We start from the raw sequence: 144,179 nt of genomic DNA on the forward strand, positions 1-144,179 counted from the left end.
GAACATATTCCTGATGTTGGGGGAGTCCAGAACCAGAGGCCCCAGATTAAGAATAAGGGGTAGGCCATTTAGAACAGAGTTAAGGAAAAACTTTTTCACCCAGAGAGTTGTGGATCTATGAAATGCTCTGCCTCAGAAGGCGGTGGAGGCCAATTCTCTGGATGCTTTCAAGAAAGAGTTAGATAGAGCTCTTAACGATAGCGGAGTCAAGGGATACGGGGAGAAGGCAGGAACGGGGTACTGATTGTGGATGATCAGCCATGATCACATTGAATGGCGGTGCTGGCTTGAAGGGCCAAATGGCCTACTCCTGCACCTATTGTCTGTTGAATGATTTCCCCAAAGTGTTTCCAACGTTGGCACAAGTCAAAAGCTGACTTGCAGATGCTCCACTACTGGATTCGTGCAGCTCTAGGGCAGTCAACAAGGTATGGTAACATCAAAATCTTTTACATTAGCATGCTTTGTCCTCTGAGGTGCTGGTATTTCCCTAGTCAGTTTGTCCTTGTGGATGCGAATTGAGGGAATTTGTGTTTTGATTCAACATAAATTCTTCAGTAACATCTGCTGATTGTACATGTTGCAGCAAGGTTATCTTTCACATTTGACATTACGGCCAATAACATCATTTATTGCTTATTCTCAACTGCATTTGAGCTGAGTTGTCAACTGGAAAGTTAATAGTTAATCATATTTCTGAGTCTGGAGTAATGTGCAGTTTTGTTTACTTCAGACATATTGATGAGCTAGTCATAGTGTCATAGAACTCTACAACACAGAAGCAGGCCATTTGGCCCATCTAGTCCCTGCCAAAATATTAATCTGTCTAGTTCCATCAACCTGCATCCATATTATAGCCCTTCAGACCCCTCCAGTCCATGTAGCTATTCAAATTTCTCTTAAATTTTGGAATCTAACCTGCATCCACCACTTCTGGCAGGTTGGTTCACACTGTTATCACCCTCTGAAGAAGTACCTTCTCATGTTCCTATTAAACATTTCACCTTTCACCCTTAACCCATGATATCTAGATCTAGGCTCATCCAACCTCAGTGGCAAAAGCCTGCTTGTATTTGCTCTCTCTATACCCCTCAATTTTGTATACCTTGAACAAATGTTCTCTCATTCTCCTAAGCTGGATCTGTTTTTGTGATTAAATTGGTGTTTCAAAAGTTCAAAGTTCAGAGATAATTTGTCTAGAATACCAGAGCAGGGATGTGTTGCTGAGGCTTTATAAGGCACTGTTGAAGCCTTGCCTTGAGTATTGTGAACAGTTTTGGGCTCCTAATCTAAGAAAAGATGTGTTGGCATTGGAGAGGGTTCAGAGAAAGTTAATAATAATTCTGGGAATGAAAGGGTTATCATACAAGGGATATTTGATAGCTCTGGGTCTGTACTCACTGGAATTTGTAAGTATGAGGAGGGAATCTCGCTGAAACTTTTCAAATGTTGAAAGGCTTAGACAGAGTTGATGTGGAAAGGATGTTTCCCATGGTGGGGGCATCCAGAGATGCAGAGAAATTTCTTTAGCCAGAGGGTGTTGAATTTGTGGAATTTATTACCCTATTGTGGAATTTAATACCCCTAATGACACCAGGTCATTAGGGGTATTTAAGGCAGAGCTTGACAGGTTCTTGATTGGATATGGCATCAAAATTTACGGGGAGAAGGCTGGGGAGTGGGGCTGAAGAGGGGGGAGAAAGGACCAGCCACGATTGAATGACAGAACAGACTTAATGGGCCAAATAGCCTAATTCTGCTCCTATGTCTTATGGTTATCAAAGTACATATGCCACCATATGCAAACCTGAGACTCATTTCCTTACTGGGATACTCCGTAGATCCAAGAAACACAATAGAATCAATGAAAGGCTGAAGCTAACAGGATGGGCAAACATCCAATGTGCTGAAGATGATGAACTATGCAAATGCAAAAGAATAATAAATAAATTTTTAAAAAACCAGTAAATATTGAAAATCGTGAGATGAAGAGTCCTTGAAAACGAGTGCGTAGGTTGTGGGAACAGTTCAGTGATAGGGCCAGTGAAGTTATCCCCTCTGGTTCAAGAGCCTGATGGTTGCAGGGTAATAACTGTTTCTGAACCTGGTAGTGTGAGGCCTGAGGCTCCTACGCCACCTTCCTAGTGGCAGCAGTGAGAAGAGAGCATTGCCCAATGGTGGGGATCTTTGGGTGCTGCTTTCCTGTAATAATGTTATGTGTAGATGTATTTAATGATTTCACAGCCACTGACACTAAAAGCACTTTTATTATAAGTTCTTCTTCTAAGTGTTTAAATTTAGGATTTGAGTCAATTTCCAGCCGGGTAGTCTAGTCTGGTATTCGTTGGTTACTTGGCCTTTAGAAAAAAACAATGCTACTTAGGCAGTGATGGAGGGGACTGTGACTGATATTTTTTTTCCAAATAAAACAAGATGGTATATAAGTTCTACAAGAAGATTGGAAACTGAAATTGGTGAGGGTTGAGTCTGGTTTGAAGGGAGAAGTATTCACTTTTTCAGTGAACCTATTAATTTCAAGCCGAGATGCCTAGAATTTCCTGTCTCTGGCTCTGTCGGCCTGTCTGTCACATTTGTAATTGGAAAAATGAGGTTGCTGATGTAGTGGGATTTTAAAAGCTTTTTCAGCCGTTTCTCTGTTGAGGAAATTGCTGAGCAAACTTTACACTCAGTAGTCAAACATTGACTGGGTGAATTCTGAAGCATTTTATGTAAGTAATTCATTAAACAAAGGTGGAAGTCTCTCATGTATTTACCAGTGGGGTGGCAAAAGTGCAATTCAGCATAACTGAGCACAGCTCTCCCACCCACTATCCACCATCTACCCCTCCTCCAATCAAAAGGAAAAGCTCCTGTTCTGTGTTGGAAGGTAGTTAAACATGCGATTTGAGCAGTTGTTGGAGATGTGATGCAGACGTTTGAAAAATTGCTGAGTCTGCAGTCCCTTGGAGAAAAACACTTGTGTATGGAAGTGTCCAGGAAGGAATTTCATTCCTAACTCTTTCTCTTCCTGAAAGTTTGATCCAGTCACAAGGCCAACTTAATGGGAGGCCCTTGCACAGAATAACAAAGAGCAATCCGATATTAAAAGTGCAGATTCATTACGGGTTCTGTGATTATGAAATTCATGATTATTGCTGTGATTAAGACATTGGCAGAAACTCATTTGGAAGCAATTTAAACTGGGTAAGATTCTGAACATTGTTAACATGTTTTTCACTAGAGCTGACATTTTCCAGCTGTTTCTTTTTGTAAATCTGCTTGAATTTTCTTGAATGTTGGAGTCCAGCTTTATTTTAAACTACTTTTGCATTTAAATGTATGTTTGTCCATAACTGGTGATAAAATGTGTTGCATGCAGAAGTAATGAGCTAAGATTATGTAAAATAGGAAAATTTATTCTCATCCCAAGATGTGTTTACTTCCAGGTCTTGATCTGCATTAAAAGATTCAAAATTCCTAAAAATTGTTTTTTGGTTGGCTTGTGGCATTGTCCTTGGCATACTAACATATGATACCTGTAAAATTAATTTATTAGCATTACAAAATGTTATTTTACTATTCAACTTTAAGGTGTACAGGAACGCAAAATGATCTTTTCTTTGATAATTATTTTCATATGGTATACATTATAATTGTTTTACAAAACTTTTGTCCACTTTGGCAAGAGTATATCTTATGGGTAAGAATAGGATGTTGTTTAACTGTGAGTGTGCCTCCTTGCTGCCACTGTCACTTCTCTGCATTGGGGAAAGTCTTGTGGGGAAATCGGCTCCTCCACTGTAGATTCCAGTGTGATCCACTGTGAAGGCTTATTACTTGTTTTTGTTTGCGGCCGTCCTCTAGGGCTGTCTCACAATTGAGCAGAGTTGTTGTTGTTGTCAGAGGAAGAAAACTAGCACTCAATGTACACTGTTCTAATAGACATGGAGCAATACAGCAGTGAAATAGGCCCTTCAGCCCTTCTAGTCTATGCCAAACTGCCATTCTGCCTCGTGCCATCAACCCACACTTGAACCATAGCCCTCCCTATCCTTCCCATAAAACCATATAACCATATAACAATTACAGCACGGAAACAGGCCATCTTGGCCCTTCTAGTCTGTGCCGAACGCTTACTCTCACCTAGTCCCACCTACCTGCTCTCAGCCCATAACCCTCCATCCCTTTCCTGTCCATATACATATCCAATTTTACTTTAAATGACAAAATCGAACCTGCCTCTACCACTTCTACTGGAAGCTTGTTCCACACAGTTACCACTCTCTGAGTAAAGAAGTTCCCCCTCATGTTACCCCTAAACTTTTGTCCCTTAACTCTCAATTCATGTCCTCTTGTTTGAATCTCCCCTACTCTCAATGGAAAAAGCCTATCCTCGTCAACTCTATCTATCCCCTCATAATTTTAAATACCTTTATCAAGTCCCCCCTCAGCCTTCTACGTTCCAAAGAATAAAGACCTAACTTGTTCAGGCTTTCTCTATAACTTAGGTGCTGAAACCCAGGTAATATTCTAGTAAATCTCCTCTGTGCTCTTTCTATTTTGTTGACATCTTTCCAATAATTCGGTGACCTGAACTGTAATCAATACTCCAAATTTGGCCTCACCAGTGCCTTGTACAATTTTAACATTACGTCCCAACTCCTATACTCAATGCTCTGATTTATAAAGGCCAGCATATCAAAAGCTTTCTTCACCACCCTATCCACATGAGATTCCACCTTCAGGGAACTATGTACCATTATTCCTAGATCACTCTGTTCTACTGCATTCCTCAATGCCCTACCATTTACCATGTATTTCCTATTTTGATTATTCCTACCAAAATGTAGCACCTCACACTTATCAGCATTAAACTCCATCTGCCATCTTTCAGCCCACTCTTCTAACTGGCCTAAATCCCTCTGCAAGCTTTGAAAACCTACTTAATTATCCGCAACACCGCCTATCTTAGTATCATCTGCATACTTACTAATCCAATTTACTACCCCATCATCCAGATCATTAATGTATATGACAAACAACATTGGACCCAGAACAGATCCCTGAGGCACCCCGCTAGTCACCTGCCTCCAACCTGACAAACAGTTATCCACCACTACTCTCTGGCATCCCATCCCATGTACTTATGCAAATCTCTTAGGTATTGCAATTGAACCCACTTCCACCACTCCAGTGGTAAGGTAGACTTGCTGAAAATGTAGTATTAATATCGATTTTTGAACTGACTTGCAGGTCATACTTTATTGACAGTAACTACTGAGTGTGAATACAAACTGCCCGGCATTTGAGCTGCCCTGATTTGACATGTTTAACGATCCCTTACCGCCTTCTCACTAGGAGGGTTGATCCAAGATTGGATGTTCAGAAGTGGTAGCCAAAAGGTCTGGAGAGCCAGAGCCCTGTCCTGGAGTTGGAGGACTTTGTGTGGACAGGGGATTGTTTTATTGTTGTTGTGTTCTGCGTTGTTCTGATGAGCACTGTGGGTTTGCTAGGTTGGCACCAGAGCCTGATGTGACACTTGCAGGCTGCCCCCAATACATTCTTCAGTGGATTGGGAAATGCAAATGTCTCATTTCACTGTATATTTCAATGTGTATGTGATGAAATGAATATATCTGGAACCAAGCGCCGCAGCTGTTATCACTACATGGTCACTTTTCTCCCCCACATCTTGTTTTCCTGCTCATGCACCACTTTGCTCTGTCATCTCTTGTTGGCATCCTTGTCCAGTGCCAATCTGCCATGCAGTACAAATCTTAATCAGGAGAACATCTATCAGCCCCTCAACAGAACACTTGCTTCCAGGCCTCATTATGACTTGAAACATTGCTTCAGTTTAAATTAAAATGAAAACACAAAATGCTGGAAACATCTTGCTTCAACAGCTGTGGAAAGAGGTGTTTTGTTTTGGATGACATACACTTTGTTAGAAATGGGGAAGTAAGAAAACAGGGTAGTTTAAGTCGGTGAGGGATGGATAAGGCCAAAGAAATATCTCTGGTCAGGGGCAGAGTGGAAGACCATTTAATCAGTTAATGGGACAATATAAAATAAATGGATTTGGGCTGTAGGAAACACCTAAGGATCAGGCAGTGCTAGTGATGAGAGAGAGATGGGGTGGGGGGGGGGGGGAACTGATTCACAGCCTGTAATGGAAGTGGCCATTTCTTCTATATATACAGAAACAGCATGAAATTATTGAAAGGTATTGAATCTAGAAGTCTGCAATATGCCCTGACTAATAACGTTTACATTGGGCTTCATTATCACAGTACTGGAGACCACAGAGAAATTGGTCAGAGTTAGATGGACAACTGAGGTTATTGAAACTTCAGGGTCACTCTGTAGTCTGAATGCCCGAGAGCTGCCATTAACTCTCCATTTAATTTCCTCAATGCAGAGGACACACTATTAAGAATCACCTTTCTGCTTCTCCCAGAAGGCCCAGTGTAAATCTGAGGAACAGCAGGAGACCTTTTGTTTGAACAAGTTATAGCTCACCTCTAGTGAATTCAACAACTTCTGTCTTTACATAAGAAGCACTGGAGGAACTCAGCAGTACAGGCAGCATCTATGGAGAGGAATAAAGAGTCGTTGTTTCAAACCAGGACCCTTCATCAATCCTGAAATGTGGACTCTTCATTCCTCTCCATAGATGCTGCCTGACCTGAGATCCTCCAGCACCTTGTGTCTTACTCTGGGCTTCCAGCATCTGGGGAATCTCTTCTGTATGTGTTTTTCCTATTTACCGTTTATTTGAAATTCCTTATTGCAGGTGTATAGATACTCTGTGAATAAATGCATCCGTACAATAATAAATAACTTTTATTGTGAACTACCAGTAAGAATGAATGCACTTTTCACACTTGATAGCTTTGAAGCACAAGTATAATGAGCTGTTCCTGTTGTAGTTTTCTCATTTCTCATGATTCCAATGATGTAGTCCATGTAAGTATGAGAAAAACAGACCAACCTTTCAGTCAGGTTGAGGTGCAGCATTTCCAAGTAGAGCATTATGTCCACATGTGAGCTGGCTTTCTGTTTTTGTTACAATTTGTTGCTATTTTTTCTTTCACTTATTGCTGCCACAAACAACAAATTTCTCAAATACATCAGTGACCACTATATTAGGTACACAGTGTTCATGCAAATCAGCCAATCATGTGGCAGTATCGTAAGTATAAAAGCATGCAGACATGGCCAAGAGGTTCATTTGTAGTTCAGAGTAGACACTTGAATGGGGAAGAAATGCGAACTAGCTGACTTTGACTGGGGATGATTGTTGGTGCCAGACAGGGTGGTTTGAGTGTCTTATAAATTGCTGATCTCCTGAGATTTTTATGTACAAGTCTCTAGAGCTGATGGAAAATGGTGCAAAAAAAACGAAAACTCCAGTGAATGGTAGTTCTGTGGGTGGGTGAAAATGAGAGAAGTAAGAGAGAATGGTTCAAAATGACAGGAATGCATCAGTAACTCAAATAACCATGCATTCCAACAGTGGTGCACAGAAGTGCATCTCTGAACGCACAACACGTTGAACCTTGAAGTGGACAGGCCGCAGCAGCAGAAGACCATGAGCATGCTTTCGGTGGCCATTTTATTAGGTACAGGGGTACGTAATAAAGTGGCCAGGGAGTGCATATCATTGATAATAACCTGATTCTGAAATAAGGGTGGATTTAATTGAGATAATCTCAATTAAATGCAAGTTTAATTGTGAAAGAATAGTTATGATTCTCTGTTGATGTAGACATCATTTTTAAAAAAAAGCATATGTAAAATTAAAATGCTGGAATTAGACTCGTAACCAAATATGTGCTTACTGAATGATGGACAATGGGGAAAATAATGTCAAAATCCAATGTTAAACTCTTCTGTTTTGAATTTCCATCCTTTTCTGTCAATCTATACACATCTTCTAACCGCTTTTGCTATTTTGCTCAGGGTGCCGGTTGTGAAAATAAAGAGCTGGGTATCAGTGCCTCCAACATGCCAGCAGTCCAATACAACCTGGGATTTGAGGTTGAAGATGGGTGAGGGAATTCTTTACTATTTGTACACGGGACGTACTATTGTCTAACTCTGTTTCCTCCCTAAAGTATCTAGCCTGTCCTCAGCATGACAAATGATCACACTCCAGCTACTGACTACAGTAAATGTGTCGAAGTGAACATCAGACTAAAATGGAATCTTCAGCAGGATGTTGGTTTTAAGAACAATAATGTGGCATTACCTTGTCTTTCATTGAGTTGTGGGTTTCTACTTAATATTTTGTGCATAAATTGATCCATACACTGATGATCCGACTCTTCCACAGGTTTGCTCATTCATTTTGAAGGTTAGCTATGTTCACTTTGCAAAAAAAAAATGGCCGTATTTAGTTTCTCTGGGAGCTTTTCAAACAATTCCATAAGGGAAGTGTCTAATTTCAATTTATGAAAATATGTTGTGTAATGGGACTTGTAGGATTTCCCCAAGAGCCAGCATAGAACCACAAATTGGCTGCCTTTTATATTGCGAGACATTAGACTAACAGATTTTTTTTCATGAGAATGAAATGTCATTATATAGTACAGTTACAGCACTGGGGGAGAATATTTTGATCATCGTGCCCACACCACCTCCACCAGAGAATTTGGCCCAACTTTACCTCAATATTTTTGACATGTATTTATCCAAATCCCTCTTAAAGGCCTCAATAATATTTCCTGCCTAATATAACCTGCCTCAATAATATTTCCAAAAGGTATTGTACCAAACAGTATCACTGTGACTTAAAAATGCTGTAGAGCAGAAGGGAAGTGATACCTTGAAACAATGTTTTCCAATCCTGTTTTTAGCCCAACGCCTCCCTAAAGCACCTTCATACATCAATGCCCCTCTTAGGCACAATATACTTTCCAGTGCCCCCATAGTGTAAAAACATGTCTTCTATATGCTAACATGAGGAAATCTGCAGATGCTGGAAGTTCAAGAAACACACACAAAATGCTGGTAGAACACTGCAGGCCAGGCAGCATCTATAGGGAGAAGTGCTGTTGACGTTTTGGGCTGAGACCCTTCATCAGGAAAGATAGTAAGAGATTTGAAAGAAGGAGGGGGAAATGCGAAATGATAGAAGACCAGAGGGGGTGGGGTGAAGCTGAGAGCTGGAAAGGTGATTGGCTACAGAGCTGGAGAAGGGAAAGGATCATGGGACAGGAGGCCAGCTTTTTCAATGTGATCCTTGATTTGATGGTTTTTAGCAAGAGTTGAAATATCTGGTTCAAGTTGTGACAGTAAAAGCCTTAAATCCCCACATGTAACAATGTCCAAGCGGTTTCTGTTTTTTGAGAATGTGGTTCACTGCACTGAAGCCTCTTTCAATGAGGTAGGAGGATGGAAATGCAATGAAGAGCAGTTTGGCTCTTCTTCAAAGACCAGGAAACTTCATATGACAGTGCAGCCACGTACCACAAAAGCTGACATTTTTGAAAAGCATTTTTTGCTTCATCATTCTGAATTTCAATAATCTCTTCTTGCAACCTCTCTTCCTGTTCTTGCACCATGCAAAGAAATTTGTTAATTACCCATTCCAGACTTTCAAGGTCATTGAAATTCTTGAATCGATTTTGAAAATCCTTCTTTAGTGACTGCTGGTGTAAGCAGAACTCATGCAAATCACTGTCTGTGACAGGATGCCATACATTCCATGCAGGGATACTGAGAACATTTTTCTCCCAATGTTTTGCTAAGATATTTCCAATTTTCTGATAAGTGGACACTGTACCTTTTTGCTTGGATTACATTGAAATTCTCATTCTGCAGTTTCATATTTAGGAAGTTCATTTAGTCATACAGATCAGCTAGGTATGCCACATCTTCACGTAGAATTTCAGTCTTGTTTCCCAAGCTGTAGTTGACTTTCAGCAAGAATTCAACCACAGTGTCAAAAAGATCAAAGAAATGTTTTAAGCAGCCGCCTTTGACAAACAATGCTCTTCAGTGTGAAGAAGTAAGAGTTCAAACTCTTCATTGTTATCTTGGCATATCTGGCAAAATATTCTGCAGTTTAATGGATGAGCTTTAACTGTGTTGATAGCAGATGTTACAGGAGTCATGCTTGTAAAAGTCTCTATCTCAAGTTTTTGGCTGTGAGATGTTGATGATGAATTGCAAACAGACCTGGAATTTCTGTTTTCATACTTGCCACAAAGCCAGCATGTCATATATGGTGCTCCACAAGAAAACAGTTCCTAATTGGAATAATATACATTTTGTGTTTGCCGTAGATTGATTCTCTGCTGATGTCTGTTTTTAACTTTTTACTGAAGAGTATCTCTTCATAAACATTTGTGTGTCTGTCATTAGCAATGCTTTGTTGTCTCACACAGTCGACTCAACCAGTTGTATCCCATTTTTTTCGGTAGCGCTTTGCATAGTCGATGCTCAATGTCTTCAGTCATTTTGTCAATATGACGAGCTACAGTTATTACTCAGAGGAATTGATTTTCAAATTCTGGTATCCATTTTGAGAACAGTGGTAAACACTTCTGATACAGCAGGCATTATTTAACCATTTGTATGAGATTTTTTCACACTTTGCTATCATTTTGGAAATGTTATAAAAAACAATGAGACCACTATCAAGGTCATTTTTTGGCTTTCTTGGCAAATGACTCGAGTCTGAAACACTTTTCTAATGATTCTTTCATCTTCTGGCACTGAGTAATATCATAAGTAGCCTTTCCAGGGTATCTTTTACGGAAGTGTTCCTGCAATTGTGATGGTTTCTTGGCTTCATTAGACAGTACAGTATTACAAATAAGGCAGATGGGAATGGAATAAGACCATACTCTAGGTATGTAACATTGTAGTGATGCAATTACTATACCTCATTTCTGAACAGGATTAGAATTGGGCATCACTGCCTTCAGGCTCATAGAGATTGTGTTGTACATATTTATCCATCAGCAATGGGGCTAAATTAAAATTGAAAAATTAACACAAATTGGAAATGCCTATTGGATGTTGACGTCCTTTATACTATTCCAGTAACTTGATTGACCAATCACAAGGTCTCATAATCCCCAAAGATGGTTCTTGACCACACATGAAACAGAGGTCGCTTTGAACGCCTTGAGGAATCCTGTGGGTCAGCAGGTTCACTGATTGGCTCTGTTTCACTGTTTGGTTCTGGCCAGCATTGTATGGTTGTGCAGCCTATTTTCCATAGATCTTACCAATTACCAATTGACTTACAAATAGTTAAATTGCATGAACTTGGTCTGTGCCACAAGTCAAGAGGAACAGTTGGGCACCCTAGTTGCTAATTTATGCATCCCCAATTACGTCTGGTCGGTAAAGTCGGGTGAGATAGCGGAGTTCCAACACATTGTGACGATGAGTGAAGTGCTTGGAGTGCTGTGGTTCTTTAACAGCATATAGGAGGGAGATTGAAAATCTGGCTGAGTGGTGCCACGATAACAACCTCTCATCCAATGTCAACAAGATCAAGGAGCTGATTATTAATTTCAGGAGGAAGAAATCAAAGTTCCATGAGCCAGTCCTCATCAGGGAATCAGAGGTGGAGAGAGTCGATAACTTTAAGTTCTTTGTTATCATTTCAGAGGATCTCTCCTGGGTCCAGCACATGAATGCCCTTGTGAAGAAAACACGGCAGTGTCTCTACTTTCTTAGAAGTTTGTGGAAATTCAGCATGTCATCTAAAGCATTGACTAAATTCTATAGATGTGTGGTGGGGAGTTTATTGACTGACCACGTCAAGGTGTGGTAGGGGAACACCAAAGCCTTTGAATGGAAAATCCTACAAAATGTACTGGACATCACCCAGTTCATCAGAGATAAAGCCCTCTCCCTAGTGCACATATTTGCATGGAATGCTGTTGCAGGAAAGCAGTATCTATCATCAAGGACCCTTGTCATCCAGGCCATGCACTCTTCTCGCTGTTGCCATTAGGACTGAGATAAAGGAGCCTCAGGGCCCATACCACTAGGTTCAGGTACAGTTATTACTAATGAACCCTCAGGCTTTTGAACCAGTGGAGATAACTTCACTCATCCCATCACTGAACAGACAGACAGACATACTTTATTGATCCCAAGGGAAATTGGGTTTCATTACAGCCGCACCAACCAAGAACAGTGTAGAAATATAGCAATATAAAACCATAAATAATTAAATAATAAGTAAATTATTCCAAGTGGAAATAAGTCCAGGACCAGCCTATTGGCTCAGGGTGTCTGACACTCCGAGGGAGGACATATAGCCAGAGACTCATTCCACCGAGATGTAACACTGAGCGTCATAGGAAGTCATTCCTACCTGTGGCCATCAAACTTTACAACTCCTCCCTCGGAGTGTCAGACACCCTGAGCCAATAGGCTGGTCCTGGACTTATTTCCACTTGGAATAATTTACTTATTATTTAATTATTTATGGTTTTATATTGCTATATTTCTACACTGTTCTTAGTTGGTGCGACTGTAATGAAACCCAATTTCCCTCGGGATCAATAAAGTACGTCTGTCTGTCTGTAAAGTTTGATGGCCACAGGCAGGAATGACTTCCTATGATGCTCAGTGTTGCATCTCGGTGGAATGAGTCTTTGGCTGAATGTACACCTGTGCCTAACCAGTACATTATGGAGTGGATGGGAGTCATTGTCCAAGATGGCATGCAACTTGGACAGCATCCTCTTTTCAGACACCACCGTCAGAAAGTCCAGTTCCACCCCCACAACATCACTGGCCTTACGAATGGGTTTGTTGATTCTGTTGGTGTCTGCTACCCCCAGCCTGCTGCCCCAGCACACAACAGCAAACATGACAGCACTGGCCACCAGACTTGTAGAACATCCTCAGCATCGTCTGGCAGGTGTTAAAGGACCTCAATCTCCTCAGGAAATAGAGATGGCTCTGACCCTTCTTGTAGACAGCCTCAGTGTTCTTTGACCAGTCCAGTTTATTGTCCATTCGTATCCCCAGGTATTTGTAATCCTCCAACTGTTCTCATAACTTATAGACTTACTTTCAAGGGCTCCTCATCTCATGTTCTCATTATTCATTTTGATATTTATTTATTTGTATTTCTTATTTTTATTTTCGTGCAGTTTTTTTGCATGTTGGTTATCTTCCATACTGTTGGGTGCAGTCTTTCATTAATTTTTTTGCATTTCTTGTACTTACTGTGAAAATCAATCTCAGGGCTATATGCAGTGACATTTAATTGGATAACGAATAAACTTTGAACTTCTGATCTTTGTTCATTTTGGCAAGAAAGGAGAAGTTGACTCTTATAGGGATGGGTGAAGAAGTAAAGGCACAGTTAATAAGTTTGTAGCTGACACTAAATTAGACTGTTGTGGATAGTGAAAATCACTATCGAGAATTGCAGAGCAATCTTGATCATCTTGGGTCAGTGGGCTGAGGAATAGCAAATGCAGTTGAACTCAATTAAATGTTGCACATGGATAGACAAATTAGGGTAGACCTTTCATAATGAATGGTAGGGCCTGTCGTATGTCCTGGAAATAAGGTACCCTGGAATACAAGTACATAATGCCCAGAGCCAAACAGGTCAGCGAAGGAAGCTACCTGGACTATACCTAGTCCCACCCTGCTACTTGTAAAAGTTCCATCCCCTTTTCTCAATTCCTTCATCTCCATGGCATCTGCTCTCGGGTTGAGGCTTTTCATTCTAGAATGAAGGTGATGTCCTCCTTTTTCAAAGAAAGGGGCTTCCCTTCCTCCACATTCGGAGCTGCCCCCAACCACATCTCTTCCGTTTCATTGAACTTACACTGTCCTTCTGCTGCCCTACCAGAGATAGGGTTCCTCTTGTCCTTACCTACCTTGTCCAGCACATAATTCTCCGAAACTTGCGCCTCCTCCAACTGGAGCCCACCACCAAACACAGCTTTCCCTCTTTCCCCCTTCCCCTCTTTCTGCTTTCTGCAGGGATTGCTCCATATGTGACTCCCTTGTCCATTCGTCCCTCCCCACTGATCTCCCTCCTGGCACTTCCTTGCGGAACAAGTGCTTGCTTCACCTGCCACTATGCCTCCTCCCTCACTACCATTCAGGGCCCTAAGCAGTCCTTCCAGATGAGGCGACACTTCACCTGTGAGTCCCTTGGGGTCATATACTGTGTTCGGTGCTCCCAGTGTGGCCCCTTGTACATCGGTGAGACCCGAAGCAGATTGGGAGACCGCTTCGCCGAGCAACTACACTCCGTCCGCCAGAACAAGCAGGATCTCCCAATGGCACCCATTTTAATTCCACTTCCCACTCCCATTCCGATATGTCAGTCCATGGCCTCCTCTACTATTGTGATGAGGTCACACTCAGGTTGGAGGAACAACGCCTTATATTTTGTTTGGGTAGCTTCCAACCTGATAGCATGAACATCAATCTCTCAAACTTCTAGTAATGCCTCCATCCACCCCCCCCTTCACCATTTCCCATCTCAAACCTTTCTCATGTTATCTCCTTGCCCGCCCATCACCTCCCTCTGGAACCCTCTTCCCCCCCTACTGCCATGGCCTTCTGTCTCTATCACCAATTAACTTCTGAGCTCTGTTTCATCCCTCCCCCTCCATGTTTCACCTGTCGCCTGGCGTTTCTCTCTCCCCTCCCCCCCCACCTTTCAAATCTACTCCTCAGCTTTTTTACCTCCAGTCCTGCCGAAGGGTTTCAGCCCCAAATGTCCACTGTACTTTTTTTTCCATGGATGCTGCCTGGCCTGCTGAGTTCTTCCAGCATCTTGTGAGTGTTGCTCGGATTTCCAGCATCTGCAGGCTTTCTCTTGGTGGTGAAGGTGGTTTTTGGCACGCTGGCCTTCATCAGTCCCCTTGAGTACAGAAGCTGGGGTGTTATGTTGCCATTGTACAAGGTGTTGGTAGGGTTGTGTTTGGAATATTAATCAATTTTGATCAGCTTACTCTAGGAACGATGGCATTAAGTGGGAAATGGAGCAGGTTTGCAGGGTGTTGCTAGAACTGTAAGTTTAGAGCAGGAGTTCCCAACCTGTGGTCCACTGACCCCTTACTTATTGGTATTGGTCCATGGCAACAAAAAGATTGGGAACCCCTAGTTGAGAGGTTGAGCAGGCTACAACTATTCATTAGAGCATAAAAGAATGATAGGTGATCTTACGGAAGTATATAAGATTACAAGGGGCATAGATGAAGTGAATGCACATAATCTTTCTTTTCTGGAGTTGGGGAATTGAGCACTAGAGGGCGTAGATTTAAGGTGAGAGGGGAGAGACTTAATATGGACCTGAGGGGCAACCTTCTCACACAGATTGGTCAGTATATGGAATGAAGGAGGTGCATCAACAGCAGTTTAAAATACACTTGAACATGGATAGGAAAAGAATTGGAGGGTTATGTGCCAAAAACAGGCAGATGGGTTAGCATAGGCACCTTGCCCACATGGGCTTGATGGGCCAAATGGCCTGTTGCCATGCTCTGTGATTCTATAGAGGCTAAAAAGAGGCCTGTGCATGAATTTGCTATGAAACCAGCATCATTAAGTCTTTGTGAGTTATGCTTGAATCTATTTAATCTCAGTCTTTTGTTGGTCATGGGACTGCTCATACAGAAGTCTGTTTTAGTTGCACTTTCTCACCTGATGGAAAGCTTGAATTGATTTTGGGAAGTTTTTACCTGTTGAGGAGACTATCTATCACTTGGCCAAATACGAGCAGTTATTTTAACCTCTGCTGTTGTTCAGCACTGGCCAGGCTGCCCAGTTTTTATGCACAACAAAAGCCACCTGATTAGTGTTTTTCCCCAAACTAAGTCCAACCCCTTACTGTTTATTGTACACCTGGTCTAGCTTAATTTGATGACTTGACTTGAGTGATTAAAGCACTCTGTTGCGACCAAGAAACTTAAAAGGTGAGATTGTAATTCAAGTCCTTTGTTGTGATGTGATAAAGAAATTGATCTCAGTTGTATTGTTCTTCCCCTCATTTGATATGGATTGGCTTTAATATACTGAAAGTGTTCACCTTGCAGGTATCATGATTTCCAGTTTGTTACCACTATAAAATTCTAGCATTCAACAATGAATAGACTTGTTAGGTTTTAGTAATGAAAAATTGATTATCTCAGTCCTTCAGAATTGCCTAATGTTTTAAATGTAGTTTATTAAATGTTTGCAAGCCGATCTTGATATTCATGTCAAGCAAAATTGTAAAAATCCATTGTAATCAAAGGCAACATGGTTTTTAAAAATTTCTGTTTGAAAGTTTAAACCTTCAGTCCAGATTGTCCAAAGAAATTCTCAGTTTCTTGAACACAAATATTATCCTGATCATATTTTGAGTGCTGTAGCTTTTAATTTTAAAGTATTAATTACAGTATAGAATGGAGTGATGATGTTTTTAAAATTTCTAATTATTCTTTTGTAGTTTCAGTGATGACATGGAAACCAAAGTGCAAATAGATGATGGGAAAATGGAATGTGTTGGACCAGACACCTGGTACAAGTAAGTGTGGCTTATTAATCTGCAATGAAACGTGGTCCGTGTGGTAGTTCTTTTCTGCAGAGGGTCGTTGACTATTATAAACTTTTTAATGCTCCAATGATGAGACTTCAGTTTAATAAAAGAAGTCCAGATGTCCTCAAGTTCTTGATGAAAAGTTTTCCCAATTTTATACATAATCAGTAGAAATCAACAGAAGAAAGCAATGGATGACTGAGAATTTTGGTGAGAAGAGCACATAATGAATTTAGTTTAGTATTTGCTATTGAGGCATTATTGATAAATTAAACATGCATTTTGAGGCATTGATTTGGAAATGATTTTGATATCTTTATAGTTTCCTGTCTAAGTTGTGGTGGACTATGATTTGGTAGCATGACACAGCCGTAAGTAAATTTAATAGCACAGTTCCAACCATCTTGCTGTTCAACGCAAGTTTATAAGACCATAACACATTGAATCTGCTCTGTCATTCGATTGATTATCCCCCTCAACCCCATTCTCCTGTCTTCTCCTTGTAACCCTTGATGCCCTGACTGATCAAGAACCTGTCAACCTCTGCTTTAAATATACACAATGACTTGGCCTCCATAGTAATGAATACCATTGATTCTCCAAACACTTGCTAAGGAACTTCTTCCTCATCTTTGTTCTAAAGGTTTGTATCTTCTTTTATTCTGAGGTTATCATCTCTTGTCTTGGACGCTCCCACAAATGGAAAAATCCTCAGTGTCCACTCTATCCAGGCCATTCAATATTTGTGAGATTTCTTCCTCAAACCTTCCCCCCACCACACTACCACTACCACCACCACCACCCCATTTTTCAAAACTCTAATGAGTACAGGCCCAGAGCCACCACACTCCTCATATATTAACCCTTTCATTTCCAGGATCATTCCCATAAACCTTTTTCTGGTCTCTATCCAACAACAGCACATCTGTCTTTTGATTATGGGAGCCAATGCTGCTCACAAATGTAGTCTGACCAATGTCTTGTAAAGTCTAGAAAGTTTTAGTATTGGAAATAGCTGAAAATCAGAGCCAACTGACCTATTAAAGAGCTTAATCAAAACCATCGGATTGTCTGGTTTAGTTATTTAAAGTTTCAGGTTGTTCTTGTTGCAATTTACTATCATAAGACAATTACTTGGCATTAATCTCATCCAAACTAAACCACGTATGGATTATTAATTATAGTTTTACAAAACAAGATGTTCATTTTGCCTTTTACAACCTTGGAACACAAATACTTTGACAACTATTTAATATTTTGGGGGTGTGTTCACTGTTGTAGCATAATTATGTGGTTGCTACATTTACTGTGTTTTTGGTTTAATGCTGTTCACTGGAGATCAAACATTGAGCAAAGCACTGGAGGCAACTACCCCACTCGCTCTGAAATGTGGCCACAGGGATCATTTTATTCTTTCGAGGACACAAACGTCAGCACTTCTGAACGTACACGTACCCTTACTTTTATGTATAAGCCTTTGGGTTCTTAACCCATCGCTTATTTAAAGTTTTCTGAATTCCAGTTGACGTGCACAGAACAAAGATGTGAGCTTTTGGTAGGTGGACAGCAGAGACCACATCTCCCTGTGAAGGATTGATGCTAAGTGTCAAATGAGCAGACTGCTGCTACGGTTCTGGACGCACGTCAACAGGTGGTTCTGGTGGACGTGTTTTGTTGTTTCAGTAGCATCTGTTTAGCCCTTCAGTGTATCTGACCCAGACCTGGATATTGTTGCTCCATATCGCCATTTGGATTGTATCCAGACCAGCCCACTGCAAGCCCTGTGGCTGCAGCTTTGGGTTGTCTTCAAAACTTGTCTCCTGCTTGCTGCTGTCAGATGGGTTTCTGACAGAGGAATTCCAAAGCAAAGCTCAGATATACAATGCTGTGCAAAAGTCTTGGGCACCCTGGCTATATAATATGTGCCTGAGACTTTTGCACAGTACTGTGGTAATTTTATGTGTTGCTGCATAAGAAAACGCGCCTCATGACGTGTGAGTAACCTGATTCTGATATGGGTCTCTTTTGTTGACAGTGCAAAGGGGCAGGGAGAGCATAATCATGGCTGGGGAGAGGGGAGGGAGCAGGAAGCACCAGACAGACATTCTGTAATAATCAATAAAGCAATTGTCATTTGATTCCAAAGCCTTGCTTGGTATCTCACAGCTGGCACCTATGCCAACCCCTATCCCTGGCACTTCTCTGCCACTTGTCCCTCACCCCTCCTGTGGCACTCCATCCCTGCTATTCCCAACATCCTTTGTTCCCACCAAATTTATAAACTTGCTCCACGATGACAAATACAGTACTGTCTTGGACACCCATCTACAGTATATATGTGCCTGAGACTTGCACAGTACTGTACAAATATTCATTTAAAGTTCATAATCACACTTGGGTGATATAAATTAACTAGAATCATGACAGAATTGAAAACATCCTGACTGCCATCTTACAATCCAGGCCAATGACTCCACTTGAATTAACAAAAGCTGCCTTCCTATCAGAAACACTTCTGACAGCAGCAAGCAGGAAATGAGCTTTGAAGATAACAACCATGCTGATTGATTTGATACAAAACTGTATGGACTCCCACCCCCACCCCACTGCTGAACACCAGTGATAATTGTCTTGGGTCTCTGCTTCCAAGGGAAGTTGATGTGTGGGCACTTGATCTCTAGTTCATTACTGCCTTCTACTTTGCAGTCACATCCATGGAAACTGGGAGTATGCTGGTTTGCTCACTGCCGTTTGCCGGAGGACCATCACAAACCTCACGGCTAGCAAGCAGAAGCATCTGAGTGACAAGCTACCAGGAGAAGCTGTCTACTGTTGGCTAGTCACTTGTGTTCTTTGAGCTAACAATATAATTTGTGGTGTACAGTTACCCAAAATGCTCTTTTCCATTTCAACCGTTCCTTGGCCCACCAAACTGGTACAGGAATATACCCAATTTGGTGATACTTTCTCAACTTTGTACCGAGTGTTGGGTTGATTTTTCTCTCTGGTATAACAGTACTTGGTTTTTCACAAGAGTCTGTACAGTGAATCTTGCCTGAGTTGCTAAAAACCACACAATTGCAGGACCAGCATTCTAAGTTGTAAAAGACCACAAAGTGTTGGAGGAGCTCAATTCAAGCAGCTTCTGAAGGGAATGAGCCATTGATGTTTCGGGCAAAGGCCCCTTCAGGATGGGAAAGGAAGTGGGCAGAAGAGGGGGGAGGAGTAAGAGTACAAGCTGGCAGGTGATGGGTGAGATCAGGTGAAGGGGAGGGGTGTGAAGTAAGAAGTTGGGAAGGGATGGGAGGAAGTGGTAGAGGGCTGAAGGGGGATCTAATTGGAGGGAGCAGTGGGCCATTGGAGAAGGGAGTGGGGGAATCAAAGGCAGGTTATGGGCAAGGGGTGATGGTAAACAGAGGAATGGGATGAAGAGAAGTAGTAGACGTTACTAGAGGTTATAAGAGTATTCGATGTTCACGCTATTAGGCTACTCTGATGGAATATGAGCTCTTGCTCCTTCAACCAAAGTTTGGCCTCATGGCAATAGAAGAGACCATTGACAGGGCATCTCTGAATGGGTAGCCATTGTGGCAGAGAGTAACGGTGCTCAAAAAAGCTAACCGCCAATCAGCGCCCGGTCTCACTGATGTTGAAGGCAGCACCAGCAGTACTGGATGCAGTAGATGACCCTGACAGTCTTGCAGGTAAAATGTTCCCTCACCTGTTTGGGGGGCCCTGAATGGTGGTGAGGGAGAAGGTGTGTGGGAAGGTGTTGCACTTGACATACTTACTACAGGCATAAGTGACATGAGGGAACTCAGTGGGGATAGACGAGTGGACGAGGAAGTTGCGTAGGGAGTGATTCCCTACAGAAAGTGAAGGGGGAGGGATTGTAGGGAAAGATGTGCTTTGTGATGGGAACCTGATGAGGAGGGTAAAGATTTTAGAAGCTGCAAATTTACCCTGTTTTGGCTTTGTATTGGGAAATAATGACGTTTAAGCAGATTTTTAAATGGGTTGTCTTTATAGAATTAGGAGCAGGATCAGGAATATTTCAAGTGAATTATGGGAAAAGATAAGACCTTGGATCCTCGGATTGAAATGTTATTTGGAGAAAGGCCAAAAGAGATAGGCAGATAGGAACAAATGAGGAGAATATAGAAATGCAACAGAACACTTGCAGAAAGTCAGGAGGGCTAAAAGAAGGCATAGGTTGCTCTGGAAGATGAGACAAAGGAAGATCTCAAGAGTTTCTCCAGGTATATTAAGAGCAAAAGGATAGCAAGGGGCAAAATTGATCCACTTGAAGATCAGCATGGTCATCTTTGCACGGAGCTGAATGTGTTCTTTTTTTCATCTGTATTCACTCAAGAGACAGACACAGCCTATAATATTGAGGTAAAACAGCTGTGAGATCATGAACCCTTTCTGGATTTTAGTGGAGAAGATGTATGTTGTCTGGAGGCATATCAGGGTGAATGTCCCCATGGTTTGAGAAGGTATTCCCTTGGACTTGTGCAGAAAATGTAGGGGTGGTGGCAGAGTTATCTAAAATTTACTTGTCCATGGATGAGGTGCCCGAGCATATCTAATGTTCTGTTGTTCAAGAAAGGCTCTAAGAATAAGATAGAGAATTATAAGCCAGTGAGCCTAATGTCAGTAGGTGGCAAGTTATTGGAAGGTATTCTAAGGGTCAGGATATATAATTATTTGGATAGGCAGGGCCTTTTAGGCCTGGTCAAAATGGGTTTGTATGTGGTAGATCATGTCTAACCAAATTTGTAGAGATTTTCAAGCAGGTTACGAATAAAGATAATAGACAATAGACAATAGGTGCAGAAGTAGACCATTTGGCCCCTCGAGTCTGCACTGCCATTCTGAGATCATGGCTGATCATTCACTATCAATACCCAGTCCCTGCCTTGTCCCCATATCCCTTGATTCCTCTACCCATCAGATATCTATCTAGCTCCTTCTTGAAAGCATCCAGAGAATTGGCCTCCACCGTCTTCTGAGGCAGTGCATTCCACACCTCCACAACTCTCTGGGAGAAGAAGTTGGGAGAAGAAGAGATGAAGGAAAGGCAGTAGGGATTATCCACATAGAATTTAGCAAGGCTTTTGTCACAGTCCTGCATATGAGACTGGTCCAGAAGGTTCAGTTGCTTTGCCTTTAGGATATAATAGCCAAAGAGTGGTAGTAGATGGTTGCCTCTCGGAATGGAGGCCTGTAACTAGTGATGGACCACACGGTCCATTATTGTCATCTATATCAATGATTGTGTGGTGAACTGTTTCAGCAAATTTGCAGAGGAGTCCAAAATTGGGAGTGTAGTAGATAGCCAGGAATCCCATCAAAGCTTGCAACATAATTTGGACAAGTTGGAAAAATGGGCTGAAAAGTGGCAGGTAGAATTTGTGGACAAGTGAGGTGTTGTACTTCAGGAGGACAAACCAGGGTAGGACTTGGACAGTAAGCAAAGCATAAGTGCAATAGAACAGAGAGTCGGGGAATATAGATTCATAAAGTGGGTCACAGGTAAATATGGTTGTGGAGAGAAGTTTTGGCACATCAGCTTCCATAAATCAGTATTGATTTTAAGAGTTTGGATGATATGTTAGAGTTGTATAAGACTTTGAGGCCTAATTTGGAGTATTGAGTGCAGTTCTGGTCACCTGCTATAGGAAGGATATCAATGAGATTGAAAGAGTAGAGGCAGGATGTTACGTGGATTTGAGGACCTGAATTATAGGGAAAGGTTGAATAGATTAGGAGTTTAGTCCTTGGAGCATAGGAGAATGAGGGGAGATTTGATAGGATGAATGCAAGTTTTTCCCCTGAGAGTGGCTAAGGTTAGAAGAGGTCATAGGTTAAGGGTGAAATATTTGAGGGGAACTGGAGGAGGAACTATTTCCCTCAGAGGTGGTGTGAATGTGGCAAAGCTGCCAATGCAAGTGATGAACGTGGACTGTATTTCAACATTTTTAAGAGAAGTTTAGATAAATACATGGATCAGAGGGGAAGGGAGAGCAATGATCTAGAGTTGATGGGACAAGGCAGAGTAACAGATTGGCATGGCCTGTTTCTGTACTGCTCTGACACTTTGACTTTTGATTCCAACTTTGAGAGTTTCTGGATAAACATGGGTGGATGGTTACTGGGTGATGATGAGAATGTGAAGCTAAAGTTTTAATCAGATCTTATTGAATGGCAGGTCAGGTTTGACATACTTTGTTCATATGGAAGGCAATGGACTCTCAGATCATTCCACTATCCTTGATTTCTTTTTGTCTATGTTTATCCCAAATGCTGAACATTGGCTCATAATGGTAACTTTAATAAAGAAACAGTAAACTTCTATTGAGCTGTTTCCCTCCTTGAACTCCATCTTACCCCCTTCACAGCCTCTTGAAGTCCATAACCTGGTATTTGATAGCTATTGTATTTTTTGATTGAATAGCTTAGCTGTATTGTGGGTCACGAGAGTGAACTGATAAAGAAAGACTAATGTCAGCAGGAAGGATTGTTATTGATATATTTTTAAGCAACGCCAAAGAGACATCGATCTCCTATCAGTCCCATTCCCCCACTTTATTTGCTGTTAATATACCCTTTTTCTCAAGCCCATTAACTTCCTTCAGATTCAACTGTCAATTGTACTGAGGGTGTGTGTGGGTGGGAGCAGGGTAGAGTAATTTAGTGACTAATTAATCTACTAAATTTGCATATTGTGGCCAACATTTAGGGCAGCAGCCAATGTATCAGACGTCTTAGAATGTGGGAGAAATCTGGTAGTGGAGCTCCTGGCCTTGGGGAGAGCGGACAAACTCCACATGGACATGGGATTGGCATTGGTGGTCACAGCTCACTCTGGTACTGATGGGGCATATTCCCAACACCACTTGCACCTGTCATGATGAAGTGAAAGGCCACTGAGTCCTCTTCTGGCTTGTCCCTTTGAAACAGGTCAGCAGTTCATGATCTATAACTTCAGTTCACTGTTGAAAGAATGAGTAAATGAGAAATCTGGAGCCATAGGGTTCCAGCTGGGGTAAATGATTTTATATTCACAGGATCCCCCCGATTTATTTTTTTGAATGCTGCTTTCCTTTGTACTAACAGTTACAATGTCTCCCTTGTCTCTGGACAAGATTCTGCAATTCAAGGTTACAATGCCGTCATCGTGCACAAATGTTGTGTTTGTGACCTGGAACGCAGATGGTTTGCCCTATAGCATGGTGCCAATCAGTAGCTTTGTTGACCACATCCTTCCCCAGGCATGAGTCCATCCCCTCCTCCGGTTTCTTGTTTTCCCTTTTCTCCATGACTGTCTTTGTGCTCCATCTGTTGCATTTTTTTTACCTGAGCTAACCAGCTTCTCTATGGTTAAAGTAAACATTATGGCAGAAGCAGACTTGGTGAGCGGCTGCTCTCTATAATTGCAAGTTTTGTTTCACTGCTGCTAAATACAAGAAAACCACGACAGCACTCAGAATGTGCACTCTGTGATGCTGTAATATTTTCATACTCTGATATGGACTTGATAGCAAAGTAAATTGCCACACCCATTTAGTGAAGCAAAATCAGATGACATCCAGGGTAATATCTGGTACAAACAAAATGTGCAACTGTGGTAACTGTGAAGATACTAATTGACCTTTTCATATAACCAGTTATTTCCAGCACTTTGTTTTCATTTTGGATTTCCAGCATCAACGATTTCTTTTTCATTTAAAAAAAAACAGAGAACATGGCACTAATCCCACTTGCTAGTAATCGGAAATCCCTAAATGAACTGATTCTCTCTGCCATAAATACGCAGGTGATTCACCAGCATCCTTTGGATAATAATTCTGCTTTAATTTGGCCTATAATTGACTCCAGTAATGCCAGCCGAACTGATTCTTCACTTCCCACAATGACTCTTGAATTTTGTCAGACTGGGCAGTAAGTTTAAGTCTTGGCAACAGCAGTGCTCACTCTGAAAGTACGATTACTAAATGTAAACTGAATATTTGTGCATATTTTCCTTTATTTTAGGACACTTTAAGTATTCTGCTTTAACAACTCATTTTTTTGTGGTGAATGTACTTACTGGTATGAAGAGGCCATGTATTTCTTTACAAATAACCATTTTGCTAATGTGTTGCAATGCTTTGTGCATCTTTAATGATTGAGAGGTCGATACTTTGACAGTTAAGTATTTTAAATCTTGGTTAAAATATTATTACTCGAAATTCATGCATATCCCAGTTGAAATTTTAGGATTTGAATGAGAATAAATGCTTAAACTAGTTTAGCAATAGTAAATGCTATTTAATAGAATATATTATTTTGCTTGTATTAGGTCAACTAGTAAAGAACTGTTATCCATTTAAGTAACCTACACAAAATGGAGGAACGGTGCCAGACATGAGAAGGCTTGACAGTCGATGTTTTTGGTCAAGTCTCTTAAGAGGCTGAAATCCTCTTTCTTTTTTTTTTGCCCTGTTCTCATTTCAAACTCTCACTTCAACAAATAGTCTTTCTTTTAGGAATTGTATCAGTGAACTTTATGAACATGTTTCATTAACAAAACATGGAAGTGAAAAAAAGCAGTGAAGCTGTCAGTGCTCGTCAGCAAACACAGAACTGTATTGAAGTGAAGTTTGCTTATTGTGTAAACAGAATTGGACTGTATTTTAAACAGTGTTAAACCACCTCAATCTCTTGTGGACTGATCTTCCAAGTAAGATTTTACATTGCCTTATTAGTGCTGATCTAATCTTTGTAAATCTGCTCATTTCGTGTACTCATGGAACCAAGAATCATTTGCTCACTTCACAAATACCCATGAAGGGAAAATATTGGTTGTGTACGAAGTGCATTTATTTTTTCAGATGCCACTTTGTCACAGGGCAATTTTCCATCGATTTGACTTTCCCCGACATCATAGTGAAAGTTTATAATAACAATATTTACTGCTCGACCTATAAACCTATTTCTATGTTTAAGCACTCAACTACTGGCCCACTTCAGTTGTAGAAAAAAAAATGCACATTAATTCTATCAATCACCGTTAATAAAGATAACAGGAAAACCACAGAACGGTCAGTATCGCAATGGTTAGATCTTGATGTGCGTTACTGTTTAAAGCTGCATCCTTCCTCTTCACTTAACCACTCCCTGTCCCAAACAAGCCTTTTTATCTCTTGAAAATGTGTCTGCACATATGGCAGTTATTTCACAAAGGATTTTTTAACCTGCATTTTAATACTTGGATCACCTTACTTAAGCAACAAGTATTAAATTTGAGCTAAAAAGTGCTGGAAATACTGACTTGATCAGACAAGTTCTTTGCAGAGAGTAACAATTTTAACGTCTGTCATGAGGTTGATAACATCTGAATTGTATTATTGATGCTGGCTCCACCCATCAAATTTACTTGACCTGCCAAGTGTCTCTGACTATTTTCATATTTCTTGAAGCTGCATTACATGGTTTTTGCATCAAAGTCTGCCACCCTGGTAGTTGGCCAAGTCAAAATAAAATTGATCCCTTGGTGCTCCAGAAATTACTTTGTGATTCAGCCTTGAATTTGGCATGGTGTGCGATTATAAATGTTGTCTTGTGCAGTAGTTGTTTCTCAAAGGTATCAAAATCTTGCCTCCAAATTTTGCAACTAAGATTGTTTCTAACAACTTTCAAACGTGGGAAATGGATTAATGACTACAATTACCCTTGTAAAATGAATGATTAGAAATCCTTTGTGAATGTGTGATGTAGCTTTGGGTAGCAAGAAGTGATTTAATGATGCAAGCAATCAGGTTTTGTATCCATTTAATATCCATTTGAGACTACCTCTAGGTTTTGGGATCATTATTTAATGGAGTGTGGGAGTTCTCTTTCTGTTTGGAAGTTGGATACAGAGGAGATGTCAGGGGTAAGTTTTTTATGTAGAGAGTGGTGACTGCGTGGAATAGGCTGCCGGTGGCTGAGGTGAAAATGATAGGGTCTTTTAAGAGACTCCTGGATGGATGCATAGGGCTTAGAGGGCTAAGGGTAAGCCTAGGTAGCTCTAAGGTAAGGACATGTTCAGCACAGCTTTGTGGGCCGCATTGTGCTGTAGGTTTTCTATGTTTCTGTGTTGTTAGAACCTTGTGCTATGGGACTGATGGTGGGAGAGCTGTTAAATACCAGACAGCTAATCTGAGGCCTGGAGCAACAATGAAGCAAACAGAAGCCTGGTCCCATTATAGAAGTTGTGGAATTTTATTTGGATGAGTTTAAATTTGGAAGAATAATGAAGTTTTGATGATGGCAAATTCTCCCAAATTGTTAAAATGTACCAGTTGGACAAACTTGGACAATCTGGTCAATGTGTGTCTTCAGATTGGGCCCACTTTCAATCTTAAATGCCATTTGTGATTTTCAAAGGAACTGCTCTATTGTAACTAGCTCACTACAAACTAAAGTGGTCATTAAGGTCGTCAATAACTAATGGCTGTGTCAGCTGCACTCCAATCTTTCAAAGTGTTTTGGGGTAACCTGAGAGTACAGCTTTACAAATATTCTCAAAGTACTTGGGAGGTGGTAATGCAAGTTTTCTGCTAGAATAGCGTGTGATGCAATATTTGTATTGTTTTGTTGCAGTCAGATCAAGAAAATAATTGCACCTTATGTAATGTCCTTCTGGTTTAGGTAAGTAGACTGTCTATCATGTTCAAGCACTCTTAAAATGAATAATATCTGCATGTTCATTTAACCTTTTTTAAATGAGGTTTTTAGTACATGATTTGTAAAACTGACTTGAATCAGCAGAATAAAAAAAACAGAAAATGCTGGAAGTACTTGGGACAGGCCCAACTTTTGATTTGAAATGGGGACTCTGTTTCTCCGCACACATGTGGCCTGACTTGCTAGGATTTTCTGTTTTTTGGTTTCCAGCATTTGCAGGTTTTTTATTTCCACTGAATCAAAGTACCTAATAATTTGAAGCATTCAATTTGATGTAAACTAATTATTTTGCATTTTAATATTGATCATCTATTGATATTTAAGCTATGGCATCATAGAATATTTTGTAACAAACCAGTAAGTCTGGCAAAATATCACACTTTATTTTCTGACAATTTTTAAAAGTGAAGTGCTTCGTATGTTTTGGTTACTTTTTCAACAAGGCCAAGTGTGGACAAATTGCTTGTATGGATGAGTTGGGCCGAAGTGCCTGTTTTCTGTGCTGTGTAACTGACTCTGGTGATATTTAACTCCCTCTTTATTACCAAGGCCATCCACAGAAGTTTCAGCAAACACTTGAGTGCAGGTGTGGGAGGAGTAAAGGCTTGATGACATGGGTGAAATTGTTTTATGAGGAGTGAGTGATAAAAGGTTTGAGATTAGAGCTGGCTGTTAGGAGATCTAATCATTCAAACCCTGACCAGAGGTGAAGTGGTGGAAGTCAGGGATGTACAAGAGGCTAACACTGTGAGAAAGCTTAGGGGAAGGACAATGTTGCTGGTGGGGTGGGGGGTAATGTTGAGTTTGAAGACATGGATAACAATGATGATTTTAGACATTGTCATCCCAAGAAGATTAAGGATTTGTACATGTATTCAGAAGTGAGAGGTAAATGGGACTTCCTACAGGTTGGAATGAAAGAAAAATGTTGTATTTGTCTCAAGTTTAGTTCATCTAATTTTGTGCTTGCTGACGAGTGGTAAAATGGTAGAACGCTGATTTTTGCAATCTGTGATCAAACTGGTAATCTGTATTGTGACGGGGAAAAGAGTTTTGTCACAAGATTTTTTAACAGAAGCAAGTAACTCCAAAAGCCACATTGTGGAGAGATTGGTGCTAATCTAGCAAAAGTGCCTTTGGTTTCATCAGTTACATTGTATTTTACAACCTGGCTAATATTTGCACAACTATGTAATTAGTCTAATCTCTCTTCACATTGTCAACACACCTGTCCACATTTGTAACACCCTTGAGTATATTCAGTTGCTGTGCAAAACATCATTTCCTAATTGTGTTCTTTAGGGCCAACAGATTGTTGGGTGAGTTTGATCTTGTGAACAGCTCTGAAGAATGAGACACACATCACCCTGCATGGAAGAGCACACTTTACTTTGGGCATCTAAGCTACTTTAAATAGGATCAGTGATGAAGTTCAAGTTAGTAGCACTAAATTCAACCATCAATGGAAATTTTAAGGTTCAAAGCCTACTAGAAGTAAATGAGCAGTGGCCAGCAAGAAGTTGAGATCAATCTATTAATAGAAAATGGATAGTAAACTCCCCCCACCCCACACACAAACAGAAGTTAGCATAACTTTGAAAATAATCCTCCTTCTGTCATAGCATCACTCATCTCTACCTCCTCACAACACAGTAAAGCTCTCCTATGTGTTAAGTGGCTTTGGATAATAATGCTATTCTGGCCGCCAATCTACTTCACAGCTACTGTAAATTCAAACCTGTACATTGATAGATTTTGAAACCTGGAAAGAGGCATTCTGGGTCACTGCATCTTTGGGTGTTGACTCTTTTCCTCAGGTTGGGTTAACAAAAACAAGCAACTCCAAAAGCCACATTGTGGAGAGACTGGTTCTAATCTAGCTAAAGTGCCTTTGGTTTCACCAGTGTTAATCTTGTAAAAGTCCAATAAATCAAAAACAAGAAAGTCTCTGCAGATGCTGGAAATCCAATGCATCACACAAAAAATGCTGGAGGATCTCAGCAGGTCAGGCAGCCTCTATGGAAATGAATAAGCTATTGACTTTTCAGGCCAAGGACCTATTTCTCATCCCAAAATGTTAACTGTTGATTTAATTCTATAGATGCCATCTGACCTGCTGAGTTCCTCCAGCATTTTGTGTGTTGTCCAATAAATCAAGGTGCGATCATTTGGAAATCTTGCTAGTTTGTCACTTGGCACAACAAATAATATTCTGCATAACTGCTTTTTCACACTGGCCTTTCAACTTAACTGGTTCCCTGGATAATTTATTATCACACTGTAGCACCGTAATGATTTAAGTGTTGAAGATTTGAAAGAAATAACATCCAATCATATAGAAAATCTACTTGTCTGGCCTAAGTTCCCATTGTGCTGCATTATGTGCATTTTATTGTGGCCTGCATTTAATGCGCTTTGCAAATCACCTTGGGGAGGGTCGGGAAGATGGAATGTGATCAATTCATTCTTGCCTTTTTGTTTCTTGCAGGATTTTTGGTATCGTACTTATAATTGTTGATGTTGTTCTTGTAATTGTGGATTTGTCAACTGCAAATAAAAGTAAGCCTTTTAGACATGGAATTGTAGGTGTGTCGTTGGCTATATCGTTCTTCTTCGTTATCGATGTTCTCCTGCGAATCTTTGTGGAAGGGTAAGGAATTATAAATATCTTTAATGTTTAAAACTTGAATTGATAATGGAAGTAGTCTTCAACAAATGATTTTGGGCTAAATCTAATATAAAGGAATATTAAAGGAAGACTCATATGGCCAGATTTGGGAACAGCTTCTTTCCAACTGTGGTAACGGATCCTGACCCGGATCTGGGCAGTCCCTTCCAAATATCCGGACCTGACTTGCACTACCTTACTTTCCCTTTTCTATTTTTTATTTATGATTTATAATTTAAATTTTTATTATATTTACTATTGATTTGTACTCCAGGGAGCGTGAAGCGCAGAATCAGATGTCGCTGTGATGATTGTATGCTCTAATATCAATTGTTTGGTGACAATAAAGTAATAAAGTAAAGTAAATTCCTACACACCACTGCATTCCCTCAGTATATATTGTCATTTTTTTTCTGAACTCTAAGTAACTTGGGGGAGAAGTATCCAAACTTTTCCTGTCACATTTGGGATAGTTTTATAGACATCCATTAATACTAATTTATTTATAGAGTTGGCCCTCTGGCCCTTCAAGCCGTACTGGCCAGAAATCCCCCCCCGTTTAATCCTAGCCTAATCACAGGACAATTTACAATGACCAATTAACCTACCAACTAGTACGTCTTTAACTATGGGAGCAAAACGCATGAGGTCATGGGAAGAACATATAAACTTGCAGGCAGTGGTGGGAATTGAACCAGAGTAGCCTGTACTGTAAAGTGTTGTGCTAACCACTACACTACCATGCCACCCTCTAGGTTTCACAAAGTGTCATGTAAGATGTATTTTAGAAATCTGTAGCTTCCATTATGATTTGCATATTTGATCTGTATTTTTCAGGTTCCGTGTGTATTTTCATTCCAAGCTTAATATCTTGGATGCTGTTATTGTGGTGGTGACTCAGGTTATTACAATGGTGTATGCCTTTTCTGATTTGAGTGGAGCAACTCTCATTCCCAGGTATAGTGGCATTTATTAAAATCAGAAGCAGCTAGTCTTGAGCTAGATATAAGGAATCCAATAATTTGAAAACTTTGTGCTAAATGGTTTTCTTTACACTCTGGTCTTCAGCGCCAAGTGTTGATCGAAATGAGAAATAGAAAGGAAATTTTGTTTGTACCTTGCCATCTAAATGTTCTTCACAGCCTATGAAGAGCTCAGAAATGGTCTTGGTTGTAAGTAAAACCCTTAATGAGCAGAGGGTGCATTTTTGTTTTTGGATGAGAAGGTGACTCCTGCGGTAGTTCAGTTTGGTGCCATATGGTCACTTGAAGAATCTAGCAGATTATTCAAGATGCCATTTTAATGCAACACACTGGCACCATAAAGCACTGGATTGTGGGTCTAGATTTTCCTAGTTAAAGCGGAAGAATTTAGACTCCTGTTTCTGAAGCTAGTCTGCTGACCTGTAGAATACTGGCATTAGAGGAGGTTTATGGGAATGATCCAGAAATGAAAGGGTTAATGTTTGAGGAGCATTTGATGGCTCTGGGCCTGTACTTGCTGGAGTTTAGAAGAATGAGGGGATTTCATTGAAACCCACTGAATATTGAAAGGCCTAGAAAGAGTGGCTGTTTCCTATAGGCCAAGACCAGCAAACGCAGCCTCAATACAAGGATGTCCCTTTAAACTTAGATGAGGAATTTCTATAGCAAGAGCATGACGAATCTGTGGAATTCATTGTCAGATGGCTTTGGAGACCAAGTTAGAGTATATTTAAAGTGGAGATCGATAGATTCTTGATTATTAAGAGTGTCAAAGATTATGGGGAGAAGCCAGGAGAATGGGTTTGAGTGTGATCAGCCATGACAGAATGGCAGAACGGACCCTGGGCAGAAGGAGCAGAATTAAGCCATTGTCTTATGGTCTTACAACTTGGCACTGTAGATAAAACAGCTTTTTGATAATCCCATAACTCTTTATCTGCTATTTTTTTTATGACCACTGATGTCACATCCTAATGAAAACCCTACTTAAGAGCATGTATGGTTGAAGTGAGGAAGAAGTGGGGCAGGGGGTGGGGGGGGCGGGGTGAAGAGAGAGAAAGCAAACGCTTTAACTTAAAATCTTTTTTACTTGCATCTTCATGACTAACAAATAATGAAACTAGTCATTTTTAATGTTTGAAGATCTTGCAGCGCAGAAGGCCAATTAACCCAACAAGTTAGGCTTGGCGTCTGCTTTTTTTTAGCATCTCCTGTATTTCCATATTCTCTACAACATGGAATAGCCATTTAGTCTAAACCAGCTCTTGAAGCAGTCCTATCAATCCGGTTTTCTAAGCTTAATTTTCTGTAATGTATTCTCCCATGGGCTCCACAACTTTACTGATTTTTTTCCCCATCCCCCACCCCCCCAACCATCTACCTGCTCTAGGCCAATTAGCACGTCAGCCAGCGTGTCTGAGATGTGTGAGGAAAGTGGATTCATTGTGGAAGGGGGGAATGTGCCAACTCCACACATTCCACCACAGGCCAGGACTGATGGTACTGGGGCAACTGCATTGCCCACAGCACCACGGCACCATTTACTTTTAATCCCAAACAATACATCATGCTCGTTCTCCTTAACCTTCATTGGAGGGTCAGGGTCAGGCCTGAGATACTGTCTGCTGCACCACCTATTTCCTTCAATCACTTCAACAACTGGCTGTACCAGAGAGTTCCTGCCTGGTTAGAAGTTTCTTCTCAATTGCTTGCTGCATTTGATAGTTACCATTCACATTCTTGCTTTAGAAATGCACTACATAAAAGTTATAACAATTGGCTTTACGTTACATTGAAACATGCAGTGAAATACAGCATTTGTCAAATCGGCAGTGATTGTGGACAAACCACAAGCATCGGCATACTTCCAGCATCAACATAACATGCCCACAACTTGCTAACCCTAGCCTGTATATCATGGAACGTGGGAGGAAATTGGAGCACCCAGAGGAAACTCGCACAGTGACAGGAAGAACGTACAAACTCCTTGCAGACAGCCTGATCTTGCAGCTGGTGTTGTAAAGTATTGCAATATCATAACACCCACCCATTGTCATTGCTTTTTTTGTTTGGCTTTTTCATGTACTAAGTTATTCAGTGTGGTGAGCAAGTCGCAAAAAGTTCTAGTCCTCTTCTTCAACCCCATTTAGACTCCTTTTTGTTCTGTTGCTGTTCGGTAACAGCTGAGAATTTGGCTATGACAACTTGACTACAGGTATTCAGTCACAAAACTAGGGCACTTAAATGTATTAAATGGGAAATATTGGTCTGGCAAAAATATCATGTTTAGGCAGTCTTGCTATAAAAATATTTGGTTAACTAAGTACAACAGAATTATTTACGGCGTGTCTTTTTAAATATAGAAAATAAATTTTCCATTTTAAACATGGACAATTGCAGTAATAAACTTTGTTCCTCAGGGTGGTGACCGTCTTTCGAGTTCTTCGAGTTGTCATCTTGGTTAGAATTTTTCGGCTTGCCTCACAGAAAAAGCATCTTGAAAAGGCCACAAGAAGAATGGTGAGTTTTGCCATAGAAAAGATGCCCTCGACAAAGGCTGGGCCCCTTTGTGGTGCAGTGGTACCTGGTTTGCTAAGATCGAATTTCTTGGTCAACTGTTTATTTGCCTTTGATTAACGGTTCTTAAATTGAAGCATATTGTGGTTTGCAGGTCATCCTGTGAAATTAATCCACTTCTAGGTCGGGATCCAATTAATTTAAATTGTATCGGCCAACAAAGTTTTCCTACGTTACAATATTGAATTGAAACTTGAGAGTAAATTATTAAGACTGGTTTTAAAAAGTCTTAGATTATTAAGTTCATTTATTAATCACATGTATGTTGAAACATATAGTGAAATGTGAAATCAAATCAATTGATAAATAATCAATAATGGGAAAAACTCCAGCAGAACAAATCGCCCTGGCTGCATGTTTTTGTAAAGACTGAGTGGTTCTGGTTCGGAAGAGTTGCTGCGGCATCAGTGTGTAACGTCATTGGAGATAAACTTACCAAAATAAAGTTACTTTTATTTGATCTGTCCTTTCCACCCATCCTCTCTTGATCTAGATACTTTCCTATTTGGTTTCTTTGATAGACGTTTGGGTGGTAAGAGGGTACTTTGGATGAGTTAATTAGGAACGAACTCTTCAATACCGCAGAGTAGAAGTCCTGGAAGGCAAATTGAGTCAAACGCTATCCTATTCATTTAACAAACTACACATTGCGGAACGTGTTTGTTAGTTGGAGTGTTTTTAGTTTCGATCTGCTCTCTTGACACACAAAGGCAGTTCAGCCCATCTAGTCAGTGCTAGTTCTCGGGGCAAATCCATGAATACTATTCTGGTAAATTACTTGTACACACAGCAACTCTGATTTTTTTTCCATCCACTGGCACTAGGGGTAACCTCCCAGAGCTAAATGATCTGCCAGCCAGCATGCTTTGAGTTGTGGGAAGAAAGGGGAGTGCTAGGGAGCCCATGATGATCACAGAAATGCACGGATTCCACAGGTGCAACACCAGAGGTTGGGAATGAACTGGGCTTGATGGAACTGAGGCTGTTCCATTATCTGTTGCACTAGCCTGCTAACCTGAGGGGGACCTGCCTGCTTTGATCTTTTGCGTCAGATCCTGGTCATTCTAATTCAGTACGTAGATGTAATTGGTTTTGTTTTGCTTGCTATTTTTTCCCCTTTCTTCATTGGGAGATTCTGTTTTTATATAATCAAGTCCTTCTTATTCAAAGTGCTTGCTAGTTACTGCTACTTTCAATGATGGAAGTGGGCTTGTTCCTTGAAGTTGGGGACTGTTTAGTGAGTTTGCTTGAAATGTGAGATCTCTATTTTTCTAAAAATCTCTGATTTCCTCTCTAATTTATTGGAGCTTGCTGTACTAAATTTGGGAACATTCACAGCCCAATAGCTGAGCTATTTGATCTTTCAGAATGTATTTGACTTCTAGTTGACTGACTTTTGATTCCATCATAAAATGAGCATCAAATACTACGTATACCTACCAGCATGAATTGTATACAGTGTAATTTTCATATTGCCTTTTGGTAGTGCAAAGAGACTAATGAAAATGGTTCTCTAGATTATCATTTGTCTTGCTGAAATTAGAAAATCTAGTGTCTTTAGGAGGCCTGGAGAAATGATTGTATTTGTATTTTTTTAAAAAGTGGATTTTTTCCCAAGTTTAGTATAGTAAGCTCCAATAAATTACTTTTTCATACTTGGAAGGGAACGATGTATTGCGGTGATTGTTTTGTTAGCAATGGCTTACAACTCTTCTTTAAAGAGAACATCATGGGCCAACGGGCCCACACTGTGCTGTACTAAGTCCTAAAAACACCTTTCAGCTGCTTCATCAGTTGAAGTTCCTTCCATCATAAGGTCAGATGTGGGGATGTTTGTTCCTGATTACACAGCTTTCAACTTCATTTGCAATCATTAGCAAATGAACCAGCTGGTTTCTGCATGTACCAAGCACTGGACAACATTCAGCCATAGGCTGGTCAGTGTCCAGTGACATTCAAGCCTCAAAGTGGCAGACAATGTCCATCCCTTCCAGCAGACATCTGCCTCAGACATCGCTGTGTTCACATCTCCTGGTGTCACCATTGTCCGGAAACTCATACACTAGCCACATAAATGGCTGCAAATGCAGGTGAGAGGCTGTGTATCTAAGGGATGACACTGGCCTTTTCACAGGCCTTTCTGCTATCTACTAGGAATAGCTATTCTGCTATTCTAGGAATATGTGTGCGTGTCGAGCATATTCCTAGAAGACTGTGTTGTTGTCTGGTTGAGTACAAAGCCAGCAACTGGAAGTTCAGCACTGTGCCGGAAAAGGCAGCTTGCTTGAATGGTACTGATCAACCATTCATTCCCTCCACCACTGACATGCACGCACTGTATATGCACACAATAGCAAGTTTCTCTCTAAATTGGTCACTGTCCTGACTAGCTGCCTTGAGATCCTGGAGCTCTCTGCACCACCATGATAGGTGCACGTTCATAGGGTAGCTCACCGCCGCCTACTCGGTAATTCTGTGGACAATAAATCTTGGTTCACACACATTGCCGCCGGAACTTGGGTCAGGCACCCTACGTGGACTAAAATGAACAGTCAGCTTTTGGAGCTGAGACCCTTCACCAGGACTGGAAAGGAAAGGGGAGTAAGCCAGAACAAGGAGGTGTGGGGGAGGAAGGAGCACAGCTGGCTGGTTGATGGGTGAAACCAGGTGAGGGGGTTGAAGTGAGAAGCTGGGAGGTGATGGGGTAAAGGGCTGAAGAAATCTAATAGAGGAGAGTGGGCCATTGGAGAAAGGGAGCCAGAGGAAGTGATGGGTAGGTGACGAGAAACAGGGTAAGAATGGGGAATAGGAAAAAGTGGGGTGGGGGGGGGGGTAGAAATAACCGGAAGTTAGAAAATAAATCTTAATGTTGTCAGATCCTAAATTAAAAATGCTTTGCGAGGATAAGAGTTCATTGAGACAAATATAATTGGGTCGCTCCATTCGTTTCACGAAGAAATTTCTTGACCTGTTGCATCTTCATTGGAGCTATATAATGTTCATGAGCTTTTGTTCTGTGTACACTGTCTGCACTTTCCTCAGCTGCTTCTGCATTTCTCCCAGCATTGCTAGTCCGAAATTTGGAAGCATACAGGTCTTTGATCATCATTTCTGTTCCGTCTTGTGAGTTCATGACTACACATCTACCCTAACTGCAGGTACAGTGTGTGCTATACAGAGGCCCTCAACCCTAACCCTGATCCAACCATTCCAGAAAAAGCTAGTGGGCCAATTAGAGTCTGAAGCAAAATGTAATTAACATTCAAGTGAAGACTTGCCATAAATCTTGGATTTTAAACAGGGGTTCCCAACCAGAAGTCCACAGACCCCTCAGTTAATGGTAGGGGTCCATGGCATAAAAATAATTGGAACCCCTTGTTTTTAAAGGAAAAGCAATACTAGTAATGTCATTCTATTATCCTGTAAAAGTAGATAGTTGACAGACTTTTTACTTGCAGGTGTCTGAAAATAAAAGGCGCTATCAAAAGGATGGATTTGACTTGGACCTTACTTACATTACTGGTTTGTAAAACTTTTGATATCCCACACTGCAGCTGTGGTTAAAGAGTTGGTTGGGGGTGGGGGGAGTTGGCAGGGAAAATCAGTCTTTTACTTTGTTGGTTTGAAACCCAGGAATGAATCTGTCTAATGGGATGAGGTGAATTTCCCTAGAGTGAAGCGATGGTGGGTGTGAGGTCTGGATTGCAAGCATTGTTTTGTGCTTTGTTTCATGTGGCTGTCTTGGCAGTTACTTGCTGAGTTCTTACGAAGTCCTAACGCTGATCCTGTGTGCTCTTTGCAGATCGAGTTATTGCCATGTCATTTCCTTCCTCTGGGAAGCAGTCATTATACAGAAATCCAATTGAGGTACAGTAAATTAAGCAAATAAAACTGGTTTCTAACATCGGGAAATACGCCCATTCGGTTCGCTGAGTCAGTAAGCTAACATTACTCATGCTTGTATTTTGATTTTGAATTTGCTGCAGTTTTTTTCTTGCCGGATTGAAGATGCTACAAGGCAGCAATATTAAGTAAAAGCTTAAGAACTGACACACTAATACAGAGCAGCTGGCTCCATTTTGTGATTGTGGTTAAAAATATTGTGCACAATGTTTTGCAACCTGTTTGTGGTGGAAAAAGTACAAATTTTGGCATGATTATGCTCTAAAAGCCTATTCGGACATTATTTTCATGTTCTCAATGGTGTTAAAATGCTTCCTAACCAATGCAGTTCATCAGTGTAGACGCTGTTGTAATGCACACAACAATACATACGTGCCAAGTGTGTACACAATAAAAGGATTTCCATTAGCAAATCTGAAGATATTTGATTACCAAATATCTCCAGTTAAGTAGGTCTAGTTAGGTTAAGTTCACCACAAACTTTATCAATTTTGCAGCAAAAATGTCTTGCTGAAATAATCAGATTGAGGGGGAAAATTTGTTCCGTGCATAGAGCTGGAGAGTTCTTAGTTTTAGGGCTGTGTAAAGGAACTTTTGCTGTGCCTTGAATGAACTATGCAGATTTCATAAACATGAGAAATTCTGCAGAAGTCGGAAACTCAAAGCAACATGCACAATACTGGAAGAACTCAGCAGGTCAGGCAGCATCAATGAAAATGAATAAACAGTCGATGTTTCCTGCTGAGGGCCTTCATCAGGACTTGAGCAGAACTTGGCAGTTTTGATGGTTAAAAGCTTTGAGTACAAGTGACCCCATAAAACTGAAATGGAACGCGTATTCAAATGAATTGAACAGTTGCCTGGCACAAAGATACCCTTTGACAGAATCCTTCAGTGTGTGTGGCACCTGAAATCTTCACGGTTATTTAGAACCCTCTCATGCAAGTTGAAGTTGTACATAGTTCACCACAGTAAAAACCCATCACAGTAGGTAATGCGTGTATGGAACAAGTTGCCAGAGTAATCTGCAGAGTTGGGTATAACTACAATGTTGAAAGGGTGTTTTAGGCATGTTCCTGGATACTAAAATTTGTGGGATATGGGCCAAATGAAGGAAAGTGGGACTAGCTTGGGCAGGCATCTGGGTTAGCATGGATGAGTTGGGCTGCAGGGCCTGGTTTCATGTAGTGTGACTGGCTCTAAAATCACCACTATTTAAACATGGGTTTAGTTCTTGGAAATTGAAAAGCAGTTTGTATCAATAAATTTCAAGGCTCATAGAGACCAATTCCTCGTTTGGAGGTTGAATGGAGATGAGAAAGAATAGCTGTGGGAATTGGTGTGCATTCTGGCAGGTGTATTCTCCGCTATTCTTGATAAATCAGGAGATATGGCGTCTGCTCATTCACTACTTTAGAATATTTTTGTTATATACATTTTTGAGGGATGTGAATTTCCACCTCAGAATTGCAAAAAAGTACTTTCTCTTCTGCAAGAATGATGCTTTGATAAACAGTAGCTTACAAGAAATTATTACATGTGGGACAGATTGGGTGAAATCATTTTTCTCAACAATTGGCTGTATCATTAGCTTGGCAGTTGGTCTGGTTGCTTTTTTTTGTTTTGTCAGATCTATCTGCTCAAGACCTTTTTAAAAAGAGAATGTGGAGCATGGAACTCCGTTTTTTTTTCAACTCACTTGCTTCAGTTTATCGTCAAATTTGTTTTTCTAGTTACCTGTATTGTGAAGAACTAAATTAGAGTGAATTCAAAAGGATTCACACCAGAATATGCTCAGCCTCTGCTTGCCGGATACCAGCTTTGTAGAATCTAAAGCAATGAGTTCAACCTTCCTGATGGAAGTGTTATCAAAATCGGTATATTAGCTAATTTCACTTGAACAGAGATTTTTTTCATTTTGTCTAACCAAAAACTATTTGGATGCTTAAATACAAGTTTCCATCTTCACTTATTTTTAGATGATTTTGAGGTTGAAAATCTTTTTTAATGTTAAAGATTGATTTATGAAGACCAATGTGGCAAAAATATCAAAGGACTGGGTACAGGAGATGGATGTTGTGTTGAAGTTGTACAAGACGTTGGTGAGGCCTAATTTGGAGTATTGTGTGCAGATTTGGTCACCTACCTACAGGAAAGATGTAAATAGGATTGAATGATTACAGAGAAAATTTACAAAGAACTTGCTGTGTCTGGAAGACTTGAGTTACAAGGAAAGATTGAATAGGTCATGACTTTATTCTTTAGAATGGAGAAGAATGAGAGAAGATGGAATAGAGATGCACAAAGTTTTGAGGGGTAAATGCAAGCAGGGTTTTTCCACTGAGGTTGGGTGGGGCTACAAACAAAAGTCACTTTTCCTGCAATGTTGAAAAGTTTAAAGGGAACACGAAGGGAAACTTGACTCAGAGGACCATGAGAGAATGGAAAGAACTGCCAGTACAAGTGGTGTGTACAAGCTCAAATTCAACATTTAAGTGAAGTTTGGATAGATATTTGGATAGTTGAGGTATGAAGGACTATGGTCCCAGTGCAGGTCGATCAGAGTAGGCTATTTAATTGGCTTGGCATAGAGTAGATGGGCCAAAGGGCCTGCTTTTGTGCTGTATTTTCCTATGACTCTGTCCTTGACTCAAGCATGTTTGTGGTATGGAAAATTTTATGCTACAACAGCTAAGTGTTTAAGTACTGTAATACACTGGTGTGGTTTGAAGTCTGGTTAATGGGCTGAAAATGGGGAATAGCAACAAACAGGCCATGTTTCAGCTGTGACCAGCAGGGGGGTATTGGGATTGGTGTTCAATGCACGTCAGCGTTGGATGGGATATTAGTGTTATATATATAAGCTGCTATCGGTGAACAGTCTTCTCTGTATGAAGGCAGAGGGATAGAGGCTAAGTGAATTGCAAAGGGCCTGGTAAATGGATTGTTTTGTGGATAAATGAGAAATTGTATAGATCAAGAAAAAAAAATAGAGGAGCTAAAGATGCTGGCGTTCAGAGGGATGAGAATCTTATATCTGAATTGTTGATTAATAGACAGGCCTATTAAGCAATTTGAAAGCCAGACAATACATTGTCTTGTATTGCAAGAGGATTTGAACATACATTTATACAGACCCTTGCTGAGACTGCATCTTGTAGTTATCTGTTTGTATATTAGCTCTCCCAACTTGTTGCAGTAAAGGTTCACTGAACTGAGGCAGAAAGGTTATGAGAAGTAGAAGAAATGCTAGCTGGATTGAAGGTGTTGGTGTTTCCCCTGGGTGGTGTGTCTAGATCAAAAACCCAAAGGGTTTGGCCATTTCTGAGACGACTGTAAAGGCTCCATTGTTGAGTATATTCAGAATGTACACGCTTAGATATCGGGGATGTAGGGTTAGTGTATGAATGATGCTGGAGTTAAAGATCTGTCATGACTTTTGGAATGGTGGAGCAACTGTGAAATGTCGGATGTGCTTCAATTGTGAGACTAGAGGGCTGAATTGTAAAATTCAGCTCCTACGCCTTATAATTTCACTGGCATCAGAATAAGATGGCTTACTGTCTAAATTGTTGCAGGAAGCAGTGAAACAAGTGTTTGATCTAGAAAAGATCTCTCTCCAGCTGCTGATTTTTGTTGTTGTTGTTATTATTGTCCCTCTAATTTCCTCCTTTCTAGCACCTCCACTCTAAGCTTCCTGAATTGCGCCGTTTCTGAGAATACAAGTTGCTGCAGTGCATGTTTATGAAAAAATTATTGAGATGTACACAAAGCAGTTTTGTATTTTGAAACATGCTGGCAGTGAATGAGGTTGCTGTCTAAACAAAACCTATGCTGGTCATAACTGAGGTCTCAGATTTTGGCATCTCAAAGAAAGGCAAACGAAAGAGCATTCTGCATTTTCTTAGGAAAGGAGCTCAGAGACAGTGGCATTATAAGCACTGGATAAAAAGCTGAACAAGGTTAAGTTTTTATTGTTACAATATACGAAGGTACAGTGCCATCCTACAGCCTATTTCATCCCATCAGGTAGTGCAAAGAAAAAATAATAACAGAACACAGAATAAAGCAATGCAGAGCTGGCAGACAATGTGCAGGTCCATCATGAGGTAGATTGAGGTCAAGAGTCCATCTTATCTTTCCAAGGTGACTGTTAAGTAGTCTCATAACAGCAGAATAGGAGCTGTCCTCAAACCTGTTGCTATGTGCTTTCAGACTGTTGTATCTTTCCCTGATGGAAGTGGGGAGAAAAGAGAGCATCTAGGGGGGGATATGAAGCTGGTCATAACTTTCCAAAGATTTTGATTTTAAAGATTCAAAGTACATTTGTGCCATTGTTGGAGTAAAATGTATTTCTAAATGGTGATGTTCCAAACATGAATCTGAGATTGATTTGTCTTTGTTTTTACATTGCTCTCCATCTAATTTGCTCACTAGATGGTGCACTTTAGCTGAGTGTCCTCCTGCAGAATATACATTCGCAGGCAGTCAAGTTTCCACCATGCAAGATTGTACTATTTTAAAACTTGTGCAGCACCTGTCTCAATTTTTTTTTTAAATGCAAATGTTAGGCAAAATATCTTGGTACACTCAACTCTACTCAACATTCTTGACCCCGCAGCAACATGCAAAGCTGGAGGAACTCAGAATTTCAGGTAGCATCTGTGAAAGTGAATGAACAGTTGATGTTCTAGGTTGAGTCCCTTCTCCTTCAGGACTGGCAAGGAAGTGTCAGGATGCCAGAATAAAAAATGAGGGAGGGGAAGGAGGCTAGTTAGAAAGTGGTAGGTGAAGTCAGGTAGGTGGGAAAGGAAAAGGGCTGCAGGAGAAGGAATCTGTTAGAAGGGAGTGGACCATGTTGAGAAGGAAGGTCATTGGGGAGATGATAGACAGGTGAGAAGAGGTAAGAGGCATGAATGGGGAATAAAAGAGGAAAAAAATTAATAATAGAAATCAACTGTACTGCCAAAGGTTTTCGACCCAAAACGTTGACTATACTTTTTTCCATCTATGCTGTCTGGCTTGCTGAGTTCCTCCAGTATTTTGTGTGTGTTGCTCTGATTTCTAGCATCTGCAGACTTTCTTTTGTTGGTGGCTCATGCCATGAGGTTGGGGCTATCTAGATGGAATGTGAGGTGTTGCTTCTCCTCCCTGAGGGTGTCCTCATCGTGGTGGAAGAAGAGGACATGGACCAACGTGTCGGAATGGGAACTGGGATAGGAATTAAAATGATTGTTCACTGGGAAATTTCAATTTTCATGAAAGGAACAGAGATGATCGCCAATTTGTGTCAGGTCTCACCAGTGTAGTGGAAGCCACTTTGGAAGTACCAGATATGATTTAAAAAAAAAAGACTCGCAGGTGAGGTGTTGACTCACCTGGAAGGACTGCTTGGGGCCCTGAATGGAGGTGACGAAGGAAGTGAATGGGTAAGTGGTAGCATCTGTCGCTTGCAGGGATGTGTGCCAGGAGAAAGATTAGTGGAAAAGGACAAATGGACAAGGGAATCAGATGGAGCAATCCCTACAGAGTGGGTGGAGTGGGGAGGTAAAGATGTTTGGTGGTAAAATGAAGATGGAGGAAATTGTGAAGGATGTGTTGGATGTGGAGACTTGTAGGATGGTAGGCGAGAACAAGAGGAGCTGTACCCCTGTTGTTAGCAAGAAGATAGACATCCACACCTGCCCCAAGAAATGGAGGAGATTTGGTAAGGGTGGCATTGATACTGGAGGAAATAAACCCTGCTCTTTGAAGAAGGACATCTTTAATGTCCTGGAAAGGAAAGCCACATCCTGGAATTAGATGTGGTTGAGGTGAAGGTGCTAATAAAAGGGAATAGGAGACAAGGTGAGCTGTGGGAATCAGTAGGTTTATAAAAAGATGGCGGTAAATAGTTCGTCTCCAGAGATGGGCAGATCGAGAAAGGGGAGAGAGGTGCCCAAAACAGAATTAAAAGTAATGGTGGAAGTTGGAGACAAAGTTGATGAGCTCATCATGGACATATGAAGCAGTGTTAATGCTGTCATCAACATAGTGCAGAAGAATTAGGGAGCACTACCAGGGAAGGCTTGGAACGTGGACTGTTCTATGTAGCCAGTGAAAAGGCAGGCATAGGTGCGGCCCGTTCAGATGCCCACAGCTACCCCTCAAGTCTGGGGAAAGTAGGGGGAGTCGAAGCAATTGAAGGTGAGGACCAGTTGTGCCAGACAGAGGGTGGTGGTGGTGGTGGAGGGGAACTGGTTAAGTCTGTTGAGGAAGAAGCAGAGGGACTTAAGGCTTTATTGTGTATGTATGTAGGCCTCCGTTAGTCTCGACAGACCATGGATTTGCACCTTTGAAAGTTTCCAGGGCACAAGCCTGGGCAAAGTTTTTTTTTATATGGAAGACCGGCAGTTGCCCAAGCTGCAAGTCTCCCCTCTCCACGCCACCGATGTTGTCCAAGGGAAGGGCATTAGGACCCATACAGCTTGGCACCGGTGTCATCGCAGAGCAATGTGTGGTTAAGTGTCTTGCTCAAGGACACACACGCAGCCTCAGCCTCAGAACTAGAGACCTTCAGATCACTAGACGAACGCCTTAACCACTTGGCCACGCACCAACACTAAGGCTTTATTAATGGGTAATAGAAGTGTATAGGGACTGGACATCCATGGTGAAACTGAGGCAGTCAGGGCCAAGGAATTGAAAGTTATTGAACAGATTGAAAGCCCACTCTGTACAGCTGCTTGCTCAGTGATCCTGTTTTCTCAAAATTAGGAATGAGCTTGTTTGCTCTGTTTTTCTTTAAGCTCTGTTCATGAATAAATTCATCACCATTCATCATGCCATTAACAAATCCATGCAGGTAATGCATATCAAAAAATATTAATCTCTTAGCTACTCAATGCCAATATTTTTGACATTTGACCAGCAATTTAATAGATGCAATCATATCTTGACCAGTTCAGTTAATACCTCCTATCACCTTCATTTGAAATTTTGCTGCCATCGAGGACTGAATGGTTTCTTGTTCCTGCCCCTTAATACTCTTTTTTTTTTTGGCCACTGTGCACTGTAAACTTCTGGATGCCTTGTAGCAAACGAGAGTTTATTTCAATAGATCTTTCCAGTTTTGTACCAAGATTGAAGAGCCGCAGTGGGAAATGAACACAATCACCTGAAAGTTCCTTTCTGGGGATCACTAGCATCTTGTACAGGGCAAACAAGTTCCTTGTGTGACATACTAAAAATAGGGAAGACTCATGGAGATGTCCCAGAACAGTTTATGGATGGGCATGAAGAGCAATTCGATGATTTTACTTGCACAACAAAAATGTTATTGCATCTAACTTGGATGTGCTTTGTGTCAAAAACCACACCTATTTAAAATTATTCTGTTAACACACGAGTTGCACCCTTTGTGGTGTGAACGGTAGAGTGCTGCTTTCAAGATTGTGGTACTTATGTAACCTGTGACCCTCCCAGAAGCAGATTCAGGTTCAGATACAATCGACCAACTCAAAGGAAGTGGCTTAAAGATTTACTGAAGTGGTCACAAATTTAGCACTTGTGTCGTTGAAGTCATTGCTACAAAAACAGTTTTGTGGTTTATTGAGTCACGTTGTCATCCAAGAAATCAATTGTTTTTAACAAATTAATCAGTCTAAGTTTAAATGATCATCTTTAATTTGTAATGGGTGTAAACGTTTAGGTTCAGGATCAGCAATAAATCAGTTATTCAACACTGGAATATTTTAAGGCAGTTTTACTTCTCTTGTATCCTGTTTTAACAGTTGGGATCATTGCATGCCTGCTTATTGTAGAAAAGTAACATGCTTAACATGTGTTGCCTGGATTTTAAATTCTACTTGCTCTATTAATGTTAATTTAGAAGCTTACCATCCTCTCCAGGAAGTAGTTCTGGAAGAAATTTTGATAACTTCTGAGCTCCATTTTTTCCACATCACATTTTATTTCCACTTGCTCTGTTGTCTAAAATAAAAGCAGAAAATGTTGGAAATGTTCAGCATGTCTGTTGAAAGAGTAACTGTTTAAGATTTCAGGTTAGTGACTCTTCAGAGTTCTTATAAAGGCTGATAGATACTGCCTTAACCTGTGGAAATATTCCCTCCAATTTTTCATTTTGCCAATGACTGTCCCATTCTCTCGATGGGTTATGATGTTTGAGTTCAGGTTTTGTGATATCCCATTAAGGTGGATGTATTAAATGAAGCCTATCTGGCTGTTGGCCCACTTTGTATATAAAATGTTCACTAGGATAGAACAAAGTCAAAATGTTAACTTTTCTAGTATGACTGGCCAGTAAGCATGAGATCCAGCTGTGTACCCCCTATTTATTTTTTCGATTTGACATTCCTATTTTAAGAATGTCCAAAGCCTATCCTCGATTTCTCAAGAAAATTTGTGGACCTTTGCAAATTTTGGGAATTTAAATCGAGGTAGATCATTTTGCTCCAGATAAATGGAGAATTTATTTTCTATATTTGTAAGCCACATCAGATTGGAAGGTAGGGTGTCTGTTGGTAATTCCTCCCAACTGTCTTGAAGAGGGATTTCTTTTAAAGTTGTGAAATATTTTAACTGACCATTAAGTGGTTATCTGTGGTATAAGCCTTCACGTGCTTTATCATTTTTTAAAAACATGGCACAATTTGTCATTGGGTTTTCAATGAACTTGAGCAAAGGATGTGACTGAAATTTCATACTAAATGAAGTGTAAAATCAGTTACTATTTTTTTCACCTCAGGTTGTTATTATTTTCTAAAAGTGTTTAAACTTGTTTGACAGGTTTGAATTATGTGTTAGACTCCTGGGAAATTAAAATCCAAGTTTTTAATTTTTTTGAGAACTAGATTGATGTTTCACCAAATAAATGGCTGTGATATTTATCACACTATCACTGATTTATTCTTGCAACCTAACTTTATAAGTTTTAATTTATTAAACTGTAGACCAGGTCTCTGATATTTTATCCTTCCATGTATTTCAATGCTTCTGCTGGATTAGAACTTTTCCAGATATTGCGGATAGAAGTCACCTTCGTTCATTTTGCAGGTGTTGTGCACATTGTCTCCCTCTGCTGGTTGATCCACAGCACTGACTCATTGTTATTTTTCCACTGCTAACTGAAAGCAAAATTAAGCTGACAGCTCCATTGTCAGAAATGCTATTAGAACAGCTATGAAAGCCAGCTTGCTTGTTAGATGTAAAATATTAGATGGTACTTTCACTATTTTCAGACAGTGGGAATTTTTTTTTCTGTATATCCCAGGAGGCATAAAAGGCAAAATAATGCTAATATTGAGAATCTGAAATCAAAATTGAAAATGCTGGATGTACTTGGTGGAGAAGGAGTTGATGTTTCCAGCCATTTCCCTCTTGTCATTTTTGACCATGTTGCTGCAAAGCCAGTAGTTTTTTTATTGTTTCTCATAATCTGTACAAAATGGATCTTGCGATTATAAAGGTGATTAGAATGTGGAGAAAACCTATTGGCTACAATGGAAGACAACTCTTCCATGCCCTCCAACTCCCAATCCAACACTGGCTCACTTTTCTCTACCGGTACTTATATATACAGCAAGTCTGCTTGTGATCATGACCATTACACATTTTGGTTCTTTCAAGAAACTAACAGCACACGAAAATTTATTTTTGGCTTCCATGTAGAATTAAAACACATTAGTTTCCACATGTAATACAGTCATGGCAATTGTGATCATTTATAAATATAATTGATTTTTTAATCTTTCTGTAAATTGCTTGTTATGGTCTTGTTGACTGAGGGGAAAATGCTTAATGAATGGAATATTATTTTAGGTGTTACCAATATGAAATTACTTTGACATTTCATTATTTCAATATATTATTCAGTATTTTATGATATTACATTTGTTCTGTATATACTGACTTGATCGTGTGCCTCATTAATTCCAACAGCGATGTGTGTGTGAGAGAGAGAGATCTCAGATACTGTCGATATGCGATTTAATTGAGGTCACTAATTGTATCTGTTTACAGGAAGTTGCAAGATTTTTTGATACCAAGCACAAAGATCACTACAAAGTCTATAACCTCTGCAGTGAGTATGTTTATTTTTAAGTGAGATATTTGGAAAATGTGAATCCAACATTGTAGAGTGACAGAGGCAAAGAAGTGTGGATTGTTTTATATGTGAACATTTTTAAATTCTAAATGATAGCTGGGAAAACCAACCTAGTTTTTCATGTGCTGATATTAAAAAAAAATCTGTAATGTTTGGAGATTGAACTTAATGGTATGAAACAAACACATTTCATAAGTCGTGTACAATTGACAAATTACTATTTTGATCGACTTGTCCATTCACCCAAGCTGATCTGGATAGTCCTTCTATAAGTGTTCATATGTTGGAAGAAAAATTCAAAGTTTTGCTTTAGGCCTTTTTAAATTTAAATTGTGACAAGATGGAACACTGGAAACCCAAGGCATCATGACAATTTGTGATTATAGTGGATGTGCTTGGGTAATTGACTCTCAGACTTCTATGTAAATACATTACATGCCCTCTAGCATAGAAGAGGACAAGCAGCAATGTTTTGGCAACATGTACCTTCACATTTCCTCATAAGTAATACATTTTAACTATAAAATATTGGTATTGCTTGATCACTCAGTTAATCTTGTAGACCTTCATCCTTATCACTTGAGAGAGCCTAATCAGATTAATATCTCCAGTATTCTTGATAGGGGTGAATATTGCCATGTTGTAAATTGAATCTGCGACAAACATGGCCTTGACGGTGTCACCCGCATCCTGAGAGCAAATATTTTTAAACAAAATAGTATGAACAATGAACTGATTTGCTACTACTAAGCAATGAAGAGTCAATTTAGGATTGCACTGTGTTGTCAGGATGAAATGTTTAGTATAATCATCTCTGGTTTGATCACAAATAAAATAAACACACAGTAAACAGAATTACAGTCAAAACTCCTGGATGTTATAACAAAATGGGATATTTATAGTTTAACTTTGTCGCCATGTCACTGTATCTTGGGTTTAAGTGCACTTGAGGATCCCAGTTCCTTATGTTTGTAAAAACATGCAAATAAGCTGACTTTATACTGTTGTGGTCCCTAAACAGCATGCGAGTTACATCAGCTGAAATTCCTGACTGACCCCTGATATAAAGGGGATTCTTCTGAGTAATGTGACTGAAAATTACATTAGGCTCACTAAAGCTTTTCATGAGTTGCTTTTTCAGTAATGAGCATTAATAATGGGATGCCATCTTGATTAATTGCCCAGTCTTAATGATTTTATTCAAATCATTTGACTACTTCAGCTAATTTTCTTCATAAATGTAGAATAAACAAATAAAGCTGATCCACCTATAGAAGGTTAATACCAGTTGATCTCGTAACTTTCAGACTTGATTCTAACTGACCTGTTTCTGTGACAGGTGAAAAAGGCTACAACCCACGATTCTTCCATTACAGAGTAGAGAGAGTTTTCATTGATGACCACAATGTACCCGCTCTGGAGTAAGTTTAATTTTGTCTCTAAGGTGAATGAACAACCTTGCATTGCTGTCTAGTACAAAATTTAAAAGTTGTAATGTTTTATATCAGGGACATGCTGAAATTTACAGCTAATGTTCGGGATTGGATGGCAGCTGATGAGAAAAATGTTATAGCAATTCATTGCAAAGGTGGTAAAGGTAGGAGACTTTCTGGTTTTGACATTTCATACCATTTTACTGAAGGTTATCCAATTCAAAAGTTAATGGATTAATCTCAAATTTGAAACAGAATAGACTCTAGTCTGACTAATTTCTGTACATTGTGCTTCCTTTATAACTTGGGAGGGTATGTTTGGATTTGTATGGCGAGGATCACATCGGCTTCCGTTGTTTCTTCAGGTAACTTGGGAGATGTCCAGCTCTGCTACTAGACTTGACTGAAACACTACATATTTTGGAAATAATCAGAAAATAAAATGATGAAAACACTTGGCAAAGAGAATCGGCCAGCCCTTCAGATCTGGGTGGAAAACAGAGACACAAGTTGGTTCTCAGTAGGGGAAGGAATGTTGAGGACTAAAGGGATGTCTGTAATAGGATGAGTCAAAATGACTTGATGGAGACAGTTATCAGCATAGTTAATCACGCAGGACAAAAAAATCTGTGTCAACATGATGTGACAATGGCAAATGCTGGGAAATCTTACCAGGACATCAGTGTTTCAAGTTCAAGTTTAATTGTAATTCAAACATGCATGAATACCCATAGATACAGCCAAACGAAACAGTGTTCCTACGAGAACAAGCTGCAAAACACGGTACCAGAAGTCATGTGCAGTACAAGGCACATATAGCGCATATAAGATGGTAATAAAATATAGTCCTACTAAAAAATAGTCCAAGTCCATGAATGTTGCAGTAGAACATAATACATATTGTCTGTACAAAGAGTAACTGTTAAGTTAGCTTGACCTGTTTAGTTTTTAAGCTTTTTCTATTTGTTTCAGATTTCTACCAACTGCAAAAATAAAACTAATTTTTTTAAAATTAAATTTTAATTTACTTTGTTAAAATAATAATTGGATAGATGTGGACTGGTTGGGGATAGTCAGCATGGCTTTGTGCAAGGTAGGTCGTGTCTAATCAGTCTTGTAGTTTTTCAAGGAACTTACCAGGGAAGTTGATGAAGGCAAGGCAGTGGACTTCAGCAAGGCATTTGACAAAGTCTCACATGGGAAGCTGGTGAAGAAAGTTCAGTCGCTCGACATTCAAGATAAGGTAGTAAATTGGATGAGACCTTGGCTTTGTGGCAAAAGCCAGGAAGTGGTAGTAGATGGTTGCCTCTCTGAATGGAGGTCTGTGACTAGAGGAGTGCCATGGGGACTGTGCTGGGTTGGCTGTTGTCTGATGCCTATATCAACGATTTCGATGATAGCTGGTTAAATGGATCAGCAAATTTGCAAATGATACCAAGATTTTGTGTGCGTGTGTGCGTGCGTGCGTGCGCGCGCGCGGAGGGATCTGGACCAGCTGGAAAATGGGCTGAGAAATGGCAGATAAAATTTAACGTAGATAAGTGTGTGAGGTGTAGCACTTTAGGACGATCAACCAGGGTAGATCTTGCACAGTGTGGTAGGGCATTAAGGAGTGTGATAGATCAGTGGGACTTGGGAATACAGTTCCATAATTCATTGAAAGTGCTGTCATGTGTAGATAGGGTTGTCAAGAAAGCTTTTGGCACACTGGCTTTCATAAAGGAGTTGGAATGTTGTGTTGAAGTTGTATACGATGTTGGTGATGCCTAATTTGGAGTATTGTTTGCAGTTTTGGTCACCTACCTACAGAAAAGTTATAAATAAGACTGAAATAGTGAAGAGAAAATTTACAAGGATATTGCCAGAACTGGAGGATCTGAGTTGTAAGGAAAGATTGAGTAGGTTAAACTTTATTCCCTGGAATATAGAAGATTGAGGGGAGATTTGAAAGAGGTATACAAAATTGAGTTTTATAGATGGGGTAAATGTAAGCAGACTTTTTCCACTGAAGTTAGATGCATCTACAACTAGAGGTCATGGATTAAGGGTGAAAGGTGAAATGTTTAAGGGGAACATGAAGGAAAAGTTAACTCAGGGCAGTGTATGGAACAAGCCAGTGCAACTGGTGAATACCTCTCGAAATCTTTAAGAGAAGCCTGGAGAGGTACATGGATGGGAGGGATATGGAGGGCTACAGTCTTGGTGCAGGTCAATGCGAGTAGGTACTTTAAATAGTTCTGCATGGACTAGATGGGCTGAAGGGCCCTTTTCTATGACTCTAAGCCCACTTTGAAAACTACATGAGGCTTGCAATTATGTGCATTTCACCTCTACAAACATACTGACATTTTGGTGAAATCCTACTTTATGAAAATATAAAGAAAACTCTGCAGATTGTAGAAATCTGAAATAGGAACTAAAAATCTGGAAACATACAGCAGTTCAAACTTCACGTATATATGGTATATGTAATGTGTGTATATATTTTTTAAAAAATTAACATTTCAGATCAAGACATTTCATCAGGAGTGGTGTCCAGCTGTGATCTTCAAACTGGTTTTATGGAAGTTTGGTTCACTTTGTCTATTATATGTATTTTTAACAAAATAGTGTGGGTTAGGTTTTTCTACCTTGTATGTTTATTCACAAATGATAATACCAATTGAAATAAATCTGGTCAAAGGTGAGAGAGTAAAGGCCTAGGAATAACAGTGAGGGCATTGTTTTTGGTACTTGGAACAAGATACTAGAATTTGAAGAGTACCAAGATGAATGTTTTTAAACAAAGAATGTGCCAGCTTTTTAGCCTGAGAAGAGAATGAGAGGGAAGATGAACAATGTTTAAAATGTGGAAATGTCAGTAGCCTACCCGAAATCAGTGTGGTGTGTGTGTCAGTTGAATTTTATTTCTTGATGTGTTGAGTTGTAAGTGTGTGATTGAAAAAGTTTACTTTGGGGAGGGGAGTTTGCAGAGTGGTAATGTTACTTGAAAGATTAATAGCCGAGATTTGAATGTTGCTTTAAAAAATGAGTTTCTGTGCAGGATCTGCTGATAATGTATAATTAAAGTGAAATATATTGGTTAGAACTTCAAATTTCTCAAGTGCCGGTTCCAATTTTTCTGGGTGGGCACCTATTTGACAATTTTCAACTTGCCTCCAAAAATAAATCAAAAGAAGTGAACAGAATAGTTGTGGAATGATGTTCTTTCAGTTCAGATAACTGAAAGCAAGGTCTTTGCTAGAGCAAACACAAGGAAATCTGCAGATGCTGGAAATTCAAATAACAACACACACAAAATGCTGGTGGTACACAGCAGGCCAGGCAGCATCTATAGGGAGAAGCGCTGTCGACGTTTCGGGCCGAGACCCTTCGTCTTTGCTAGAGATGCAGTTGATTTCATAATCCTGCAGGATGAGTACCTGAATCTTAGTCTCATTAAGGTGCATTTCAATATACTTTAAACAATGCATTTAGACTACTATAACAGAACCAATACTTTATACAATGGCTATTTCTGGATGCCCAAATCCTTTTGTCAATTAAGTTTTTTGGGGGTGCTATTCAATAATTATGGGAGGTAGTTTGAGTGGAAGGTTCAGCAAACGGTGCTGCTGTTATTGGTACAATGTTTTAGACCCAGCCAAGAGCCTAGCTGGAATTTCAACTGTTGCACATGATGCGAAATCGAAGTGTCCTCCCATTACAATGAAACCTCAGTCTAGATTTGTTAAGGCTCAGAAGCAGGGCCTGACCATGTTGCATGCACTAATAGACAATTGAAAGGCCTAGATAGAGTAGATGTGGAGAGGGAGTTTCTTATAGTGGGGGGGGGGGGGTGGGAGGAGTCTAAGACCAGAGGGTACAGCTTCAGAATAGGACATCCCTTTAGAACAGAGATGAGTAGGAATTTCTTTAGTTAGAGCAAGGTGAATCGCTGGAATTCATCGCTACAGGCGGCTGTGGAGGCCAACTTATTGGCTATATTTTAAGTGGAGGTTAACAGACTTTTGATTAGTGTTAAAAGTTATGGGAGAAGGCAAGAGAATGGGGTTGAGGGGATAATTAGGCATGATGGAATGGTGGGGCAAGATTGATGGGCTGAATGATCTAACTCTTGGTCTTATTGCAGGACACCTGTGTCATGATCCAAGGGTTATTCTATTTATTTCTATTCATTTGCCTTTTGAACTGTAAAGATTTGAAACCTTTGCTGTATCATGTCTTGTATTCAAACTACACTCCAGAAACTTGAAGATGCAGTTTAAGTTGTGTGTTCAGAGCAGTGGTGTAATGAAAAGGTATGAAGTGAAAAGAATGCTGTTCTGGATAGCCTTGGAATAGTTTATAGGGCTGATCAGCACTTGCATTGCTATGATGTTTGAGCAGGATGGGTGGGATGGCTATCAAAGTCATGCTGGCTGACGTAACTCAATGCAACTTAACAGAAAAGACAACTCTTGCAGAATCAGCTAGTAGTATTCATAGTAAAACATGTTGGAACTAATTTGGAAAATGTGTAACTTGGGTGGTTGATAGTTGGGTTGAGTTGTTTTCTGAACTTGACAATTCGTTTGCAAACATTTCATCACCATAAGAGAAGACATCATTAGTGCACTGTTAATAGTGGCTTGTCCTCCGAATGCTTGGCCTTTAAATACTTCTCAGGCAGCTGATTGGTCTTCATTTTGGAAACTCAGTTGTGATGTAGGAAGGAAATCTCATCATTGATTGGTGGTATGGCAAACTTTGTGCATTGTGGTCTGGAGTTTTGCCTGCATTGGCTCATAAGCAGGATCAAGATCAACATATTTATTTTTCCAGAATTGTTTGCAGAAAACCACGCTTCTAGGAATTCCCTTGGATGCTGGGTGTTTGAGTTCACCATACAGATCAAAAGAACAAAGTACGCTATTGGATAAGACCGGTGCAGGGACTGCAGCAAATACAACGTCAGCCGTACTGGGAGAAAACTATCCACAAGGATCCATGAACCTTAACTGGCTGTAAAACGGCACGACCAACTCTCCTTAGTCTCTACCCATGAAGACCAAGAGGGGTACAAATTTGTCTGGGCATCAGTGAAAGCCACGGTGCAAGTAAGCACACAACACGCAGAGAATTCTTAGAAGTGTGGCTTTCAATGAAAGAAAAACATGTGCCCCTCGATCCTATTTGTCAATGCAGGCAAGATTCCAACCCACAATGCACGAAGTTCACCATGCTCCCAATCAACAGCGAGATTTCCTTCCCACATCACAATAGTAATCATTTTGGAAAATCAGATCAGCTGATATAAAGGCCAAGCATTTGGAGGATTCATCACAATCAACGGCACACTGATGTCTCCTCATATGGTGATGAAACATAGGCAAGTACATTGCCAAGACCAGTGAAATATTGGTTAGAGCTGCAAATAAAAATTGCCTTCAATGCCACTTAAACTTAGACTGGTGAGTTGTTGGTGGTATAGACTTGAAAAAGAAATGAGTATTCAAACCTTTCAGGTTTCAAGCAGCTTCAATGCAAATTAGACAAGTGTCAGATGCAAGAGGAGCTTTGCTTGACCTTTTCCAAAAACAATGATGTGGCAAGATAGCAGTTACCTAATGTGTAATTCTGTAAATTTCCAAACTCCTTTTGTTGCAATCAGGAGCAACATTCTACTCTGATTCTGGATTGAGGTAAATTTCCAAAAGGAAAACCTAATGTCATGGTATTAGCACATTTCAACAGTGTAGTTAAATAAAATATTTGTTCATCTATTAATGATTCACCAGTGACTTCAAAGGCCAAATGCTTTGTAAGAAGAGTTCAGCGCTCTGCAGTCTGTTATTGGATTTCTAATCTGACTTTTAACTAGCGGAGTATCATTGCCAAAACACACTTTTGTGCATTAATGAGGGATATAGTTTGGTTTCTTTCATCACAAGGTTCAGCAGCATTATGAAGAGGTTGTGGGGGAAGAACAAGAATGAGGAGATGATGTGGTTTTACTTAATTTTGACTTTTCTGCTCTTCTTTCTGAAACCTGATTTGCACATTGACATAAAAATTCTTCTATTTATTCAATCTTCTGTGTTTGCCTTCTGACTTCTACCACCTGAGACTGCTTTACAGCTATACACAAAGATCAGAAATTGGGTCAGGTAGTGAAGGAAAATATCTGTTGCATGGAAACAGGATGTTGATGCTCAGCAGGTAGGGCAGAATCAGTGGCAAAGCACAGTGTGTGAACAAGCCATCTAGCATTGTTATGACCTGTTAATTGACCCAGAAAGCTCATGAAACCTCTTCTGGTGCTTGACACAAACTTTGTCTGTGTAGGGGTAAAAAGTGTCATTGTTGTATGTCTTCTGATGTTGAGTGGCCAATGGATGTTGAGGTAGGTCTACTCGGAAACCCTCTAACAACAAATGGTCATTGTCACTGTGTTGTGAAGTCTGTTTTGTAGCAGCAATACAAGCAAGACAAAGTTGCTGTAAGCTACAGAAAATCAGGTAGAGTTCAGGTAATTCATAAATCTGATGGCAGAGGAGAAGAAGCTGTTCCTAAAATTGAGCCTCCTCTCCAGTGAGGAAGAGGGCATGCTCTAGATGGTGAGGGTCCGTTATGGATGCTGCATCATTGAGACACCACCTTTTTGAAGATGCCCTTGATGATAGGGAGGGTTGTGCCTGTGGAGCTGGCTGGGTCTACAACCCTCTGCAGCTGCTTTTAATCTTGTGCTTTTGAGCCTCCATTATGGGCGGTGATGCCACCAGTCAGGATGCTCTCCACATTTGTTAGCGTCTCTGTGACATATCAAACGTCCTCAAACTCCGAATAAGTTCTAGCTGCTGGTGGGCTGCCTTTGTGACTGCTTCCAGGAAAGATCCACTAAGATGCTGACACCCAGGAACTTGATGCTGCTCACCCTTTCCATGACTGACCCTTCAATGAGGACTGTGCTTTATCATAAAAAGATAAAATTGGTAAAATTTATTTCAAACCCATTGGCAGAAGGACATTGTTAGGGGTTAAATTTCATTTCCCTACATGAGATTATTCTTGCACCTTAATGTACTTTGGGATATTGGTGTTAAAGTGCAATCCATGCTCCCAGATCTCATTAACATTCGGAAACTAACATGAAAATGAGCCATTTGGAAATTGATGCAAATAACTACTTTGATATTCTTATCTGGAATTTCAATATTTTTAGGGCTCTGGAAAATGATGACAAATCATTAATCTGGAACATTGATGTTTGTCCCACTTATGGGGAAGAAACAAGGTGCTTTTTGGTTACTGGTGGGGTGATAACCTATGGAGAGAAAATGGGCAGTCAAGGCTTGAACTTGGACTCTCTTGCTTCCTTTTGGATCACATTAATCCATTAACTCATAGCTTGTGAGTGTAGGGCTATTTCAACTCTTGTTTAAACTTTTGGTTGTCATTCTTGTTCTGAGCCACGATGACTGGGAAGGTCAGGTTTGGTTGTTGGTGTTAAAGTATATTTCAGGATGTCTCCATGTGTAAGGTTACCTTTACCTTTTGCTTTTTTTAGGCAGGACAGGAACAATGGTCTGTACGTGGTTGATTGACAGTGATCAATTTGAGAATGCAAAGGTAAACGTTTTTCAATATGGCAATTCACACTTTGGTCATGAATTTGATTTTAAATATTGTAAAGAGAATTTCAATCTGCTTTAAAGTTTGTATCTAAGCTGTGAAGACTGGAATCTTGTAGTTACAATTTTGTGGATTTTCTTTAACTTGCAGGAAAGTTTGGATTACTTTGGTGAGAGAAGAACTGATACAAGTGTCAGCTCAAAATTCCAGGGTGTGGAAACTCCATCCCAGGTAACGTATTCTTGTTCTACTGTGCCAACTTTCAGGGAGGGTTTGAGTTTGATTTCACTCCCAGTGCATTAGAGGACCTAGTATTTTACAATGAGCTTTCAATATGCTAACAATCCAAATTAACCTATTTTAATTTCTACCTTGTTTCTTGACTCCTACCATGTAGTCAATTGTTTGTATTGCTCCCAAATATTAAATTTAACTACACAAAAGTTTACCCTGATTGTAACACTAAATGATTTGTACACAAGAAGAAAAAACTGTGTTTGGGTCTCTCAAATTTGCACGTTATTGATATAAATTCAATTTTTATATTGGAGTGATGTTGAGTGTTTTCTGATGAAAAGGGGAATTTTACTTTGTCCCGCAACTAGAGGTGGTATCCCTGAATTTTTTTTTATTCTTCCTTATAGAGCAGATATGTTGGCTATTATGAAGTAATGAAAAATGAGTACAAACGACAGCCCCCACCTCCAAAGAAACTAAAAATGAAAAGCATCAGAATTTATTCAATTCATGGTAAGCCTTTTGAATATTGCAAGTCTGGTTTAGTGACCTTTTAAGCTAAAGACACAGGTTTGGAAGTTGAACATGTCTGGGAGTTTCTGATAGTCAAATATATATATTAAATAAATAAAAGCTAGCCTTAACTCTCATCAGGTATTATTCTTTATATATAACTAAATTCTATTACTTTTAATGATAAAAGTTTTGTGCTTCATTTGAGAACTTTGTTTTTTAATATCAGAAGTGTACTGTTTGGTGGAACTGAACAGTGATGTGCGCCTGATAGATAATGAACAATGTAAGAACCCAAAGGTAGCTCAGGTAGAATGAAAAGCATCTGAGTCCTCTCATCACACAGAGGCAAGTTGAAGTTTGTCATCGACAAGAAAACGGAACAATGTTTGTCTGGTCCTCAGTGCACCCACACAACATTTATCACACATTAACTTGTTTATTGTATAATATTTTGGTTTAAGTACAATTCAAAATGCGTGTAATAAAGCCCAGGTAAACGGCTCTCTATCCTAGCAACAAGACCTTGGTGGTGGCAGGGTGTTCATTAGCTTCACAACCTGACAGAAGCTGATATCTAGTCTGGCAATCCTAGTCCTGATGCTTCTGTTCTTCTTTGGTTGTCCATCGGAATCTGATGACGACGACCTCTCCCTTAACGGTGAGATCTTTGATGACTATACAGTCCTATCCTGGACCCACAAGTTCTATTGCAGGTGGGACATGTATATGTGGTCGTGGTGGTAGTGATGGCAACCATGGCTGCATTTTTCCTGGCTCTCTTCTGCTGTCTTCTGGTTGTTCTTTCCATCTCCAGAATACGAACCCCATCTCTACACAGCTGTCGCCAAGTGTTACTGTCAGCAGCAACATCCTCCAGGTCCTTGGGTCTGATCTTGCACTGCCTTAAAGCAATCTTCATCTGATCCACCCTACCTGCCTTCACTGTTGGTGATGAAAAGCTGTCAGTAGTGCCATCTTTCAAATATCTGGGGAGCATTCTCTCTGAGGATAGTGGCATTGACAACGACATCCAGAGCCGCATTAAACAGGTATCAGCTGCTTTTGGGAGACCTTGGCGTAGAGTCTTTCAGAACAGGAGCCTTCGTTCCTCCACAAAGGTCGCTGTAGACCAAGCGATCTGTGTCACCACCCTCCTTTATAGCTGTGAAGCTCGGGTAATCTACAGTCGTCACATCAAGTCCTTGGAGCATTTCCATGTAAGCTGCCTTCAGCGCATCCTGGGAATTACTTGGTGTGAGTGGGTGCCTCACACTGAAATACTTGTAAAGACCAACTGCAGAAGTATTAAGGCCATGATCACCCAGCGTCAGTTGCAGTGGCTGGGGCACGTGATAAGGATGCCCCCATGTCAGCTACCCCGCAGAGTGTTATACAGCCAGCTACATCGTGGTTGACACTCAGCTGGAGAGCCGGAGAAGTGCTATAAGGATGCTTCTGTACCTCCTTCCTGATGGTAGTGGATCAAGGAGTCGATGGGATATGTGGTAGAGATCCTCAACAGTGCTTTGGGGCCTTTCATTTGCGATGCTTCCGGTAACTTTCACAAATGGATGGGCAGAAGGGAGACCCCAGTGATACTTTTGGTGGCTTTTGCTGTCCTCTGTAGAGTTTAGCAGTCCAATACTTTGCAGCTTCTGTACCATGCAGTGATGCAGCCAGACAGGACACTCTTGATGGTGTTCCTGTAGAAAGTTGTTAGAATGGGGGCAAAGAGCCTTGCATGCCCTTTTTCCTCAAAGTGTAGATGCTGTGGTCTCTTCTTGACTAAATCAGGTGGGCCCAGGTTAGATCGTCTGTTTTGTGCAACCAAGGAACTTTGTGCTCTAACTCTCTTCATCACAGAGCCGTTGATGTGCAATGGAGAGAGACTGATTTCCTGAAATCCGCAATCATCTCTTTTGTCTTGACCTGGGTCTCAATGTGGATGTTCTCACCATTTGACAAGCCTCTCTACATCCTCTCTGTGTGCTGACTCATCATTGTTGCTGATGAGGCCCACCAGTGTAGTATCATCAGCAAACTTGATAGTGTGGTTTGAGCTGAATCTGGCAGTGCAATCGTGAGACAGCGGCAGACTGAGCACACAACGCTGGGGGGTGGGGGGGGGGGGGGACCAGTGCTCAGCGTGATGTGAGCTCGAGAAGTTGTTGCTAACTCGGGCTGACTGGGGTCTTTCCATCAGGAAGTCCAACGTACAGTTACAGAAACGTGTTGCGTCTCAATGAGGGCTGTTTACCTACCAGCCTCTGAGGGATGATGGTGTTAAATGCCGAGATGAAGTTGAAAAACAACATTGTGGTGTATGAGGCATCATTTTCCAGGAGGCCCAGGGCCGAGGCTCTGGCATCCTCAGTGGGCCAGTCTGGGTCCAACATAGCTGGAAGATGGGATTCTGTACAATCCATTGTCAGCCGCTCAAAGCACTTCATGATTGCTGAAGTCAATGCCACTGGGTGGTAATAATTTAGGCCAGATACCATCACTCTCTTGGGTACCAGAATTATGGTGGCTATTTTGAGGCCTGCAGGGATGGTGGACTGTTTCAGAGAGATATTAAAGGTGTCTGTTAAGACCTCTCTGTTAGCTGGTCTGAACAGCCCCTCATCACCTAAATGGGTATGTTGTCTGGCCCTGCAGCTTTGCAAGGATTTACCCAGGCTAGGGTCTTCTTCACCTCAGTAGCAGCCGGACAAGGAAGAGGAGGAGGCCTTCCTTGACATTTTCTTTGGAACTATGATTAAGTATTGACTGGAGAATGTATTTTCCAGTATAATGAAAATCTTGATATATTTTAAAATGATACATAGAATAGTAGAGCACAGTACAGGCCCTTCGGCCCACAATGTTGTGCCGACCTTAAACCCTATCTCCCATATATCCCCCCCACCTTAAATATAGAACACAATAGTAATATAGAACATAGAATAGTATGTTCTGAGATTATTTTTCCATCCAGTGGACTCTGGGCTACTGATGACCCCAGCCCTATTGACATGGACTGGGACATGGCCATAGTAATTCAGCCAGCTCCCAGGCAAATGATCCTATATAAATAATCATTTACAAGTGAGCAGGAAATTGACCTGTCATTGTGTCTTTTAGATTTAAATACAATTTAAATGTAATAGAGACAGGCAAACATAATTGGAAATAATTTTAAAGTGTGGCTGGAGGCCAGTTTCTATGCAATTTACAGCTGTCTCTATTGCTCTTGAAAGAGATGATTCCCAATTGTGTTGAGTCCCAGCAATTTCATAGTCTTGCTGATCTGTTTCTGGCTCTGTATAAACCGCACATTGTGTACTGTTCTTGGGCTTTTTATAAATATAACTAAGTTTTGTGCTGTGTACACCTTCCTGCTTCTACCTACAAAAGGAAAAGTACATAAATTGCTTATTTCCTGTTGAGGAATTTACAACTTATTGTGATGTTTTAAGTGCATAATATTTGAACTGATATTTCAAACTGCTAACTTGCAGTTTGCCCACCAGCTCTGCAATATAGTAAAGATCTACAGCAGTCAGTTTAAACTGGTCACATTCAAGAGAAATGTTGATGGGCAAATGGTTAGAATCACAAACATTCATAAGAAAACTATTTTTGCTTGTTTCAATGCATGATTATAATTATCAAAGTTGACAAGTCATTAACTATTAACAGTATCTGTTAAAGTCTACTAACGTTAACTATTTGAGATGAGCTTTTTAAAAACAATTATTTCTGTACAATCATTGGCATGTATATTGGCTGGTTTTGTGATGTGTTCTGTAGAGTGCACCAGTGAAGGCAGTTTCATGCTGCAGTTACTAATATCAAACTGACACTAGGAGTTTGGACAAAGGGAGAAAGCAGGAGCTGGAACACTTGTAGTCGTGTTGAGCAGTTAAACCCCTGTGTTGTCTGGTAGTACAATACACCAGTTGCTGAGGCATTATCTTAAAGTATCGGAATTTTGAGGGATGTTATGCATTGAGGTTGAAGTGTTTCAAACATGGAGCTGTTCAATGCCCGAATTTTGATTAGATTAGGATTTGACATTTAGTAATGAGTAGCGATCAGGGGATCTGCTTCTCAAGATGAAAGAGACTGCTGCTGGAATTTGGAGCAACAGAATATGCTGAATGAACTCATCTGGTAAGAGGTATCTGGGAAGAAAGGATGTGTCAACATTGGGCTGAAACCCTTCAGGATTTGCTACTGTTCCTCTGGAAAGCTTCTGTCAACTTCACATGTGGTTAAATGCTTTGAAATCCAAATGTGTGGTTGAGCTGATTTGTACTGTTAGAATCTTCATAAATTGTCTGCCATAATTTGCTGTAAACTTCAAAATCATTCTAAGCATTGTGGAATTGAGTTTCTAATAGCATGCTAATTACTGCTGAAGTTTTGTTTCCATTTCTAGCTTCATCCCATGTATATGACCAAAACAATTTTTTACTAAGTTTAACATTGTTTAAACTTTTACTTTCTGATCTATTGACTATCTGGTCTAATTAGCTGGCAGTTGAGGCAGATTGATAATGTTGCTCTTAGTTGGTGCCCCTCTCCAAAACTGAAGAGACAAACTAGTTGGATATACAAAACACTTTTTTGAATGTTGCATTGTTAGCATAATCTAGGCTATTACCTTAAGTGTGTGTATGTGGGTACAGTATTAACTGTTATATTCATCCATGTGGCCCATTTCTGATATTCCACTCACTTTTCTAGATCTAACTGTATCTCGGCAGACAAGCTCTCCTCTGGTTACTATTAACCCACTGTCACAGCTACCTATACTACATCTCTTCCCATCTTGTCCCTTGTGAAGGTGCCATTGCTTTCTCACCATTGCTGTCACCAATGTATTTACTATCAAGATTAGGCCTTCTATACCAGGACATTGGAAATGTCTTCCCATTTCAGGAACGATGGCTTCCCTCTGTGGATGGAACACTATTTGATATCACCTCTGTTTCTTGCACTTCTGCTGTCAGCCCACCTCCTCCCAGACTGAACAGAGATAGAATTTCCCCTTGTCGGGTCCTTCACCTCATGAGTCTCCATATCCGCCAGCTATAACGTGATCCCACCACCAGCTACATCTTCCCCTTGTTCCATTCTGAACTCTTCAGGGATCACTCCCTCTGAGACTTCTTGGTCCACTAATCCCTCCAAACCTGTCTGTCATGTCTACCTGCCCTCATAGTTGATCTAACACTTGTCCTTACACCACCTCCTCCATCATCAAAAGAGCTAAGCAGCCCTTCAAGGAGAAGCAAAGGTACATACTGTATACGTCTCTGAACTTCTCTTCTTGATGTGGACTCCTCTGCCTCTAAATTTAGTGCTCCTACTGTGACCTCCTGTATATCAGTAACTAAACACTGACAATGACTGTTTGAAAGAACACCTACTCTCAGACACCCATGGCCATCTGGAGCTCCTAGTTGTCAACCATTTCATCTCCTCTTCTGACCTGTCCATCCATGGCCTTTCTACTGCCAACACAAGCTAGAGGAGCAATACCTTGTATTCTGCTTCGGTAATCTACAACCCAAGGGCATGAATTTTCAATATAGGTAATGTTAGTGATTTTTGGGTTTAGGGTGTGTACGTTTAACAATTGACTTTAGCTACCAGTCTTCACATCTGAAAATTTATCGTGCATTTAATTTGGAGTGCAGCTCTGAATAATGAGTTCCTAAAAGCTATGAATCTCGGTCTAGACAATGCTGATTAGCATTCATTTGGATGGCTGTGATGGGGAGGTGAATCAGGAGGTGTGAAGTTTCAAAGAAAGCAATGCCCATACATTGTAAATATGGAGTTGTCCTTTGATACTTGACACATAAAATATCAAGCCCCATGCTGGGTCAGCAGACCTTCCCACCAAAAGCATCTCCACATGGTGCTTGCTGTACCTTGTTTTGCTGGATAAAGAAGCTGCTTTGTATCTACTGGTAATTTTCTGTGGTGCTGTCATTCATGCAACAACAATAGCCTGTCCCCTCGTTTGTCCTGTTTCTCTTCCCCCATTTTTGTCCCCCTTCCCACTATTACCAATTCTATTTCACCATCTTTTAACTTTCCCTCCGTCTACCAATTTCATTCTCCAACTCTCCTCAGTTGCCATCTGGTTCCAGCAGACAAGCCTCTCCCTAGTCGTCTTTTTGGTTCACATTCTCATCTCTTTTACATTACACAGTCCAGCACTGCGGTTCCTGGTTATCACTCTCCTCTCCCACCTTGTTCCATCTGTTATTTATTTTTCCTCTCTTTGCCTCCATCTATCATTCACCTTCCAAAATCTTTGAACTCCACCCCTGCTCACCTCTCCTACCTGGCCATACCTGCCCGTGATCTTGCACCCCTCCTCAGTTCATTAATCACCTTGGAGCTCTTTCTTTCCACTTCACTTCTCTCTCTTGGACATCACATCTCTCCACTCTCAGTCCTGATGCATGGTTTTAGCAGGCAATTTTGACAATTTCTTTCCTTCCACTGATGCTGTTCGACCCCACAGAGCTCTTCTAACATTATGTTGCTCTAGATTCCAACATTTACTGTGTCTTCTATCCATTGTCTTACCAATCTATAAATTGTAAGTAACTTAGTTAATTAACCCCTTGTTTGGGAAGCATCCCAAAAGTACCATTTGAGGCTTTAACACCTCCACAATTTTGTATTTTTCCAACATTAAGAGAACTGACAACGTTTTCACTTTGATATAGTTGTGTGAAATAATTTTTTGGGTGCTAAATAGCCAACTTGGTGAGTTTGGCTTAGAAGCGCAAGGGGAACCTAAAGTAATTTCCCTCTAGGCCAGGGGTTCCCAACCTGAAGTTCACGGACCTCTCGGTTAATGGTAGGAGTCTTTGGCAAGCAAAACGTTGGGAGCTCCTTCCCTAAGCAGTGCATTTTTTTTGTTGTTCTCAGGTCTTCAACATTTGCATGGTTTTCAGTGTAAGAAATACCAAGTCTGCAATGACTGACATTTGCTGATGATTAACAAGTAAAATATTTTCCACCCCACACAGGTGTTGGTAGGAACAATGGCAGTGACTTGAAGGTTGAAATTATTGTGAAGAAGGTGCTTGTATTTCAGTGTGTTTGTGCAACACAAGAAAATTGTAAGGTAAAGTACACAATGATTAAAGATTTGGAGAGTTCATTAACACTGTGTTTTCATTCCAAATAACATGGTATACTGTTTTAATCTTTCAAGCTTAAATTCAGGTAAACAGCAGAATACTAATTAGAATACCATTGTTTTGCATTCATTCAAATTCAATATTTTGTAATTTTTTTATTGAAGTTCATCATCAAACATTTCCATAAGATGTATTTCAGACATTGTACATGTATATGTCACAAATCTCCACATAGTATTTATCTGAGGTATATACTTATGAGTGGAGAGAAAAAACAAGCAAAAGGAAACAACTATGTACATGTAGGGAGTGATCTTTTTTTTACAACATATTCATTGATTTGTGAGAATGAAATCAGGCCTATGAGGCATTAGGTAGTTAAACCATTTTTCCCAGTATGAATCAAATTGTTCAGCTTATGATTAACAGATGCTGTTATCTTCTCCATTTTGTGAATGTCCATTGTAATTTCCATCCATGTATTTAAAGCTGGGCTCTCCTGTGATAACCGTTACATAGTAAGAATCTTTTTACCAGCTACCAACAGTATATTCATTAAATATTTATCTCTTTTTAACCATTCTTGAGGTATATATCCAAAATATATATATCCAAAATATATGGTCTTACTCTCTAAGGGTATTTCACATTTAAAGATGTCTTGTAGGGCATTGTGTATCCCCCTCCAATAGCCTTTGATAACAGGGCAGTCCCAAAAAATATGATAATGATTTGCATTTTGATTTCCACAATTTCTCCAGCAAACAGGGAGGTTACTATCATAATGGGATTTCTGAGAGGGTGAAATAAAATATCTTTTCAAGTTTTTCCATCCAATCTCCCTCCATTTCTGTGAACTGGTACACTTCCTCCATATTGTCCATTCTTACTCAGATATAATTATCCCTCCTTTCTTCTCCCATTTTGTTTTAATGTATGAAGTCGAATGTATTTTAAGATTTGACAACCCCTTATACATGCTTGAAATGATTCTACTACCATTATCTGAATTATGTTTTTCTAAATAGCTCTATCAAGCATGTACTTGCCTTAGTTACATTTTAAGTGTCTTATTAACATATTGTCACATCTGTAAATATTAATAAAAATCTTGTTTTTCTAATAAGTGTTTCTCTTTAAGCATTTCAGAACTGAACAGTGTTCCTTCTTTCTTTATGTTGCAAAGAACTGTTATTTCTTTAGCTGTCCAGTCCTTAAATCTAGCATCCAATTGATTTGGTGTAAAATCTGAGTCATATGCACACCATTTAAGAATTGCAAGATCTCCCTTTAGATTATATTCTTTTATAGTAGTTTTCCATATTTCAAGAGTCAATTTCACCCATGGGTTATCAATAATATTTATGTACCTTTACAGGTTGTTATCAGCCAAAATTGCTTGTATGGGGATGGGAAGTACCCACTCCTCAATGTTTTTCCATTGAGCATCATATGATGGGTTGCACCAACATATCACAGCTCTCAACTGTGCTGCAAAATAATAATCTCTAAGAGAAGGCAAGCCCCATCCCCCCTTTTACTTTGCTGATTGCAAAGTTTTGAGAGGAACTCTAGGCCTTTTGCCCTGCCAAATATACCTTGATAACATCTTGGCATTCATTCAAATTCAAATGTGACACATTATCTCATTTGGCGGTTGCCATGTTGAGTACAGTGTACAAATCTTTTAGGCACCCTACCTATATTTTACATTTATTTTTATATATTAAAATATTGTAAGGGTGCCTAAGACTTTTGCACAGTACTGTATTTGTCAGCTTGGAGCAGAGAACGAGTTTGTAAATCTGGGGGAGTAAATGATGTTGGGAATGGTGAGGGTGGACCTGCAGATGGAGCTGCGGGAGGTGCGTGGGACGGGTGGCAGAAAAGGAGTGCCAAGGGTGGGAGGTGGCACAGATGCAGACACACCCAGCCTTGAGACATCAAGCAAGGTCATTTGATTCCAAGCAATTAGTTTGATCATTACAGAATATCTTGTGCTTGCTGCTCCCTCCCCTCTCCCTTCCCCTTTGCTCATCCATGATTCCCTTCTCTGTGTCCCCTTCCTACTCTCAGTCCACAATAGGGACCCAAAGCAGAATCAGGTTTGTCATTGCTCATGTATGTCATGAAACTTGTTTTTATTTTCTCAAGGCCGCAGTACAATGCAATACAGTACTGTGCAAAAATTTTAAATACCCTAGCTACATACATGTCTAGGACTTTTGTACAATACTGTATATCAAATAATCTGATGCAAAATGGAACAATTTGTAGTGGAATAGTTTTAGTTCATATAATCTGAAAGTAGAGGATGGTAGTGGAAGGCTTGTCAGAATGGAGGCTAGTGACTGGTGCTGTGCTGTGGTGGTCGGTGTTGCTTGTGATTCACATAAATTATTTCAATGTTTGATTTGTAAATTTGCAGATGACACAAAATTAAGTGTAAGAAGGTTATCTTGCATTACAGAGGGCAGGGGGATTTTGATTAATTGGGAAGTGGGCCAAAGTGGGGCAAATGGACTTCAATATGGATAGATGAGGTGATGCATTTTGGAACATTAAACAAACATGGGATTTACAGTATGAATGATATGGCACTAGGGAATGTAAAGGAACAGAGGGACTTGAGAGTTTATTGACAGTGATGTCACAGGGAGTCAGGCTGATGAAAATCATGTTTGACATGGTAGCCTTCATCAGCTGAGGCACTGAGTATAGGAACTGGGGCATTATCTTTAGTCGTACTAGTCATTGAGAGCACTTTTAGAGTGTTGTGTATAATTTTGGTCACCCTATTATGAGAAACATGTGGTTTCTCTGGAAAGAGAGCTGAAAGGTTTGGGGATGTTGCCAGGCCTGAGAGATTGGCCAGGGTAGGTCTTTATTCTTTGGAGTCTAGCCTTTCATGAGGGTGATAATCTTATAGAAGTTTATAAGATCATGAGGGCATAGTTAAGGTGGGCAGAAAGTAGGGGGGAGGCATAGAGTTGGGCTGAGAGTGGAAAGGTTTGAAAGGGATCCGAGGGGCAACTTTTCTATCCAGGGTGGTGAGTATACAGAACGAGCTGCCAGAGGAAGTGGTTGAGGCAGGTACAGTAGTATAATTTAAGAACCATTTGGAAGGTACACAGAAACGTGGGGGTTAGAGGGATATGATCTGACCAAGGAGATGGGGATTAGCTGATTGGGTGCCATGGTTGACATGGACTCACTGAGCCAAGGGACTGTGTCCATGCTGTATTGCTTTTTTACTCTGTACATACTTGCATGAGGCAATTTCTGTAGCAAGTAGCTCTTCTGTTTAAGGCAACAATGTTATAAGCAAACTTGAGGTCCAGCTGCCAAGAAAATGGTGGCAGGCTGCCTAGAGTTCATGGCATTCCACTGTACCTGAGGAATGCAGGTAACAGTAAAGTAATAGTGTGACCTTGCAGGGCAGATGAGGCTGCATGGTGCGTATGTCTGCTCTACCATCTAGTAACTGTGGCATGTATATGTATTCAAAATGACAAATAATATGAAAAAAAAACATGTTTTAAGCCTATCCTATGCTGTAATGGCCAAAACATCATGACTAAAAGAATTTTTTGCCACCCTAAAAGAGCACTGAGCAAATTGGGTGGGGTGCGCTGGGGAGGAAATGGGAAAATACAGGCTGGTGCTGTTGAAAGGAGTCCAGAAGATCGCTAGACCAAGTCATGGTCTTTGATTCAAACTACTCCAGGCAGAAACTGGTTTTGTCAAAAACATGAAGTAAATCGACATCTAACAGTTTTGAGGATCCTTTGTTCTCTTGGGAGAATGGTTTGATGTATTTTTGTCCATGTATAATTTAAATGTATTCTCCACCCTCAATCTGTTAACTGGAGCCATCCGCCAACAAAGATACAACCTAGACTGTTAATTATTTTACAGACCACTATCATTCTCTTGTTCTTCTAACTTAAATTGACTATAATTCTCATAGTGAACACTTGCAACTCGAGTATTGTAGTTTAAGAACCTCAGTTGAGTAAAGTATTTACTGATTACCTTCACGACCAGCTTTTTGATGGGTAATCATTTAAAGAAGGCACTGATTGCTCTGAGGAAGTCTGACATTCTAGTAAACTCCAGTAATCGCTAATCTCTTCGTGTTTCAGATGTAATTCTCATAATTTTTACAATGATTTCTACCCCCTGCCACTGTCTGTACATTCTCCCCATGACTGCATGGGTTTCCTTCGGGTGCTCTGGTTTCTCCTTTGAGTTGAGTATAGGAGTAAAGAGGTCCTTCTGCAGATGTACAGGGCCCTGGTGAGACCACACCTGGAGTATTGTGTTCAGTTTTGGTCTCCAAATGTGAGGAAGGACATTCTTGCTATTGAAGGAGTGCAGCGTAGGTTCACAAGATTGATTCCCGGGATGGCGGGACTGTCATATGTTGAAAGATTGGAGTGACTGGGCATGTATACACTGGAATTCAGAAGGATGAGAGGGGATCTGATTGAAACAAATAAGATAATTAAGGGATTGGACACGCTAGAGACAGGAAACATGTTCCCAATGTTGGAGGAGTTCAGAACCAGACGTCACAGTTTAAGAATAGGGGGTAGGACATTTAGAACAGAGTTCAGGAAAAACTTTTTTCACCCAGTGAGTTGTGGATCTATGGAATGCTCTGCCTCAGAAGGCAGTGGAGGCCAATTCTCTGGATGCTTTCAAGAAAGAGTTGGATAGAGCTCTCAAAGATAGTGGAGTCAAGGGATATGGGGAGAAGGCATGAACGGGGTACTGATTGAGGATGATCAGCCACGATCACAGTGAATGGTAGTGCTAGCTCGAAGGACCAAATGGCCTACTCCTGCTCCTATTGTCTATTCTTCAAATGTCCTAGTTGGTAGGTTAATTGGACGTTGTAAATTGTCCTGTGAATAGGCTGAGGCTAAATTGGGCTTGCTGAGTGGCATGGCTCGAAAGGCTGTCTCTGCCCTGTATCTCATTGAGTAAGAAATAATAACACAAGGGCTCTAATTTTGCTCTTCTCTGGCACTGACTTTGTGTGACTACCTCAGTGAAAGCCATGACAAAAGCAGAGAGAAAAATAGTGCTAATATAACACTGGATTGTTCAGTTTAAAGTCTAAAGCATCAGCTGCTGTGGGCAGGTTGTGACGTGTGTAATACTCGCTGTGACCAATATCAATGGTCCCTTCAATTAACCTGATTGGCTCACTGCTGTTTTCTCACAGGTGGCTGGGATGGGAATTAAAATATTCATGTCTGATGGAAAAAGGTGCTCCTCAGGCAGCTTAAATCTGCTTTTTGTAGCTAGATGCTCCTGGGCAATGGTCACATTCAGTAGATGAATGATTCTCCCTAAGGACATGGATGCAAGAATTTGGGCAATACAAACCAAAGGCAAATGTTACCATCTGAATGGCTAGATGTTAGCAGACATTAGTAATCATTCTGTCAGTAAAATAAGTGTTCATTCTTGCCACTAGCCAATCTATAAACTGGCTTGAGGAAAGACAAACTGATTGCACCCTGCAGTGGCAAAGGACTACTTTAACTAGCACAGATCCTGATCAGCCAGCAGTTAACCTGGACTGGGCTCCTGGATGGATTAAGCAGATAAGTCAGGATCATAAGAAATAAAAGGAACATCTGGCCATACAGCCCCTCAAACTTGCCCTGACACTTAGTTATGTCATGATTGGTCGCACTTTGCCCTGCTCAGTCTTGATCCTCATTAGAGATTTAAAAATCCCCTGTGCTGCCCTTTACTGTCAAATATCCGGAGAGCTCCAGGGTAGAACATCCTGAAGATTTGCTCCCAATAATCCAAAATAAGCGACCTCTCTTGAAGCCATGAGCTCCCCCCTCCCCACTCACCGTAAACCTGAGCATTTCCACACAGAACACTGGAGAAACTCAGCAGGTCAGCTGGCATCTGTGGAAAAGAATAATCAGTCAACATTTTGGGCTGAGACGCTTCTTCAGGATGGAGAAGTGGGAGGGGTGAATGCCAGAATAAAAAGGTTGGGATGGGGGAGGAGGGGAAGGAGGCTGGCTGGAAGGTGATAGATGAAGCCAGGTGGGTGGGAAAGATCAAAGGCGGGAGAGGAAAGATTCGGAGAGGAGAGGACCGGGGGGGGGAGTATAAGCAGGTGAAAAGTAAAAGTGGGAAATAGAGGAAGGAGGTGCAGGGGTGGGAGAAATCTGTTTATCAGAAAGTGAGATCAATATCTATGCCACCAGATTGGAGGGTACCCAGTAGGAAAATGAGGTGTAGCTTCTTCACCCTGAGGGTGGCCTCATCTTGGCACAAGAGGAGGCCATGGATTGACGCATCAGAATGAGAATCAACGTTAAGATGTTTGGCCACTGGAACGTTCCACTTGTCGCAGGTGGTGCAGAGGTACTTGACAAAGTGGTCCCCCAGCTTACGTCAGGTCTCACCAATGTAGAGCAGACTGGAGGGGGAGCACCGGCTATGATAGACGACCTCAGCAGATTTGCAGGTGAAGTGTTGCCTCACCTGGAAGGACCGGGCCCTGAATAGAGGTGAAGGAGGTGTACGGACTGGTGTAGTACTCAGGCTCAGCACTTACCCTGTCATTCCCCTTCAGAAATTTGCTCATCTCTGTGGGATTGTCTTTTGTTGTTCTCAACTTGATTACAGGCAAAGCTTCCTAGATTACTTTTCAAAACCCAGTCTTATCATTCCGCTAATCAGTCTATTATGATTTACTGACACAAGGGGAAGTAGTAGTCTTTCTCTGATATGGAGACCTAAACACTGGAGATGACTTAGCTATGTCCTGTAAAATTACAGAAAGGTTTACTTTATACTGAGTCCTTCATAAAAAAAGGTTGACATAGTGTTGTCTCCTTTTTGGTTTGTCTTTGTTTGCAGTAGCTTTGTATTTATTGCCCGTATCTCAATTCATCAGGACTTTTTCTATACAACACCTAAAGTATAATGTTCAATACTCCCAAATAAAGTATCCACATGCTTTGGGATCCTGCTTCCCAAAAGTACGTTCCATCCATGAGGTGCTTCAGTAGTGGTAATCAAAGCAGTCTTTCCAGTGCCCATTCTACTTGGAGCTCTGGATGTTCTCTCTTTGAAATGTCCTCCTTTAGGAGTTAATGAGATCCTCTGGTTACTGAAATGTAGTTTCTCTTAATGTCTTGCTGAAGATTTCCATGTGGCAATTAAGATATTGTTGTGGATCTGAAATTCTATTTGTCATCAGTAAGCATAGCAGATTTTATTTTTCTTTTGCCAGAGGACAGCAGTGAACCTAATGTCACAACAATCTACTAATTATATGGATTCTCCCCATCTTATTGTGGGGGAGACTAAATAGAAACATAAAAAACCTACAGCACAATACAGGCTCTTCGGCCCACAAAGCTGTGCTGAACATGGCCTTGCCTTAGAAATTACTGAGGACTTTGAGTAACCCTAGATTTTTCTAAACTCCTTGTACCTATCCAGGAGTCTCTTAAAAGACCCTATCATATCTGCCTCCACCACCGTTGCCGGCAGCCCATTCCACGCACTCATTCTCTACGTTTTTTTAAAAAACAACAAACAAACTTACCCCTGACATCTCCTCTGTACCTACTTCCAAGCACCTTAAAACTGCTCTCTTGTGCTAGCCACTTCAGCCCTGGGAAAAAGCCTCTGACTATCCACATGATCAATGCCTCTTATCATCTTATACCCCTCAGTCGGGTCACCTCTCATCCTCTGTAACTCCAAGGAGAAAATGCTGAGTTAACTAAACTTATTCTCATAAGGCATGCTCCCCAATCCAGGCAACATCCTTGTAAATCTCCTCTGCACTCTCTCTATAGTATCCACATCCTTCCTGTAGTGAGGTGACCAGAACTGAACACAGTACTCCAAGTAGGGTCTGACCAGGGTCCTATATAGCTGCAACATTACCTCTTGGCTCTTAAACTCAATCTCATGATTGATGCAAGCCAATGAACCATATGCCTTCATAACCACAGAGTCAACCTGCATAGCAGCTTTGAGTGTCCTATGGACTCGGACCCCAAGATCCCTCTGATCCTCCACACTGTCAAGAGGTTTGCCATTAATACTATATTCTGCCATCATATTTGACCTACCAAAATGAACACTTATCTGGATTGAACTCCATCTGCCACTTCTCAGCCCAGTTTTGCATCCTATCAATGTCCTGTTGTAACATCTGACAGTCCTCCACACTATCCACAACACCCCCAACCTTTGTGTCATCAGCAAATTTACTAACCCATCCGTCCACTTCCTCATCCAGGTCTTATAGAAGTCCCAAAGATTAGGGGTCCCAGAACTGATCCCTGAGGCACACCACTGGTCACCAACCTCCATGCAGAATATGACCCGTCTACAACAACTCTTTGCCTTCTGTGGGCAAGCCAGTTCTGGATTTACAAAGCAATGTCCCCTTAGATCCCATGCCTCCTTACTCTCTCAATAAGCCTTGCATGGGGTACCTTATCAAGTGCCTTGCTGAAATCCATATACACTACATCTACTGCTCTTCCTTCATCAATGTGTTTAGTCACATCCGCAAAAAATTCAATCAGGCTCGTAAGGCACGACCTGTCTTTCACAAAGCCATGCTGACTTGTTCCTAATCATATTATGCCTCTCCAAGTGTTGATAAATCCTGCCTCTCAGGATCTTCTCCATCAACTTACCAACCACTGAAGTAAGACTCACCGGTCTATAATTTCCTGGGCTATCTCTACTCCCTTCCTTGAATAAGAGAACAACATCCACAACCCTCCAATCTTCCTGAATCTCTCTTGTCTCCATTGATAATGCAAAGATCATCACCAGAGGCTCAGCAATCTCCTCCCTCGCCTCCCACAGTAGCCTGAGGTACATCTCATCTGGTCCCAGTGACTTATCCAACTTGATGCTTTCCAAAAGCTCCAGCACATCCTCTTTCTTAATATCTACATGCTCAAGCTTTTCAGTCTGCTGTAAGCCATCTCTACAATGGCCAAGGTCCTTTTCCAGTGTGAAAACCAAGGCAAAGTATTCATTAAGTACCACTGCTATCTCCTCCGGTTCCATACACACTTTTCCCCTGTCACACTTGATTAGTCCTTTTTTCTCTCTCCTTATCCTCTTGCTCTTTACATACTTGTAGAATGCCTTGAGGTTTCCTTAATCCTGTTTGCCAAGGCCTTCTCATTGCCCCTTCTGGCTCTCCTATTTTCATTCTTAAATTCCTTCCTGCTAGCCTTATAATCTTCTAGATCTCTATCATTAGCTAGTTTTTTTCTTTTTTTGAACCTTTCATAAGCTCTTCTTCTTGACTAGATTTACAACAGCCTTTGTACACCACAGTTCCTGTACCCTACAATCCTTTCCCTGTCTCATTGGAACGTACCTATGCAGAACTCCACACAAATATCCCCTGAACATTTGCCACATTTCTTCTGTACATTTTCCTGAGAACATTTGTTCCCAACTTATGCTTCCAAGTTCCTGCATCTGACAGCCTCATATTTCCCCTTACTCCAACTAAATGCTTTCCTAACTTGTCTGTTCCAATCCCTCTCCAATGTTATTGTAAAGGAGATAGAACTGTGATCACTATCTCCAAAATGCTCTTCCACTGAGAGATCTGACACCTGACCAGGTTCATTTCCCAATACCAAATCGAGTACAGTCTCTCCTCCTGTAATCTTATCTACATACAGTATTGTGTCAAGAAGCCTTCCTGAACACACCTAACAAACTCCACCCCATCTAAACACCTTGCTCTAGAGAGATGCCAATCGCTATTTGGGAAATTAAAATCTCCCATCATGACAACTCTGTTGTTATTATTACACCTTTCCAGGATCTGTCTCCCTATCTGCTCCTCGATGTCCCTGTTACTATTGGGATGTCTATAAAAAAACACCCAGTAGAGTTATTGTCCCCCTTCCTGTTCCAAACTTCCACACACAGAGTCTCCATAGTCTCCTCCTTTTCTGCAGCCATGACACTATCTCTGATCAGCAGTGCCACACCCCCACCCCTTTTGCCTCCCTCCTGTCCTTTCTGAAACATCTAAAGCCTGGTACTCGAAGTAACCATTCCTGCCCCTGAGCCATCCAAGTCACAATGGCCACCACATCATAGTTCCAAGTACTCGTCCATGCTCTAAGCTCATCTGCTTTGTTCATAATACTCCTTGCATTAAAATAGACATATCTCAAACCATCGGTCTGAGCCTGTTCCTTCTCTGTCACCTGCCTATCCTCCCTCTCGCACTGTTTCGAAGCTTTCTCTATTTGTGAGCCAACCGCCTATTCCCCAATATCTTCAGTTTGGTTCCCACCCCCCAACAATTCTAGTTTAAACTCTCCCCAATAGCCTTGGCAAACCTCCCCACCAGGATATTGGTCCCCCGGGATTCAAGGGCAACCCATCCTTTTTGTGGAGGTCACACCACAAGCAGTCCCAATGATCCAGAAATCTGCATTCCTGCCCCCTGCTCCAATCCCTCAGCCACATGTTTATCCTCCACTTCATTCTATTCCTGTACTCACTGTCACGTGGCACACCCAGTAACCCCGAGATTACTACCTTTGTGGTCCTGCTTCTCAACTTCCTTCCTGACTCCCTGTAGTCTGCTTCAGGACCTCCTCCTTTTCCTACCTATGTCGTTGGTACCAATATGTACCATGACCTGTGGCTGTTCTCCTTCCCACTTAAGGATGTCATGGATGTGATCAGAAACATTCCAGACCCTGGCACCTGGGAGGCAAGCTACCATCCGTGTTTCTTTCCTGTGTCCACAGAATTGCCTATCTGACACCTTAACTATAGAGTCCCCTTTCACTACTACCATCCTCTTCCTTTCCCTACTTTTCTGAGCCACAGGGCCAGACTCTGTGCCAGAGGCACAGTCACTGTTACTTCCCCCAGGTGGGCACCCCACCCCCCCCCAATAGTAATCAAGCAGGAGCACTTATTATTAAGGAGGACAGCCAAGGGGGTACTCTCTAGCCTCTGACTCCTGCCCTTCCCTCTCCCGACTATTACCTACTTATCTGTCTCGCAAGGCCCCGGTGCGATTACTTGCCTATAGCTCCTATCACCTCGTCACTCTCCCTGACCAGATGAAGGTCATCGAGCTGCATCTCCAGTTCCCTAACACGGTCCCTAAGGACGCACCTGATGCAGATGTGACCTTCCGGGAGGCTAGGAGTCTCCCAGACTTCCCAGATCTGACACCCAGCACAGGACCCCGGCCTCACACACACACTTCCTGTCTGTATTCTACCTGGCTTAGACCTGTTAACGCCAAAGCCCTCCTATTCCTAGCGCCTGCTCTATAAAGCTGTCTCTTTTAAAATTCTTCCACTGTTCTAACTGGCTGTGGCTGACATCTATGCGTTTGCGCAGTCGTGCCTCGATCAAACAGCTGAAGAAATTACCCTCTCCTTTTAAACTCTTCTCGCTATTCTAATTGGCCGACGCCCATGTGCTTGCAGTCGTGCCTTGATCAGACCACTGAAGAAATAACCTAAATCTGAAAATGAATAGGTTTCTTGTACAAAGGTGATGAATGGATTCAAACACTTATCCTAAACGTGGACGTTGTTTAGTGTTGAATTCCAGAGATGATGGTAAGAATGACTGGCCCTGGCCTCAAGGCAAGGTTTGACCATGTGTGACATCAAGGAACCATGGTAATGCTGAAGCAAGTGGACATTAAGGAGAAAACAATCCAATGGCTGGAGATGAATCTCTCAAAACAAGTTTGTAGTTAGATGTTGATCTTCTCTGCAGTAGTTCCCAAGGACAGTATTCAAGGATCAATCATCTGCTTCATCAATATCCTTCTATTATAAAGTCAGAGATGATGTGATGAGACAGTGGTCCTGATTAAATTCAAACTGGGTATCAGTGAGTGAGTGCTACTTGACTACACTACCGTAATGTTTTGCATCCCTTCTGTCTGCATGTATTTGCAAATACATCTGCCTGGTCTTTAGTTGGTCTGAACATTGAAGATTTGGCCAGAAGTTGGTATCATTGAGGGTTGGAATGTTCCTAGAGTCTCCTCACTACTATTCATAACTAAAGGTGACTGTCGACCTTTGAAATGATGCATTAGTTGGTTGTGAGATTGCATAATAGAATAAACAAAATTATCAAAAGGATGCTGAAGATGTAATTAAGGACACTCCTCAGGAACTTGTGCAATGTGGTGTGTGATTGATATATTAAGCCAGGGTTGATCCCCTGACTAGATGGTGAAATGAAGAATATGCCAGGCCTTGAGATTAGAGTGTAGAGTACCTTTTTGCTGTTCTTAATCACAGAACAGATCTGGATGTCCAGTTACAAGCTGTAATATGTTTCAAAGTCTATTCCATTTAGCTAAAATGGAGATTGGCCACAAAATTAGTGGATTGTCGTAAGAGTGCATCAGATTCCCTACAGTCCTTTGTGCAAAAAAAAAATCATTCTCACCCATGACAAAAATAAACTTTAATTTCAGACCTACATGAGTGTGATTCACTCTTAATCACCCTGTGGAAAAGCCTAGAAAGACATTTGGTTCTAGGGCAGTTGGGAATGAATAATAAATATCAGCATTTTTCTTAACCCGATAGCATGAAGGCGTAAGTGTGCTCATTTGTCTCCAGTATAGCATTGGGTAGTTTTCTGAAAAAGTTGGGAAAAGCCTGGGCAGGTAGGAATAGATGAGTGGTAGAAGCTCAAGGAAAATGAGGAAAGCAGTGAGCATCAGAATGAAGAGCAATTGTACAGGACAAATTGTCACCTGCAATTAGCTTCATGGTATTTGTTTGGGGATGGTGGGAAGGAGAGAAATGGGCTGTCACAGGGTTTTGCTCAGCTGAATTGCCCATCTTCAAGTGACTGCATGGGCTGGTTGGTGTTGGCCACGAGCAAGAACAAACAGCTGAGCAGAATTTCCTTCTGCAAGGATTGGGGGAGGATTTCTGATGTGCATGGTTGATAGGAACAAACATGGTGGAGGAAAGCATGGTTGATCTGCTGTTTGGTCTGTGGAAACAGGAGTAGTTTAAAAACTATTAATACATCCTTTTCTCTGCTGTGTACTATTATTCATTCCTCTCTCCACTGACTCTGCGGATCCACTCTATCTTTCTTTCATTGTTGATGTTCAAGCTTCATATATGTTTTGAATTCCATGCTTTGCATGAAGACAGCTATCCCAAATAGTAACCAAACGTCTGTACTGTTGTCATGTTAATTATGCATTTTACAGATCCCCACATTTAATACAAAATTTTTGTGTACAGCTGTTCTTTGATGCTGGAAGTAACTCTGCAATAATTAGCTTGGAGAATGGGCCTGAAGTGAGTGGTGATGTTAAAGTCAGATTTGAATCTAATGGGGTAAGTTCATTTAAATATTTATTATTCTCCAATTTGTAAAAAAAATAAAACAAAACTTACAATATTTTTCTTTTTCAGGGCCTACCCAAAGGTTATGATGATTGTCCATTCTACTTTTGGTTCAACACATCTTTCATTGTAAATAATAGGTATAGTCCAATTACAGTTTTTTGAATAGTAGTAGTCTCTCGAAGTCCGAGGAAGACGAATGTGCTGCGCAGTCAACGTCTGTGGGCACTCGTATGACTTCTGAGGCCGAAGTCCGAAGCGCAAACTTAAAATACTGGTTAATACCAAGCAGGAAAGTGCAAGCTAACCATTGCAAGTAGATCTTTTACATAGTTTGACAAGTAATGCATTTTATCTGAATTTATTTTGAAGTTTACTTTCCAAATTTCACATTGAAGATTTGAACTCATTTTGCATGTAGACATATGCCTGCTTCATAATGTTCTGGAAAGTATGCTCACAGTCGGAGGGAACAACCCAAGTTGTACATCTAATCAAACACTGGTTATTTCTTGAGCAGCACACAAAATGCTGGAGGAACTCCATGGTACAGCAGCATCTTTGATGCAGAATAAACGGTCAACATTTGAGCTCCAGTAAGGGGCAGATCAGATTAGGGTGGGTGGGGGGAAAAGAGTAAAAATTGGTCGGTGAGGGTAGAAAAGGTAAGGAAAGGGCTGAAGAATGAATCTGATGAAGGACTGTGAACAATGGAAGAAGGGGAAGGAGGAGGGAAACCAGAGGGAGAAAATGAGCAGGTTAGGAGAAAAAAGGTAAGAGCAGAGCCTGAATAGGGAATGGAAAACCAGGGAGGAGGAGGAGGAGGAAGTTGAAGAAATTACATTCATGCCATCAGGTTGGAGATTACTCCCAGGCACAATGAGGTTTTACATGTACATCTTGTGTTTGGCCTCATCATTGTCTCCTCTACTGCCATGGCTAGACATATCAGAACGAAAATGGAGAGTCAAATTAAAATGGGTAATCACCAGGAGATCCTGCCTTTCACGGCAGGCAGTGAAGGTGCTCGACCAAGTGGTCCCCCAGACTGTGTCGGGTCTCACTGATGCTGACTGCTTATTCCCTTCCGTAGATGCTGTTCCACTTGTTGAGTTCCTCTCACATTCTGTTGCTCAAAATTTCCAGCACCTGTAGAATCTCTTGTGATTATTTTTTTTTGGATATTTCTTGACAATTTGCTATAATGATTGTCATATAATCAGCTGGGGCAGAGGTGAGGAAGGAAAGTTCACCCTAGCTGAAAACTATATTTGCATACTGAGGTGCTGGAATTGCTATTGTATTGTAGCAGTGCCTCAGTCAAAATCCCACTTTGTCTATAATGCTGAACAATAGACCCAAAGATATATCTTTTATCTTGTAGAATTCAGTATTGATTTTCAAGGTTGCTTTCAGTTAAAAGTATACCAGCAAAATTATACCAGCTAATTTGTACTGCTTGACTTTGCAAGCAGGAATTTTGTAAAACTTTTGGTTTGCTTTGAAAAGTTAAATATGGGTTTGTCCCCATTGCAGCGTATTTTAAAAAATTACTAGTACCACTTGTGTTTGTGTCAAGGACCAGCAATGATCAAACAGATCCTTCTTTTAAAAGTTAGAATAAATAACTAGTCATTGTCTGACCAAAGTTTGACAAAACTCCATTATTTCATTTTAGCAATGTACCTATTATGTATTTCAGACTCTGCTTGTCCAGGGATGAACTTGACAACCCCCACAAGCCAAAAACCTGGAAAATCTACAGTGAAAAATTTGCAGTTGAGGTGAATTTTGATGATCCTGATTCCAGTTAAAATAGTACCACCTCAGGAACAGAATAAGCAGAGAATGACTCCGGGCAGTTTGTAATGTAAATATTATTTTGGGAGTCTGGTACTGCCTTCAGTGGGGAGGAGGGGAGAGACAATATTGTGGGAACTTCTACTTGCTGCAAGATATTCCAATTTAAGAACTTTTTGTACTGAAAGGAAAAACTGTTGGAAAATGGTCAAAGTCATTGTTCTGGTGTGGCAGCCTACCCTCTTGATGTCGAACCTTTTTCAGCCTATTTTTCCTTAAGATTGCCAGTGTTGTATTTACCTCAAAGAGGGTTGATTATCAGTGATCCCAGGACTGGATTAGACTTTTTTTTAAAAAAGAAAACTTTGATATTTTTACCTGTCCAGTGCTTTCTTTTCTTACGAATATGAACAATCAGCAATGTAACAACAGCATTAATAAAATGCAATTTCCCCCCTGCCCCTAACCCTTTAGCTGATTTAAAAAAAAAGTTATGATTTGTCCTCTGACACTCCAGTCGCCTGAATGTATTTTATCCATCTCTGTGCCGTATTTGGGCAAAAGATTCCAACCACAGCAGTGCACCTGTGGATGGGAAAGGAGCAAGAAGCCTGCACAGTACAGGCTGCAATGTAATTATCCTACTAAGTGATCGAACTGTTCATATTTGCTTAATGAAGTGGTATTTCTGTCTGCTACAAACCTTGAGTCTAGGTCACATTCAATGGAACTTTGTAAATTTCTTGTCTGATTTCTAGCAAACAAAAACATGATTGTAGTATGGGTAATAATGTTTGTTCAACTGTTATAAAATGCATCTATCACTGTAGAGTTCTTGAATTTCTCAATAAATAGTAAAATACAGATTTCTTAGTTTGAGATTTCTCCTAGTCATTGTAACAGATATTAGTTAATGTTTTCTTAACGGCATTGACATGTGATATTGTAACTTGATAATGTTTACAGAAGGGTAAAACGATCCAGTTCCTGCTCTTTCCCTACATAAGTAGATGCTACATTTGGGAAGTAGGACAAGTGTAATAGGTATGTAATATTTTTTGAATGAAGTGATTAGTTGTGCTTCTCAATGCAAAACTGTATTTGGCATCTTGCTTGCCTGGCCTAGAGCTTCGTAGACTAAATTCCACTTTGTACTTGATCATTCTGACATTTAAGGACAAACTGGTCAGGGTCTCATTGTGACGAGGGGTTCAATGAACTTGTTAACAACAGTACACACAGTCCTAACAATAAAGACCTTGAACACATCATCCTGTTACTTTTAATATTATTCATTTTGGAAACAGGAGTGAGGATTGGCAGCTTCCACATTCAGACAAGTGTAGCAATATAACTACCTCATTATTACTCGCCCGTCTTATTTCTTAATTTTAAAAAAATTGACACTTTCTCTTCCAGCTTGATTTGTGATACTGGATTTTTAGGCTCCTCTTGTCCACCGGAAAAAGGCTTCTCAGAACTTAAATACTTCTGAATCTTTATAAAATGTCAATTTTGGCAGTAATTAAGTGTTTCAAATTTAAAGTTTAGTTGCTTTTGAATGAATCCAGCTCCTGCCAAGAAATTCCTTTCACAGCTACTTCCATGTAGAATACCAAATATCCAGTTTTAATTTTTTTAGATGGGGCCCTAATATATCGAATTCAGCACAATCAAATTCCTGGGAGTAAGGCATCAGTTGTTTCCATAAAGCAGCTCAGTTTCTCATGTAGTCCATCATAGCTTTCCTGCTCAGTTCATAAGCTAGAAACAGTGCACCGTTGGCAGGGAATGCACGTATCATTGTTGGTGTTAATCCAGAATATATTGCTTTGATACCTGGGGGCAAGGAAAAAATGCCTCTCTTACAAGTGAGAAATAACATTTTGGTGCAGATACATATAAAACTATGCAAGAAAGATTCATCATGTTTAGATTCTATTTAATTAAAAACCTAATGTGTATTAATTATGACTAGGATGAAGTCTTTTGGTATCTATCACTCCTTCAAGCTTCTCGTTTCTAACTCCATACTCTATCCTCCTTGGTGGTTAACAATTTAGTCCAAAAATTTAATTCCCAATTTTGGTGTCTATAATCGAAGCAAACTCAGCTGAGTGTTTTTTTTGTTCTTCCTCCTCAAATTCATGATCTGATTTTCCTACCACATTCATCTACCACTAATCATTCACTTCAATTAAACTGTCTCTCCTTTATTCTGATTTAGCCTCCCCTTAGGGTCTTTAGCAAATCTGTCCAAGCTGATAAACTTCAGCTATTTGAAGGCACATTTTGGCATCCTACTGTGAACAATGTGCCAACCTGCTTAGACGTACTGTTTAAACAGTAGCCACCCACAGTTAAAATGTCAAGCTCTGAACTTTTTTCTTTCAGAAAAGAATGTACCTGACGATTTGACTTTTCCAAATGTAATTACAATATTTTGCTGAAAGATGTCAAGCTAACTTGTCTAGAGGCTTCAGTCTTATAGCATTGTGTCCACTTGCTATTTTCCAATATGCTAGGACTATTTCAGAATCCAAGGAATTTTGGAAGATTATTGCTTTTAACAGGAAGTTTCTCACTGTTACTGGAAATTTGAATCTCCCTCCACAGTAATTTTTAATATTTCATTTCTTCCTCAATGATACTCATAACATTCTCAAATGAGTTATTTTTGAATAGCTTTTGCATATCCAGATTTCAAATTGTTCTGCTAACTTTTCAATCATAATTTATTTGAGCATAACAAACTTTGTGGGTTTGCTCCTCTTGGCATGATGTCAATCTATCCAATCACCTGTCAGCAGTGGGAGGATCACTGCAGTGTGGTCCAATAGAATTTTTTTTTTGAGAATTGAATACTATATGCAAACCACTTGTTCCCCCCCCCCCCCCCAATTTTTGGAGCAATCACTACATATGGAAAAATCTTTTGTTTCTAACCATTTTGAACTGTATACAAAATTGACTTAATCTGTGATTGCTAAATTAATATTTAAATATAGCCTATCCCTAGAATATGCTGATCCTGCAAACTACTGTATTTGATGAATATTCTCCAAACACTGGCTGAGTTTGGTTCTTCCCCAGGCTAAGTTTGAGGCCTATTTTGCAATAACTTTGCTACTAGTTTTCTTTTGTATTACTGTTTAGGGAGAATCTATACAATTAACCAGCATTTGTCCTTATCTGTACCCATACAGTTATGGTCAATGTCAAAGAAAAACTCCTTGCTCTACCCTTGTCATCCTTCATGACAGAGCATGACAGACACCCTTCTTTCTGCCCTCCTATATCCCCTCTAATATTGTCATCAAGTTGTTCAGCAGAGAACAACCCAACTAGTCCATTAAGTTAATTCCATATTCAGTGTTGGGCCCATATCCCTTCAAACCTTTCCTATTCCATGTTCCATTTATCTTAAATATTAATCTACCTGCCTCCAAACACTTCTGGCAACTCATTCACAGACCACCCCCTCTATTTTTAAGAGTTAGCCCTTGGGTTCCTATTAAATCTCTCCCCTTGCACCTTCAGTTCTAGTTCAGTCTAGTTTTTGTACTGTGTCATGTACATGGTCCTGAAAAAATGTTGTCTCATTTTTACTATGTACTGTACCAGCGGTTATGGGAAGAAGACAGAGGAATGGAGTTAAGAGGGATAATAAATCAGCCATGATAGAAAAGTGAAGCAGACTCGTTGGGCTAAATGGCCCAACTCTGCTCCTAAGTCTTGTGGTCATTACATGTGCAATTTGTGGAAGGGTCTTAAGAACTTGGAAGATGATAAATGCTCATTTTTGGTAGAGGTAACAAAGGAAACATTAGATAGAATGAGCTTTATGGGGGCAGTTATCAGGGACCCTTGAAGCCTCAAGGCTGGTATATAAAGACCAACAGGGCAGACTATGTTAAGAATGGAGAAAGAACAAAACCAACACAATAACAGGCAGAAATGGCCACTTCTGCTACAGTGTAAGCTAAAAATTGGGGAGTTCAATATGAAAGCCAGGAGGCTGCCAGATGCAAGATGAGGTGTTGGGCCTGTTAAGTGCAAGACCACGGTCAGAGTGGAGAGTACAGTACCAAATTAAAGTTGCAGATCAACAAAAGCTCAGGGTCACTATGAAATACAGGTGATTCATAAAACTCCATCTGCAGTTGGTTTCTCCCCCTGTAGCATGAATGGCATATGTTAACATCGGGTTGGAAGTGAACCATGGCTCCAGATGGAAGGACTCTTTCCACAGCTGGATGGTGGAAAGGGGAGATGACAGGACAGGGTGTTGCAATGGAAGTGTCCAGTACAATGGAGAATGAGTGGTGGGGACAAAAGTGTAGAGCAGGGACTTGCAGAAGGGATGAGTTGTTAAATAGTGGAGGGGACAGGCTGACGGGAGCTGTGTTGGAATTGGCAGAAATGGCAAAGGATGATGTGTTGAACAGAGGCTGAAGGCATGGAGGGTAGAGCAAGGGACACTTCTTGCACTGACCGGCAGCTCAGATGAAGACGGACATTGCAGGAGCATCTTTGCTGAATGTCAGAGTAAATGTGACGGGTGTAAGAAGTGTGAATGGAACAAGTTCTCTACAGGAAATGGGGTGGGAGGAGGCATAATCCAGCCATTTGAACCCCCACTATAATATAGGATCCCAAACCCAAAACATTAACTTTTCCATTCACTGATCCTTCAAATCAGTTTCTTTCTTCTCCATCCCTTGACCTTACTCCCCACACCTGGCTTCACTTAGCACCTTACAGCTAGCTGCTTCCCTTTCATCCCCCCCCCCCCACCCCACCTTTATTCTGGCATCTCCCCACTTCCTTCTCAGTCCTGAAGAAAGGTCTCAGCCTGAAAGGTAGACTTTTTATTCCTCTCCATAGATGCTGGCTGAGCTGCTGAGTTTCTCCAGCATTTTGTGTGTGTTGCTCTGGATTTCCAGCATCTTGTGTCAGAGTCTCCAGCAATGTTTGTGTTTTGGGTTTCCAACAACTGTGTTTCCATTTGCCAATTCACCAGGTACTGTAAGGTGCAAACTAGCATCTGCACCTAGATTCCCATGTGAGCCATGTTTGTTGAAGTCCATTTGCATTCATTTTTGTCACAATTTCACAGAATGAATCTCTGCAATTCTCCACCCATATCTCTGTGAAGGCTAGATCATTAAAGATGTTTATAGAGACTGATCAGCCATCATAGAGCAGTGGGCAGAGGTGATTTATTCTCTTCTGCTATGATGATAGTCTCTACTTTTCTTACCTCAATGATGCTGATCAATAAATTGTTTCTTCCTATATTGCTATGGGCTGTGTATATTGTCTGTTTCTGTGACCAACTGGAAAGCACAGATCCACTCACTCTGATAGGTCCATAGTGCATCTTTCCTACATCCTTTCACACTTCCATTCTATACGAGTATTTCTCCCACTACATTTACTCTAGGTTGAAGCCAAAGGGAGAAGGAATTAAATACTGTGCATTCAATTCCATCTACCTCCACAATGATTTGCCATTGATTCCAATAAGAGCCTATGGTATGAACCTGAAGGCAAAATCAGCTCAGTCACTCTGAGGTGTAACAGTCAGGCTGTACACATAACAGCTGGTTTGTACATATTTGACCATACATGAATCTTCTTAATTCATTCAGTTGCAACTACCCTGGCCTCTCCAAAGCCAAGCTCCCAACTCTCCAATACCTAAACATTATCACTAGTATTACAAACGAGAAAATCTGCAGATGCTGGAAATCCAATGCAACACACTAAATGCTAGTGGAACTCTGCAGGGCAGGCAGCTTTTATGGTAAAGGGTAAATTGTGGGCTGAGGCCCTTCATCAGCACTGGAAAAGGGGGAAGATGAAAGAATAAAAAGGTGGGGGGAAAGAGGATAGTTAGGTGATAGGTGAAACTAGGTGGGTAGGAAAGGTCAAGGGCTGGAGAGGAGAGTGGACCATAGGAGAAAGAGAAGGAGGAGAGGATCCAGGTGAGAAGAGGTAATAAGTCAGAGTGAGGAATAAAATGAGAGGGGGGGGGGAGGGAAATTTTGTTAAGCTGGAAGGAGAAATCAATATTCATGTTATCAAGTTGGAGGCTACTAAGATGGAATATGGGGCGTTTCTCCTCCAGCCTGAGGGTGGCCTCATCGTGGCACAAGTGGAGGTCACGGGCCATCATGTTGGAATGGAATCGGAACTAAAATGTTTGGCCACCGGAAAATCCCACTTCTGCCAGATGGCCTGCTGAGTTCCTGGATTACTATGTTGGTGTAAAGAGAGAACACTGGAGGGAAAGAGTAGTAATCATCAAACAATTGTGGAAAGGGGGAAAAAGCCCAACTACAGACATTCAGGAAAAACTGGTTTTATATGATAGCTATTTAGCAAGCACGCCCCAGCACTTAAACGGAATAACCAAAGGAGAGTCTTTACATAAGCTAATTGGTACGGGTAGGTTAGGGGCTGGTAAGGAGCAAGATGCTGATGTATTAATAAAAATATTTGTACTTGCCTTCCTTCCTAAGAATGCTTCTGAATGTATTAAAGAAACCAGCTTGATGTCCGGTCATTGAGAGAACCTGGATACGTGATTTCACACAGTCAATTGGATAAACAGCAATCCACAGGCAGGCACCTCCAAAACCACCACTAATCATCAAGGGAATTGGACCTTTACAAACATAATTAATGTTTGTTACTTCATACAGCATTAGCTCAAAAATCACCTCATTTACACATTTGACTATTCAGATTACAATGCATTATCGGAAAGTCAAAGTATATTCACAAAGAGTTTAAAACAGTTTTATAACATGTCGCAATTTTGTGTTTTATACTCCATGTTCTCTATCTTGGGTTTGATCACCAGATAAGTACAGAGTGTTAAGGCACTCCCTTACAGGAGAAGTCAGTGAATCATTCCGTGGACATTGGGCCTTGCTGGCGATTCCACTGCCTGTCTTTCTTTTTCAATCTTTTTATTAATATCAAAATAATAGATACAACATAATATTGCTACACAAACTACTGTGATTACATGGTTAATGGCTAACATATATAATTATATATTCAGTTAATACAAAGGTAATAAACCGCCCAAAAATGTTCAAGTACAAATGTAGAAGATGGAAGGACTAACATATACAAAAAGAAAATATATATATACCCAACCAAAAAACTGATCTAAACAATGCTAATCAAAAACTAAGAAAAAGAAAAGAAACATGGGCTGTTTGTAACATCAAAAAAGAGAGAACCATTAGTGTCATCAACTGAACCTCTCTGCATATAGTAAAACAAGAGAATGGATTTGGAAAGAGGTCAAATCACATCATATGGAAGTGTTGAATAAAAGGCCTCCAAAGTCTTTTCAAATTTAGTGGATGGATAATATATAACACTTCTGATTTTTTCTAAGTTTAAACACAACATAGTTTGAGAGAACCAGTGAGATGTGGTGGGAAGATTAATCTCTTTCCAATTCAGCAAAATAGATCTTTTAGCCATTAATGTAAGAAATCCATTCATCTGACGCGCTGAAGAGGTTAAATAATGTGATTCTATCGTTGGTAAACCAAAAACTGCAGTAATAGGATGAGGTTGTAAATCAATATTCAATACAGTTGAAATAATATCAAAGATATCTTCCCAATATTTTTTCAAAGAAGAACATGACCAAAATACATGGGTTAAAGAGGCTGTCTCAAGAGTGACATCTATCACACACTGGACTTGTACGAGAATAATAACGAGCTAATTTATCCTTAGACATTTGGGCCCTGTGCACTACTTTAAACTGTATCAATGAATGTTTAGCACATATAGAGGCTGAGTTAACTCAGTGAAGAATTTTTTTCCCCATTTTTCGGTAAGTAAAGTAAGCTTAAGTTCCCTTTGCTAATCATTTTTAATTTTATTAGATGCATCTGAACGAATTTTCATAATTATATTGTAGATAGTTGCTATTGCAAATTGTCCTTTGAACAACTATCTAACAAATATAATTTACCTAGATCCCCTTTCTTTAGATATTCACAGGTTAGAAACTTTTTAAATACTGTCCTTCCTACTTTCCCAAATCTACATTCTATGGATAGTTTGGAAAAATTTTTAGATTTAAATCCTTTTCAGAAGGCTGCAACAACAACTATCCACTGTCTCTCAAATGACATTTTAAAGTAAAGCCCCATGAACATGCCCTGCATTACAGATGGTTTTTAGTTTCTCCATTCCATCACCCACAGATGTTCCAATATTTTTCTTATTGACAGAGCCAAGACTGAGGTATTTGAACACTGCACAGAACTATTACTATTTTCAGACAGTTACATAACACTAAAGGACAACCAAACGCCTGACATTTTCCTTTATTAAATTTGATTCATGGATCATTGCAATTTGGTCAATCTAATATTGCGATCTACAGGTTATTAAAATTCAGTTTGATACACTTCTGATGCATTAAGGCAGTTTGCAAGCAGGTAAATGATATTTCAAGTTTGAAACAGTTAATAATTTGGAAAGATCAATGCTTTGCACTTTTGCAATAGAATAGATGTTCAGTGTTAGAATCCAACATTTTCAATTGCTGCTTGGCTGAGAATTTATATGGAATTGGCAGAGGATAGAGATGCAGGAGGATAAAGGAGTGGGGGGCCTGTGGAGAAAAGCTTTTGACATCAAACTTTACAAATAAGTAGCTAATTAAGGAAAGTGAAGTCGATAATATAGCCTGAAAATCCAAGGTTTTGCTGCCATCTTTCACAGATTGGTCCTTGAAGTAGTGATGTTAGAACGCCATCACACTATGCAAGTGCAATAAAACAAAAGTGATATACTTCATATGGTTGTGATTAAACTGGTTAGTAAAACCAGGGCTTCCAAACACTTCACTAACCTACATTCTACCAAGAACGGACACTTCATTACCAACAGAGCAATGCTGGGGGAGCCCTGGCCCTACATCAGGTTAACCAGCACCACTCAATTTCTGCAGGTACCAAATAACTGAGTATTTACTGTACACATATTAGAATTAAGACTGACAGTGCTTCACTGAAGAATACACAGAAGACTAAGGTAATATGCATCTTTAATTAAAAAGGACCATTCTACACCAAGTGCCTTGCCAGCACGTTTCAAAATTGTGGCAAGGGCTGAATGATGAAAATGAAAAATTTTAAACCCAAGAGCAGCATGTTCAAAATCCAATTACTGGATTGAGGGGAGTCTGTTGGGATTATTTCTCCAATCCACCCCTCACCTAATGTCAGAAGGGAGATACAGGATTATTTTCAATCTTTGTAAAAAATATTTAGATTTACAAATCACCAACTTAGACAGATTGAAAATAATGCAAAGTTGGCAAAGAATGGTATTTGGATGCTTTTTCAAGGGATTAAAAAAAAACTTGCTTCCAAGAACTTTATACATTGGAGGAGAGACAGAAATCCTTCGATGCCCTAGTCCAACATCCAATATTCCAACGCTCTCCTCTCTATTAGATTCCTTCCTCTCCAGCCCTTTATCATCCTGACCTATCACAATCTAGCTTGTCCTCCTGGCTCCTTTTGATTCTGGCATCTTTCCCCCTTCCTTTCCCATCCCGATGAAGGGCCTTGGCCCAAAACATCAACTTCATTACTACAGCTGCTGCCTGACCTGCCGAGTTCTTCCAGCATTTTGTGTCTGTTGCTTTATTAGTGTCTGCATCAACTTGCCAGAATTGATTTTGGGTCTAGTGTCCGTGTATGTTATTTTTCTAGGTTTGGTATACGTGCTGGACCAACGTTACGTGATGTATCTGACAGCTTAGTTTTCTTTAGTCTCAGATTGATCATTGAGATGACTATGAGATTTATCTGCCATATTTTCAACAGGATTCCAGAGCAGAGTGGAAATGGAGGTGGTGGTTCTATCTGAGGCACATGTGAAGAATATTGCCTCTGCAGTCCTGGAATAAAAGCATGGGAGTTTCCAGGTTTAACTCTGAAACACCCCTAATGTGAAAAAGGAAATCTGTTTGTACTGAGGATGGTGTCCTTGCTTCCCATTTGCTTCAGGTACTTAGCTAGATCAGGGTGGTGTCTGTGAACTCTCACCAAACACAGAGGCACGTTCACAACTTCCAAAACTGGAACCTGATCCAAGAATATTCATTGAGGAGAACGTGGACATCTTCCCATTATCTCTGATACACCAATTTGATCCAACTATTTTTTTTGGTGATGTATTGGGGAAAGTACTGGCCTATTGCTGCATTACAAACTCCAATTCCAAAGCTATCAGGTCCAGTAATCTTCGGGGAACATGCCTGTGAATACTTAATGCCTCAGACATTTTCATTATTGCAAAAGAATAATGCTCTACTTCCAAATTTATGAACCATTATACAAAGTGATATTTATTATTGTAAAATTGAACACTTGTTTCAGAATAATGACTAAAATGCAAAGTAAGACACTTTGGAAGTTCTGTTGCGACAAACAAGAATAGTTATGTACAGCAAATAACTGGTTGCACTAAGCTTCAGGTTTTTGGTTCTGTTATGTTTAATAAACATCACTTTCCATTTGCTTCAGATACTTACCTAGATCATCTTTGGTCTGGCCTGCACGTGTGAAAAAAGTGCGGCCCAGTTCATAGCCACCAAAGAAGAAGAAATAGCCAGGCATCTCCCTCATCAAAGTGCTTGTTAGACCTTGGTACATGCCAAAAGGACCATCAGTTTTCAGAACGTTTTTGATCACTGCCCAAACAGTACTAAAAAAAAAAGAAAAAGTGCATATACGTATTAAGGACTTACCTGGATTACGGTTGGCAGTGCGACCGATAGCTACAGCAAGATTGAGACACATGGTTTCATTGATAAACATCACCTAGTTAAACACATTCAACTCCCAAAGTGCATTGGTATTTAATGAACAGTCAACTTACTCCCTTCCTTCTACAAATGAATCCTGTCAAACCGGGCATCAAAGAGAAGGGTCAATGTTCCATCATACATACTGTTCCCCTTACAGTATTGTGTTGATATGCCCGATATTTAAGGAAATTAGAATTTATCCTTCGTTTTCATCACCTCATAGTCCAGCACAAAGTTCCATAGGACCTTCATTTCCATAGACAAAGGAAAGTTTCAAAACAAGTAATACTGGTCTTAAATGTTCTCAGAATTAATATGTGGGTGCTGCTTTTTGGAATTTAGACAACCTTCTGTGACCACATGGGTTTCCTCCCATATCCCAGAGGTATGCAAGTTGGTAGGTGAGTTGTCTGCTGTAAATTGCCCCTCAAGGGTGGAATCTTGGGGGGGGAGGGGAAGATGGGAGAGCTGACGAGAATAAATCAAGATTAATGTGAACGAGTGTTTCTACTATTCTATAACTGTGACCCTAAGAAAACAATATGGTTTTAAATGGACATTGTTGGTTTTTTTTTTAAAAATAGCATGAATGTCTGAAGATTTTTAATTGAGCTGCTCGCAGCTTCCAGATGGTATTTCAAAATTCTAACTTCCAAAGTGTTGAAAAGTAGACCGTGCAATGAATTCTTACCCCCAGAGCTTTGAGGAGGCTAGATCACAGGGGTACTTGACAAGGAAATAGATATGCATTTTTAAGATCAAGGAATTAAAGACCATGGGAAACCAACAATGAGACTTGTGCCAACTTGTCTTTGATCATATTGGATGGCAGGGCAGTACTGAGGGGTCAAGTGGTCTACTTCTGTGATTTTCTTATGTTCCCGAATTCCACATAGAACTTTGGTAAAAGAATCCCTCTGGAGACTGTAGCAAAGGTTTATGAAGATCTGCTCCACTTGCACTTTCTAATAAAACCATAAACATGTCATTATTATGTCCTCAGTAGTTCTTTATGCTCAGCCATAAAATTCATAGTAGAGTAATGGTAGTGCAGGGAGCACTGCTGCCTCACTGTTCCATCAACCCTCAGGCTGACTGAGTGATGTTTACATATTCTCCCATAACTGTTTGACCCTGCCCCCCACCCCCAACTCTCAGATACTCTAATGGTTAATTGATTACTTCAAATTTCCACTTGGAGGTATAGGTAGGATAATCTGGGGAGTTAACGTCCATGTCACAGACTTGAAGGGCCAGAATGTAATAAGAGAACATGGGGGCCATGGTAACACAGGGGTCAGCACGACACTACTAAATGGGAGTAGAGTTCGGAGATCGGTTCCAGTGCTGTCTGGAAGGAGATTGTATGTTTTTCCCCACGTGCTCCGGTTTACTCCCACGCTCCAAAGACCTACTGTTTAGTAGCTTAACTGGTCAATGTAAATTGTCCTGTGCATAGGCTAGTGTTAAGTAGGTGGGTTGCTTGCTGGTGCAGCTCGTTGGGCAGGAAGGGCCTGTTCCACGTTGTATCTTGAAATAACTAAGTAAATTCTTTTGGTTAAAAATTGCCTTTTTAACCAATGTGTCTGTGTGAAGAAACAGTACAACTTATCTGGCATCCCATAAAAGAATACTCCTCACAAACAAGGAAATTATGCCCCCCCCCCCCATTTCCCCATACATCCCCCCAAAAGTTCCACTGCAAAGACCTGCAATGTGAAGTAACTTTACAACAATTTGCTTTTTTTTTTAAAGCCACTTCTAATTGCTGGTAGGTCAGAACAGAATTTCTCATTGGGGTCTAATTAGTGGCATGGTTGTGATAAAGGACAGGCAGAGGGGAAAAAGTTACCCTTAAACCAGAGTGTGCATGTTACTCAGAGTATAAAGGACAAACCATTCTTAAAAATTCTTGTTTTATCTTACAGCAACATGTTTGCATTGCAGAGCACTTCTCTGTTAATATTGAGGATTTCCTAATATGGACATTCAATGTGTAACACTGGCTGCCGGCCTGATCCAATAATTCTTTGCTAAATCTTCCCAAACTGGGTCTGCTGGTCTGAATTGCACATTACTAAGTAATTAATGCAATGTAGGGAAACAAAGATTGGTTTGAACATATAGATTAGAGTCAGCACAAAGTATTTCACTTGCTCTCTTCACTAAAAGTTCCTCATTTTGGGTCATCTAAGATTCAAAATTCCACTGTTAAACCTTTATCCTGGTTACCATATGCAAACACTGGTTTATAGCAGAATGAGTGAACTCAAATTGACCAGCAGGAGGAAAGGTTTAGGGTTGCACAAGGCATCATCCCCAGTTTAGTTTACTCATTTGTTACGTGGACAAAATTTTCAAAATAAGCCACCTCCTTCTGTAATTTTTGGTAGGATTTATTGTCGGTATCTTTTACCTTGGTCCAGCATCAGCAATAGGGCAGGCTGACAAGTTACTTGCAAAGTTTTGCTGCCACTATTCACTATTTGCCAAGTGAAAAAGCCTGCCTGCATATCATGTACTGATACTCCTGTTCAGTCACTCACATGAGCAGTGGTGATAAGCAATGCCGAAATTACAAGCTTACTCTGGGCACACAACCCCATCCTTTCACCTCAGGGTCTATTGCTTTATAGTACAAAACACACCACAACCGAACTTTTAAGTAAGATTAGTGACAGGAATTCTTGCACAGTGGAAAGATTTAACCTTGGCTAAATCTAAATCTTATGTAAACTATAAAATGCAAGGCTACAAAGTGACATATTACTTGACTTTGAAGGGATTGGAGCTATATGCTCTAATCTGCTTTCTATAAAATCAGTTTTTAAATCTAATCTGACTTTAAGCAAATGGACAATGCTGGAAATACTCAGTAGATAAGGCAGCATGTGAAGGTGGATAAAGCACCATTTATGTTTCAGGTTACCGACTTCCCAAATTTTTCATCAGGACTGCACCCTCCTCCCGAAAAAAGGGGCATTTCTTTCTCCTAGGACATCACTGACCTGTAATTATTTCCTGCAATTTGCATTTCAGATTTCCACTGTCTGCAGTATTTTGCTTCCAAGGCAGCTTTGATCTGGATATAGATTCTCACAAAGACAGTACTGTTTCAAAGTAAACAGAGCTTTCTCATGATGTAATAGTAGAACGGATATACCTGGGGTGTCCTTCTGTAAGCTTCCCTGAGGTTTTCATTTCATGCATTGCTTGAAGGCGACATTTAACCAGCTCTGTTGGGCAGATGGCCAATGAGGCGAACACGGAGGCCAGTGAACCAGAAGTAGCTTTCTGTATATCACTGAAACGGCAGGTAAACCAGTCATGAAACAACAAGAAGAACGTGTCAGGGATTGGGTAGCTCAATAAAACTCTGGTTACATCATGCTTGCAGCATTATGTTCCGTACTGGACCCCTCATTATAGGAACAATGTGGAGACTCCGGAGAGGGTGCAAAGGAGATTCGCCAGGATGCTACCTGGATTTTTAAGGTGACTGGAGGAAAGCTGGGGTGGGGTGGGGAGGAAGGTTGAAAGATGTCAGAGGCTTTTTTTTTGCACACAAAGTAGTAAATGCATAGAACACACTGCCGCCGGTGGTGGTAGAAGCAGATACATTGGGAATGTACAAGAGACTCTTAAACAGGCACATGGATGAAAGAAAAATGGAAGGCAACTTGGGAGGGAAGGTTTAAACTGACCTCGGAGTAGGTTAAAGAGTGGGCACAACATCATGGGCCGAAGGGTTGGTATTGTGCTGTACCGTTTTATGTTCTATGTTAAATCTCAACAGTTGGAAGTGCTTCCAGAATGCACTCTTCTTACTAATCATGCTCAATACCTACAGCTTAAATACATAATACTAAAAACTTAGAAACCTTCCTTTATCCATAATTGCAATTCTCACTCAATGCAGGATGTAAGACCTTGGTAAAAGGTCAGCGATTCAGCATTAAAAACTATTTACATAAAGTATCTGAAGAATCCTACCAGCAGGCAACTCCTATAAATCTAGGACATAAGTGCACGGGTGACGTTTAATACATCTACACAACAAGTGCATGAAGAATGCTTTATTGCAGGAACCCAACCTGGGGTTGATGGACTCCTCGGTTAATGGTATAAAAAAGGTCAGGAATCCCCGTTTTATTTAAATATACTCTATTAGGTGTTATTACTTGTTTAGAGAACACATAGGCTTTCACATACTTTGGGAGTTTGCAAAAATAAAGTTTATCAGTAAGGCATTATTTCATGCCTTGCGTCAGAACGAATGTAGCATCAATAGCAGAGTTTTTGTTTTAAATATAACATGTTATCTCAGTGGGCTGAAACTAGAACAAGGAGGAATCGGGAAATGGGAGTGAGTTTCAGATATCCAGATTGGTTTTACTTGGTGGTGGTATCTGGCTGGTTTCAACTCTCATACATCTGCAAGGGGCAGGGCTCAGAGACTACACCAAACATGATTAACTCAAATGGCTTTATTCCCCCCCCCCCCAAAGAAAAAAATTCTTGTTTAATTCTCACATGCTGGGGTTTAAGTGATCAAGCCACACAAAGCAGCAGCAGCAGCCTTTCATTCTCTGGTCAACAGCTGATGTGGACAAAATGTGCGGCAGTAACAAAGTCATTATATACAGAGGATGCAAAACTAAACTTGCCCTGCTGTAGTTTCATGGCTCCAATACTCCCTACAGGGTTAAGTGAACCAGATGATCCAGTTTATTTCAATTTCCCTTGAAGTGGTACAACCCTCCGACATTTTCATTCTGGTATACTGATGTATAGCTTTTGCAGATAAGAGGGTGGGGGCGGGTGGAACTCCTCTGTAGTTTTCCACTCTGCGTGCATTCTGCACAAGACCTTTGTCTACTTTCACTCCTATGTTCCCTCTGCTGCGGGAAGGAATCACAGCGGTTCATTCCTAATTGTGGGATTAGCAACTGGGCTGAGTAACAGAAGTAAACCCACAGCCACCTGCCCTTCATTCAATGCAACAGAGTGCATCACCCACCGTCACCGAGTTTTCTCCCTCGTCTCTCTCATTTAATCATTTTCAAAATAATTCAGTTCTGATTTGCAGGAGTCCACTTTAAGTTTAATGCAAAACTAGACCAAAGACCATAGGATGTAGGGGTAGAATTAGGCCATCTGGCCCTTCAGATCTGCTCCGACATTTCACCAAGGCCGATCTATTTTCTCCTGCCTTCTCCCCATCACCTTTGATGCCCTTACTAATCAAGGACCTATATATCTCTGCTTTAAATATACCCAGTGACTTGGCCCCCACAGCAACGTATTCCACAGATTCATCACCCACTGAAAAAGAAATTCCTCCTCATCCGTTCTAAATGGAGTTTCTTCTATTGAGGCTATGCACTCTCGTCCTAGACACCCCATTATAGGAAACATCCTCTCCATGTCCACTCTATCTAGGGCTTTCAATATTCAGTAGGTTTCAATGAGATTCCCCCCTCTCCCATTCTTCTAAACTCCAGCAAGAACAGGCCCAGAGCCAAACACTTCCCATAGATTAAACCTTTCATTCCTTTCTTATGAACCTCCATTGGACCCTCTCCAATGCCAGCACATTCTTTATTAGATAAGAGGCCCAAAACTACTCACAGTACTCCAAGCGCGATCTGACCAGTGCCTTATACAGCCTCACACTAATAATACTGCATTAAACAAAAGACCAGGAATTACCAAACCACTGAATTCAATTCGTTATCAAGTATCATTTACCTGAGTTCTGCTTTGCTGTCCATTCCAGATAGACTCCTCACCATCCTTTGGCAAAATCCGTACGACAGGAACAGCACCGCATTCTCTGATATGTGAGCCATCAGGGCAGGAGTGGTGCCTTGGTAGAAACCTCGAATGCCATGTTCTTTATACGTCTTTACAGCACAGTCCAACACGTTTTTGTACATGTAGGAAAAGGTCTGCATCTTCACTTTTACAGTATCAAACGGTTGCCCTGAATAAACACAAGCAACTCCACCTGCCAATCACAATAATGCGTGTCAATGTAAAAATAACCGGAGCACATCGATTTTTTTCCCCCTTGCCACGACAGTTGTTGGAAAGCTAGATAATCTGAACTGGATTAATCCCCACAACTGCCCCCACTCAGTCCATCTGAGATATGTTGGACTTCAGAAAGGCTTACTGATAAGTAAGCAAGATAATACTTTCCAGCAAAATGCAACTACATGGATTGTTTGGTATTTTTACCCAATTTCTGGTGCATGGCTGGGAACGGAAGAAAAAACATTTAAAACACAGTTCCACAATCATGCAGGGTATGGTATAAAATATACACAGCATAGTGAGGTGAAACCACAGAATAAGAGATTACTGGCTGGTAGCCATGGTTTCTCGTACTGCAGAATGAGCATTATTTATTAAGATACAGTGCGGAATAGGCCCTTCCAACTCCGCTACCCAGCAACCTCCCCCCATTTAACCCCAGCCCAATCGTGGGACAATTCACAATGACCAATTGCCCTACCTACCGATACGTCTTTGGGCAGTGGGGGGAAACCAGAGCACCCAGAGGAAACTCACGCGGTCACTGGGGAAAATGCAGATATTTCTTACAGGCAGTGGCGGGAATTGAACCCAGGTTACTGGTACTGTAAAAGTGTTGTGCTAATGATTACACTGCTGTGCTGTGCAAGTGGTATTGAGTGAAGCTCGAACACAACAATAAACCCTCAAAATGGGTAGGTAAGTCAAGGAAGAGCTGTAAATGTGTCTCTTTAAAAAAATTGGTTTAGATTACAGTTTTTATTTGAATAGAAGAAAATTCTGGATTTCACAACCAAGGGACACGCAAAGTTTCTTCGAAGTCAATGAGACCCTTCAGAACTGTGCCTCATATACATGAGGTGCTATTTTCTTTTAAGTCACCACGTGCTCCATTACCTATTGCCCCTGAAGTGAGGTCGATGGCAGCTTGTACAGCTGGCTGTAGTGTTGGCTTTTCCAGCGACATGTCAGTCTTTGATGTAATGAATGGATTATCCGTTCAACAATTCCAAAGATGATGCTCTAGGGCAAAGAAGGAAAATATAAAGAGGGAATGATCAATAAGGTATTCATGACTTCTGCAGAAGCAACAGTGCAATAAACTCAGCCACCTTCACATTCCTATTGGGGTCATAGTGGAACTGACATAATGAGGCCCAACTTAATGCAGCATTGGAATTAAAAAAGGTTAAAGAATTTAAAATGGGGGACTACAGGATCACAGAAGCCAGAAATCATTACTGATCAAGGGACTTGAGTCCAACTTAACCACTAGACACCATCTTCTGAGCAAGTGATATGCAAGGTGGTATAGCTGCAAGTCAGAGGCAACTGTCCAATGGATTACAGTCTGTAACAAGTCAGGATCTCTATGGGGTCTGAGAGCTATACAACATTTCGCACAAACAGTGGAAGTTACAGAGAATCTGCCGAAGTGAGTCACCGCCAACATATCAAAAGGTATTTTATATTTTCCATTATATTTGGCTTTGCAAGCAGCATATTTGAAACAATTCACAGGACTTACATTCTCACTAGTAGCGTTATCAGTTTCTGAAGTATTTGCTACTACAAGTACACAGAGGTGACCTACAGCTAGTATCCATGCAGATCAATTCTGCTGACGACAAAATAGCAGATGCAATGCCCTTGGCCTATGCCATTTCACATCCTTTACACTGAATACATGAATGAGGCCATTAGGACCGAGCCTTGTAAAAAGGTAATGATTAAACAATTCATCTAGATTAGTTCCTTTGCTTGCGTCTTTCCCCTCTGAAACTGATGTAACCCAACCAACATCCCCCCTCCAGCCTCACAACTTTTCAAATTTTGGAAATTGCTGGGAGATTTTGTCTTTTTCTTTAGAGAATGATTCATAATTAAAACTAAACGGACTTTCAGCTTTATTTTCTTGTGGAATTGTGTATTTGAAAATGTAGGTGGAATATTAGATACGAGCCTTACATCAGAAAACTGAGAAATAAATGAGAAAATTGAGCAGGTGAGCAGTCAGAGACATATTCACCAAAAAGGAAAATTGCCTACTTTTTCCACTTTAAAAAAAACTGCAAAAGCTAGAAGTAAACGTTACTGAAAAGGTGGATGATATCCTGGAGACAGAATAGAGCTAACTTGATTTCACTCTGGCAGACACCAATCCATGTTTCACAAATAAGTTGTAGCATCTTGTTCAGTGGAACAAACAGAATCAGTACATTAGATTGACTGGTAGATTGTTCTGCAATGCAACTTTCTTCAACAGACGGGTAGCATATTCAACAACAACTCATATAATATTTAGAAAACCATCTATAGGAGCGAGACAGCAATATCATTATCAAACCGCAGAAGGAAACACCAGCATAAAACCAGATAATGAATATGTGTAAGAAGTCTTAATATAGAGAAAAACCAGTGCTTAGCGAGGGAATTCCACTGCTCAAGACCAAAGCTTCCAAAACTTGGTGAGCAACAACAAGGCGTTGAAAATAGAAAAGAGCAAAAGGCCAAAATTTAGAAGACGCAATGTTCTGCAGATGCTGGAAATCCAGAGAAACAAACACAAAGCGCTGGTGGAACTCAATGGGTCAGGCAGTATCAATGGAGAGAAATGAACAGTCAACATTTTGAATTGAGAACCTTCATCATGGCTGAAAAGGAAGGGGGAAGAAGCAAATAAAAAGGTGGGGTGGGAGGAGAAGAGGAGAGAAGGGCCACAAGCTGGGAAGTGATAGGTGACATCAGGTGAGGATGAAGATGAGTGGAGGAGGAAGAGAATGATGTGAGGAACTGAGGTGAAAGGTGAAAGGGGTAAAGGACTGAAGAAATCTGAGATGGCAATGGACCATGGGAGAAAGGGAAGGAGGAGGGGCACCAGGGGGAGATGATGGCCAGATGAAAAGGGTTAATTTATTGGATGAAGTTACAAGAGATGGGGAAGGGCAAGATTAAGGCACCTAAAAACAAGAGGTAAGTTTTCTTAAATTGAAATACTGCAGATGAAAGAGCATTTCAACAAGCACAGGGAATGATAATTGGTGCATTTCTTTTGAGATGATCAGAGTGATGACAGGGTTGAAATGGATATTCTTGATGTCACCAGCACTGGGAGATTGAAGAGCCGAGGACAAGCAAGTCAGCCGTAGAACCAGTGGCTGTGTGCTCAGAGGTTCGGGTGCAGTGCATTCAAGAGGGCAGGAGGAGGGTCTCATTGCCAAGGTGGGACCTGGGGGGCATGAGGTGAGATCGACACTGCAGTAAATAGCGGCCCAGGACAGTAGCGGCACTGCGGCAAGCAGAGGAAAAAAGGAGCATGCACAAAATGCTGGAGGAACTCCGCAGATCAGGTAGCATCCGTGAAATTAATAAACAGTTGGCTTTTGATAGAAAAGGGAAGCTGGTGTTAACTTTTAATAGTTAACAGGAAAGGAATCAGCCACTTTAAAGCAAAGTGGTTTAACATCAGTTGCCAAACTGAAATCCTTCCTTATTTCACAAGCGTGACTGAGGGAGGTGGGGAGCCACTTCCTGAAATCACTGCTGTACAGTATTTAATCCGGAGCACTTCTACACCTTGAGATCAAAAGACTGCTGAAATCCACCTTAACCTGGCTGATATGAATGTTGAGTGGTCAGTGAACCCAAATCTCCCCACAATCTCAGCACTTAGTTTTCAGCATCAACATGGGGAAGTTCACCAGAAAGTTGCAGTTGAATTTCCTCACTCCATTTCACCAACTGAGTGAATTGCCACACAAGCCCCCTCCTTCCATTAGTGGACCTTCTTCAGGAGACAGCTACCAGCTTCCTGTATTTCTACTGTAAAGTTCAGCACAGTTCAGCAAATGAAGTTTTAGTAAACTTTCTCAAAATAAAAACACTGAAAATGTTCTGACTACATTTAGTAAGTGGCACAACATAGCATAAACTGATTTTCACTGGGAATTGGCTCAATTTCTTTGTTTTCTTTATAAATGAGTTCCCATATTTCTGATCCACCCGATTTTTAGAAGACAATACAAGGAACAATGCGAGGAAGGTAATGGGAAGACACTTATTCCACTTTAGGTATGATGCTGTTATTCTGTTGATTCCTTAAATTTTCTATGACTTCTACAAACTACTGTTCAAAAGTAACACTCAAAAGCGTGGCCTTTTGTTCCCTGGATGAGGATTCTGCTCCGGGTGTTTGAGGCTGACATTCCAGTGCAGTACTAGAACCATCATCATCCTGAGACACAAGGTTTCACATGCTCTCTTGGAAGGATGCAGATTGGTCAGCACAACAGCCTAGCGATTAGCATAGTCCGGTGACTGGCATTCAATTCCCACCGTTGTCTGTGAGGAGTTTGCACGTTCTCCAGGTGCTCCGGTTTCCTCCGACGTTCCAAAGAGGTGTGGCTTAGGGTTACCAAGTTGCAGGTATGTAACGTTGACGCCGGAAGAATAGTGACACACAAAGCTCATCTTCAATCTCTATAGCCAAGAAATATTCACCTTGCTGAAATATACATTATTCATTAATGGTCATTACCTGATTGTCTCTATGGAACTCAACTGGTCCCAACATATCGATGTACGAGGTAGTTATAAAGAAAGCAAGACAGCAGCTATATTTTATTAGGAGTTTGAAGAGATTTGGCATGTCAACAAATACACTTAAAAACTTCTATAGTTGTACCGTGGAGAGCATTCTGACGGGCTGTATCACTGTCTGGTATTGAGGGGCTACTGCACAGGACTGAAAGAAGCTGCAGAAGTTTGTAAATCTAGTCAGCTCCATCTTGGGTACCAGTCTACAAAGTACCCAGGACATCTTTAGGGAGTGGTGTGTCAGAAAGGCAGCATCCATTAGTAAGGACCTCCAGCACCCAGGGCATGCCCTTTTCTCACTGTTACCATCAGGTAGGAGGTACAGAAGCCTGAAGGCACACACTCAGCGATTCAGAAACAGCTTCTTCCCCTCTGCCATCCAATTCCTAAATGGACATTGAATCTTTGGACACTACCTCACTTCTTTTTTAAAAATACACAGTATTTCTGGTTTTGCACATTTTAATCTATTCAATAAGTAATTGATTTTCTTGTTTACTTATTATTATATTTTTATTTATTATTTTTTTCTCTGCCAGATTATGTATTGCATTGAACCACTGCTGCTAAGTTCACAAATCTCATATCACATGACCGTGATAATAAACCTGATTCTGAACTACTATAACTGACTATTGGGACTCCCTCTACCATGTTAGAATGGAAACTGAGTGTTAAAATTGCTAAAATGGAAATAGCCAAAAGGTACCCAAATGACTTCCTCCCACACCCCCTCACCTATGTCCTAGGTTTACAAGGATAGGTTTGCTAAAACCTTACCAGCTAAGCACCACTATTTTGATGAAAGTACAATTTTTCCTGAGCTCAGTTGCATTTATTAGCAAATTACCATCACACACTTGCACAGTCTTCGAGATTTTAAAATATTAGGTGCTCACCCAATACCATAGCCACGTATCCTTCCTGGGAGCATGTCTTCATCGCCATCTTGTGACACATGGCTTCTAGATCAGTGTTCAAGTTTCTCGATTCAGACCCTCTGAGGATCCCAAGTACTCATATTCAATCGACTGCTTCTCTTGCAGTGTTCGACGCGCCACACAGTGTTCGACTCATATTCAATCGACTGCTTCTCTTGCAGTGTTCGACGCGCCACACAGTGTTCGACTCATATTCAATCGACTGCTTCTCTTGCAGTGTTCGACGCGCCACACAGTGTTCGACTCATATTCAATCGACTGCTTCTCTTGCAGTGTTCGACGCGCCACACAGTGTTCGACTCATATTCAATCGACTGCTTCTCTTGCAGTGTTCGACGCGCCACACAGTGTTCGACTCATATTCAATCGACTGCTTCTCTTGCAGTGTTCGACGCGCCACTTACTGGTATGAGGTGGTAACTGGTGCCCCTATCTCAGTTGTTTCCACAACTCCGAGATTCTCTCTTCGCTGCCTGCAAGGGTCTTGTAAGGACTGGGCCTGAAACGTCGACTGTTTACCCTTCTCCATAGATGCTGTCTGCCCTGCTGAGTTCCTCCAGCTTCTTGTGTCTTGCTTGGATTCCCAGCAACTGCAGATTTTCTCATCTTTTAAAATGTTATACCAAGGTTTAATGACTGGTGGACAGCCTCTGCAATTGTGAGAGTGTACAGAGCCAGTCCCTCAAAAAGACAAAAAAAATGCACTGTTTTTAAAAAGCCTTCATTTCCATCAGCACAAAAGATTCATATACTTTGTTTATATTTTAGATTATATCTTTATTCTACATCTTAATGTAGAGAAAAAAAAGTTAATTCATTTATAGCAAGAGGATAAGACGTGAGAGAATAGGACCAATCAAGTGTGAGAGTGGAAAAGTGTGTATGGAACCAAAGAAGATGGCAGAGGTACTTAATGAATACCTTGCTTCGGTATTCACTACGGAAAGGGATCTTGGCAATTGTAGTGATGACTTGCAGCAGACTGAAAAGCTTGAGCATGTAGCTATTAAGGAAGAGGATATGTTGGAGCTTTTAGAAATCATCAGGTTGGATAAGTCACCAGGACCAGATGAGATGTACCCCAGGCTACTCTGGGAGGCAAGGGAGGAGATTGCTGAGCCTCTGGCGATGATCTTTGCATCATCAATAGGGATGGGAGAGGTTCCGGAGGATTGGAGATTGCAGATGTTGCTCCCTTATTCAGAAAGGGAGTAGGGACAGACCAGTGATTCTTACTTCAGTGGTTGGTAAGTTGATGGAGAAGATCCTAAAAGGCAGGATTTATGAACATTTGGAGAGGCATAAAATGATTAGGAATAGTCAACATGGCTTTGTCTAAGGCAGGTCATGCCTTATGAGCCTGACTGAATTTTTTGAGGATGTGACTAAGCACATTGATGAAGGTAGAGCCGTAGATGTAGTGTATATGGATTTCAGCAAGGCATTTGATAAGGTACCCCATACAAGGCTTATTGAGAAAGTAAGGAGGCATGGGATCCAAGGGGACATTGTCTTGTGGATCCAGAACTGGCTTTCCCACAGAAGACAAAGAGTGTTTGCAGACGGGTCATATTCTGCATGGAGGCCGGTGACCAGTGTTGTGCCTCAGGGATCTGTTCTGGGACCCCTACTCTTCATGAATTTTATAAACGACCTGGATGAGGAAGTGGAGGGATCGGTTAGTAAATTTGCTGATGACACAAAGGTTGGGGGTGTTGTGGATTGTGTAGAGGGCTGTCAGAGGTTACAGCAGGATATTCATAGGATGCAAAACTGGGCTGAGAAGTGGCAGATGGAGTTCAACCCAGATAAGTGTGAGGTGGTTCATTTTGGTAGGTCAAATATGATGGCAGAATATAGTATTAATGGCACACCTCTTGGCAGTGTGGAGGATCAGAGGGATCTTGGGGTCCGAGTCTACAGCTGCTATGCAGGTTGACTCTGTGGTTAAGAAAGCATACGGTCCACTGACCTTCATCAATCATGGGATTGAGTTTAAAGCCGAGAGGTAATGTTGCAGCTATATAGGACCCTGGGCAGTTCCCCCTCATAATCCCCTTAAACATTTCACCTTTCACCCTTAACCCATGAACCTTAATTCTAATCTCACCCAACCTCATTGGAAAAAAGCCAGCTTGCATTTACCCCACCTATATCCCTCAATTTTGCATAACTCTATCAAATCTCCACTCAATCTTCTACGTTCTAGAGAATGAAGTCCTAGCCTATCCAACCTTTCCCTAAAACTCAATTCCTCAAGTCCTGGCAACATGCTTGTAAATTTTCGCTGTACTATTATTAACAACTTTCCTGTAGGTAGGTGACCAGAACAGCACACAATACTCCAAATTAGGGCTTAGCAAAATCTTACACAACTTCAAGATAACACTCCTGTAGTCAATACTTTGATTTATGAAGGCATCATTGTGGGAAGCTCTAGGTTTATCCAGAGGTGAAAAAAAACTTAGCAAAGCAACAGGTGAAGTTGCCAGGAATTCTTTAACCAATGTGCAAAATTATCTTTGCATGAGATATTTAAGAAATTTGCACATTTACGACAGAGATACTGACAAGTCAGACCAACGCAGCTGAAATTACTATGTCTATTTATACATATATTGGCTCTTTCTCAGTCAGTGATGATTGAATGGCAGAGGAAGGAGACAACAGGCCAAATGGCCTAATTCTGCTCCTATGGGCAAAGATCCCGACATTTCTCTTTACTTTCCTTTCTCTCTCACGATTGAGTATCTGCTCATTGTGAGCAATTTCAACCTTCATCATTCTCTTTGTTAGTTCCAGGTTTGATTAAACCAGTGCTCTTCAGGACTGACGTGGAGATTCCACCCTATGTGTATTGAAGGTCATCCAAAGTTTTGTCACCGTATCTTAACTTACACCAAATCCCATTCACCTGATCCACACTGGACCCCATCCAGCAAAACTTCTATATTAAGACTCTTATCCTTGTTTTTCCTCTACGTCCTTGCCCCCCCTTTACTTCTCCAACCTCTCTGATAAATACATCTTCCGAACCTGGCACTTCTCCAACTCTGGGTAAAAACGTTCAAGTTTTCTTATCACCCATAAAATGAAATGCACCATTTAAGTTAACAGCCAACGCACCCAAAGGAGTGCTGGGGGTGGGCAGCCCGCATGTGTTGCTATGCATTCCGGTGCTAACACAGCATTCCCACGACACTCAGCAAAACAACACACAACACAACAAGCAACAAGTCCCCCTTCCTGCCTCCTGCTCGCGTACAGTCCTTTCACCCCAAGACATTTCAAATTCATTGGTGTCCTGCCTCCAGCAGACCAGGATTTAGATGCAGGCACGCTGATACTAACTACCCCAGTGGACTCCAGAGGTTTGCAGACCTGTAGCTCCATCCAACAGGCCTTGACATCTGATTCGACCCTCGTTATCGATGCCAGGACCCGCTGATAACCAAGCCTCAAATTCCAATTGCATCGATTCACGAACCCGGGGGCCACCGGACCTTATTCTCCTGCCCCAACAGAACTCTGTCTCTGGAACCCGCTGCCCTGGAGGAGCCACCAGCTTTCACCCATGCTGGTCATCCCCGCCCCTTCTGCGGATGTCCTACATCAGCATTGCCATCTTAAAACTCCAGCCAGTCCTTTAATCTCCCCACATCCCTGTCCCTAACACCCTCACCTGACCCCTATCTCCCCTCTGTCCCCAAACCATCCTCACGAACAGAAAAATAAGAAAAACACTGAGAAAACTGAGCGCAGTTCTGAATTAGAATCAGGTTTAATATCGTTGGCATATGTCGTGAAATATGCCGTCTTGCGGCAGTCCAATACATAATAATAAAATAAATTACAATAAGCATATATTAAAAAGAAAATTAAATTGGTGCAAAAAGAGGGGGGGAAATATGAGGCAGTGTACATGGGCTCATGGCCCATTCAGAAATCTCACAACACATGCCGGTGATAGTAAACCTGATTCTGGTTCTGGTGGCAGAGGAGAAGTTGTTCCTGAAATGTTAACTGGGTGTCATCAGGCTTTCACCAGTTCAGTTAGGATAAGGTGGCATTATGGGAGCATTAATATCCAGTACTGATACAGCAAATGTATTAAATCTCATGCTGTACTAGATAATTGGAGTATGACAAATGTTATCCATATGGTTTAAAAGGGAGTAGAGATAACCCTGGGAATAACAGTGAGTCTTACTTCAGTGGTGGGCAAATTATTGGAGAGGATTCTTAAGAGAGAGAGATTTTACATCACTTGGAGAAGCATAGTCTGATCAGGGACAGCCAGAGAACAATTTTCCCCCAGGGTAGAAATGGCTAATATGAGGGGACATAATTTTAAGGTGTTTGGAGGAAAGTATAGGGGGCAATGTCAGAGGCAAGTTGTTGTTTGTTTTACAGAGAGTGGTGATGCATGCAATGCCCTGCCAGAGGAGGTGGCAGAGACAGACACATTAGGGCATTTAAGAAACTTAAGACAGGCACGTGGATGATTGATAAATGGAGGGCTGTGTAGGAGGGAAGGTTGGAGTAGGTTAAAAGTTGGCACATCACAGCTAAAGGGTCTATACTGTGCTGTAGAGTTCTATATTCTTTAACACAAACTGCTTCAACCTTGCTAAATGTTAGGAAGACAGGCCTTTTTTAGTGAAAACATTTTGTGCTCATCAAGACATGAATGATGTACAGATAGCCCAATAATTCAGAGACAGCGATGCTACGCTTCTGAAGGTTTTGGCAAGGAATGGCGAATAACTTGAGTTTTAACATGGGTTCCAGAAATTAATGATCATTGACCGGAGAGAGGAACAGCTCCAAGACAATTGGAAGCACACACTGAAGGACAACGACGTGGCCAATCTGCAGTCAAGGCAGAGGAAGATGCTTACCTACTCAGTCACTTAAAACATTTGTGAATTTGATACATCCAACCACTAGTCTTAAAGGCTTAGCTAGTGAGAATGCTGTGTTTACTAATAACATTTTCAAAAGAAGTTAGTTTGCCACAAATTTGCAGTTAATGGTGAAATAAAATTTCAGATGTTTAAATAAAACTATTGCACAAGTTGAATTTATAAGAAAAACTGAAGAATTTTGCATTTCATATTTGACCGTTTGAATCTGTATTAACAACGAAATAATGAAAGAGTTCTAATAGGCTTCCTTCCCAGCTAGTTTGCCTGTCAACATCTGCTTACACTTAGAAAACTGGCCCACATCAATAACATTTCAAATTCCTCATTCCACCATCCACCACCTGTAAGAAAGGAATGTATATCTTATGAATCACTGAAAGTGGCAGTGAAGGTCTGTACAACACAAATAGACTCAAACAATGATGTGATGAGAGAGCTAATCATCTATTTCAGAGCAACACTATCTTAAGTGGGAGGCAAGATGGAGTCATGGTTTTACCAAAGGAGGTATAAAGTGCTCCTTCCCTCCACCAGCCTGCAGGTTACCCTTGGACAAGGTACAGCACCTACTTAGCCCCCCTGCCCCCAACTAGTGTCACATGACTTCATGGGAGCAGGTAGTGGATAGTTCCACGAGCAACTGGTGCAGATCACAAGTCCTGGTTATGTGACCACTGACGCCAGACAATCTCTAAAGTGAATTGATAATGGCTGGGGTCACCCGTCTTGTAAAGACGTTACCCAGAAGGTAGAAAAATTTATCAAGAACCACCACCATGATTGCCACGTCAGATAGTGATTGTAAGAGAGATTTGTTTTATTGCCATCATATCTTAATCCAAAAGCATCAGAAAAGTTAATTACACTGGAAGCGGTATTTGAAGGTAGGTAGATAGAACAGCCAATAAGCACACACGTAATGTCTCAATGAATGCTTTTTATTACACCAGGTGAAAACCAAAATGGATCTGGAGTTCCCCACTTAAACATGGAGATTTGCTTTCAACCCAGGTCTTATGCCATTAATGAAGGAGACAGGTCAGAGCATTTTCAAAATCTGACGATGCATCTCTACAGGACAATAGCAACTCACAACTGAAAATATCCTATTCCCAAACTAAAAACAACTTTGCTCCAAGTTCTAGATTGGAACCTCAGATTTCAGCATTCCTTGACAAACCTCCTTGGTATTTCTTTCTCTGTCATTTACAACCATTTGGGTCGTGAATGCAGAGCCTTTCCTTCTTTGACACTTCTGAATCAACAGGTGAGATGTTAAGCGCCAAGAGTCCAAATTATTTCTGACATTGTGTGGTTACAAATGTTTACCTAGACCGCTCCCTTACCCTCCCCAATAATTTTTTCTCAAGTCCACTGCAGTAATCTTGCCTTCTATTACACTTCGATCATGCTTGATCACTTCTCAAAGATTAAACAACTGCAAGGTGAAGGAGAATAAAATGACAATAAAGAAAGGTAGTGGAATTGAGCTTCAGGATTATTGCCTTCAAGAACTGTAACAATCAAGGTACCTTGAACAATTCCTGTGTCCCTTTTCACAGGCCGTCCATACTGACACCCACCTGGATTGAGCAGTAAATCCTGCACGCTCATTCAGCTCCCAAACAAAAATCGACAATGCAACTGAGCAATGACTCGCATTTTTACCTTTTGCTGAAGTGTGCCCTTGCCCCCCCCCCCGAAACAGTCAAACTTCAGAAACAACTAGCAAAACATTCCAGGTGCTCGCCCAAGCTCTTTACAAAACCCTAACTTGGCAGCACTTCCATACAGTGTTATGTTCCGATTATAGATCCCACACATAATGAGTCTGAAAGTCCACATTCTCTTAAAATAAAACTACATTAGAAAATAATCACCACTGGTTTCCCAGGACTCCGATAATGCAGAAATCAAAAGGTCATTTAGGCAGCCGACCGGCGCTAATCGGAGAAGACACCGGTACACACGTGGCCATTGCCCCGCAGCGGCGAAGTTCACTGCTCTCCTCTCCTCTCCGCTCCGCCCCCACACAGTTAACTCACTCCTCGTTTTGTCAGCGCGTCCGGCAGCTACACCTCGCTACTAGGTCCTGCACTTCAAACACATTTCCCTCAATGGGGAGGGTGAGAGGGAAAGGCGCTACCCAAATGCAAGTCTCCCTACACAAGGCAAGTTCCGGCTCTTTCTCCGCCTCCTCCGCGCTGACATCACGCGGCATCATTGAAAAAATACCCTCGGGATTTAATGAGGAGGGTTATTGTTCCATTTGAGAGCTCAGCAACCAATAATTATCCTGCCTGGGTCACATACATCCAACGCCAATTGCACATGCAGAGTGGGAATCCAGCCCAGTGATATGGCTGAACTGGAATAAAGAATATATCGGCGGGATCGAGTTGCATTTCATTATTTGGGCAGACATTTTGCAGGGGGATTTTTTTTTGTTTGTTGGTTAAGTATCATTTCAATTTTCTGTATCATCTCAAATTGGAATGATCTGGAAAATCCTCCCTTCTGTGGTCTATTTTAAAGGCCGCATATCAACTCTGAAAGTCAAACGTATTATTTGGCCGAGGATGAGGGCTGAATGGGAACTGGTGGAGGAGGCTCTTTGATTCACTCGGTGCCCGGGAAGTTGCTGTTAGCAGAGGCTGCACGTCGGTTGTTACAGATTTGAACGAGATATTTATAGATTTGGCCGCATCAGATTTCACTGTGTAAATGTTGCCCTTTGCCGTATTGAAGTAACCACTGCTATATTCCAAAACACCACCAAAACATTTATTTCCGCGTGGAGGATCCAAAAAAACTGACACGAAATACGTATTTAGACTCTGACGGTGGCGGTGCTCCACTTACATTAAATTCCCTCTGAACTTCTGTGGAGTTCTTGACCCCTCGTGACTTATTATCCTCTGCTCTGTGGCTGGGTTTAATTGAAAGCGGCGGAGCTGAGCTGAGCTGAACACCTTTCGGCAGTCCGGACCCCGCGGATGGAAGGAGGAGGATTCGCAATGGCCAGCCTATCCCCTGGGCTCAGTTCTATAGGATTGTGAAACTGCAGATTGCACGCTAACTAAAAATATTGAAAAGGCTGAACGGAATTGTTATCTTCGCTAAATGGACACATCAGTTCATTATTTGCCCAGAATAGGACATTTTCAAATGGGGAGTATTATTTCTTCAGATCTGCGACCCTTCCGGGGTTTCTATTTCTCGCCCACTTTTGAAAATCCAAGTTTCCATCAATCAATCCGTTTATCATTATCGGACTATGATAAGGTTCCATGTGGTAGGCTGTTCTGGAAGGTTAAATCACAGGGACTCCAAGGAGAGCTGTATAGCTGGGTGCCAGAAAGCAGAGGATGATCGTGGAAGTTGTTTCTCAACTGGAAGCCCATCTCTACTGGCATGCCTCAAGGGTCCTTGTTGTTTGTCATCAATATCAATGTTTTGGATGAGAATGTAGGAGGCTTGATTAGTAAGATGGCAGAAGACACTCGCATTGGTGGGATTGTGGACAGTGAAGAAGGTTATCAAGAATTATATTGATCAGCTGGGCAAGTCGGCAAAGGAAGGGCAGATGCAGTTTAATTCAGGTAAGCGACAGAGTAGTATAGACAGTTGTTGATGGGTAGTAGTTGGTGAGAAATTAAGGGTGTATTTTTTTAAGGAAAAGGCTTAGGATGGAAACTGAAGAAGGGAGCAGCAGCTGAAGAGAGAGAGAAACGTGGGGGCCAGGAAAGGAAGCAGGGCGGTCAGCAATTTTGATGAAGCTTGGAGATTGTAAAGATATGTATGGTCGGGGAACAGAGCAGAGTGGGAAGCTCTGGAGAAAGACTGGCCTGGTGAGCTCACAGGACGGAGGAAAAACTCAGAGGCAGCTAACTCGACAGTCTGCATTTTAACAACGGGGAACAAACTCCCACTATTTTTTAGAAGAAGATGGTCTTGCGGCAGAGAACAAGCTAGGTTTTATGTTTACATCCCAGGGTTTTCATCGAATCAGAGCAGTTTTGACAGAGAACAGCAGGAACAAATGAAGTTTTATGTGATCTAACCAGTAAGGACACTAAGTGGATATTCATCCCAAATCTTCAAATCGAGTTGTGGAACACCTCAGCTCAGGGACAGGCCCTTCAGCCCATCCTGTCTGTGCCTAGTCCCATCGATCTGCAACTGGACCTCCATACCCCTCTCATCCATGTACTTTTCCAAATTTCTTTTAAATGTTGAAATCAAACCCATATTCACCATTTTGGCTAGCAGCTCGTTCCACACTCTCACCACCCTCTGAGTGATAATGTTCCCCTTAACCAGTTCACCTCTCACACTTAATCCATGACTTCTAGATCAGAGGTGGAGAGGGTGAGCAACTCTAAGTTCCTCAATGTTGTCATTTCAGAGGACTTGTTCTGGGCCCAGCATGTAGGTGCAATTACAATGAAAGCACAGCATTGCCTCTACCTCCTTAGGAGTTTGCAGAGATTTGGCAGGACATCTAAAACTTTGACAAACTTCAATAGATGTGTTGTGAACAGTATATTGACTGGCTGCATCACAGCCTGGTATGAAACATCAAAGCCCCTGGACAGAAAGCCCTACAAAAAGTGTTGGATACAGCCCTGTCCATCATGGCTAAAGCCCTCCCAACCTTTGAGCACATCTAGACAAACGTTGTCACAGGAAAGCAGCATCCATCATTAGGGATCTCCTCCACCCAGGTCATGCTCTCTTCTTGCTACTGCCGTCAGGAAGAAGGTTTAAGAGACTCAGGACTTGCACCATCAGGTTTAGGAACAGTTACCACCCCTCCACTGTAAGGCTCTTGAACAAAGAGGAAAACTTCATTTGCCCCATCATTGAAATGCTCCCACAACCAATGGACTCATTTCCGAGGACTCTTCATCTCATGTTTTTGATATTTGTTGCTTATTTATTTATATTATTGTTTCTTCATTTTGCATTTGCCCAGTTTGTTGTCTTCTGCACTCTGGTTGAATGCCCCAGTTGGGCATTGTTCAATGGTTCAGTTATAATTACTATTCTGTGCCCACAAGAAAATAAGTCACAGGGTTATATATGGGAACTTATATGTACTTTGATAATAACATTTACTTTGAACTTGCACTTTAGTTGTGGTCTCACCCAACTTCAGTGTTAAATGTCTGCTTGCATTTACCCTATCTATACCCCACATAATTTTATATACCTCTATCAAATCTCCCCTCATCCTCCTCTGCTCTAGGATATGAAGTCCGAACCTGTTCAAGCTTTCCCTGTAAGCAAGTCCTTGTAATTTTATCTACACTCTTTCAATCTTATTGTCATCTTTCCTGTAAGTAGGTGACCAGAACTACACACAATGCACCAAATTAGGCCTCACCAACTTCAATGTAACATACCAATTCCATGCTAAAAGCTCTCCTTACAACCCTATCTACCTGTGACACCACTTTCAAGGAATTATGTATCTGTATTCCCAAATCTCTGTTATACCACTCTCCTCAGTGCCCTACTGTGAGTATTACCCAGATTCACTGAATAGAAAGCAGCAGAGATAAAGGCTTTACCAAAAGGAGTGTTATTAGAAAAACATGCAGAAAAGGAAAACAAACAAATCAAAGGGGGAGATGAGTGATTGATTATGTGGGTCAATAGCAACAGTGACCCAAACACTTTTTATAATTGGAAATTTGTTTAATGGGCAGGATTGCACAAAGAAAAGAGCAGCATTTAGGGAATGAACAGGGATATGAAAGAGGGGAGAGAGATCTGAAATAATCACAAAGGATTTTATTCGTGCTTCATAGTGGGAGAAGCTCTGACCTCTGAAAGAGTGGATATTGTGGAAGTCGTGTAGAGGGAGAAGTTGAAGGTGAGAGAACTCAGAAGGCCGGATGTCTCGCGATGAGTTGGATGTTTAAATCACCAAAGATGAGAAGTTTCTCTGTCCAGAGGCTGAGGACGGGGGGTGGAGTGGGGAATGCAGTAAAAATGTTTCTGTGAGAAACTTGAGAGCGCAGTTGATACCAGGAGAAAACAAGAAACGAGAGTGTCAGATGCCAAGACCCTTCATCAGGACTGGAAAGAAAGAGAAGAGGCCAGAGTAAGAAGGTAGGGGGAGGGGAGGAAGAAGTACAGGGTAATAGGTGATAGGTGAAACCTGGAGAAGGGGAGGGGTGTGAAGTGAAGAACTGGGAAGTTGATTGGTGAAAGAGAGTGGCTGGGGAAGGGGAATCTGGTAGGAGAGGATAGAGGGCCATGGAAGAAAGGGAAGGGGGAAGAGCATTAGAGGGAGGTAATGGGCAGGTAAGGAGATTAAGTGGGAGATGGAAATAGGAATTGGATTGGTGAAGTGGGGGCAATTACCAGAAGTTCAATGTGGGTGCGTGGAATACACTGCCAGCGAAGGTGGTAGGGGTTTTTTTAGAGACTCTTAGACATAGAGGTTAGAAAAATAGAGGACTAGGGGGCAAAAACGTCCCCAATGTCGCCCTCACCCTGATGGCCAGCTTCGTGTGTGGCTGCATCAGGTTGTGTGTGGATCCCAGGTACGTGGGCACCAAGTACCACTATGTGCCCAGGTTCTACCTGTCGCCCTGGCTACGAAGGATGGGTCTGGCCCCCTTACCGCGCAACACCCCCGTCAGCTGGTCGTTGCTGCCATACCTGTCCTTCGTAGAGAAGTTCTTTCAGGTCAGCGCCTTTGACTACAGGGCCATCAGGCAGTGGTCAGCACGTAAGGTCCTGCAGGCACTGCAGGAGAAGGACGAGATGGACACAGTGGGGTGGTTCCCTGAGCAGACCGTCCAGTTCATCCGGCAAAATGCCTCATCGCCAGACCTCACCAACAGGCACCAAGACCTCGCCTGGCTGGCGGTGAGAGGGGCCCTCCCAGTCCGATCTCTCCTGTACGCCCGGAACGTCGTCTCCACACCCCTCTGCCCACCGGAGGACTGCAGTGAGGAGGAGTCGGTGACCCACCTCTTGCACACTGTGGGTTCGTGGAGAAGGTGTGGAGGAGGATGGAAGGGACGGTGTCGAGGTTCATCCCCAGCAGCTGCGTAACAGAGGACTCTCTGATCTACGGGCTGTTCCCGGGGACGCACACTGAGACCAACACCCGGTGCTGCTGGCAGATTATCAACTTGGTGAAAGATGCTTTGGTCAGCCCGAAACTTGATGGTCTACCAGCACATGGAGATGTCTGTGGGGGAATGCTGCTGACTGGCACATTCTCGGCTGCAGGAGTACGTGCTGAGGGACGCACTGAAACTTGGTGCAGCCACCACAGTCTAGGGTCCTTCTCCCATGGGAGTTGAGGGGTGGGGGGTTGGGGGTATACCCCCTGAGTGTAAATATGAAAGAACAAACTGCCATGTGGGTGGCAAAAAATTAGAACTTTGAAAATGTAAGGACAGTAATGGTACCAACTGTAAAGAATTGAAAGTCTTTGAATGGTTATTGTATATAATTTTATTTTGGAATAAAGTATATTTTGTTTAATAAAAACTATGCAGTAGGGAAATTCTAGGCAGCTCCTCGAGTAGGTTACATGGTCAGCACAACATTGTGGGCTGAAGGGCCTGTAATGTGCTGTAGATTTTCTATGTTCTAGCATGTTGAGAAGCTCAAAAGAGGAGAAAGCTTCAGTGGAACAGAAAAGCCAATACAGATATAATTTGCCGATTAGAGCCAAAGCCACAACAACAGTTTGTCTTTTGGTGGATCAAATACACAGGAGGAAAAGTGACTTTATTAGTGGGAAATGGGTCATGATTTCTCACTCAGGTGATCATCAGTGGCCATGATGAAATCATCTCTGGGATGGAAATTCCAGGGGGGATTTTGGAGAGCAGAAGTGGTGGCTGATCCTTAGCACTCTCTTCTGTCTCCCTTTGGCAGATTTCACCAGCTTAACAATGGAAAGGCCAAACTGAATAAGAAGGAGGTTTACAGAACTAATTCCTACTATGTGGTTCGGGATAAGGTAGGAACGATCCCTTGGGTTTACTGCTTATAGTTAGCAAAAATGAGTGGTTCAATTTGCTCTTGGAGGATTTAAGAGAAGCAAAAGTCAATCTTTAGGCTTGGGTGAATCCTGCCTTTGATTCAGGCAAATATGTCTGAAGATCAGTGAGAAAAAGATTTGTAGTGATAAGACAGGCTGAAGGGAGAAGGAGAGAAAAAGAGAAAGGGGGAAATAAAAAGGAACAAAACAGCATTCAAGGTGTACAGACAAAGGAATCTAGTACAATACATAAATATGTTTACATTGTGAGATTTGGTTCAGTGTATTCTGGTAGAAAACAGAAAAGAGAATAGAATTAGGAGAGATTATTAAGTTAGACGAAAAGGTTTCATGATGAGATAAAGCTAATATTGGTTAGGAGAGCCTTTTGGTGGCATAAATTACCCAATAGTGCTTGAAGCATCGTGTTTTTCGATTTGTTTTTGTGATGCTAACATCACTAGTAACGCTGGAACTTATTACCTGTGCCTGTGGAGAAGGTTGTGTCCAGCCATCTACTTGAATATTTTCTTGAGAGTGCTCCCATGGTCATGGATTTAGATCCAGTAATGCTAATGATGCGCTGATTTATTTCCAAGGCTGGGATGATGTGTGACTTGGAGGTGGTGTTGCAAGTGACTTTTTGATGGCAGAAGCTGAGTGCTGATAATTAGGTTATTGGTGAGGAACTACCTCTTGTTTACACTGTGAATGATAATTTCAATCTGTTCACTGATGATAGTAGAATGTTTGTTCAGCAATTAGTGGATTCGATTTGACTTGCTATTTCTGTTGAGATCACATCTAGACTACTTTTCATATTATTGGACAAATGCTGGAGTTGGGAGTAAACTGGAGCAGCGTGGTGGGAGACCCAGTTAGTTCTGGAGTGCAGGCCATCAGTTCTATAGTAGGGTTGTCGTCGGGTATCATATTCTTCATTGTATCCAGCGCTCGTTGACACCACGGTTAGTGAATCAAATTAGCTGGAAGCTGGCCTCTGTGATGGTGACGATTTCAGGAGGAAGCTAAGGTGGTTCATCTAATGAGCACTTCCAGCTGAGCGCTTTTGCAAATTCTTCCGCCTCGTCTGTAGCTCTCGCATGCTGGGTTCTGCCATCTTGGGCACGTTCTTGGAACTTCCTCCCCATTAGCTGCTTAATTGTCCACACCATTCATGACTAGACAGAACAGTAGAGCAGAGGAACAGGCCCTTCAGCCCACAATGTTGTGCTGAGCCAATTAAATTAGTAATCAAATGGCCAACTAATCCCCTCAGCCTGGACAATGTCCACATCCTCCCATTTCCCTCACATTCGTGCGTCTGTCCAAACGTCTCCTCAAAGTTCTGACGTATCAGCCTCTGCCACCACCCCAGTACACTGAAGTCTCTGTCTAAAAAATTGCCACTCACATGTCCTTTGAAATTACCCTCCTCACTTTAACTGCCTGCCCTCTGCTACTAGACATTTCAAACCCCGAGATGTGATGGAATTGCTGCTTTTATCTGATCTGTTGCTGTAAAATCACATAGCTTTGTCTATTGCGTTTGTTTTTGCAGTTCAGCCTGCAGTGCCTCTGCATAACAGTTTTGTGTAGTTGTCACTTTGGTGTGCCTGATGCTGCTTCCAGCAGCCTCTTCTGCACTGCTCATTGAACCGGAGTTGACACTACAGGTGGGTATGCTGAGCATTGAGATTACAGGTTGTATATTCCTGCATCAACTGATGGTCCGTGGAGACTTGTTGATGCCCAGCTTTGAGCAGCCAGATCTGTTTGAGTCTATTTCATTTAGCATGTTTGGAATTGGGATTAGTTTATTTTTGTATCCTATTAATACAGATCAATTCGTTACACCATGTGTTGAGGTAGAACAAAGTAAAACAATTACATTGCAGAATAAAATGTAACAGCTATAGGAAAAGTGCTTTGCAGATAAACAATAAGACGCATGATCATAATGAGGTAAATTATAAGGCCAAGAGTCCAATCTATCGTAATAGAAATTTATTGTGAACCATTTAGTTTTCCTATAACAGTGGGATACACACTGTCCCTGAGCATGGTGGTACGTGCTTTCATCTTCAGCCTGATTGGAGAGGGAGAAGAGAAAAGTTCTGGGATGGATATGGTCTCTGCTTATGATGGCTGCTTTAATGAGGCAGCAGGAGGACAGGGTACGTTGAGGGGAGGCTGGTTTCTGTGCTGTGCTGAGCTGTGTCCTCAATTCTGCAGTTTCTTGCAGTTAGGTGCAGAGAAGTTGCCATATCAAGTCATTATGCATCCAGATCGGATGCTTTCTACGCGGCATCAGTGGGAACAGGTGAAGGGTCGATGGGTTTGTACTGCCACACAATTTAAAGGGGGGTGCCCCAGTATAAAGAGGGACTTTGTAGGAGCTGTCATGGACAGGTGCATCTGCCTCAGGTATAATGATAAGAATTAGGTCAAAGAAACCTGCACCTTGTGTTGTTTAACTTGCAACCTGTCCCTGATCCAGTCTAGTGGCTGTACCATTCAGGATTTGTCCAGCTGATTTATGATGGTGCTACCAAGTCACTCCTGGTCTTGGAAATTGAAATGTCCCACACAGCGCACCTTCAGTGCCTTTGTAACATTCAGTGTTGTTCAATCCAGAGGACTCTGATTCATCAGCTGAGGGAGCGATGCACCATCGATAACTCTCGGAGACGGGAGGTGAATGATGGGCTTTTATTAGCAGCAAAAGGGAGCACAGCATCTCGGAGACTGAGGGAGGAGCAGTGCCTCCAATCGCCTTTATACAGGAGTCTGTGGGAGGAGCCACAGGAGCAGTCAGCAGAGGGGCGCGTCCAGACAGATATTCATAGTTTACCACATTCACCCCCCCCCCCTTTGTTTTAAAAGAGAGTCCCCACGGGGCGAAGTTTCTTACAAGTATATTTACAGGTTAAGTCTATCAGGTGGTCGAGTGTCACTGCGATCTACGTAGCACCGGCTGTAATTGCACAGGTGCCAGTGGTGATCGCACCAGAGACGGTGGTTGTGCTGGCTCCAGCCTGACTGGAGGTGCCAGCCCGTTAGGCGTCAGTAATCCCTCATGCGTGTGCCTGGCGCCCGGTATGGGAGTGTCGTGAGGAGTCTGTGTAGGGCTTGGTGTGCGCGGTGTCTCGTGGGTATATACATTGGTGGCTACGGGGTTCAGAGTCACCATGGAGTGTTCGGGGTAGGGGTCTGGTGTTCCTGCAGGCGCCAGGTCGCGGATGGAGACCGTGTCCTCCTGCCCATCAGGTAAGACCACGTAGGCATACTGGGGGTTCGCATGTAGTAGGTGAACCCTCTTGACCATCGGGGAGTATTTATTGCTCCTCGCATGTTTCCGGTGCAGCACTGGCCCTGGGGACATCAGCCAAGCCGATAGGGTGGTCCCAGTGGCCGACTTCCTGGGAAAAGGCGCTCATGAGGGGTGGCATCGGTGGACATGCATAACAGGGAGCAGATGGAGTGGAGTGCCTCGGGGAGGACCTCTTGCCAGTGAGAGACCGGCAATCCCTTTGACCTAAGGGCTAAGAGTGTGGCCTTCCACACAGTGGCATTCTCCCTCTCCACTTGTCCATTCCCCCGGGGATTATAGCTCGTGGTCCTACTAGTAGCAATACCCCTAGCCAGCAGGTACTGCGCAGCTTGTCACTCATAAAGGAGGACCCTCTATCACTGTGGATATAGCAGGGATATCCGAACAGAGTGAAGAGCTGGCGCAGGGCCTTTATGACGGACGTGGCAGTGGTATTGGGGCAGGGGATGGCAAAGGTGAACCGCGAGTACTCATCGATTATGTCAAGAAAGTAGACATTGTGGTCGGTGGAGGGAAGGGGGCCCTTAAAGTCGACAATCAGTCGCTCAAAGGGGTGGGTGGCCTTGATAAGTTACGCTTTTTCAGGACGGTAGAAGTGCGGTTTGCACTCAGCGCAGACTTGACGGTCCCTGGTCATCGTCCTGATTTCCTCAAGGGAGTAAGGCAGGTTCCGGGCTTTCATGAAATGGTAAAATCGGGTGACCCCTGGGTGGCAAAGATCTGCATGGAGGGCGTATAGCCAGTCGAGCTGCGTGCTGGCACACGCTCCCCGGGATAGGGCATCAGGGGGCTCATTGAGCCTTCCAGGCCAGTACAGGATGTCATAGTTGTAGGTGGAGAGTCCTATTCTCCACCGCAAAATTTTATCATTTTTGATTTTGCCCCGCTGTTGGTTGCTAAAGATGAACGGAACTGAGCGCTGTTTGGTCAGCAAGGTGAACCTTTTGCTGGCGAGATAATGCCTCCAGTGCCTAATAGCTTCCACTATGGCCTGGGTTTCTTTCTCCACAGCGGAGTGCTGAATTTCAGAAGGGTACGAGAGAAGAATGCTACCGGCTTTCCTGCCTGATTGAGAGAGGCAGCCAGCGCTAAGTCGGAGGCGTCACTCTCTACTTGGAAGGGAATGGTCTCGTCCACCGCATGCATCGTTGCTTTGGCAATGTCCCCTTTAATGCGGTTGAAGGCCGCGCGGGCCTCAGCAGAGAGGGGAAATGCGGTGGACTTGACCAAGGGGCGGGCCTTGTCTGCGTAATGAGGGACCCATTGGGCGTAATAGGGAAAGAAGCCCAGGCACCGTTTGAGGGCTCTGAGGGTGGTGGGAAGAGGGCGTTCTAACAGGGGGTGCATACGGTTGGGATCAGGGCCAATGACCCCGTTCTCCACGACATACCCAAGGATAGCAAGTCAGGTGGTTCCAAACACACACTTGTCCCTGTTATAGGTGAGGTTAAGAGCTTTGGCCACTTGGAAAAATCGTTGGAGGTTGGTGTCGTGATCCTGCCAGTCGTGACCACAGATTGTGATGTTCTCCAGATATGGGAACGTGGCTTTCAGTTGGCACTGGTCCACCATCCGGTCGATTTCCCTCTGGAAGACAGGGACACTATTCGTGATACCGAAGGGGACGTGCAGAAAGTGATAGAGCCTGCCGCCCGCTTCAAAGGCGGTGTAGGGGCGGTCCTCCGGGCAGATGGGGAGCTGATGGTAAACGGATTTCAGGTCTATAGTCAAGTACACCATGTACTGAACTATCTGGTTGACCTTATCTGCGATGCGGGGTAGGGGGTACACATCAAGCTGCGTGAACCTATTGATGGTCTGGGTATAGTCCATGACCAACCTATCTTTCTGTCCAGTCCGAACAACAACCACCTGGGCCCCTCCAAGGATTTGTGCTTGGCTCAATGATCCCCTCCCCGAGCAGCCGCTGCACCTCTGACTGAATGAAGGCCCTGTCCCCCGCGCTGTACCTCCTGCTTTTAGTTGCCACGGGTTTACAGTCGGGGGTCAGGTTGGCGAACAACGGTGGGGGAGGGATCTTGAGGGTGGAGAGGCTGCAAGTGGTGTCAGTAGCGCAGCCGTTGGCATGGTGTTGGGTGGGATGTGCGGGTCGGTGTGTGTGTGTGTGTGTGTGTGTGTGTGTGTGTGTGTGTGTGTGCTCAGTAGTGGGGTATATGACGAAGTCCCACAGAACTGAGGATTTCTGACAGTGATTGGTGTGTGGGACCCATCATACTCCATTGTCACACTTCTCAGGTGGCTCTGGAAGTCGAGCCCCAATAGCACAGGGGCACACAGTTGAGGCATGACCAGTAACGCAAAGTCCTGATATTCTGTGCCCTGCACCACCAGTGTCGCTACACAACTCCCCGGATGTCTGTGGAATGCGACCCAGAAGCCAAGGTGACCCTCTGGCTTACCGGCTGCATCACGATTCCACAGTGTTGCACTGTGTCCGGGTGAATAAAACTCTCAGTGCTGCCCGTGTCAAACAGGCAGCTGGTCCTGTGCCCCTCCACCAGGATGTCCATCATTGACCTTGCAAGCTGGTGTGGAGCGCTTTGGTCGAGGGCGGGGGTCGGCAACCCGCGGCTCCGGAGCCGCATGTGGCTCTTTTACGTCTGTGCTGCGGCTCCCTGTTGCTTTGGGAAATAATTGGTTGTGGCGACCCTTTTCCTGGCACATCCGAACCGACTCACAATTAGATAGCCTACGGGGGTTTGCGAGCACAGAGCTTTGGAGCCTCTGCGCCATGGGGGGCAGGTTGAGGGAGGCTTAAAAGTGAGGCTGAAGATTTCGAATAATGTTTTTTCCTTCGACTGCAGTTACCAACTCCGTGTCGTAATTTTAGCGCTGCGTGTAGCACACCGCTACATGGTCAGTATTTAATTAAAATGTATTTTATGTTAGTTTGTTAGTTTTTGAAATGTAATTCTAAATTTGAAGATTATGGTGTTCTTGTACAATCTAAATAAGACGTTGTGGTGACAAATTTCCAGACACATCCGAACCGGCTCACAATTAGCCAGCGTTCAGGCTAAAGGAGATAGCCTACGGGGGTTTGTGAGTACGTGTCTTTTGCAGCATCCGCGCCCATGGGGGGCGGGTTGAGGGAGGCTTAAAAGCAAGGCTGTTTCGTTCGAATAAAGCTATCTTTGACTGCAGTTTACTGACTGCGTGTAGCACACCGCTACAACGTGTTTTTATCGCTGGCTGTCCAGAGGGAAGATGCTGAAACGCTTTGTCGCGTGTCTGGAAGAAGTGAAAACTTTCCTGGGCAGCAAAGGGCCCACCTTTCCTGAGCTGGAACAGCCAGAGTGGCTGAAAAAGCTACACTTCATGGTAGACATGACAGCGCACCTGAACACGCTGAACACAGCTCTTCAGGGGAAAGGACGCACAGCCCTGCACATGTTGGAGGATGTTTTGGCATTCGAGCGCAAGTTGACGTTGCTTGCCAGAGATTTACAGAAAGGCACATTGTCTCACTTCCCCAATTTGAGAGAGTTCAAACAAGGTCACGACATGATAAATTCGGAGTATTTACATTCTGCAATCATCGCAATGCAAACATCGTTTGGGAAACGCTTCTGTGAGTTCAGAGAGGAAAAAAACACATTATCCTTCCCGGTCACTCCCCTAAGCATCGATCCATCCCTACTGAATACGACTGCATTGTCAGGTGTGAGTCTATTAATTGCCTATTATTTTACGTTTATTCATATGTTTTCATTGTTCAGTGAAATAGTCCTTTCATTTTTCAGGTTGACAGCTGGCTGACGTTATTTTTGGTTTGCTGCTGGCGGCAAATTTAAGTTTGGCGTTTTTCATAAATACAAGAAGGACTCAAATAGACGTTGAGTATTTTACTTAAAAGTAACCTTCAACCCAACGTCTTTTTTTCGGAGTTCAAAATGTTTTTGTTGCATGCAGAAATGTAATTTCGTTTTCTCTGCAGGAGTTCATCAATTTCATAAATGCAACACATTATAGTTTGTTTATACATAGCATAAAGGCAAAACAAAACGTTGTATGCAGTGTTATTTCATTTTAAATGTCAAACGGGTTTTGCGGCTCCCAGTGTTTTCTTTTCTGTGGGAAACGGGTCCAAGTGGCTCTTTCAGTGGTAAAGGTTGCTGACCCCTGGTCGAGTGTCACGAAGGCCAGAGTTGAATTGCTGTCTTGGTGCCTGGTAAGCACCCATGGGTTGGAGGTGGGGCGAGTTGGTGCCGACAAAGATAGCCACCCCCATGCCTTGCATGTGGTGGGCAGGCAAGATGGTGGCGACCAAGATGGCGACCCCCATGCCTCGCACGAGGCGGGCAGGCAAGATGGGGACCCCCATGCCTTGCACCCGGCGCTGCTCAACCCCGCTCATGGTTTGGACTTACAGGCCTTGCCGAAGTGGCCCTTCTTTCCGCAGCTGGAGCAGGTCGCTTCTCGGGCCGGGGTTTCGGGGGTGCTTTTCGAGTCCACAGAAGTAACACTGCGTGGACTTGTGACTGGCAGCAGCCATGTTCGATTCGCCGGTGGGTTGCGGGGTCTGCAGCGTCCACGGGGCCGGCGGGAGATCGCGCGCCTGGACAGTGTCAGCATTGTGCAGAGCGGCCTCCAGCGTGTCGGCCAGCTCGATCGCCAAATGTAAGGTAAGATCGGAGTGTTCCAGCAGCTGCAGGCACACGTACACTGACCTGATCCCCGTGACGAAGGCGTCTCTCACTAGGAGCTCCGCATGCTGCTCTGCCATCAGTCCCCTGCAGTCGCAGGCCTGCACGAGTGTCTGTAGGGCTTGGACAAACTCAGCGCCCGACTCTCCGGCCCACTGCTGCCATGTCGCTAAGCGATGTCTTGCATAGACGGTGTTCACCGGCTGCCGGTATTGTCTTTTGAGGGCATCCATCGCACCCTGGAAGTCCGTTTGGTCCCTGATCATGGAGTAGACCCTTGCACTGACTCTGGAGAGGAGAACCCTGCACATCGTGGCAGGGTCGGTCACATGAATCTCCCCCAGGTGCGATTCGAATCATGCTAGCCAGAGTTCGAAAGCATTGCCGGCTTCCTGGGATTGAGGGCCAATATCCAATCTGTCCGGTCATAAAATGCTCCCCATGTTTTAAAATTGCTGCTAATAAAATTGATGCACCATCAATAACTCTCGGAGACGGGAGGTGAACGATAGGCTTTTATTAACAGCAGAATGGAGCACGGCATCTCGGAGACTGAGGGAGGAGCAGTGCCTCAATCGCCTTTATACAGGGGTCTGTGGGAGGAGCCACAGGAGCAGTCAGTGGAGGGGGCGTGTCCAGACAGGTATACATAGTTTACCACAGGGAGCACAATAGGTGGTAATTAAATTAAATTTCCATGCTGACGTTTGGCCTGATACCATGTGATTTCTTGGCTGCTGAAGTCAAGTTTGAGGATACCAATGGTTATTTCTTCCATCTGTTTACAACTCAGCTACCTTTTCTGTTGGTTCTGTCTTGCAGGTGAAATAGGACACATCCAGGGACAGTGGTGGAGGAGTCAGCCATTTTGTCTGAAGAGTTTGCTTCTGTGAGACTGATTGCATAAGATTATTGCTTGACTTGTGTGGTAGAAGGGATTGCAGATTTTGGAATCTGGAGCAGCATGCAAAATGCCAGAGTAACTCAACCGGTGATTCAGCATCCATGTTGGGTGATGCACCATCAATAACTCTCGGAGATGGGAGGTGAACGATAGGCTTTTATTAGCTGCAAGAGACCACGATTAGCAGCAAGAGACCATCACACAACATCCTGGAGACTGAGGGAGGAGCAGTGCCTCCAATCGCCTTTATACAGGGGTCTGTGGGAGGAGCCACAGGAGCAGTCAGCAGAGGGGCATGTCCAGACAGGGATATGTAGTTCACCACAATGGGAAATCGACAGATTTTGTTTCAGGTCAAGACGTTAGATGAATGGCCCAGATGCAGAGTCTCGACTTGAAACGATGACTGTCCATTTCCCTCCAGTGATGCCACTTGACCTGATGAGACACTCCAGTTTGTATGTGTGTGTGAGAGAGAGGGAGGGATAGATGACTTGTCTGTCATACAGGCCTCCCAATTTAAACACCAGTCCCTGAATCTTTGCAAGGTCATCTAAGTTGGGAGCAACTTGATTTGTCTGAATTTGGTGCCTTGGTCAACAGCAGATGGTCTTGCCTGGTAATGGTACTGGTTTATTCTTATTACATATACCAAGATAGAGCGAAGAGCAGGTCTTGCATATTGTTTATAAGATACAAGATATTGGGCTGGATTATGAAATACTTTTCTGGAACAAGTGTGCTTCATTATGCCAAATTAGGGAGGAAGTCAGAAGTTTAAGTTTGTCGGGAGTGTTATTTGTGGTTGGGTGACACAGTAAAACATTTCCTGAAATAGATTTGTCTATTGGCATTGAAAGGAGCAAATTTAAGTTAATAATGTCAAAGTTCAAGTTCAAAATACTTTTATTATCGAAGTATGTACTGTATGTTTTATACAACCTTGAGTTTTGTCTCCTTATAGGAAGCACAAAGCTAAGAAACCCAACAGAACGCACTGGAAACAAAAGGAGATTGTCAAACACCTTGTGTGCTGAGAGAGAGAAATGAAATGAATCATGTGAGCAATTAAAGTAAGCAGACAGCATTCAGAACTGAAGTCCGTGAGGCCAAGTATCACTGCAGCTGATCCAGGAGTCCATTAGTTGCAGTCCAGCACAGAAACGAGCAGACCCTGTGGAGCAGAGAGCCACCCTGACCACTCACCATTTCAATCTGGCCCGGCTCTTAAGTCACCCAAACCTCAGGCCGTTCATGGCTCTCTGCCACTTCGACAGGCCCTTGGGCTCTGCCACTTTGATACCTGTACCCAACCTTTCCAATTTGACCTGGCTATTAAATCGATCAAATTTTAGATTACAAGATATTTCTGAAATGTACTTGTTCAGTTAAGATATTTCTGTGTTATTAGATTATCATTTCCATCGTTTTCCTTATTTTTAAGTTAAAGAGAATTACAAGTAGTGATTTAATTAGTCAGAGGCAATTCTTTTGATAGCCCTGAAAGAAAAAAAAGTAAGTTTTACTCTATTGAGTGCCATTAAAAGTGGTTTAAAATTGAAATGGAGAGTCAAAGGAGCCATAAAATCAACAAACTGACATGGTGCTCAACCACTGGACGTGGCAAGAACCAGGCTGACCATTTGATGATCAATGGAGATGATCCTTTCAGGATGTAAAAGTGAAAAGAGGAGCAGATACGGGAGGTGATCACCTTGTTGTAGCAGTGATGGAACTTAAGCTGAGAAACTCTGGCCAGAACACTTGTACAAAGACACTTTGATGTTGAGAGGCTCAAGGACATTGATGAGTCTTGTCTTCACCGTTCAGCCGAAGAACAGATTTCAGGCCTTGCAAGACCTTGACAAGGATATGTCAGCAGACAAGGTGGACACAATGCGGAAACAGGTTGCCTCAGTCTTCAAAAAGAGCAGTGAGGCTAGTCTAGGATACAGAGCTGGAAAGAAGAACAAAGAATGGATACAGCAGGAAACATGGACAGACTTAGAAGAAAGAGTTAGATGCAAAGTCACCATGAATTAAGGTGAAACTTCAGCTTGATTACACAGAAGCTATCAAGAAGTGAAGAGACTTGTAAGAAAAGATAAGAAAGCCCACATGGAAGACCTTGCAGTAGAGGTTGAAACAGCAGCCAGTCACGGTGATCAGGGAAATAAATACAAGATTTCAAAATCGGTATGTGAAAAGTTCCAGGCCATATCCAGTGATAAGGACGGTCTGCTTTTGACAAGTGAAAAAGAGCAAGAAGCACGATGGACAGAATGGAGAACCACCAGAGGAAAAACTTGACATATAAGAACTATCAGAGGACCTCGACATCAACACAAGTCCACCCAAGAAAGAAGAGATTGTTGCTGCGATTAAATCAATAAAGAACAGCAAGGCACCAGGATATGACGATTTGAAAGCCGAACTGTTCAATGCTGAGCTGAAAGTCGCAGCAGCCATCTTGCAACCACTGTTTTTCTATAATCTGGGATTGGGGACAAGTACCCAAGGACTGGACAAGGGAAGTTATTGTTAGGATCTCCAAGAAAGGAGCGCTAAGTGATTGCAACAACTGGCGTGGCATCACACTTCTGCAGTGCCCAGCAAGATTCTCGCCAAAGCCATTGTCCTATGGATTACAGATGCTGTTGATGTGTGCTTGAGGAAGGAGCAAACTGGCTTCAGGAAAAACAGAGGCTGTGTATCATCACAGAGCCAGGACACAGAGTGGCAAAGGCAACTGTATGTAAATTTTATGGAAATTATAAAGGCTTTTGATAGCATCCACAAGGACAGCCTCTGGCAAATTCTCAGATCGTACAGGATCCCTTCCAAAATTTTCCAGCTTATCCAGAATTTCTTTGTTAATTTCACCTGCACAGTTGGGGACTGCAGCTTAAGCTTTGAAGTCAAGACAGGACTCAGACAAGGCTGTGTGATGTCAGTGATATATTGACTGAGTTTGAGGTAAACAACGAACAATAAGCAGAGAGGCATTAGGTGGACTCTATTCTCTACTTTAGAAGACCTTGACCTTGCAGATGACCTTGTATACAAGGTCATTGTATACACACCACCATGTGCAATAGAAAACTTAGCACCTATGTCCCTTTGGTAAATAGGTTGGACTCAGAGTCAGCGAGAGAAACACTGAGACCATGACCCTCAATGTAGAGAATCCTTTTTCCATCAAGGCATGTGGCGTTGACTTACCCAGCACCAGCTGATTCACCTTCCTGGGGAGCATTATTCAGCAGGATAGTGGGACCAAAGATGACATTGAATGCAGACTCAACAAAGCAAGAAACTTCTTCAGATCAATGAGTGACATATGGGGATCAACCAAATACAGCATTGTCCTGCGGGGCGGGGGGGGGGGGCATGCCTTATTCTGATTGTCAGCAGTTGCTTTGTTGAGAACAGTTAGTTTAGAAACTGCAGCTGTTTTTCCCATTGGATAGCTGCCTGCTGTTCAGTTTCAAATACCCTGGGGATATAGAGAGCATGTGCGTGAGATTCTGGTTCTCTCCCTTCGTTTAAGGCAAATGGTGCACATGACCATCAGGAAGGTATGCTCTGCATGCATTTTTAACTAGGTGTGTTTATTGAATGTATGTCTGTTGAGTATTTGGCATTGTAGTGTCTGTAACTGAATGTTTGGTCGAATTTTTACTGTTTGTAAATAAATGATTCAAAGTTATTCAAAGTTAGTGCAGTTGCTATCTCACTTGCCAGATCTGCAAACCTGATTCAATATTACAAGTGTCCACTCCAAGGTGAAAATATACCTGAGCTGTGTTCTGTCCACACTCTCGTACAAGTCAGAATGCTGGTGCACGATAGAGAGTGACCTTGTCAAGCTGTCGTCATTCCACACTGCAAGCCTCCAGATGATCCACCATATTTTCTGGCCAAGAAAGATCTCCAACCACGCCCTACTCCTTCATTGTCATCGAAAGAACATGACCACAATCATCATGAGGAAACATGGGATGTGGATCGGGCAAGAAATGGAAAGAAAGGCTCACTCCATCATCAAGACAGCACTTCATTGGACCTCTGAAGGGCAGAGGAATCGCTGGAGAGCAAAGACAACTTGGTGCTATGCTCTAGGGCAGGCATGGGCAAACTACGGCCCGGGGGCCATATGCGGCCCGTTAAGCTTTTTAATCCGGCCCGCAGAACTTGATGAAATTACATTAATAAACCTTGTTAACGTTTTTTCCCCGCAATTCTGGCGTTTTCCCAATAGATGACGCATTCTATAAACATTGACCTTTGTTGAGGTGCAGCGTATTACTCCACATTTGCGCTTTACTCTTTGACCTCTCACCCCTTCTGTAAAGATGAGTGGAGCTAAGAAAAGAAAAGTGGATAGAGAATGTCGGGTGTTTAATAAGGAGTGGACAACTAAATATCTTTTTACCGAACACCGATCAATTGCTGTATGCCTGATATGCCAAGAGACTGTGGCGGTTTTTAAAGAATATAATATCAGCCGTCACTTTGCCACAAAACATGCCAACTATGCTAGCAACCAGTCAACGAAAGAACGGGAAGCTAATGCTCAGAGGTTGGCAGCTAATTTACAGGCTCAACAAAATTTTTTTTTACCGTCGAACTGCCATTCGGGTGGAGTTTCAAGATGGCGACGTAAACATCTGCCTTTTAGGCGCCCTTCATTTTTTCAACTATAATCACCCTTTAATCAAATCTTTTCGAATTTAATCATATGAGTTGATACTTTCGATTAACTTTTTTTTTCCTAAAACTATATTTGATCTAATTTTGTCAAACTTAAAATGGCTACAAGCAAGAAATCGTCTAAGGAGCCTTTATCCATCAACGCAATTTCTAATCTTCTGGATGCTAAACTTGCAAGTTTGGAAAGCAGGCTGGAAAGTAAAATGGAAAGTAAAGCAACAAGTTTGGAAAGTAAACTGGCAAGTTTGGAAAACAAGCTTACCACGAAAATGTCTGAACTTGAAGGAGTTGTTAGATCGCTTGATAATAAGCTTCAATCGCAGGCATCGGATATTCAGCGGCATGAAGATAAGTTCACGACTCTTGAAAAATTAATTTGTGAAAAAGTACGTACAATTGAAGCGCTGGACAAGAAGATACAATCGACTGTTAAAAGAGTAGATCAGTATAAGTTTAAAATTACTGATCTCGAAAACAGATCTCGCAGACAGAACTTGCAAATCATCGGGTTTCCCGAAAAAGTTGAGTCCGGTGATTTAACTAAATTTTTCTCTAAATTACTGTGGGAAATTTTCGGTGGTGAAGGTTTGCAAGCTAAACCTGTTATCGAACGTGATCACAGAGTTGCGAGATTTTCGGCTGTGTCTGGTAAACCACGAGCGGTGATTGTTCCCCTTCATTATCCTCGGGAGAAAGAGCTTTTAATTCGATTAGCTCGTAAAAAAGGTATGATTTCTTACAACACCAACACATTTTGAATTGTTGAAGATTATTCGTTCGAAGTGATGAGAGCGAGAATCGCCTTTAAACCAGTGATGGCAGAGATTCATTCGATTGGACTTAAACAAGCTTTAATGTATCCAGCGAAGCTTAGAATTACGCTGAACGACAACAGTCAGCAATTTTTTAACACTCCGGAAGAAGCGAAGAAATTTGTTGAAGAATATCGATCTTGTAGTGCAACTTGAACTATGTGTTATGTTGAAGATTTTTCGGAGAGAGGATGCCATTTCATTTTAAGTTTTAACCTATGAAGCTGGGTTATAACTTCTTATCCTGATCTACGGGTCTGGTTCTTTTTTTTACTATCATCATTGTTTATAGATGCTCTTTTTAATTTTTATAATATCTTTTTTTTATTCTTTTTTCTGTTTCGGATATACATGATTATGTTTTGTAATAATGATTTACTTTTTTTTCAAGATGTCGTTTTTTTTTTCCCGTAAGACTTTGTTTTCTGTAAGCATTTATTTGTTTGCCTGTACTTAAGAAATGGGACGAATGTTTTGGATTTTTTGGTCTTTTTTTTATATATTGTAGTGTCTATTAAATCTTTTTTTTAATCCTATTTTGATAACTTTTTTTAATTAAATTTCTTTTAATAGATTGCTGAACTTACATTTGTATTTTGTAATATGGCTTTTCAAAATGTCATTTCTTCTTCCCATAAGCCTTTGCTTTTGAAACGTCATCTTTCTTGTATTTGAACATGGAATTTTTTTTTAAAGGTATATTACACTTTCAAATTTTAATGTTTATACTTTTTTTATTAATGATTGTTTGTTTTATTATATTAGTTTTTTCATTCTGACTGATATATATATTTTTTTGCAACCCCATATTTAAATCTGGGTGTTACATAGTTTTTTAAAATCTTTTTATGGAGCTGCCATCTTGAAATGGGGGTAATGTTAGTATTAGATTATGCACCTGTCGCTTGGCTTTCTTTCAAAGGGTGGGGGGAGGGGATAGGGATCTTTTTTCACGCTTTTGCTTTTTATTTTTTTGCTTTTAGTCTATGGGCCGACTTTAAATTATTAATATTGTTGAGGTGTCATGTTCTCCGGTTGCTCCTGAATCAATTTTCCTTCTTCCTGAATTATGGGTTATGTGTCTTTTTAACCTTTTATGATATACACAACTAATATTGGCATGATGGATAAATCTATTAACTTTATCTCTTGGAATACTAATGGTTTAAATCATCCGATTAAACATAAAAAAATATTTAAAGTATTCCATAGATTGAACGCTAATATTATTTTTGCACAGGAGACCCACATTAGGAGGGAGGATAATCAGCGTTTTTTTAGGTTCTGGAAGGGTCAACAATTTCACTCGAATTGTACCGCCAAAATTAGGGGTGTGTCTATTTTTATAGACCCCTCAATTTCGTTTCCACATCATGAAACTATTTCTGATCCACAGGGCAGATTTTTGTTGATAACTGGTTCACTTTTTAATCGAAAAGTGGTTCTAGTTAATATTTATGCTCCAAACTTTGACTGCCCTGAATTTTTTAAACGTTTATTTACTTCCCTTCCTAATCTAAATGAATATATGTTGATAATGGGTGGAGATTTTAATTGTTGTTTGAATCCTTCGATGGATAGATCTAAACCTATCCGAACTCTTCCGAATAGATCAGCCTCACTTATTAATTCTTTTATGGTTGATTCGGGAATTACTGAAATTTGGCGGTTTTTGAACCCTAAAGATAAAGAATTTTCATTTTTTTCACATGTATATCATAGCTATTCTAGAATTGACTATTTTCTTATTGATCATCGGTTATTAACGGATGTTATTGATTGTAAATATGATTTTATTACTATTTCGGATCATGCACCTTTGAAGTTATCTATTAAGATTTCAGACTTTTCCAATAATAATAGATCTTGGAGATTTAATGCTACTTTGCTTCAAGACCCAGAATTTATCACCTACATAAAACAGCAAATTGACTTGTTTTTCTCAACAAACTATACTGAAGAAATTGACAGAGGAATACTTTGGGATTCTTTTAAGGCTTTTATCCGTGGACAAATTATCTCATATTCCGTTGGTAAAAGAAAACAAAGATATTTAGATATTGCTTTATTAGTGGATAAAATTAAGGAAATTGATAAGATTTACTCCGTGACTCCTACCAAAGAACTTTATAAGAAGAGAGTTGAGCTTCAAATGGAACATAGTTTACTATTATCTTCTTCAATTGAAAATCAATTAATTAGGACCAGGGCTCAATTCTATATTCATAGTGATCGAACTGGTAAACTGTTAGCTAATCAATTACAAGCTATTTCAACTAAGCGACAAATTATTAAAATTCGTAAACAAGACGGTAATTTAACTACTGATCATAAAGAAATCAATAACACTTTTCAAGATTTTTATAAATCTTTATATCAATCAGAATTTGATGGTGACCTGTCCATGATGGATAATTTTTTTTTAACAATTTGAATATTCCTAAACTGATAGATGAAGATTGTAGCTTGTTAGATGCTCCTATCTCTATGGCCGAAATAGGAGAGGCTATCTCATCAATGAATTCAGGGAAAGTTCCTGGCCCTGATGGTTATATTGTAGAATTTTTAAGAACTTTTTCTTCTTTGCTTTCCCCTTGGTTATGTGAAATCTTTAATGATGCGTTTGCTAAGAAGGGATTACCTCAATCTTTTTATGAAGCTACTATCTCTCTAATTCTTAAAAAAGATAAAGATCCTACTTTATGTGCATCTTATCGCCCTATATCATTATTAAATGTAGATTCTAAGATTCTTACAAAAATTTTAGCCATTAGATTAGAAAAGGTACTATCACAGATTATTTCAGAAGATCAAACTGGTTTCATTAGGAATCGGTATTCCTTTTTTAATGTTAGAAAATTGATTAATATAATTTATACTTCATCACCCACAATCCCAGAATGTGTTATCTCATTAGATGCTGAAAAAGCTTTTGATAGAGTTGAATGGACATACTTATTTAATACATTGAGAAATTTTAATTTTAGTCCCAACTTCATATCATGGATTAAATTAATATATTATAAACCTGTTGCTTCTGTTCTTACAAATAATTATAGATCCTCTTTTTTTCAATTATCTCATGGTACGAGACAAGGCCTTAAGTCCTTTATTATTTAATATCGCATTAGAACCTTTAGCCATTGCTATTCGTGAATCTCCTAATATTTTTGGTATTACCCATAATGAGAAGTTATACAAATTATCACTTTATATTGATGACTTGCTGTTATATATTTCTGATCCTGACAGGTCTATTCCCGCTATTTTATCCTTGTTGGCTCAATTTGGTAGCTTTTCTGGTTATAAATTAAACTTGGATAAGAGTGAATTATTTTCCTTAAACACACAAACTTTATTGAATGACAGGATACCATTTAAAGTTGTTACTGATAACTTTATCTATTTAGGTATAAAAATTACCAAGAAATATAAAGATTTATTTAGACTGAATTTTTTACCTATGCTTAATCAAATTCAACAACTTACTACAAGACGGTCTCCCTTATTCCTATCATTAATTGGTCAGATTAATGCTATTAAAATGATGATTTTACCGAAATTTTTATACTTATTTCAAGCCTTACCAATTTTTATTCCTAAATCTTTTTTTGATAACATTGATTCAAAAATTTCCTCATTTATGTGGCAAAATAAAAACCCCAGGTTAAGTAAAAAGCAATTACAAAAATCTAAAAAAGATGGTGGTTTAGCTTTACCTAATTTTAGATTTTACTATTGGGCGAATAATATTCGTAACCTAATGTATTGGAAATTAGATTTGGATTCACCATTGTGCCCGCAGTGGGTAAATTTGGAATGCAATGAGGTAAAGGGATATTCTCTATTCTCTGTTCTTGGTTCTTTTCTTCCTGCTGATTTAGTTAAATTCAATAAACAGATATCTAATCCTGTTATCAAACATACATTATGAATTTGGTTTCAATTTCGTAAGTTTTTTACTCTGAAAAACTTTGTTCTTGATAGCCCTATCTTACTTAATTTTTTTTCAAACCTTCCTTGACAGATCAAGCTTTTAGCATATGGAAAAGGAAAGGTATAAAATGTTTTCGTGATCTTTTTTTTGAAGGTACTTTGATGTCCTTTGACCAACTTTCCAACAAATTTAAATTACCTAAATCTAATTTTTTCAGATATCTACAAATCAGAAATTTCTTACATAAAGTTCTACCATCTTTTCCCAATTCAACTTCAATGGATTTCTCAGATTTGATTTTTACCTTAAATCCTTGTCAGAAGGGATTAGTAGCTTTTATTTATAATATGATTATGAAGATACAACCAGAAATATCAGATAGAATTAAACAAGAATGGGAAAAAGAACTTCGATATAATATATCAACAGATAAATGGGAAAAAATTTTACAAATGGTTAATTCCTCTTCTATATGTGCTAAACATGCTTTAATACAATTTAAAATTGTACATAGAGCTTATAAGTCTAAAGATAAGCTTGCTCGATTCTATTCTCATATTAACCCTCAATGTGACAGATGTCATTCAGATGTGGCTTCATTGACCCACATGTTTTGGTCATGTCCCACTTTACATAACTATTGGAAGGACATATTTGTTACCATTTCCTCAATTTGGAATATCGATTTACAACCTCATTTTATTACTGCAATTTTTGGTATACCAAATGAGGATGGTATTCAGTTTTCCCCTTCAATCAGACGAATGATTGCTTTTGTAACATTAATGGCCAGAAGGTCCATATTACAAAACTGGAAAGAAGTAAATCCTCCTACCACGTCTCAGTGGCTTTCCCAAACTATTTCATATCTAAGTTTGGAAAAAATTAGAAGCACTATTTTTGACTCATCAATCAAATTTGAAGAAACTTGGGGACCGTTTATTTGACATTTTCATATGAATTAACCTGACCTTTTCCAGACCTTCTTTCTGCTTATTCTTGTTCAGGTATGGAGTTCCGGAGTTTTTTTGACACTATCACATACTTATAAACTGTTATTATTGCCATGTTAGTTTAGTTTAGTGTTCTTTTTTCAATATATATTTTCTTTTACATATTTTCAATTTTTTTTCTCTTTTGATGATTATTTTTGTTTTTTTTTCTTATATAGTTATATAGACTTGATTGATTAATGTACTTTTTTCTGTTGATGATTAATAGGATATTATTATCTTATTACCAATGCAATTTCAAGTCTATTGTATTCATAACCTATTCATTATTATGATGTTTTTTTTATATATATATGAAACTCAATAAAAAGATTGAAAAAGAAAAGAACTGCCATTCATGAGTCAAGTACCAAGGCGAGTTTCATGCTGTCATTCAAATTAGCAAAGGCCAGCAAGCCTCTGTCTGAAGGCAAGTTTTTAAAAGAATGTATGTTGGAGACAGCAGGTGTATTGTGTCCGGAGAGCAAAGACAAATTTGAAAAAATCAGTTTATCACGCAGGACAGTGATTCGCCGTGTGGAACTGATAGATGAAGATATAACCAGCGACTTAAATAAAAAGGCAGAGTCATTCACGTTATATTCATTAGCACTGGATGAAAGCAACGATGTAAAAGACACTGCTCAGCTCCTCATTTTTATCCGAGGAATTAACAATACTTTTGAAATAACGGAGGAGTTTTTGACAATGGAGTCTCTGAAAGGAAAAACACGGGGAGAGGACTTGTATGACCGGCTGTCTGCTGTCATCGAAAATATGAAGCTTCCTTGAAGTAAACTTATCAACGTCACCACAAATGGATCTCCTAATTTGACGGGGAGAATACAGAATAAAGTGAAAGATGAAAATCCTGACCAGGATGTTATTTTCCTTCACTGCATCATCCACCAGGAATCTCTATGTAAATCGGTATTACAGCTGAATCATGTTGTGAATCCTGTTGTAAAACTTGTCAACTTTATACGTGCAAGGGGACTTCAGCGCCGTCAGTTCATCACGTACCTGGAGGAAACTGATGCGGATCACCAGGACCTACTTTATCACTCCCGTGTCCGCTGGTTAAGCTTGGGCAAAGTGTTTCAACGAGTATGGGAGCTCAAAGAGGAGATCGGTGCATTTTTGGAGTTACTGAGGAAGGCCGGCGAATTTCCTGAGCTGAGCAACAAGAGCTGGCTTTGTGACTTTGCGTTTGCTGTGGATATATTTTCACACATGAATGAACTGAACGTGAAGCTACAGGGGAAGGATCAGTTTGTGCATGACATGTACACAAACCTGAAAGCCTTTAAATCCAAGCTGGCTTTTTTCTCCAGGCAAATTTTGAATAAGTTATTCACTCATTTTCCCACACTAGCCACGCTGGAAGAGCCCGGCGCAAATGTGAAAAAATACAGCGAGTCACTGGATGCGCTGCACAGAGAATTCTGCCGTCGCTTTTCTGATTTTGAAAAAATTGACAAGTCACTTCAGTTGGTGGCCTGTCCCCTGTCACAAGATCCTGAAACAGCACCAGAGGAGCTACAGCTGGAACTGATCGACCTTCAGTCTGACCCCGTCTTAAAAGAGAAGTTCAACTCTCTTAAACTGAATGACTTTTATGCTTCACTTGGTAAAGAAGTGTTTCCAAACCTCCGGAGGATGGCACAGAAGATGCTGGCGTTGTTCGGCTCGACCTATTTGTGTGAACAGGCGCTCAGCGTCATGAACATCAACAAAGCCAGCCACAGATCCAAGTTAACTGACCAACACCTCAGATCCATCCTGAGAATCGCCACAACAAAACTAAATCCAGACTTTGATGCGCTGGCTAAAAAGGGAGACCAACAACACTGTTCCCACTGAAATTAAAAATAAGTTTCTTTGTTGTGTTATGTAAAAATGCATTTGAAAATATTTTTTTCAATAAGCCTTACATGTTACATGTCATTTCTGTTAAGTGATGGACATGAGTAGTGCGCAGGTGCACGTACGTTCTCAAAATAAAAAATGCGCTCCAGATCAAATAACGCGCTCCGCATACTGGCACGCTGTCACTGTTCTGTCCTTGTGCTGGTCGTTGTTGAGTTTTGGCACAGGGGACAATTTAGTAAGAAGCAGCAGAACAAGTAGACCTGCATCTCCTACTGTTTTTGAAATAAAGACAGTCAGGAGGAGAGTGATGATGATAATATCTTGAAGGATAACAGAATTTTCAGTGCTTTAAAATAATAACTGTTACTATTAAAAAAAACTGTATTTTATTCATTTAATTTTCAGTGTTTTAAAAGTCATTTCAATAAATAGCTAAATACCATGGGACTTCAAAGACAGATATTTTGTTGTAATGCATTTGTTCATTTTCAATTGAAATTAAAGCACATGTTTTCTACATATCCCATGATATTTTATTTTCTCTTATGAGGTGTATTACCAAAACACTCCGTCCATCTGCTCCTGGTCCGGCCCCCCTGTCAAATCTTAGAACCCTTTGTGGCTCACAAGTCAAAAAGTTTGCCCACCCCTGCTCTAGAGCATAGGTGTCAAACTCAAGGCCCGCGGGCCATATCCAGCCCGGCGTGCAATTATATCCGGCCCGCGAGATCATTTTAGATAGATCTATTATTTTAATTACTAATGGCCCGGCGATATGAAGCCTATGATTGTAAGTTAATACCAATCATAAAAATAATGCTTGCTCAGCAGTCTTCTTCATAAGAAACGGGATTTGTGAAGTGAAACACTTTGTAGTTATAGCAGAGACTGAGACACATGAGAACAGGCTGAAAAAACGGAGGCAATGAAAGCTGCATTCGCATGCGCCCGACTGATCCAGCCCGCATGAAGCTGCATTTTGCCCAATCCGGCCCGTGACCTAAAATGAGTTTGACACCCCTGCTGTAGAGGCAGAAATGAGGACCCTAGATCATACCTAGGGCACAATTGAGAAGATGTCCAAAGACGGGCGGAGGTGGAGAACCTTCATTGCTGCCCTAAGCGGCAGCAGTGTAACAGGCAGGAGTGTGTGTGCGTAAGATTGAAAAACCTGCAAGCAATTGGTGAGAAGGAATTGTTCAAGATAATGAGCCTATTGCAAGCAGTTAAGTGAGGACAGGGATAGATTGTTGTCCTGTTAATCTCGTTTTCTGATGAACTATTTGAATATTGGCATTTATTAAAAAGGATACATCTGAACTACACACAGAATTTTAACTTAATTGCAGCAAAACTACAGGTGTTGGAGATCTGAAGTAAAATTATGCAATGCTGGACATACTGAACAAGTCAGCAGTGTAGGTAGAGAAACGGTCATCATTTCATGTCATTGACCTTTCATCAGAATTAGGAAAGGATGTAAAAAAAGCATGTTTTAAGTTGCAGAGTAATAATAGAGTTGGAAAGGACAAAGTCAATTTGCCACAGGAAAGCAGTATCCATCACCAAGGACCCCCACCATCCAGGCCATGCTCTCACTGCTGCCATCAGGAGACTTAGGTCCCATCTACCAGGTTCAGGAAAACTTACTAACTTTCATCTATCAAAGTTCCTGAACCAGCAAGGACATACTCTCTCACCACAACGCTGAACTGATCACGAAACACAAACTTTGGACTCACTTTTGAAGAATCTACATTGCATGTTGTCAGCTTTTTTCTTATCTATCTATCTACTGCTTTTTGTATTTGCACAATGTGTCAGTCTTTGTGCGTAGCTTTTCATTGATTCTACTGTACTGTTTGTTCTGTTCTGTACTGTACAGTGATAACAAGAAAATGAATCTTCTTTGGTGACATATACACACTTTGATAATAAAATTTATTTTGAACCTTTAAACTTTGATGGGGTTATGATCCAAGAGGGAATGAATGTCACAAGTTGGTGTTGGTAGAGAGAGGAAGGCGGTTTGATAAAAGCAGTTAATATGTCAGGAGGAGAAGCTGATGAGTGGAGGAGAGAAACAAGATGAGATGAAAAATAAACTGCTGGTGATCTGAAATACCGGGAACACTCAGAAAGTCAGTTAGGATCTATGGAAGAGAAGCAGAATTAAAATTTCAGAACGATGGGGCAGTGGGGGAGGGGGGGGGAATGCTGCAATTCTGAGAAACAAAACTCAGCAGTTGCTGGAATTCTGAATTAAAAGAGAATGCTGGAAATCCACCTGGACAGACAGCATCTGTGGAGAGAGAAAACTTGAGTTACCATTATATGCTGATGATCAATGAAAGGCTGATAATCTAAAATTGTCACATTAAGTGTTGAGTTTTAAGAGCAAAGCAAGCTCAGGAACAGCATCTCATCCTTCATTTATGTGCACTAAACGAATTGTTAAAAATTGTTCAATTTTAATTCAAATGTATTTTAAGTGACAGGGAGAAGCTGTGTACATGGAGTTAGGTTACATTTCAGCCATGATCTGTTTAAGGTTAAATATAGGAGGTTCTGCAGATGCTGGAAATCCAAAGTAGCACACACAAAATGGTCAGGTAGCATCTATGGAGAGGAACAAAGAGCCGATGTTTCGGGCTGAGAGCCTTCATCAGGAATGAAAAGGAAGGGTAAAGAAGGCCGAATTAGGTAGGTGCAGGGAAGGAGTACAAGTGATAGGTAAACCAGGTGGGGAAGGGGGATGAAGTGAAAAATGGAGGTGATAGGTAGGAAAGGTAAAGGGCTGAAGACAAAGGCATCTGATAGGAGAGGAGAGTGGACCATGGAAGACAGGGAAGAAGGGCAGGCACCAGAGAGAGGTGGAAAGAGGAGACGGGGAAGGTGGGGCAGTCAGATTGGGGAATGGAAAAAGAGAGACGGAGGAGGGGGGAAATTACCAGAAGGAGAGATCAATGTTCATGTTGTCAGATTGGAGGCTACCCAGATGGAATATGAGATGTCGCTCCTCCAAACTGTGAGTAGCCTCCATGTGGACTGACGTGTCGGAATGGGAATATTTAAGGATGGTTGTTTAAGAGTGGAATTAAAAGGTTACTCCTTATGAATCTAAATTCCCACATCCCAACCACGATTAGGATAACATTCCCAGCTAGCTAGTCTACCTATCTGTTTGCAATTAAAACTGAATGAAGATAATTCCATGTATTTGCTACAGATTATGGTTAAAACTACACTGTGAGTAACTACATGGTGAACCAGGAAAGATCATTATAAAGGGATTTTAACCAGGCCAATAACAAGGAAGGTAAATTTAGAAGGAAATAAAGCAAAAATTTTAATCAGTAGATTAGTGGTTGTAGTTTGAAGCTTCAATTGAGAGCAAATGCTTTCAAAACATTCTAGAGAGCATTCAGGAAAAAAATAGATACCAATCACTGTTAAGCACTGATTAAGCATGTCTTTAAATGGATTACAAGTTGAAGCAAAGAAAAAACCAGCAAACTAAACAACTTTGATAGCCATAGGGGTCAAGGCAAAGAAGAATACCGGAAACATCAACAACACAAAGTTGAAAAGGACTAGTGACGGCAAAAGAGGAAACCAAAGTTTATTATGTATGCAAAAAAACAACAAATCCCACTGTGAGAGACTTGTATCAAAATTAAAGTGGACTTTCAAAGAACTGAGAATACAAACTAAATGAAATTATGTTGAAAATAAAGATTTAGAATTGTAGATCACCATTCAAAATAATTAACGTGCATTACAGCCATGGAAGTAATTGTCTGATTTATAATCATTGTTGTAACCGGGGAAACCATGGAGCCAGTTTCCATTCAGGGCAATTCTCCCAATTAATGATGCAACAATGGCCAGAAAATTTCTCCCTCTGGTGATGTATATTGAAGAACAAATATTGGTCACTTCTCTGGTATTGGCTGTGGTAGGATACTCTGGAAGAAGGTTGAGAGAGGACCATTGACCAAGACCCAGAAGCAGTATTGCTTCTCAGAAATGACTTGGAAAATCTGGATTGTCAAGTGATTATACTATGGCTGTCCATCCAAATGAAGATAAAAAGTGGGAAGATGAAATTTGATCCTGCTGCAGCCATTGGTGGGTTCAATCCGATTACCTGATTAATGTTTATACGCAACAGCCTCTTTAAGAGGTCGAAGTGTTGGAAAGGTTCAGTTCATTAAGATCTTTAGTAATCTGTAGGAACCCAGTCTCTCTTTCTGTTTAAGTTCTAATTTTTCACTTTCTAGCATGATCAGTGACTGATATCCTTAACCAGATAGTTTAAATGAGCTGGTCCATTACAGCTTCTACAAATATTATCAATCCCAATTAGGTAAAACTTCAAAGTAAGTTTATTATCAAAGTACATATATGTCACCATGTACAATCCTGAGATTTTTTTGTGGACAACCTCAGTAAATCCAAGAACCATGAAAAATCAATGAAGGACTGCACACAACAGGGCAGACAAACACCTTCTGTGCACAAGACAACAAGCATTTTCAGCCTCTCAGTGGCTCTTTGCACGGCCTTAGACCACCTGGACAACACAAACGTCTACGTCAGGATGCTGTTCCTCGACTATAGCTCAGCATTTAACACCATCATTCCCACAATCCTGATTGAAAAGTTACAGAACCTGGGCCCCTGTACTTCCCTCTGCAATTGGATCCTTGACTGCCTAACTGGAAGACGACAATCTGCACGGATTGGTGATAACATCTCCTCCTCGCTGGCAATCAACACTGGTGCACCTCAGAGGTGTGTGCTTAGCCCACTGCTCTACTCTCGATATACACATGACTGTGTGGCTTGGCATAGCTCAAATACCATCTATAAATTTGCTGATGATGCAACCATTGTTGGTAGAATCTCAGATGGAGATGATGGGGCATACAGGAATGAGATATACCGACTGGTGGAATGGTGTCGCGGCAACAACCCGGCACTCAACGTCAGTAAGACGAAAGAGCTGATTGTGGACTTCAGGAAGGGTAAGATGAAGGAACACATACCAATCCTCATAGAGGGATCAGAAATGGAGAGAGTGAGCAGTTTCAAGTTCCTGTGTGTCAAGATCTCTGAGGATCTAACCTGGTCCCAACGTATTGATGCAGTTAGAAAGGGGGCAAGGCAACGACTATACTTCATTAGGAGTTTGAAGTGATTTGGTATGTCAACAAGAACACACAAAAACTTATATAGTTGTATCATGGAGAGCATTCTGACAGGCTGCATCACTGTCTGGTATTGGGGGGGGGGGGCTACTGCTCATGACTGAAGAAGCTGCAGAGGGTTATAAATCTAGTCAGCTTCATCTTGGGAACTAGCCTACAAAGTACCCAGGACATCTTCAAGGAGCACTCTCTCAGAAAGGCAGCGTCCATTATTAAGGACCTCCAGCACCCAGGGCATGACCTTTTCTCACTGTTACCATCAGGTAGGAGATACAGAAGCCTGAAGGCACACACTCAGCGATTCAGGAACAGCTTCTTCCCCTCTGCCATCTGATTCCTAAATGGACATTGAACCTGTGAACAGTACCTCACTTTTTAAATATATATTATTTTTGTTTTTGCAAAAATTTTAACCTATTCATTATACGTATACTGTAATTGGTTTATTTATTTATTATTTATTTGTTTTCTTATATTATGTATTGCATTGAACTGCTGCTGCTAAGTTACCAAATATCACGATACATGCCAGTGATAATAAACCTGATTCTGACTCTGATAAATTAAAACAGAAGATGTTAGAAATACACAACAAATTGAAACAGTTGGCATTTCAATCTGATGACCTTTTGTTAAACTTTTAAAATCTAAACCAAACTGCTGATGCTAGAAAACTGAAATGAAAGAGCAAGTTTTGGAAAGGCTCTGTAGATCAGGCTGTGCGTGTGGACAGAGAAACAGAGTTAACGTTTCAGGTTCTGTAGAAGGGTCTCAGTCCTGAAGTGTCGGCTCTGCTTCAGTTACCACGGATGCTGTCTGACCTGCTAAGTATTTCCAACATTTGCTGGTTTTATTTCAGTCTCCTAGCATTTGCAGTATTGTGTTTTCAGCTTGCTGAAAAATGACTATGCTGTTTGTTTTCTAGATCTGTGAAAAAGCCCACTGTCAGAGACTTTCACAAAAGTCCAGATCCATAGTCTATCAGCACCATATTTATTGAAGCTCAGCAAACACTGTGTTCAGAATCAAAATTCATTGTAATCCCCCTTTTAATACCTTGATAATAGTAATTATTTATGCTCATTATTTGATTAATTTTCCTCCAGGAGAACTGATGTATGGAGCACAATATTCCGGCAGTTGTGTTGGTGGCCCTCTGTTAATCTCTTTTGAAAGATTTAAAATTCTCTTACTGATTCTCTTTGTGGATTGATTAAGGAGACACCCAAGCTGAAGTACACAACTCAAATTATAATCAGATTGCTGCACGATTAAATCCCACTCTGGCTCAGAAACAGCTTAGAAAATAATTCTCGGAATGAAGTGGGGTAGTGTTACGAACCCCGTAACTGGGTCACTAACCAGCAAAGATTGAGAGGTCCGTTGAAGTCTGATGGTCCTATTTTTAGAAGTCTTTATTTATAAAGGGGCACAAAAATAAGATTAATACAGACATTCAGATAATATACTTCGTCGATACTCAATCTAAAAACGCGGGTATAATAATAATCATCAATTAAGCATTAGCTCTATCGTTTGTCTAGGGGATATTGTATTGTCCGATGGAAAGATAAAAGTCACTGTCCTTTCAAGCTGCAGCTCTTTGGGTTTAAGAGAGAGACGGTTTTAAACTTGCCTGGGTCTTTTATGAGGCCAATCCGTTGAGTCGGGGGAGTTGGTTCCCCGTTGTTAGTTCCAAGTCGTTTTCCGTGGTACCAGCCACCAGCCCCCAGGCAAGGGAACCGAACGCATGTGGCTTCCTTCAAATGGCTTCCCGCTATTACGGGATCGCTAGCGTTTCTTCTGGTGCATCTGAGGGGCTGTCCCTACAGCCCCCCCCCCTTTTATCTTAACTCACAGGGTAGTAGATGTCAATCAGGTTGGGGTGATGCAATCTCTCTCTCAACCAGCCCACTTTGCCTGAGGGCCTGCACGTAGCATAGTCTCCAATCCACAAACGTGGTCTCCAGGAGACAATGGCCACGTCTCTCTCTCATTTCCTGGGTCCTCTGACCCAACCCAACAATGCTCTTGTGATTCTCACAAAGGGGGGGGGCTACCCCGCACCCTTCGGCCCCTCAGAGCTGTGGTACATTCATAACAGTAGTATGATAGCAAAGTTATTGTTCGTGATCCCTTTACTTAATAAAAATGTCCCTACACGTTAAGGATGATTATAATAAAACTGAATTCTATTTCTTGTTGACGAGTTTGTAGTTTGAGAATTCTCTGCAAATTGAGTTACTGGAACATGAGAGAGAATTGCAGAAAATATATGATAAAGCTGGAGACTGTGGCCTATTGTGTTCATAGTAGTTAGGGGTTTAAAAACTTAGTCCCACTTCTACCATGATGCCATAAGCTTGCAGGTGATTATTCTTTCAGTATGTATCCCTTTTATGTGTGGGTTTCTTCCTTGTTAACTCTTTCAGGGAATAAGTTCTGGAGCCTAATAAATGTCTGGACAGGAATAAAACTGTATCACCTCCTACTTAATCCTTCCACCAGTTACCTAAATCTATATGCTCATTTATTATCATTCTGCTAAGAGAGATTAGTTACTCTTGTTCCGAAATCCCGTAACTGGATCACTTACCAGCAAAGATAGAGAGGTCCGTTGAAGTCTGATGGTACTATTTTTTAAATTATTTATTGATAAAGGGCACAAAAATAAGATTAATGTAAACATACAGAT

At 41.2% G+C, this 144,179-nt stretch overlaps 2 protein-coding genes across 8 annotated transcripts; one reads left to right on the forward strand and one right to left on the reverse strand.

The window, feature by feature from the left end:
* The first annotated feature begins 2,788 nt into the window (after nt 1–2,788).
* Nucleotides 2,789–90,229, forward strand: tpte (transmembrane phosphatase with tensin homology). 2 transcript variants are annotated; one of them, XM_059964014.1, is made up of 21 exons: nt 2,789–3,204; nt 7,966–8,054; nt 16,442–16,519; nt 27,164–27,211; nt 29,736–29,897; nt 30,753–30,872; nt 33,319–33,418; nt 36,934–36,997; nt 37,278–37,342; nt 47,399–47,459; nt 48,823–48,904; nt 48,992–49,080; nt 56,466–56,527; nt 56,681–56,761; nt 57,175–57,280; nt 64,324–64,421; nt 77,748–77,843; nt 77,922–77,992; nt 79,555–79,636; nt 80,619–80,696; nt 89,534–90,229. In XM_059964014.1, exons 2-20 carry the CDS (start codon nt 8,011–8,013, stop codon nt 80,691–80,693), a joined length of 1,584 nt encoding a protein of 527 aa, XP_059819997.1. In that variant the 5' UTR covers nt 2,789–3,204; nt 7,966–8,010; the 3' UTR covers nt 80,694–80,696; nt 89,534–90,229. The 2 variants fall into 2 exon arrangements, with proteins under 2 accessions (XP_059819997.1, XP_059819998.1); XM_059964015.1 differs by lacking the exon at nt 7,966–8,054.
* On the reverse strand, nt 80,700–110,034 carry slc25a15a (solute carrier family 25 member 15a). Of its 6 annotated transcripts, none has more exons than XM_059964017.1 (7): nt 109,886–110,034; nt 97,456–97,581; nt 96,271–96,529; nt 93,683–93,823; nt 90,244–90,416; nt 86,167–86,325; nt 80,700–81,491 (listed from the first exon to the last, which is right to left on the reverse strand). In XM_059964017.1, exons 2-7 carry the CDS (start codon nt 97,523–97,525, stop codon nt 81,370–81,372), a joined length of 924 nt encoding a protein of 307 aa, XP_059820000.1. In that variant the 5' UTR covers nt 97,526–97,581; nt 109,886–110,034; the 3' UTR covers nt 80,700–81,369. The 6 variants fall into 6 exon arrangements, with proteins under 6 accessions (XP_059820000.1, XP_059820004.1, XP_059819999.1 ...); XM_059964021.1 differs by lacking the exon at nt 109,886–110,034 and adding an exon at nt 109,069–109,447; XM_059964016.1 differs by lacking the exon at nt 109,886–110,034 and adding an exon at nt 108,904–109,445.
* Nucleotides 110,035–144,179: the final 34,145 nt, after the last annotated feature.

The sequence above is a fragment of the Hypanus sabinus genome, chromosome 3 (assembly GCF_030144855.1).
Source record: "Hypanus sabinus isolate sHypSab1 chromosome 3, sHypSab1.hap1, whole genome shotgun sequence".
Lineage (NCBI taxonomy): Eukaryota > Metazoa > Chordata > Chondrichthyes > Myliobatiformes > Dasyatidae > Hypanus > Hypanus sabinus.

Bases quoted from the DNA above. Each gene is read 5' to 3' on its own strand.
- slc25a15a (XM_059964017.1), bottom strand. From the start codon at position 97,525: ATGTCGCTGGAAAAGCCAACACTACAGCCAGCTGTACAAGCTGCCATC. The intron at 93,824-96,270 runs GTAAATGATACT...CTGCCGTTTCAG, and splicing joins GACAGCAAAGCAGAACTCAG to TGATATACAGAAAGCTACTT. The intron at 86,326-90,243 runs GTAAGTATCTGA...ATGTTTGTAAAG, and splicing joins CCAGACCAAAGATGATCTAG to GTCCAATTCCCTTGATGATT.
- tpte (XM_059964014.1), top strand. From the start codon at position 8,011: ATGCCAGCAGTCCAATACAACCTGGGATTTGAGGTTGAAGATGG. The intron at 56,528-56,680 runs GTAAACGTTTTT...TTTAACTTGCAG, and splicing joins ATCAATTTGAGAATGCAAAG to GAAAGTTTGGATTACTTTGG. The intron at 77,993-79,554 runs GTATAGTCCAAT...TATGTATTTCAG, and splicing joins TCTTTCATTGTAAATAATAG to ACTCTGCTTGTCCAGGGATG.